At 36.6% G+C, this 144,179-nt stretch overlaps 11 protein-coding genes and 1 long non-coding RNA gene across 26 annotated transcripts; 7 read left to right on the plus strand and 5 right to left on the minus strand.

Moving 5' to 3' along the window:
• Positions 1-27,767: 27,767 nt before the first annotated feature.
• LOC128867621 (uncharacterized) lies at positions 27,768-38,090 on the minus strand. The gene is made up of 3 exons (XR_008455001.1): positions 37,429-38,090; positions 36,616-37,019; positions 27,768-28,529 (listed from the first exon to the last, which is right to left on the minus strand). It is a non-coding gene; the product is annotated as an uncharacterized LOC128867621 (long non-coding RNA).
• Positions 38,091-39,791: 1,701 nt separating this feature from the next.
• LOC128866659 (DNA mismatch repair protein Mlh1) lies at positions 39,792-42,432 on the plus strand. Of its 2 annotated transcripts, XM_054107561.1 has the most exons (6): positions 39,792-39,842; positions 39,963-40,158; positions 40,219-40,482; positions 40,566-40,993; positions 41,051-41,681; positions 41,764-42,432. In XM_054107561.1, exons 2-6 carry the CDS (start codon positions 40,049-40,051, stop codon positions 42,320-42,322), a joined length of 1,992 nt encoding a protein of 663 aa, XP_053963536.1. In that variant the 5' UTR covers positions 39,792-39,842; positions 39,963-40,048; the 3' UTR covers positions 42,323-42,432. The 2 variants fall into 2 exon arrangements, with proteins under 2 accessions (XP_053963536.1, XP_053963535.1); XM_054107560.1 differs by lacking the exon at positions 39,792-39,842 and having other exon boundaries at positions 39,849-40,158.
• LOC128866660 (succinate dehydrogenase assembly factor 2-A, mitochondrial) lies at positions 42,326-43,192 on the minus strand. The gene is made up of 3 exons (XM_054107562.1): positions 43,072-43,192; positions 42,779-42,972; positions 42,326-42,721 (listed from the first exon to the last, which is right to left on the minus strand). The coding sequence occupies exons 1-3, from the start codon at positions 43,087-43,089 to the stop codon at positions 42,451-42,453; spliced, it is 483 nt and encodes a 160-aa protein (XP_053963537.1). The 5' UTR covers positions 43,090-43,192; the 3' UTR covers positions 42,326-42,450.
• Positions 43,193-50,204: 7,012 nt separating this feature from the next.
• Positions 50,205-52,497, minus strand: LOC128865887 (uncharacterized). The gene is made up of 6 exons (XM_054106278.1): positions 52,248-52,497; positions 51,939-52,089; positions 51,130-51,880; positions 51,001-51,063; positions 50,728-50,923; positions 50,205-50,678 (listed from the first exon to the last, which is right to left on the minus strand). The coding sequence occupies exons 1-6, from the start codon at positions 52,332-52,334 to the stop codon at positions 50,511-50,513; spliced, it is 1,416 nt and encodes a 471-aa protein (XP_053962253.1). The 5' UTR covers positions 52,335-52,497; the 3' UTR covers positions 50,205-50,510.
• Positions 52,498-56,761: 4,264 nt separating this feature from the next.
• On the plus strand, positions 56,762-61,920 carry LOC128866722 (ankyrin repeat domain-containing protein 13C). Its single transcript, XM_054107663.1, has one exon. The coding sequence runs from the start codon at positions 57,128-57,130 to the stop codon at positions 58,793-58,795; it is 1,668 nt and encodes a 555-aa protein (XP_053963638.1). The 5' UTR covers positions 56,762-57,127; the 3' UTR covers positions 58,796-61,920.
• Positions 61,921-62,638: 718 nt separating this feature from the next.
• LOC128866667 (essential MCU regulator, mitochondrial) lies at positions 62,639-63,393 on the plus strand. The gene is made up of 2 exons (XM_054107568.1): positions 62,639-62,743; positions 62,856-63,393. Exon 2 carries the CDS (start codon positions 62,896-62,898, stop codon positions 63,181-63,183), a length of 288 nt encoding a protein of 95 aa, XP_053963543.1. The 5' UTR covers positions 62,639-62,743; positions 62,856-62,895; the 3' UTR covers positions 63,184-63,393.
• A 546-nt stretch (positions 63,394-63,939) lies between these two features.
• LOC128865718 (glycerol kinase) lies at positions 63,940-66,890 on the minus strand. Its single transcript, XM_054106002.1, has 8 exons — positions 66,648-66,890; positions 66,456-66,584; positions 66,269-66,398; positions 65,983-66,197; positions 65,707-65,919; positions 65,182-65,627; positions 64,737-65,098; positions 63,940-64,683 (listed from the first exon to the last, which is right to left on the minus strand). Exons 1-8 carry the CDS (start codon positions 66,723-66,725, stop codon positions 64,466-64,468), a joined length of 1,791 nt encoding a protein of 596 aa, XP_053961977.1. The 5' UTR covers positions 66,726-66,890; the 3' UTR covers positions 63,940-64,465.
• Positions 66,891-68,325: 1,435 nt separating this feature from the next.
• On the plus strand, positions 68,326-70,487 carry LOC128868708 (uncharacterized). The gene is made up of 4 exons (XM_054111127.1): positions 68,326-68,538; positions 68,680-68,805; positions 68,943-69,129; positions 69,195-70,487. The coding sequence occupies exons 1-4, from the start codon at positions 68,511-68,513 to the stop codon at positions 69,946-69,948; spliced, it is 1,095 nt and encodes a 364-aa protein (XP_053967102.1). The 5' UTR covers positions 68,326-68,510; the 3' UTR covers positions 69,949-70,487.
• A 1,401-nt stretch (positions 70,488-71,888) lies between these two features.
• Positions 71,889-82,094, minus strand: LOC128868706 (heat shock factor protein). Of its 10 annotated transcripts, none has more exons than XM_054111118.1 (13): positions 81,894-82,094; positions 81,351-81,451; positions 80,612-80,839; positions 76,776-76,884; positions 76,362-76,693; positions 76,098-76,300; positions 75,204-76,035; positions 74,787-75,136; positions 74,590-74,695; positions 73,235-73,312; positions 72,915-72,987; positions 72,746-72,823; positions 71,889-72,688 (listed from the first exon to the last, which is right to left on the minus strand). In XM_054111118.1, the coding sequence occupies exons 2-13, from the start codon at positions 81,423-81,425 to the stop codon at positions 72,504-72,506; spliced, it is 2,649 nt and encodes an 882-aa protein (XP_053967093.1). In that variant the 5' UTR covers positions 81,426-81,451; positions 81,894-82,094; the 3' UTR covers positions 71,889-72,503. The 10 variants fall into 10 exon arrangements, with proteins under 10 accessions (XP_053967093.1, XP_053967095.1, XP_053967094.1 ...); XM_054111120.1 differs by having other exon boundaries at positions 81,984-82,093; XM_054111119.1 differs by having other exon boundaries at positions 81,351-81,665; positions 81,984-82,093.
• Positions 82,095-84,705: 2,611 nt separating this feature from the next.
• Positions 84,706-91,335, plus strand: LOC128866151 (uncharacterized). Of its 3 annotated transcripts, XM_054106665.1 has the most exons (6): positions 84,917-85,191; positions 85,278-85,334; positions 85,467-87,970; positions 88,026-88,100; positions 88,164-89,193; positions 89,248-91,335. In XM_054106665.1, exons 1-6 carry the CDS (start codon positions 85,090-85,092, stop codon positions 89,947-89,949), a joined length of 4,470 nt encoding a protein of 1,489 aa, XP_053962640.1. In that variant the 5' UTR covers positions 84,917-85,089; the 3' UTR covers positions 89,950-91,335. The 3 variants fall into 3 exon arrangements, with proteins under 3 accessions (XP_053962642.1, XP_053962640.1, XP_053962641.1); XM_054106667.1 differs by lacking the exons at positions 84,917-85,191; positions 85,278-85,334 and adding an exon at positions 84,706-84,887; XM_054106666.1 differs by lacking the exon at positions 85,278-85,334 and having other exon boundaries at positions 84,918-85,191.
• Positions 91,336-94,285: 2,950 nt separating this feature from the next.
• On the plus strand, positions 94,286-98,992 carry LOC128868322 (meiosis-specific nuclear structural protein 1-like). 2 transcript variants are annotated; one of them, XM_054110291.1, is made up of 6 exons: positions 94,286-94,395; positions 94,485-94,675; positions 94,729-94,999; positions 95,095-95,230; positions 95,291-95,440; positions 98,436-98,992. In XM_054110291.1, the coding sequence occupies exons 1-6, from the start codon at positions 94,368-94,370 to the stop codon at positions 98,761-98,763; spliced, it is 1,104 nt and encodes a 367-aa protein (XP_053966266.1). In that variant the 5' UTR covers positions 94,286-94,367; the 3' UTR covers positions 98,764-98,992. The 2 variants fall into 2 exon arrangements, with proteins under 2 accessions (XP_053966266.1, XP_053966267.1); XM_054110292.1 differs by having other exon boundaries at positions 94,488-94,675.
• A 4,885-nt stretch (positions 98,993-103,877) lies between these two features.
• On the plus strand, positions 103,878-119,524 carry LOC128868321 (polyadenylate-binding protein). 2 transcript variants are annotated; one of them, XR_008455095.1, is made up of 5 exons: positions 103,878-104,074; positions 108,906-109,378; positions 116,691-117,723; positions 117,818-118,514; positions 118,583-119,524. XR_008455095.1 is itself a non-coding variant. In XM_054110289.1 (4 exons), the coding sequence occupies exons 1-4, from the start codon at positions 103,882-103,884 to the stop codon at positions 118,069-118,071; spliced, it is 1,953 nt and encodes a 650-aa protein (XP_053966264.1). In that variant the 5' UTR covers positions 103,878-103,881; the 3' UTR covers positions 118,072-119,524. The 2 variants fall into 2 exon arrangements, 1 of the variants encoding a protein (XP_053966264.1); XM_054110289.1 differs by having other exon boundaries at positions 117,818-119,524.
• The last annotated feature ends 24,655 nt before the right edge of the window (positions 119,525-144,179 follow it).

Raw genomic sequence — 144,179 nt, forward strand, 5'->3', positions numbered from 1 at the left:
TAAGGCACGACCAAACATTTCATTTTTACTACGTAAATCTCGTAATGTCCTATCAAGCGCTTCCAGTGACTTTTTATGTGCCATCGTGCACTCATCACACACAATTACGTGTGCGAAAAAGCGGAGAAAGAGAAGAGAACTGTTCTATTCCCCCCCGCTTTAACCCAGCTATGTGTTCAGGTGCAAATGACTTTTTTGCGTGAAGTCTGATATAAACTAAGTTCTATTTACTCTTCTTAAATTTATATAAACTTTTCCAGGCGAAGTAAAAAAACTGACATATATTTGCTTCAACCGTTTATTTGTGAGTACACAGGTAATACGTAAATATATGAATGATATAGGTAATATCTCATATTAGCATAACTTTTCTGCAAAAAATTAAGGAAACGATCACCAATCACGCCGGCAATGATACAATGAATTTTTCACTATAACTGACTTCAGATTAACGCTTATATAATAAGCGTATATGTAACATTTTAAAATTTTTTTAGATTTTTTTTTTTTAATTTTTAGTAATAAGTGGTCTTCCTCTTCCTTTTCCTGTAGCTATTCCTTTTCCTCTTCCATCTCAAGCTCCATCTCCTTTCTTTATCCCGGAAACGGGCAGTAAAAATTACTTCACTTAAAAGCTTTCATCAACAGCTTCCATCTGATACCCATATTGTACAAACACATCCAAGGGTACCTTGGTCCACCTTTTCGGCTCTATCTCGAGACCATGGTCACTCAGAGATCTAAAAAATACTCTGTATTAAAGCACTCATCAGTAGCTTTGATTTGATACCCACAATGTAAAAACACAACCTAGGGTTACCCGGGTCCTCGTTTTGGCCTTCGGCAGCGCCACCTGGTGGCGAGTGGAATCAATAAGCATATTATGCTAACCTTCACCGTGGAAAAATATATATATATACCAAATTTCATAATAATCGGCCCAGACACACACGACCAAAATGTATTCAATTCTAATGAATGCAATGTGCGGTACAAAAAATACGTGCGGCAAATAGCAAAAACACACTCACTTAACCGACGCACCGCACACACACGCGTTATCGGATTTCAACCATTCACAGAAACCTTTGCCAAAGAAACACCAACAATGTGTGAAACTTTCATTGTTTTCCTTACACGCGTTGCTGAGATTACCTCGGACAAATGCACACTTTTTTTCGGCTTAATTTTTATATATATAGATTGGCAGTACACGTGTCATTTTCACAATCTTCACAAGCAGCCTGCGAGATTGCGAAAACCTATAATTAGGACAAGATTTTCTTCAGCAGAAATCACCTCATTCCAAATATAGAGTGCCACCTTTGCAAATCAAAAGAGCCGCAGATAATACTCAGCAAAAGTACTCATTGTAGAAATGCCAAAAAGCCTTTGTTAAGTTGAGTATTCGTATCAATTAGCGCTCTTGAAAAATTACATTGATTCGAAATGAAAGTTTATGTCTCCATATTCCATGAAATCAAAAGCAAATGAAAATTTACACCTTCCATAACAAAAGCCGAAAAGCGTGAAGGCCCGTTTTTTATACGTATTTAAAGTTGGTGATTTTTAAAATATCTGTATTCAGCGGAAATTGAGTAAAATTCGTTCAAAGATTTTGTTGTTGGAATTCCTCTGGATTTTATTTTCATAACTTTTTCTCATTTTTTTTGTACTTCCATACCTAAATGTTTTGCAAGACAAATAATAAAGCGTATTTTGTAAAAGATATATAATTTTTTTTATTAAAAGTCATTTTGTCTTAAAAAAGTTATAGTGTTCCTCATAAAACATTTAACACAAACACTTTTTCTCACGATAACGCTATTTTTTCCTAACAGAAAATGCTGGGATATTATCTATATCGATTTTTACGAATGATAAATCATAAATAATGGAAATTCTAAAATAGCATAAGTTTTTGGAAAAAATAAACATGAAAATGAATTTCTGAATCCAAAATTAGTAAGACCCCATAATTTTTCACAAGAATTCCAGAAAAAACGAAACATCGAATGTAATATATTTATGGTAGCGCTTTTCCAATCCTCGAATGCCTTGAGCCCATCCAGAGATACGCCGAAGACATGTGTAGCAACATAACAAAAACAAAGACGAAAAACGAATGTACGTAGCCCGTAAAGAGGTGGCTTTTCTAAAAAGCTGTATTTTCTTGAGCCAACCTAATAGAACCGGAAATCGTTTTTCCAAAAATTCCGTTAATAATGTTCGTTCCTTCTAATCATGTCATAATAGGCCTCTTCTATTTGCCATTTCCCCGCTCGGTATCTCTATGCTCGATTAACTTGACGAAAAATTTGCATGCGAAATAACAAAGTTATCGAGTAAGATTTGCCGCTAGCGAGTATGGCTATAGCCCATTAGGCCACACTGCCTTACCAGCACATGTAATTTAAGGCAGCTCTCTTCCCGCGTTGCCGACATATGATCATTTGTACCAATTGCTTCATCTACTCGGCACTTGCTAACTCTTGGCGAAAAGAAGAGGCCTAATATTGTTTGCAAACAGAAATTAAGATGTATTTATTTTATTTTACTTTTAACAGCATATTTGAAATTTTTATATAGTGAAAAGTGCATCCCATTTACTTACTCAAATTTCCTTCATGTATATTTTAAATTTTATTGGAGAAACAAATTGACGCCGCAAGTTGCTAGTATTATTGCGCAAATAAAAATGAAAAGTTTATGCATGAACAAATATATTTCTGAACCCTGAATCAATCTTTTGCACACAAATTAATTAGAGCAACGGGGAAGTATGTAATTCGAGCTGAGTTCAACCCATATGAAACAATTAAAATGATAATCCTACAAGGAAGCTAATGACAATCAACATGATCCAAAATAAAAGGCGAAGTGGCCATACAGAAGGCATTAAAAATAACGAAATATAGTAGGTAGTAAATGAAAAGAGAAGGAAGAGACAAGAAATTTAAATACGACTGGAGCAAAACTTTGCACACCCAAAGCACACATAGCGGCATGTTCCAAAAACAAACGAAAAAATAAAAAAGAAATTTTCGAGGAAGAAAGTTTTCATTTTATTATTCCTTTCTAAGTGAAAATAAATATATTTTTCGTCCAAACGAGACACCATTAACTATAAATTTTCTATGCGGCGTAAAAAAGGAAATGTTTGGGTATTGACACTCTTGCCGCAAAGAAGCCGGTGACCACAGGCCGATTAGAAAATGTTACTTTTTTATATATGAATTAAATGAAACTGGGATTAGCTTCGTTACTTTTGAAAAGAAAAAAAAATATTTTTCATACTCATTCTATTTATTACGTTTGATTTGTAAATAATATACCGATAGCACAGCTTGAGTATCTTCATTTTTCGTCAGTTGGGTGTTGTTTAAAAATAAAAAAACGCATTAAAATGTATTACAAATGTTTTTGTTCGCGAGTGCAGCCAGTGCTCTATGAACTTCTTGAACAGATTTAATTTTTTTTTTTTTCACACGTTAAACATTTCATGTTGACTTGCCAAACCATACTGAACAGAAATACCAACGCAGTTTGCCATTTTCAGCTGTTAGCCCATAAGTAACGATATCCATAGTTCTCATGCAGCTAAAGAAACACCCGATATGATAAAGGTGTTTTCTAAATTAGCTCTCAGCGGCCCCAACCGAACGTTTCAAATACCGTTCTCTCGAAAAAATAGCCAATACGACAAAACGAGGAACGCCTATAAATTTGTAAACCCCTAGTTAAGTACGATTAACTTTTCCAGCCTTTGCCACAAAAAATATTTAGTTGAAGCTTATTATTGCCCATTTAATAATTCGTCAATTCAATTCAATTCCCTCAAATTATCCAAACTTAGAGTAGGGTATTGTTTTGGACCTATTTCGTATTGAAAATACTGAGCTCTCTTATTTATTTTCGAAAAAATGTACTACTGAGCGCTTTCATGAAATAATAAGCGGCCGGGGAGAATAAATAAAAATGTACCACTTTCAGCGCTTCGGCAGTTTTAGTAAACGTAGATTACTATTTCTATTTTGTTATAAGCAAAACGCCAAAAATATTATCGACCTTAAAATCCACAGCGAAATCGCTACTTTGGATAGAAAGCCAATTGAGTAAACGAACAAAACAGGAAAAAACACTCAACAAAGTTAAAATACCTGTTTGTAATTATACACTGGGTGCAAGTGAATACAACTGAAAATAGTAGTGAAAGTTTGTAATTTCCCAGTGAGAAGCTAACGGTGTCGATCAGCGCCAGTAGGGCATAACGGTGTTACAACCAGCCTGAATCTGCTAGTTTTGCTGCCACTCAACATGTCAACACAGAAGTAATTCAGGCGGCCTCGAGCTCTTCAACAACCAAACACCAACTTCACTCACTACAAAATGAGATAAGTATGAATGTAGAAGAGATGAGGAAATTGCATGCAGCAAAAGAACTTATCCGCTCCCATGCGCAACTTGCCTTGCCGTGCTTTTGCTTCAAAATGGAAAAAAGCGCCAACTAATTGCTGGGAATACACTCGCGCTTTCAAGCACACACTCTGGAGTAAGTAGAAGTTACAATTAAGTAATGTAGCCGGAAATGAGAGCAGAAACTTTGCCTTAACTACACGTCACCCAACGCAGCCCACATGCACCAACAAACCATGAGTCATCCCCCGTGCTTAACAGCACAACAGCTCCGAATCCGAGCGCCCCACTGTCGACATAGTCGTCGCGCCCAATCACAACTATAACCACATTGGAGTGTGACTAAGTATTTTGATGCGTATCTAAGGGAACATTATGGTGCAAACCAAGGACAACAAGATGGAGGACTTTGTGCATAAGTAAGCAAGTAAGCAAGCAACATCTGAGGGTGAGGATGAGTTTCAAATGAGCTGGCTGCTGACAATGAGATGAGAAAAGTTTGCCAATTTTTGTGCAAATTAATACACAGCAACGAAGACGACAACGAGAACGAGGACGAGGACGACGACACAAAGTAGAGCAATAGGACTGTTTAATTTGGTAGTGAAGCGAAAAAACTTAGTTAATAATCTGTGAATGGGGAGTACAAGCCCAAAAGATATGCGAAATAACGTTAATGACCAACCCGGGAGGCTGCCACATAATAAATGCTTATGTTTATGTAAATGTAAATAGTGAAAAGTTTTCAGCAAATGTATGTATATTTGAGTAGAACAAATACTAATAAGCGAATTGGCTTAGCAAATACAAAAATTTGTTCATTAAATCAAAAGTATATGTATATGTTAAAAGGTATATTTTTATACACTTTGCCAGCGTAGTGACAGACAATCGTGTGTTTTTCCTTTCGCCCTTCTACGCACAGGACATTATTACAAATGAATTAGAGTATACCGAAGCCAGAAAAATGCAGCAAGCATAACCGCAGCACTGCCACAGCCACAAATTATGAATTGACTGCTTGCTTAACTGTCTGTCGCCAGTGCATGCAGCAACAGACGAACACTTGCCACACTCGGTAGCAGCACAAATGGATTCGATCGTACAGAAAAGGCCAAGAAAAAGTGCAAATTGCTGTGACACGCTGTTGACTTTTTACGAATGGCCGCGTTGCGCGCCAAAAGCAAATAAGAATAAACCTAAAACAAACAAAAAATAAATAAATATACACGCAAACGACAGGCTCGTAAGTAAGGCAAACATAAACGAAATGACAAATAATAAAATGTGGCAGCAAACAGCAGAAGTCCCGGAGAAATGTTAAACTTATATGTATGTTTGTATGAGCACAAAGTACATTGACTTGGCGCGCCATCACCTCATAAGTGCGACGCCGCATTACTGGACAGCCCACCAAGTAGCACTACATGATCGAACGCCCACTGTAACATGGGCCTTGTTGTGCCCACTGAAGGCTGCATGGTTGACCGGTTGACGAAGTGTCCTAGTGTTTTGAAGACAGCACCGCTTGGACATAAAGTCTAACAACGAATGTCGCATAGCCCAATTGGCTATTTATCAGCTGAGCAAGTTATAATTTATTTGCTCTGTGGGTAATAAAGTTGAACTTAAAAGCAAGAATTGTGCAGCACAAACGTTCTAATATTGCAGTGCATTATCCCGCGACTTTCTCATCACTGATGCTCATAAGATTTTCTGTCTCCTACCATTCATCTGCCGCTACTCTGAATTATTTGAGTAATTTTACTCTATGCCCGCGAAGAGTTGAAGCATGGCAGACTGAAAGTCATAACTGCGTACGACAAAAGGACGGCGGCAACAACCAAAACAAAAACAAAAAAACAAAATATTGTAATAAAAGGGCCGAAGAGAAATGTCAAATAAACGTAAGTATATCAAAAGTTAGCCAATATGTGATGCCCAGTTAGCAAAATACGCTAATTTTTGCTAAATCTCTTAAGTGCTGTGCGAAATTTTTAAACTTAAAAATAATGCGTATTTTTGCGAAACATTTTGCAGCCTTTTGATAAAACAACTTTTTTAACATTAGCAGTTTCTGCTTTTACCCAAAAAAAGGGCAGATCTCCTCAAAAAATGCTGATACTTTAACACAAATTCAAAACTGGGTTTACAGCTATGGATGTGACTGATTAAATGTAAAAGCTCCGCTTTAAGGGGTCAAGTCACTGTACCAGCGGAAATAATTAGTGCAATTTTAGACTTTTTTTTTTAGTGGGAAAATGAAATAAATAAAAATTCTAAGAAATATTCCGATTATAAACTGTATAAACTATTATTTTATTATTAATATTTTCCCCCCTAAAGTAATGTCTAGAAATTATGCTTTTCTGTTTGGAATGTGAAGTTCCCTGTCCGTTCTGCTAACAGAAATTGGCTAAGAAAAGCAATTAATACTAAATAGAATCAGTTTGGAATCAATTGGTTTCTGTGTGATTAAATTTCTTCACCGAGTTATGCAGGTGGAACAGGCAGAGAACTGCAATTTCTTGTCTTTGTACGTCCTTCAGCAACTGATTTGTGTTTTTTGTTTCTTTTTGGTGGTTCGAATGTGAAAGTGGACTGCTTGTTTTTGTTACTAACTTTGACATTGAAACATTCCAACAAAAAACAAAATTTTGTGTTAGTACTATAGCCACCCCTTGTATGAATCCGTCTTGAGCCTTACTATAGAAAAGCGCTACCCAATAAAAACGACTCTTTCCGAGAGTCACCCGAGTCACAAGTGTCAACAAATTATTAAAAATTGACGAAGCTCGCGAGCAAGCAGCAAACAAGCGCACCCCGAAACTCAGGTAAAACTTCCCCAACCCTCGCTATCTCCACTCTTCCTAAGCTATTCATTCTATGCAGAATATAATTGTGAATATACAGTAAAAATCTCAAGTCAAGCGGTCAAGATTTGTTCGAGTTATAACTCCAGATGGCTTGAAAAAATAGTTCCGAGAAAATCTTCTTCAGAGTTTTCGATGTACACACTCGCATCGGACTGAGAGCAGCCTCCCCAAAATTCAAAATAGAAGTATTTTGACAATTTTTACCAAATTTCACTTTGAGTAAGTCATTATTTACGGCTTAAAGAAAATCACTGGTAAAAACCAGGATTTTAGTATCTGAGAGGTAAGAAGCGATAAATCGATTGCAGTGGTTTTCCAAAACTTCACAGATACCTTCTCCAAATAAATTTAAGTTTTGCAAGCAGAAAATTATATTTTTGAATCGAGTATGCGAATAAAGAAAAAAATAATGCAAACAATTTTTTTCGACCTTTGAAATTTTGCGCTAGCATTTGATTTACTGGGTGGACAAAAGTGCGAAATTTGCTTAATTTTATGTACCAGTACATTTTTCACTGTCGCCTGACATATCTGCCTGCTCGCTCTCTGCTTTCTGCTCGAAAACCCATTTGCTCAAGTTGATTATGTATAAGGAAAATTCTGAAATGCTGAAATGCGTAAAATCTTTCAAGAGTATTTTATTTTTCTATTACACTCTCCACGCCGCATCCATTAGGTGAACAGCCCGTCAGTGCGAGTGGCAAGCCAAATAAATTATTGGCCGTGAACAATTTGCAGAAGATTTTAAAATGAAAATGTTTAGAATTTTAATGAAGGCATTTCCATTAAAGAGCACAACCAACCATAAATAGAGCACAGGGCATAGCCTCGGTAAGAAAGAGCATGGAAACCACAGCTGTCAAGTAATGAAATGTTGTTTAAATAGAATTAAACAGACAGCAACTTAGCAGCACAATTTCCATATATTTTTTACACGACGGCAAGCTTAGTTTAAAGCTTATCATGAAATGCAGGTAAAAGAGAAATTAAAAAATCTTCTTAAATTTACAACTTGGGCTCCCCTTCATGGCCAATATCTTCCCTCATATCGATATTCATATTTCACTATGACTTTGTGAATGGGGTCACCAATCGAACAGTCACATAAATCACTACTACCTTGGCAGCCATTGTTGCTGCACTTGAGCGCACCCTTGAAATCTGAGTGAACAAAATCAAAACTGTATGAATGAAAAATACTTTTTTATTGGCTCGAATGCCAGGATATATAGCCTCATTTTTTGTTTGTTTGTTTTTTGCAGAGTTCTCTAAAAGTCTCCTCTGCTTTTTTCTGGCTTTGCTTCATATTTGCCACTTGGATTGGCGGTCCATTGAATGAAGTAAATAAATTTCCAACACAAAAACTACAGCACCGCAGCACCGATTTTTCAAGTGCAAAATCAACACAGTCGAGCAGTAATGCACATTCTCATATACACACACACACATACACACATGATCGTTTAAATGCATTTTCAGGTAAGTGTGTGCTACGAAATGCAAATGGTTTAAGGTGCGCTCCTATCGCACCAGTACTTCATGCTACATAGTTGCAATATTTGCAAGCGACTTGCCACACGACCAATACAACAACTACAAAGCCAACAAGCAATTGACGCGTGTCAAATAAAAAACGGGGAAGCAAGCGAATTGAATATAATGGAGGCAGTGGAAGGGATCGTTACATAAGCAAGCATTAAATCACGTTTCCCTTCCACCTTCGCAGATTCCGCGCCATTTGCAGCTTTGTGTGCCAAAAAAAAATATTAAAAAAGTCAGAGCCAAGTGAGATGAATGAAGGGGAAAAACCTGCTGAAGAAGAAAAACTACGCTAAGACATTTTGTGACGTCGACAATTTCTCGCAGCGCTTATCCTGCGGCAGGACACACAGCACACGAAAAAATGTCCACTAAAATTGATTGTGTAGGTGTTGCTGTATACCAAAGTGGCAGCCACAAGTGGTAAGTGTGTGACACTTCACTTTTTCACTTTGCCGCAGCACAAACATCCGACATAAACCGGCTGAGAAGATTTCCATTTTCGAAAGAATAAGTGTCGAGGCTGTGACCATTGTGTGTGAAGATGGGAAGCGCTAGTAAATGACAACGTTTGCAAAGAAAATGTTAATTGAATTTCAAGACGGTGATGATTTGATGGCAGGTGAGAGGTGAATTCAGATCTTTAGAGGTATACAACGCCAAGTGCGCCTGGAAGGTGAGAAGACAATGATATAGGTATTGAAATTTGAAAAAGGCAGCAATTGGAATCTGAAATACAAAGGAAAAAAATAATAATAATAAATGATGTTTTAATTAGAAGGTAGCGATTAGTGTTGGGCAGAATCGATACATAAAGTAGTAAGTACTCGATTATCAAAGGATTTTTAAGAGTATCGATACGGAGTAGTGAAGAGTAGTCAACAGTATTCTGCGCTAGACATTAAATTAAAAATTGTATTCAGCATGAATTTGTAGCACTCAATGTTAAGTCACGAATAAACATTATACTGTTACTTGTTGCTCAAAAGAGAACTAATATATTAGTGTTAAGGAGAAATGAGTATACCATATTTACTCCACTACCCCATTTCAGGGTCAGTCAATGCTCAATTGATTACTTTTAAAAATACCCTATTCTTAAAGGAATCGATCCCGAAGTACTCGATTTTCAAAAGTACTCTACACTTCCCATCACTAGTAGTTGACTTACCATACTTAATTTTACTGTTATAATGCTACTTGGCAGAAATAGTTTTTCAGCGCTCTTACAATTCACAAATGGGAAGCAAATCAGAGCTATTGAATCTGTTTGTCACACTAACAGAAGGAAGACGGATTCTGGTGATGCTTCTGTCGGCTAACATCGGGCACTGTTGAAACCCGCACGCATCTCTTGCTCAATAGTGGATACGCAGCTTCACTAGGCTGCAGGTGTTCTGGAGTAGCTCATAACACAGACTGCCCGTGAACTCCCAGCATGGTCAGTTTACATAAAGTCCGGACTAACAGAATTTAAAAAATATAAAAAACTAGTGCTGGAAATATAGTTATTATCAATTTGGAAATTCATAAAACGGCTCAAATTAGCTGTAATGGCTAGCACTTTACAATTAGCAAATATCGCTGCACTACCCCGCACTCCACGTGCAATAAATCTTGAATTTTCCTCCAATTACCAACACATTCACATTTTTTACAAAACAGTTGAAGCGTATGACGCCAAATTTCATGCTTCTCTGACAGCCAGAGTGATAACCAAGCTAATCATGCAATAGCAATACCAACAGTGACACTTCTTCCCATGAAGGGCACATAAAAATAGTGCAAACTAATGAAGCCAGCGAATTATAAAAAAAGAGGAAATAAGAAAAACAAACTCTGATCTATGTGGGGAAAGATAGGCAGTAATTGATATTTGTATAATAATACAGCCGATAGAGAAGAGGCGTTAAATTATTACATATGTATATACAGGGTGGTTTGTTACTGACTTCGAAGACTTTGAGGTGGCATTCAAAGCGCATTTTATTACGAACAAGGCCTGGGATCAAACTCGAACGCCCTAGATATGGCAGCTATTTTTATTTTTATCTTGCCTCACTACAAAGGCGTGTCTCATTTCCTGTAGAAGTTTAATGCTTAGCAAAATAGATTTATTCAAAAATTATCGAATAGATAACGTTAAAAAATTATTAACTTTCTTATTTCAGGCACTTAAAACGAGCGAACAAAATAAAAATAAGATTGGAAATAGGAAGATTGGAAATATGTTTTCCTGTTACGTATTGAAAAAACTTAAGTGTTAGCCTGCAAATATTTTGGCATTTACCGACGGTTTCTTATCCAGTCTAAAGATCTTTAAATTTTAAATTTTGGTTTTGTTTTGGTGCAAGGCTACGAGTCGGGTGTGCGGAGGCTCGAAACTCCGTGCATGAAACACCCTAACGTAAGCATGTAGTTTATGTGATAATTACCGGTTATTGCTGTAAAATATGCGTAGATAACCATTTTGGCTTATGAAAATCCTCCTATGTATCCCCCCCCCTTCCCCCCCTAAGCATTATCGATATCGCTTCATTACCGCCACTAATGTTTTCTCGACAACGGAAACTAACTGCATTTTGCACTCATTGCCATTTGATAACCTGACTGACAGCCCATATTCTAGGCGACACACAGACGAGCAAATACATTCATCTACATTCATACATATATGTATGTATGTATCAAATTATGTCTAGCAGACGGACCTATACTTGATTTCTATCGACATTCAATTGTATATTTAATTATTTACTGTATTTATTGAAATCATCTATTGTTGGGCTGGCCTAACACTTAATCTCGTAAACAAATCCGAAGGTTATCAGCGCTGAGGCGTTACGATCACTTTCAATGAGCAGCAGCTGATAGTGTATTATATGTAGGTATGTACATATATAACGGTAACAAATTATTGCATGCCGCTGCTTAGTGATTGGAAAAATTTACTAATATACGAGTATGTATTTTGATATTGATTGCAAATATTTTTTATTCACATATGTATCTTGACCACAGTTGCCACAATCAGTCAGGTGTCAGACTAAACCGGACCGCCAACCACAATGAATGAACTGATGCATTGGCAACATCAACAGCAGCAGCTTAAATACGTGCAATACTAATTATTATGCAGCAGTCCATACATACATACATATGTGCATACTCATATGTATCTGCAGTTGTGTTGGAATATGTGGGAACAAATTATGATACATATGATTACATTCAAAATTATGTAGATGTAGATATGCTCATTATTTAAGCGGAAATGTAAAATTTTTTATGTTTTTATTAATGGCGAAATAATGGATATATGCAAATGTGTGTAGTGCTGACAACATTAATATTTAAAATACAAATGCGATGCATACTTTATGAGTTGCAAGCCTTTGACAAATAGCAGTTACATGCGTTGATATGGTACCCACATACACATTTCCGTGTAGATTCACGCAAAAATAGAAGGATATTGTGGAATAGAGCAGTTGGTGATAATTCACATGCTAATTGCTAACAGCAACGTCGACCATCGCTAGCAGACAATTAAATAAAAAGCAAAAACGCAACTAGCTGTCCATTTTCCGCCATTTTCTATAGAAATTGAAATGCATATGCGCATGCGCATGTATTTGCATATCGCGTAGATCCGAAAAAGCATATCAAAACAATTTTCAATCTACCGATTTAATTTGTTTTGTTCAATATTATTCAACATTTGTTAAAATTATTGCATTTAAAATAATAGTACCTTCTACATACATACATACATATGTAAGAGAATATATGTATATGCATACATATATATTTAGTTTACCGTTCAAATAATCATCTGCAATAACTCTCAACAATTTCCTCAGCAGCCACACAGAGAGAGCAGTCAGCTTATGCCGCTAGGCAAGCTGCTTTTGTTCCCCAATATACTCGTACGAAGCATCGCTGCGATCCAATAGTTAGATGATTTTCAGGGACGATTTGCGCATTTAAAACGGTAAATATATCTTTCATTGACTATACCAAAATTTATCATTGTAATATGTGCACATATTTACTTATATATGTAAGGCGGCTGTCTTAGCCGAAAGGATTGGTGCGAGATTACCATTCGGAGTTCGTAGATTCGTAGGTTCGAATCTCCGTGAAACAACAAAATAAAGAAAAACTGTTTCAATAGCGGGCGCCCCTTGACATCCAAAGGCAAATCTCCGAGTTTTTTTCTGCCATGAAAAAGCTTCTCATAAAAAATGTCTGCCGTTCGGAGTCGGCTTAAAACTGTAGATCCCTCCATTTATGGAAAACTATCAAGACGCACACGATTGGTTGGAGGAGGAGCTCAGCCAAACACCCAAAGAAGGGTGTAAGCGCCAAGCGCAAGCGCACATGTATACTTATATATATTTTTGGGTCTGAAGGTATTCGCGTATTCGTTCTGATCTACCTGTTGTCATATCATTATAGTTTCATACCCGTTGTTAACAGCCTGAGCACGTTAATAGAGATTGTAGCTACTAGTACATATAAAATGTCCCTTTCCCGCTCGCTCAAACTTCCTTTACTTTAAGGGACATTAGCACGGTTTTCTCCAGTTCAGAGGAGGGGAATAAAACAAAGCGCTGCTTGGAGTAACTCATAAAAAGGGGCCAAATACTGGAAAACTCACTGATTAGTCGTATGTCAACTCTAAACGGTTTTGTGCACTTAAAAATCAAAATAAATGCCACCAACAATATCAACCTTGATATTAGATGAAGAATAGCATGCGCCATTTTGGGCTCGGTGGACAATGGAATTGTGAAACACATAAAAATACAACAACTACATCGACTTGGCCATGTCCTACGCAGGTACACAATTTGCCTTGCAAGTACACTAATGAGAGAGTATGCTTACATTGTAATAACTGTAATGTTTGTTTTTGTTTTTGGTCCGTTATCAGGGTTTCAATACTTGAGGTAGCACCAACAAAAACTCTAACAAGCATTATGACCACAGTTTAGCGCAGCTGTTTTTAATAGAATATCTATGTACACCACTTGTAGACGTAGTATCTCAGATACGCATCTCATATCGTGCTGCTACCAAGGGCTGCTTCGTTTTATCTAATACTTTTTAAAATATCCTTATATACCGTATCATGAATTCAAAACTTTCTTTCCACCATCCAAACCCTCGATGACTTTTCTGAAGTTTTTATTGTTCGCATATCTGCACATATGTATGCATTTACATAAGTATTTAAAATTATTACGCCATTGTTGCAGTCGTGAACATGTGGGGAGTGGGAAATTTGAATAGTGAAATGTGTTGAAACTACGCTAAAGTAAGAAGGGAAAAACTCTTCAACCTAGGCAAAAAAATGTGGGTATGCTAAATATAACTAAAATAAATCTGGGATTTAGATAAGCTAAAGAGACAAAATATATCAGAAAGAGAAATACAATGGAGCTGAGGAAGTTGTCTATGAAAGAATATCAATCCGAGGATTTTGACAAAACCGCGTGACGATAAATCTTTCTTTAAACAGAAAATTATTGGAATGAGGCACGCAAAAAATATATTACGTTCGATTGTAATGAAGTGATTTTCTTGAACGACGGTATATTTTAGATTATGAAATGTATTATAAAACCAATTTGCTGTTCGAAAGGGATCTTGACAAACCTGAAAACATTTTATATCCCTTATATAATTTTTGTAGTCAAGCTTCTTTTGGGGATGTTCATCTCTCTCTCTCTCTCTCTCCCTCTCTCTCTTCGCACCATATTATAGTGTTCTGCTCCTTAAAGTGAACTGCATGAACGGATTTCGAAAACAATGACGCCAAAGCAAGAAATGTTTCATATCGAGAGTGCTAACGCCTTTTCTTTATTGCTGTTTATTATTCGAAGTGAATCGCCGAAGCGCCTAACGCTTGTTCTTTTTTTATAAAATAAGTACATATTGTAATTTTATCTCAGCAAAAGAAAGATATTGAAAGTTGCACAGTTTGCAATATCCAAGCATTTATCAAAAAATGTGTCTTCTGTTCAGTGGCTCGGACGCACTAATTGTATAATAGACATTCGGTGATAGGAAAATAGATTTTATTCCTATTCGGATTCCTTCGTTCACCACTGTATACTTTTATATGCTTCTGTTCAATTTGTTCCATGTATGTATATATGAGTGTGTATCGTGTTGCTCTTGGAGGAAATGGTCTTAGAGGCCTTGCAGCAAATGAATGAATGATGAAATGAATGACAGTAGCTTGTCGTTAATAAAAGTAATAACAACACCAACACAACAAAATCCACTAGCAACCAGCCAATGTCTAACACAAAACAAGCACATTGTTCGAGCAACAGCACAACATTTACAAGTATACATGCATACGAGTACACACATACTAGTATGTGAATATTTTCACACATTCCTTTCAACTTTCGACAGTAGCAACAACGTCAGTGCTTCTACTCCTCTCTCGCTCACAGCAATTTCTCAGCTGTATAAATTTTTTCGTTTTATTTCATTTATTTTACTTTACTTCCAACAGCAGTTCATTGTAGTAGTTAGTCACATAGCACACGCAGTCATCCATACATATACCTATGTATGTATCAGTTTGTATTTACTACATATACCCTTGTAAAAACATTAGTTTTCACATTTGCACAAAATACTTCTTGTTGTTGCCATTGCCGGTGTCGATGCGGCTACAGCTACTACCGCCGTTTTCATATCCACTTGGAGGCTGTGCAGATGTTATTGCTCTAGCGTAACCGCAAATTAATGACATGTAATTGCAGGAAATCACTTAGCGTGTACCCAGCGCGCCTACCGCTACGACTATAAAGGATCGTATGGCATTGGTACTCTCACCCCACCGTTGCCACACAGCCACAACGGCCAAGAAAACTGAATACACACACACTTACGAGTATACTTTGTATTTTACCGTAATATATTGTTGCTTTGTTTTTAAATACAACTAGGATTTTGTTGCTTCAGTGGCACGCAAGCTAAGCACAAGTAGTTGTTCCTGCCGCTCCTGTAATTGCTCCTCTTTCTGCAGCTGCTGCCCTGCTCCTGCTTCGCACTCACTCTTTGATTCGGTTCTTTTATAGCTCTGTTGCTACAGTTGTGCTGTTGATTATTATTAAAATTTGCCCACACAACAATATGTATTATAGTATTATGTGTGTATGAAGCTTCACACAGCAGTCCGTACTGCAGCACATATTGCAAAAATATTCGTACAGCATATATATATATATACGTGTGGTATATGCGGTGGTACAATCATCCGAGCTCGCGGTAGCGATTGCCTTTTGGTAGATACAATTTAGCGTGTGCTGAGTCAATTGCTACCGCAGCATTACACTGTAGATAGCAAAATACGTGCCAGGGGTCTATTGCCTTCTCTACATTATATTTCGCCCTGTGACAGTCCATTTTTGCGATGTTTTAAATTCATGTTTAATGTCTTATAGACATTGTTCTTTCCACGTTTTTCAGATGTTTTGTGATACAAGAAATAGTAAGATTATAATTTTGCGGGCAACACTGATGTCGTTAAATGGTAAGTCATGTTTTTTTTAGTTTCATTAATTTTTATTAAAATCGTTTTTTTTCTTTTATAGACCAAAAATTTAAAGAGATTAAAAATAAGAATAGCGAATCAAAAAAATATTTTGTAATAAGATTTTTCATGCACAATGTGTTTTCAGAAACTTTCCAAGAATAAAATTCTATTTTGCGGGGTAATATCATCAACTTTACAACCATACATAAGGGCAAATAATTAATTTTTTTTAATTAAAGCCCAGGAAAAAGCAGCTTTTCTATAAAAATAAAAAAGGAATTGCGATTATCGCTTTGTGTACCGCCGAAGAATTAAACCTGTCAAACAAATTCACCGACTTATTAAACTGCCACCTAAAGTGGGCCAAATGTATTCCAAATGCAATGCAAGGGTCGTAGCTTTTATCCCGAACGCCTTTGTACCACCGGTACCTACGTGTTCCTTCGAAGCCGGATAATAAACTGAAAGCGTTGAACTTATAGCCAATAAATGGCAGCTCGTCCGCAATTCTAAACTATGAACGCATTTTTTGCTTAACTTTGTGGAATTTAAGCTGTAGTCAATGACTCATGCCAGAATGATTTTCTGTCCCCACCGCATGGTATGCTGATATAATCCTCTCAAAAAATGCTTACAAATGGAGCACTCTAATGCTTTATTTCGTTTCCGATGATTTTTATACTCGCTATTAGAAAAAAACTTTAGGTCAAGAAATTAATATTTTAAATTTTAATATTAGTTACTACATTTTATACTTTTAATTTTATATTTACTTTATGTTTAAAAATCTGTATGAATGAAGTGAACATATTTCGAAAAGTCCATTCCATTATAAGGAGCTGGTACTACAACTCGTTCGTAGTTGTAGCTGCGAAAGCATCTGAAGTTCTGGATATGTACTTGATGACGGATAAGAAGTAGATGTAATAAATAGTTGTGGAACTTGGTAAAATAAAACAGCTAACACTGGGTATAAAGTTGGCAAACGAACAAGAGCTGAAATTGGTGATAGGTAGGGCATGACACATAGCGGGATGGTACCGCGTAGCGAAGTATTGCGGATTCTTCATCTTGATTGGAAGCTGCGTACATTGTATAGGGAACAGAGATGCTGGCGCGGAACACGTTTGTCTAGAGAATTCAGTGCAATGAGTTGTGTATCAACATTTGCAGAAAAAAGCTCGTCAGGTGCTTGACCCTTTTGTCAAAGCACTTAAAATTCTTATTATGCTTAATTATGGCAAATATCTTACTCAATTATTGTATATTTTCCTACAGTACTTTGTAAGTTTAAGTCGAGAGCAAGAAACTTCATCAGTTGTCTCTCCTTTGGAGTATCGTTTGTAGTTTAGCCCAAGAGAAGCTATTTTTACTCCATATTACTGTTTTGAGTTGTTTCAAGATGAATGCCAAGTTGATTTTCAGGCTTTCGTTGGGATGTTTCATAGAATATTGATAGGTAAACTTGGGAGGCATGGCTTTCATTCTATGTATTTGAAGTAAATCATGGCTTACTTGTATAATAGGCGCTGGGTTAATATGTCGACCCATTAATTTGTTGCTTTGTTAGATGTTCCCCTGGGTATTACATATGTATATACATAATTGGTTGTTTGGCCCAGCCCCTCCTCCTATTTGTGGTGTACATCTTGATGTTGTTCTACAAATGAAGGAACCTACAGTTTTATGCCACCTCCGAACGAATAATCGTTTTGTAAGAGGAGATTTTTCATGCAGAAATGCACTCGAAGGTTTGCCTTTCCTTGCTGAGGCGCCATGGGATGTCTCATAGAATATTAGAAGCACTTTTTTTCTATTATTTGATGTTCCGAGCCTTTCTGAATGGTAGTCACGCACCAACCCATTCGGCTACGGCGGCCGCCGAAGATAAATAGGTGCATTCATTCAAGACTCATCTCTGGCTTATCGCAATTGAAACCGAACACTTAACCATAAAAGTGTTGTCTGTTGAACTGGTTTTAGTTTAATTTTTTGGTGTGCTAAGTACACATAAAATAAGATTTTTTATCTATCACTTTAGCATAGACGCTTACATTTTATCTTGACAACTCATAAAATCATAATTTTTTTCTTCTATTCATATGTATGTGTATGTATGTATATATGTGTGTATACATACAGTGGGTGCCACTTTCGACCTATAAGTATTTTCCAGCACACATCCATACATACGTAAATAGATTGCGTTGCATCTGGCCCGTTGATGCATAATCTTTGCTTGAACTACTTTCGCAGATACCAATTGACTGTGTCTGTACACTGTAGGAAATGCAACTGCTTCAGGACTAACGCAACACTGGCTTATTTCGAGACTGCTACTAGTCTGCACTTAATCCATAACAATTACCTTATACGATATTCCTATTTTATAATTTTTATACTGAGCCCTAGTAAGCGCTTGAGACCACAAAAAATTTATACAGCAAACAAAATTAAATCTGAGCGCTTTCCGGCGCAAAACCAGACTCCAACCAACCCAAACTAAATACTGTTTTACTTGGAAAAGTAAATCACAAACGGAATCGCCCTTTAAGATTATTCCTTATTTCACCACTTGATGTATACGAGTGTTCAGTGTATCAGCCAATCTCTACCACGGCCAGCACATTGACACAGCACCGAAAGTGGGCCCGCTATAATCTTTTAATGTTGCATTTTCCGCAATTTGCTTACAAATTCATACAAGTGAGTGCACGACTCGTATGAGTGTATGCGACGTGCTCTACTTAAATCGAGTACATGTGCATCGACAAACCTATGCCTTCACATACGCACATATAGTATGTACATATGTAGTGTGTGGTGCACTGACAACCCAATTGACGTTGTTGCCAAACATTAAACATCCCCAAACACACATTCTCACGTACATATGTACGAGTACCTATATGTTTTTGTATGTAGGCATACATATGCCAAAATCGGTAAGTAGTACAGTATAAGTACGAGCATACTTTGAGCTATTGAATAGCTCAGAAGTGTTTAATCTAACACCACAGAACTTAGCTTTCGAAAAATTTAAACGCTCAAGGATACATGAATGTATGTATCTTGGTATGAGTGCATACATACATAATATGCTGTATGGATGATACGTATGCCTGTGGACGCCAGTTCTAAGAATAAATTACATACTTATTGAAGTCAGCATTCAAAACAGCCTTGCAAATTTAAGCAAGACAACTCATTTGTATGATCCAAAGATTCGTATGTCCACATGATGCGCATGTTTCAGTCATGGAGCCATTGAGAAAAGCTTTATTGGATAGAACAATTTCAATGAAAATTTCGAAAGAGAATAATGCATATCCATTCGACTGGTTTGGAATAACATAAACAATTTTTTTGATAGTTTCAAACACCGCTGCACATTGCTGTGAATGATCTTTCCAACCTATTTCTGTTAGTTTGGCGAATTTGCTTCGTTTCATCCAGTGGAAAAATACATATGTATATTCTTGAAATATCAAATTTGGAACTGCAAAAATAAATCACTTAGCATTTTTCCTTCACTTTTTCATTCGCGCCTTACCATCAAAGGACAGTTGTCAAACAGCTGATTTTTATTTTACCAACTGCCGACCAAATTGCCAAGCTTGTCCCCGCGGTGCTTAAACGCTTTCGTTGAATGTACAAAAACAAAATATATGTAAAACTGCCAATTAATAAAGGAACGAACTCGCTATGAAGGTCCCTAATATAATTTATCATTATCTTTGATTTGAGAAGCTGGCCGGTTTTTAGGATAAAAAAGATTGTATGGTGACGAAGGCCTCTCAACATAAACTCTATGTAAATACTATTTTGCTATTTTTTTCGGATTCGCCATAAGCCGACCCGAACTAATCCACACTAGCACATCTTCAAATAACTTTGTAGTGAGGTAGTAGAATTTTCAAGTTGTTTAATGGTTCCAGAAGAAGTGTTCGTGAAAAAATTAAAAATCCCTTAATGTATTATTTTATTTAGGCATGAGTTTCACTGGTTGACGTTTGTTTCTTCATACATATCACATCAAGACTCAGCCTTGTTGTTGCTCCCTATATTCCAGTTTTTGGGATCCAAAATGGTTAGACACTGAGACTAATGTTTTTGGCTATTGGTTGGATTGCTTGTTCTCGTGTAAGATGACTAACTGTTCCCTTTTTTTCTAATTTAGACTCCTTTTTTCGCTCATTAATATTAGTTTACCGAATAAAATCCCTAAACGCTATACTTGTCATAGTAAAAATTTTATATTTATAATATATATTTTGAACAATATACGTAGATTTACTCGTATGTTCATATACTTGAAATGTAGATATGAATGCTTGAAATCACAACGCAACATACTTCTCGTATGCGCTCATACATACATACAAATGTGTTGCATTTATTATATAACTAGCAACCCGCCCAGCTTCGCACGGGTATAAAATATATACCCTATGTCACTCACTGAAAAAATGATTAAAATCGATCCAGTAGTTTTGGCTTATTCATTATTGCCCGTGGCCCGCACGCGTTAAATTTGGAGTAAAACAATTCTCCTTTCTTTATAGCATGAAGATTTCCTGCTATCTTTGGGATATCTAAATTCATACCCTACATTTTTGCATATTAACTTTTTGCATTTTTACATATGTATTTATTTTATTTTTACAACAATTACTATATTACAGAATGTCTTTGTATACAACGTTCATAGCCTTCTTGTCATTAGACAATACAAACATGTTTTCTCTAGAGGTTACTCTTGAAAGAGCGACATACAGTTGGCCATGTGAAAAACAGTCAACACTCAAATCTAAGCCTGCAACGTTGAAGGTTTGACCCTGAGATTTATTAATGGTCATTGCAAAAGATGTCTTTACCGGAAATTGTAAGCGTTTAAATTGGAATGGTAGATCCGATGGTATCAGAGGATTCGGGGAATCAATACATCTTCTCCGGTACCACATCCTGTGAGTATTGTGCACTCTATTATGAAAGTTTTCAGTGATTTTACCATCAAACGCGTGCCATTGCAAAGTTTAGGTGGACTTAGGTTTCTTAATAAAATAATAGGACAACCTATTTTCAGCTCCATTTGGTGAGGAGGGAGTCCAGACCGTTTCAAAGAATTTAGAAATTCTGTAGGAAATTGAACAGCTTCTTCCAAATCGAGAACAGTATCGACCGAGTAGTATATTTTCGTCGGCGCATCAATCTTTGAAATAATCAAGTTATTTACTTTATCTACTTGTTCGTTAGTTGGTGACAGAATAGCTCTTTCTTTAAACCAAGATATTGTCTTATAACTTATGTTATCAATGTCTGGATAGACATTGTTGACTAACTCTTGGATGTTGTCTATCAAAACACAAAGGTTTTCTAGGTTAATCCTTCCCTCACTTTGTGTTAATTCTCCATTGCCAACTTTTAGCAGCATCTCTGGAAATAGCCTGTTCTCACGTGAAGATGACGAAATCCTCATATTAGTTTTAAGCTCTAATTTATTGACATATGTACGACTAAAGGTGGGATCTTTTTAGCGAAGCATTTATTTCGTCAGCACGTGTTCCTCGAGTCAGAACTGGTAGGATTTGACGGAAATCTCCTGAGAACAGAATTGTACATCCACCCATAGGTGCATTTTTGTTGCGCAAATCGCGCATTGTCCTATCCAGTGCTTCCACAGACGTCTTGTTTGACATGGTAGCTTCGTCCCAGACTATTAATGAGCAGTCACGCATCAATTTTCCTGTATTGCTCTGTCTAGAAACACTACAGACGCTGTTATCATCATCGGTGGCGATTTTCAGCGGGTGCTTCATTGTAGAGTGTGTGGTTCGGCCTCTTTCCAAAAGACTCTTTCCAAAAGAGTAGCGGCAATGCCGGATGACGCAACAGCTAACGCAATTTTTCCGGTAGATCTCAATTACTAATTACTGTTGTAATATCTTGAAAAATATTGTTTTTAATTATATGCTGTAAAGAGCCATATACATATGTAGATCTATATGAAAACAATAATGTATTTAAGGTATTTATATTAATTGGATAAGGATTAACGTTGTACCCATTTGTTGAAATCGCTTCGAAAATAAGCTATTAGTTGTCGTAAAAAGTAAATGACAAAAAATGTTATTGTATGGAATTGATAGCAAACTAAACGCGCTCCGAATCAATAAAAACTATTCAAAAACTGTATTTTAATTATGTGCGATTTACTAATATAGAACCTGAAAATAGCGTTTTATTTCGCTGTAAAATTGTATGTACATATAATTACATGGAATTCAGTACATACATAGATACATATGTACATATGTCCGAAATGAAATAATGCGAGCGATTCGTAAATACATACATACATACGTCACCATACGATGTAATTCAACATTAATGAGGTGTGGTGAGATTATCGCTTAACGCCTGTTGCTTCATTCGGTTGACAGCGAACACACACACAAACAGCTTTTTTTGGAAAAAGAGCTGCTTTTGTTTAAACAATTTTGGTTAAATAACAAATAAATCAATTTTTTTTTTGATGCAGAACGAAAGTAAATATTTCAAAGTTAAACTTCAAGAAAGTTTCATTTTAATTGGTTGATTCGTTTATGATTTATGGCCGTGAAAACAAAAAAATTATGTTTTTTTTACCACATTTTGACCGATTGCCACGCCCCCTTTATATATTTCTTCACATTATATAGATATAAACTCTCCTCTTCAATCAATCTATCTTTAAAAAAAAACCGCATCAAAATCCGTTGCGTAGTTTTAAAGATTTAAGCGTATAAGGGGACATAGGGACAGAAAAAGCGACTTTGTTTTATAATATGTAGTGATACATTCACCACTTTTATGGGAGTAGAAAATCGTTCGCCTTACAACATTATAAGTACATATGTGCATATGTGTATTTTTAAAATCGAAATCACACAGTTGCACTGAAATTGAACCGCTCATGTAAGCCATGAGGGATTTCGCCCCAATAACATGAAAATGAGGTCAATAGCATTATATTGCAGCGAATGAACGAAAGTGATTGAAGGGAATAAGAAAAAAATTTATTAAAAATAAAAAAATTAATAAATAACAAAAGTAATAAATATTTTCGTAAAAGAAAATGTATTGCATAGCTACTAGTAAAACGCAGTACCTCTAGACTACGACGTCTTTAGGCCAGTGCGGCATACATTTTTCATAAATTTTGAGCTGATGGTGACAAATTTTAGGGTTAGAGGTGAGTGTTTTATAAGGCTAAGCAATTTTTTACTTTCTATTTATTTATTTATTTTATTTGTTTTGTCAAATATTTATAGTTATTGAATACTATTAGTATTGTTATTTAATCAAATTCGAAAGCAACGCACAATGTACTCTGAATCCCCTTCGAAGCTGTTCATTGACTTATTTATGAACAGCTTTCAGCCAGTCAAATTATGAAGCCTTTTCGAGTTGTTTCGTGGTACTCTATAGTCGAAAAAAGAAGCAATTTAATATTACCAAATAAATAATGGGTTTAAATGTGTTTGAGAATGTATTGGAATACAATACGAATATGCGAGATGGGTCAACTATTGATTAAAAGTTCATGTTTCTGGTATATATTTGATATTAACCCTCAGGCGGTCGCCGTAGCCGAAGGGGTTGGTGCGTGACTACCATTCGCCCCCTTAACCGCGCGATTTTACTTCTTTTTGGTCTTTGTTTGAAAAATCTGTGGCCAACTGTTGAAATATGTGTCTTAATGTCTTAAACTGATCTGTTCAGCCTAAATATTATATAAGAAAACTAAACTGTCTACAACCACCAACGAGATTTCAATTCGTTGTATTTGACCAATAAGGTGCATTTAAGGGTTAAAAACACCATTTTTATGTTTCTATTTTTTCTATTTTTCTGTTTCTGTTTCTCTATTGTTTTCAACGGCTCACACATCTCAGTTCAGATATAACAAAGTAGCGCTCGTAAAAAATAAATTGGTCACTTTATTTATGCCCTTTGACGCCATATGCCCCTAAATAGGACCATATAAGTTTATATGTGACGCACAGAGAGAAAAAATCAAAATTTTACTTTTCAGCAAAAAAATTTTCTTTTATACATTGAGATTTTTCTTCTTCTTCTTAATTGGCGCGATAACCGCTTACGCGGTTTTGGCCGAGTTTAACAAAGTGCGCCAGTCGTTTCTTTCTCGTGCTAACCAGCGCCAGTTGGCTACACCAAGTGAGGCCAAGTCCTTCTCCACCTGATCTTTCCAACGCAGAGGAGGGCTTCCTCTTCCTCTACTACCACCAGCTGGTACCGCATGGAATACTTTCAGAGTAGGAGTGTTTGTATCCATTCGGACGGCATGACCCACCCAGCGTAGCCGCTAGATCTTTATTCGCTCGCTCATACAGCTCATCGTTCCATCACCTGCGATATTCGCCGTTGCCAACGTGCAAAGTTCCAAAACTCTTACGCAGAATCTTTCTCTCAAACACTCCAAGCGTCGCTTCGTCGGATGTTGTCATCGTCCAAGCTTCTGCGCCATACGTTAGGACGGGCATGATGAGAGCCCTGTAGAGTGTTAGTTTTGTTCGTCGAGAGACGACTTTACTACTAATTTGCCTACTTAGTCCAAAGTAGCATTTGTTGGCAAGAGAGATTATACGTTTTCCAGGGTGCAAAAACGAAGGAAAACCGATATATGTATAATTTTTGTCCTTAAATGGTAACACAAATTTTGCTCTCGCACTTAGAAAGAAATTCTTTTTGTTTCTCGAAAGTATTTCCAAATTTCAACATAGGGCTATCACATGAAAAATGGATTACTTCATATCATCTTCAATTTCTTCTTCTTCCGACTTTCTCAATATTGCACCAAATATTTTTACATTATTTATCAGCGAAACATTTTTGTACTAAATGAAATTGCCTTTTAATTGAAAACCAAATGAACAGAAAAGAAGCACACATACTCGTACAAGTGTACCAGTGCATATGTGTACGTCTGAGACAAATACTTGTTCCAATTTTTGTTGCCGTTGCTGTGCTCAATTCTGACAAATTGTAAATATAAAAGAATTAATTTTTCAGCGGCAAAAATCATGAAAATGTAGACTGCTCCCCACATGCCGGCAACTGGGGCTCACCATTTGGGTGGACGCCAACCTGCATGACTGCCTGCCGCCGCCTTTGCTTCGAACACAATGCACAATGCGTTGCATGCACACACTTCCGCCCATACGTGTGTACATATATATGTTTTGATTTTGTTGGCTCTCACTACCGCTCGATTGCAATTCAACGCGCGCGCATATTCAATTCACGGGACGAGAAGTGGTTTGCCATTTTAAATACTCGAATGCCATCAATAAAGTGAAAAACAAGTGGAAATTTTATATTCGGATGCATGAGTGTACTGCATGTAGTGGAATCGGGGAAGTAGAGTAGGGAAGAGAAGTAGTTGAAGCGTAATTGCTACTTAAGCTGCCATCCTTTGTGCGTTAAGCGGCCTTCGCGATTCATTTTGCAGTTTCTCTGCTACAAACACCACGACGAATTAATTAATGAGTAATCAAGCTGTGTTAATGAAAAATTTAACATCCCAACCATTGAAAATACTACAACTTATTGTCAGCATTTCATTGCCACTGTGCACTTCTCAAAAAGTCCAATGATGAACTTTGAATTTTTTCGTTTGGAAAATTCAGCGGCAATCTCACAGCTTGTGACATACATCTGGCAACCCTGTTAGTATAGCTACTACTTACAGATGCGCTATTGTTCACATACAATGAACACAATGAGTTCGTTCCGTCATATTCATTCATTCATTAAGTACTTTTAATTAGACGCAAATGTAAAGGAGACCAGGCAAAGCGGTCATATCAGAATAGCTGAACTGTTGACGATTCCAGATCCAGTGACAGCGGCAAATTAATGGCTGCATAAGTTGACAATTATACAATATCCCAGCATTCATTGAGAGTCATCAAAAAATTAGATTGAATTGAACAAATGAATTTATCTAAAAGAACACTCGGTGGTCAGCGAAATGATAGATAGAGGAATGCAGTGAAGAACTATCAAACGAATAAGAACCGCAAGTTCTAAAATATATGGCACCCTATAAAAAATAGGAGGATATCAATCGCGAAAGGCCAACTGTCATCACCAAAGCGGCTGATTACACAATTATCAAAAGTAGCGCAAAATATCGATGTGTTGTCAATGTTGCCAAGAAGCGATCATGTCTCCATTGCGGAATAAAAATAATGAAGTGTTTTTTTTACTTATTTTGAAATATAAATAGAAGAAAAACTTTATTAACTAAGCCATATCCAGACCGATTTAGACTTCGAAGGTATCATTAGAAAGGTATTTTCCTAAACCTTTTAGTTTTTCGATTTGAATTTGAATTTTTGTTCGCAATTTTCACTATTTTGATTCCGTTGATAAAATTTTTTAACATTTTTATGCAGACGTTTTAAGTTGATTTTTTGAGAAAAATATTTCTAAAAACCAATTTTAGGAGATACTTTCGAATCGGACCAATTCACGTACATCTTAATATTTGTACTAGTTTTAAATGTAATATAATAAATTTTATTAGTTACGGTGGAAAGACTGTACCGACTTTTTAATGCTCTGCAGGATTGTCGTAATCAAAAAATAATAATAGATATGTAGGTATGCAGCAATTATTTTATGTTGTATAAAGAATTGGATGGTGGTATACGTTTTTACTTTTACTGAGAAAGGCATAGCAACTTGAAAACTTTCAAGTTGTTTTTTCCGACATTTCGGTCTTTTGGATTACGACATTAATGAGCGATATATAGATTAGTATTCCAGTATATTGACAACAGCAAGTAATCTATGAAACGCTCAAAGCCACTGTACAATGACTGCATGTGTAAATTTCTAAACTCGTCCGCTCATAATCTTCAACTCGCATTTGTAATACGAAGAAGTCATATGCTGTGCTTCGGGTGTACCTATAACTAATATTAGACAACGGTTACGATGTAAACAGAGCTGAAACTGATGACATACGTCGAACATGTCTACCCTAGGCTTGCTATACACAACACTGCGGAGCTGGAATATTTGCGGGCCAAAATCATCCAACGCACAACTCTCAATCGCATATCGCAATTATATTTACACAGTTACATTTCTAAACACTAAAATATTGAACAAAAAACGTTTCCCGACCTAAAAACTCAATTTTCTGCTTGACAAATGAAGTAATTAAAAAAGAAACACCTTTCTCTGCATACATACATTGGTGGGCAAATTGCAGGGGTACTGTGTGTAGTACTCGCAACAAATACTATTAAAAGCATATAGTATATGCATATGTATGTGCTTGGATATATCAGTGTGATTTCCATAAATGCATAAATATGCAGTATGTGACAATACTCCCTCAGGCAGCGGCTGATAATAATGAGCAACTCGTTGAAATCTCTGCGATTCCAATAAAAATGCACCCCTCTTCGAACTTGTCATTTTGATTGATACCCGCTTTGGGCTTACGAGTATGTACGCTGTGAATCCATGGAGCTGATTTACTTGCAGCTGGATATTAAATACTCTGTTTTTTTTTTATTTTAGAAGGGAAAGATGTGTCAGATAGGAAATGTAAGCTTCTAGCACTTTTGGGCAACTTCATATCATCAAATGCTCACACTATACACTACGGGAGAGAAATATTGGATTTGTTTAATTTTCAATTCAATCACTTTTCGAATATCTACTCATTTTCTTTGCTTGTTTTTCTACAAATGAAAGAATCAACAGTTTTACTCCGACCGGCGGATAGTTTTTTATGAGAAACTTTTTATGACAGATATACACTCAGAACTTTGCCAATGCCTGCCAAGCAGTAACCGGTTTAAGAACAAACCTTTTCCATCATTTGGTATTTCATCGTCGCAGCGTATTTCAATTTGTTTGATTGTTTTCAATTGATTTGAACTACATATGTATTTAAATTTTCGGTGGCTATATTTTTTCATTATGTTGTTTTATATCTTTTCATTATGTAGCTTATTTGAATGTTCTTCAGAATCTATAGATGTTAATTTTAGCATCTATCTCGAGGTTCAAGTCCAAGCGATATTCCAAAAAGGGAAATGTAAATCAATCTAGGAAGAAGAAATAAAAATACTTTTTATATTATATATTATATAAATAAATATGTATGTATGCATGTGTGAATGTATATACACTTGCAAAATTCACGCTGTAGGGAGTGCAAAAGCATGGTCAACATCAAACCTTTACTCGGCTCAAAGCGAATTTGCTGACGTAACGAGGGTTGTGACAGCGGCTGGTTTACGACACACGAGTACATACATAGATCGACAAAATATGAGGTTGTGCTGGTAATGTACGAAAAAATCTACGCAGCCACTGCTCATGTTATTTCGCAATGAGTGGACACAATTCTCCGTGACGTAACAGCCAAAGTTTATCTGACAATTTTCTTCCGATGGTTAAACTTTGACCTGTCATCCTTGAGCAATATTACTCTATCCAAATTCACAAAAAATTCTGTTTGTTAAGAACATTCAATAAAAATCAATGAATGAAAGAATGTTTCATTCGCTTTTACCCATGCATAAATATGTGCTCGTATTTACTTCATTAATTCACTTGTGCGTAACTATTTATGTACATGAATTGTGCCAATATATAATTGTATGTGTGTATGTATGAATTTGTACTGGGTATTTTGACGAAAGAAAAAACTTGTATTTAGCTTTTGCTTTCAAGGTAACAATTCAAAATTCTTGTTCTTCTTCTCTTCTTCTTCTTCTCTTCTTCTTCTTCTCTTCTTCTTCTTCTTCTTCTTATATTGAGCACAGCATTATACCAACACATCATTTATATTCTAAATGGTCATACTTAGTCGATACTCCAACTATTTCCGGGAAATTTGTAATTTCCCAAACAAAATTTTCGACCTTTTCAACAATGTCTTAAGACGTCACCTCTACCTTGTTTGAATAGACTATGGCAACCCTAATCATTGTTTTTCAAAGACTGGAGACCTCGTAATCAGATGGCATGTCTTCCACAAGGATATGGAGGATTTTTTCTTAACTAATGAAACTCGAAATTCAATTTCATCCGTAATTAATGAACCGACTTTACTGAAATTTACTATTTATAGTTGTACTGAAGCATCTAATAGTACTAAAAAATCGGCCAAACCATCTTCAGCCCCATTCCTAGAGCTTTTTGACCTTTTCCTCGTAACTTAAAATGTAGTACTTTGGAGGCACTAAACGCTAAATCGAACTAGGCAATTCGGCTGCTGGATGCCCGTGGATACACACGTCGCAAACTTTACTTGAATGTATACTTGTATAGTTAGATATACTATTGTCGACTTTCCTAAAACTATACACACCTCGACAAAATCATTTTTATTCATGTTATGATTTTTTAACTTGATTATCACATGAATACAATATTTTATAGTAACGGCGTGTGTCCCTACGTTTATGCATATAAAAGCATATACATATTTATATTTGCCACTATACAGAATTCGTAGCATTCTTTGCATTCGGTTCATTTGATTTGATTGATGGCGCACTAGATGTGTGCCAGCATTGGGCGATTTATTGTTCCATTAATCAATGAATAGATGAGTAGGCCGATTGCTTTCTGCATCGATTCATTAATTATTATTGCATGCAGCACATTACTTATAGATATAATTTGTATTATTAAGAAAGAGTAAATTAAAATGAAAATAAGTTTTTGGAAATGATAATATTGCAATTAGATTGTAGGCATTTTTTATGGTTGCTAAAATAGAATATATATACATATATATACAGTCGAACTTCCATATAGTGAATTCGCACGGGACCTAAAAATCACTTCACTATATAGAAACTTCATTATAAAGAAACATTGATTTTTTATGTAATTTTATTTAAAATAATCAGTGAGTTTGGTTTGAATTACAGTCTTCCATTTCTCATTTTCAATAAAAGCTTCCAAATCATGTAGAGAGTTGAAAACATGAAGCGGCACGTCACTCCTCATTTCCACAAAGGTTCTAATTACGCTAATGGATGAAGCAGCTTGTATCAACGTAGGTAATGCCTCCTCAGTTTCTGCCAATTCTTCAACGGTAAAATCGTGTTCATCGTTATCTGAAATAATATTTACATACATATTAAATTTTTGTTTGACTATAAAAAGATAAATGCTTACCAGGTTCAGCTGGAACTCCGCGACTTTCAAAAATGCTGTTGAGAATATCTTCTTCGGATGGGTTGTCCCAAGTCTGCACACCATTATCAACATTTACGTAGTCATCAAACGATGCTTCGATATTTACTACTTTTTTAAATGAAGACTGTAAAGCAGCCAAATCCCATATTGAAAGAAGATCCTCTTCATCCCAATGCTCAAATGGAATCTGCATAGCATCTTTTGAAAATCCAGCCTTTTTAAAACAGTTGGCAATTGTTTCTGGTTTAACATAGACATTCCATACATTGCTAAGATTTCGAACTGCTTGCAGCAAGTCTATGGCCATAACAGAATTTCCCTCATCCACTTGAGTCAATATATTCGTTAAAATTCGTTTTCTGTAATACTGTTTCATGTTGTAGATAATGCCTTGATCCATTGGTTGCAGTAACGAAGTCATGTTGGGAGGATAATAAGCGAGATGAATGTTTCTCAACTTGTCTCTTACATCTTTAGGGTGGGCAGTGCAAAAAACAACACCTTTCTGTTTTGGTCACAAAATTTTTTGTCGAGTTTTACAATCCATTTCGTAAAAATCTCACTGGTCATCCATGTTTTTTTGTTAAACTCATAATCGACACCTAAAGATTTTATTCCCTTGAAGCACCTCGGATTTTTGGCCTTTCCGATTACCAGCAATTTTAGCTTTTCTGATCCAGTCATATTGCTTCCCACCAGGACAGTTATTCTCTCCTTGCTTTGCTTCCCACCAAAGCATTTTTCATTTTTGAATGCCAGTGTTTTAGTTGGCAAGCATTTGAAAAACAAAGCAGTCTCGTCGGCATTAAAAATGTCGTTAATGTTGTAATTTTCAATTAATTTCGGTAAGACGTTCGTTACCCATTCATCACGGTTTTCTATGTTGGCGTCAGCACTTTCCCCACATAATGTCTTTTGAATAACGCCATGCCGACTTTTGAACTTGTCTAACCAACCTGTACTTGCCTCATATTGCTTCGTCAATATCCTCAAAATGACAAGGTCGAAGTCTTTCGCGTTTGGTATTTACTGCCAAATCCTCCGCAGTTTTTAAAATCACTTCCTTATTTTTTATAATATTTGATAAAGTGCTGGGAAGAACTCCGAATTCATTGACAATATCTTTTTTTTTTCTTTCCTTCATTAACTTTGTTAATCATTAATAACTTTTTTTCAAGCGAAATGCTGCTTCGATGCGGCATTTTAACTTCAATCACTGAATAAAACTGTAATAGCTCAGCTTTTTCTGTTTTAATTTTGGGATTCCCCTCATTACAGTTTGTCCACATCTAACTGTAATTTTTTGCAACAGAAAACTTTTGAAAAAATTCACTATATGGAGACAAAAACTTAGGACGCTTGAATTTCCAGCTGTAAAATTTGTTCATTATATAGAAAACTTCACTATATAGAAATTCATTATAAGGAGACAAAAATACACCGAAAGTACAACGAAAAAGCAGTGTCTTCGAAACCAGTTCATTATAAGGAGAGCTTCATTATATGGAAGTTCACTGTAGAGAAGTTCGACTGTATAATAGGCGCGTACACCCTTTTTGGGTGTTTGGCCGAGCTCCTCCTCCTATTTGTGGCGTGCGTCTTGATGTTGTTTCACAAGTGGAGAGACCTACAATTTCAATTTTTTCCATTTTGGTCTTTCACCGAGATTCGATTTTCCATTTTTTCTGCTTTAAAAAATGATTTACAATCTAAAGAATATACATATTTTTAATATTTTAAACTTAATAAAAAGTTTTAAAAGTCCCTATAAAGTCAGTGAAGTGATGAGCGTCGAACGAAAGATGAGTAAGAATGAAAACTTTAATCGTGTTTTTCTCAAAATACGTTTTTTCCCGCGCTGTAGAATATAACTCAAAAAGTAATCAAGACATCAACTTAATATTTTGCTGAAATATTCTTTAACATATTGGCCTCTGCATGCACCTCAAATTTATATTAATTAATTATCACTAAAAATATTGTTTTGATCAATTTGTTCAAAATAAAGTGTAATTTTTTTCTTTTTCACTTCAAATTTTCATTTTTTTAGGTAAGTGCAAAGCAGAATAACTCATTTTAATGCAAAATTTTTGTGTAGTTGATTCCAGTTGATTACAAAAGGCTCTAAATTCCACTGCGCAAATTAAAGGAGCCACGTTTGAATAGTGGCAGCGCCGCCATATTTTACCAAAAAAATTTTTGTATATTCATCTATATAAAAATAGGTCGGGTTTTCCTTCCTGACGTTATAACTCCAGAACGCACGAACCGATTTCCACGGTTTTGCATTCGTTGGAAAGGTCTCGGGTTCCGTGAGGTTTATAGCATGTACTCTGCTCAGTTATTTTCATGTGAGATTTATTTTGCGCATGTTCTTTCAAACGCTAACTTAAAACCGGTATTGTGTTTACTGTGAAATTGAGGTTAAGGTTTTTCGTTTCCTAACAGCTCAATTGGAAGTGGTAATGTGGTAAGTTCAACTGTTTAAATTATGTGGATCGTGCATTTGAGGTTAAATGCATCAGTCTGTCCATAGTCCGAAATGCCGAGAGGATGACGTGCGAACATCGGCCGCCGCACAAAACATGCAAGCCAGCAACAAGTGTATTCACAGAACTTAAGCGAAGAAAGACAAAATATAATAAGAGAAAATGGTGGATGGACCGTGCGGAGCATTATATCCGTATAGCCTTGCATGGATGATGGAAAATGCACAAAATGATATCCGCGACCGTTAGTTGCTGAAACAGTCACAGGGAAAGATGGATATCGAATTCATCGACGACGTTCAGAAGAAGATAATGGTCGAACTATCAAAGTTAAAGCTCAAAATCAAGAGATTATGATCGGAAATTAATCCATTGTATCATATTGCCCGCTGCTATCACGAATTTTCGAAACACATGCGAACGTTGAGAGTTGCCATTCAGCCAAATCAGTGAAATATTTGTGCAAGTACGTCACAAAAGGCAGCGACATGGCTGTGTTTGGTATTGCGTCGGAAAATGTGAATGATGAAATCAGCAACTTCCAAATGGGCAGATACGTCAGTACTAATGAAGCACAGTGGCGATTATTGTCATTTAAAATTCATGAAAGACAGTTGCACAGTTAGCAGTGCATTTGGAAAATGGACAAAGAGTTTACTTCACTGAGGCTAATGCGGCACAACGAGCTGAGAGACCACCATCGACAACATTGACTAGCTTCTTTGCAATGTATGAAGCAGATTCATTCGCAGCGACGTTGATGTACGTTGAAATGCCCAAATATTACACTTACATCAATCAACAAAGAAATTCCAACGTCGCAAACAAGAGACCCCAATTCCAGATTGGCCACAGGTGTTTTCTACTGATGCGCTAGGTCGCATGTATACTGTTCATCCTAGAAATGGTGTATGTTTTTATTTGCGACTGCGGTTGGTAAATGTACGTGGACCATAATTATTTGCGCATTTGAAAACTGTGAATGGCCACCAATGCCAAACATATCGAGAAGCATGTCAACTATTGGGTTTGCTGGAGAACGATTCTCATTGGGATTCAACACTTGCGGATTCAGTTGTTTCATCAAATGCGTACCAAATACGAACGCTGTTCGCAATTATCATCACCACATGTTTCCCTTCACAACTAATTCAGTTATGGAACAAATACAAATACGACATATGTGAAGATATTTTGCATCGCTTGCGCATTCAAACGAATAATCTCGACATGCAAATAACCGATGAAATCTACAATGAAGGATTGATTCTAATTGAAGATCAATGCTTGACTATTGCAAACAAGCTACTGATTGAAGTAGGAATGACTGCGCCAAATCGATGCATTCAACCAAGAGCTGCAATACAATGTTGATACATTGCAGAAATTCGGTCGAAATAATGTGCCGTTGCTGAATGAACAGCAAAAACAAGTATACGAAACATGAATGCAAGCGGTGGACAATAATACTGGTGGTCTATTCTTCCTGGACGCACATGGAGGAACAAGGAAAACATTTGTCATTTCATTGATTTTGGCAACTATTCGAGCAAGATGTGTCATAGCTAACGCCAAAGCATCATCTAGAATTGCGGGGACTCTTCTAGATGGTGGTCGTACTGCAAATTCTGCGCTTAAGTTGCCACTAAATTTAAACACAATTGATACTCCAACATGCAATATTTCCCGATCCAGTGCAATGGGAAAATTGTTGATGCAATGCAAGCTCATTGTTTGGGATGAGTGCACAATGGCACATAAGAAATCACTTGAAGCACCTAACTTCACACTGAAGGATCTTCGGCGAAATAACAACATCTTTGGCGGCTTGATGATATTGTTGGCAGGCGATTTCAGGCAGACGTTGCCAGTAATTTCCCGTGGAACGCCTGCAGATGAATTGAATGCTTGCCTGAAGTCATCACCTTTGTGGAATAACGTAAAAACATTATCGCTAACCCCTAATATGAGAGTTCAACTTCAAAATGATCAAAGTGCTGCACATTTTCCAAACAATTGTTAGCTGTTGGAAATGGAAAAGTCCCAGTTGATGCGAAAGCTGGATTAATTACTCTTACCAACGACTTTTGCCGATTTGTAGACTCTCAATTAGCTCTTATTGACAATGTTTTCCCAAACATTAGTGAGAATTATAAGAATTAGGTTTGGTTAAGTCAACGAGCAATTCTCGCCGCAAAGAATAATGAAGTACACGCACTGAATTTCACCATTCAATCAAAAATCGATGGCGATTTGGTGACATACAAATCCGTTGATTCCATAACAAATCCCGATGATGTAGTAAATTATCCAACGGAGTTTTAACTCTCTGGAGCTACCAGATTTTCCACCACATAACTTGCAACTCAAAGTTGGTTCAGTTATTATGATATTGCGCAATTTGAATCAACCGCGGCTTTGCAACGGTACTCGACTTGCGGTGAAAAGACTTATGCCGAATTTGATTGAGGCAACCATTATTAATGGAAAGTACGCAGGTGAAAATGTATGTATTCCTCGAATACCAATGACTCCGACTGATCTTCCGTTTGACTTCAAACGATTGCAATTTCCGGTTCGCCTTGCGTTCGCAATGACAGTTAGCAAGGGCCAGGCCAATCGCTTAGTGTTTGCGGGATAAATTTAGAAAATCATTGTTTTTCACATGGGCAGCTATACGTTGAGTGTTCACGAGTTGGGAAACCATCCGCTTTGTTTGTGTTAACGTCAGACCAAAGAATAAAAAATGTGGTTTACCAAAGTGCACTTCAATGAAACCGATAATTTGCGGACACGTATAACGCTTCGACTCAGTATTTACTTTGGATTCACTTTCATTTTTTTCTTAGAGAAGTTCAACTAAACTACACTTCATTTTTGTAGTCGAAATGAATTCATTACTATTGTGAAATGAAATAAAATGTTTCCTTTTCAAATATAGGTAAAACAAAAAAAATAATTTTTCTTCATCTTTTAATCCCCAAACGAAATGTTACAAAAAACGAAGCCATCTGGTGGCGAAACGGAGTTCGCAGGGTTTGCTAGTTTAAGCATAAATATTAATATGTAATTTACTTTAAGATAATAAATACTCTGAGTATTTCGCAAAAAATTATTGAAAGCCTCGTTGTCTGGAAGAGCTGCACCCTTAAGAATATATTTCAGTTAATGTTAATATTTACCTATTTTTTGTAGAAAATACAGCTGAAATATATTAGCCCTAAGTGTATTTCCTTTCGTGTACTTAGTCATTGAAAAGAGCAACATTATAAAAGTGTTTTTTGATAATAACTTTTGAACAGAGAAAAAAATCTCTTCGTTTTTTTCATATTTTCAATACTGGGACCAATAAGCATCGATTGATACCCCCCTTAACTTTTTTGATCAATTTTTTCATGTGCTCCATAAACTAGAGAATTGCCGTATATAAGTTTGTATGTGCATTTCAGACAATGTGGGGCCTTATTGTTATATGGTATGTACTTACGTTTTTCGTTAAAAATCCTTGTGCGTATTTCCGGTTCAGATGTTGTTGATGGGCTTCTATGTGCTATGCCGACTCTAGTTGCTGCACCTTTTGCATCCACTACTAGCAGCAGCCAAATCACCCCAAACAGAGCCATTATATTTGACAGAGCTGATTGCACGTACATGTACATTAATTTTTTAGGTATTTCAAATAATTTTTATTAATGTGTGATTTTATACTTTTGGCGCGCATTTATAGGCGCCACAAAGCGCTTTATTCTTTACGAAACATACGCACATTCATTTGTTGGCACTGCGATTATTACTTTAATATATATGCATGTTTTTTACGTGAATTTACAATTATATAAACTTTAATTAGTTAATATTTCACATAACAAATTACTTCAGCCGAAATTTCAACTTAAAGAACAATTTTTTCTATAATTATTTTATATATATTATAATATAATTTGGATTTTGATTTGGACATTGATAATAAATTATTGTGCTACAAATAATTAAAAATAAAGCAGAATAGTTATAAAGAATTTTAATTACTTATTCCTTTTCTGTTTTGCTCATGAACAAGTATGTATAAATAGGTATTAGCATGAATACAAATATTTACACACATACACATACACACACATATGCATGTACATACATTTGCATGCGGATGGGCATTTCTATTAATAAAGAAGTGGTTCCTTCCTTTCAGTTAAAGATTTTAAGCTTTACCAATTAGAGATAAACCTGGTTTTTATACTGAAAATTTCACAAAAAATATTGCATCAAAATATTTTAAATACTTAGGCATTATAATTTGTACATTAAAGCCTGTTTTATTTTAGTTTCATCGTCGTGACTCTAGTAGTAGCAGAAGTAACGAGTTGCGTATTGAAACCGGTCGCCACTGGACATACCACAAAATATTCTTTCAGAACCTTCGAGCAGTTGGAATATTCAGATACTTGTTTACGTACATACAAATTTTTTACGAAGGATTTTCAATTTTTATTCTTTTTTTTATTCTTACTACGGGATGATTTTATTCATTTTTCACACCGCTACCAATCAGTTCTAATTTTTATGCTTTCCACTTTATTCGCTTCGTATTTTTACTTTGCACACACATATGTATATTTCCTCGCAGAATTTTTATAACTTTCTATATAAAACAGCAACTTCTTTAACACACCACTATTTGGGTATGGCATTAATACCAAAATAGTCTCGCATATTCACATATTCATTTTTAAATTCATTTATAAATTTTAATTTTTTAAAGTGACGAAGAAGCTGCACACATTACCAACACAAAAAAAACTCAATCGGTACACAATAACAAACAGCGTTACATCCGCCGCTAAACAATTAATCAATTAAATATCCGTATCCGTACAACTCCAGAGAGAGACTATCATTCTATCATTCTTGCAATTCTTGGACAAACGACTAAAAGACCAGAAAATAGAGCGTCATGCCGCGAAGCAGCATAACAAAATGTAACGAACACTGACTGCTGCTGCTACGTATGTCATGCAAGCCAAGCATGATGAAAAATAATTAAAAGAAACTTATGAAATCGGTGGATTTGGTTGCCCTTATTCAAATATTAGGGGTTTTCACACTGAATTCGTTAACGTTAACGTGGTGCGTGATATTCGGCGCGATATAGATAATACAATGGTGGCGCCATCCGAAAAAAGCTACTTTGTTCTTGGCGAATTTGACAATTGGGCAATTGAATGGGGTCAGTGCAGAAAATAAACAAACATTTGTGTGCAAGTGCAAATTTATGTGTCCACGATTTATTCTACCATTCTGGGCTTTCCACTTATTTTCGCTTATTTATCCTCTGTGTTTCGTTTGGTTATTTTCTGTGCTGATGTCACGACCTTTGGGCTGGCGTATTCTTATATCCGATCATTCTCGGATATTCTGCATCTTCAGTCGAGTAAATTTTTAAGTAATTGTTTCTGATTTAATGAATAATATCTTAGCGATCTATTGAGGTGGTAGCTCTGAAAATGTTGCGGTGTACATAATACAGAAGCTGGCGCCTTTCGAAAGCCGCTACTTAATTTTTCGTGATTTTGACAACCCATGGCGCATCTCTTCAATTAAACAAACAAAAAGAAAAGAAGCTACATGAATGAAGTCCCGCATGTTAATTGTGAAAGCGCGAATTATAGCAATACTTCCATCTGCGGTTTGTTTTCGTTTTATTGATATCGTGACAAGAAAGTGCGTGTTAATGAATGCACAAGTGACGTCACTTCGTCTACTTTAATCAAGAACTATTGTGATTGAGATTAGTTACAGGAACGAGAAAAGCCTATAAAAATAGACAAAAGAGGAATATGGCATTGATTTTTCTTCAAAAACTAATAACACAGCATTATGATAGAAAATTCCTGGACGGTATAAAAAGGGTATTATTCGTGATTTTACTCGATATTTTAATTAATTTCAAAAAAACGTTTTTTGTAACACACTGATTCACACCGGCAACCTACTATAACTTAAAATACTTAGTACTACAGTCTTGTGCAGACCATTGCTTCGATACGCCCGAAATGCGTACATGAAAAAGCATAGTAGCGGTTTCCTTTTAAATCCTTAAATACCTCGTAAGGCACATAAATCTCGTAAGCATACCCGTTCGTAACACAACTGTCACAATTTTTATGATTAGTTTAAGCAAATTGTAAAAGTTTAAGCGATGATTTTAGAGCTTAAATTTACACAATGCCAGAAAGCAATCTTGTCTAATGGAATTGCACAAATATTTTCTTCGAGATGCGTTCATGTAGTGCGTGTTAATGCAAGAATGATGGATTACAAGATTTGGTCATCCCAAACAAAATTTTGAGAATAACTTTAGCTGCTACGTCTAAGATAATTTCACAGCCCAATTTTACTTGCTCATTTCACACATATTTCTACGTTCTCCCATTCTCAGTTTTTGCCGATCTCTGTTGTAAACCAACCGCAGACATATTGCTAATTCCTTCAAATTTGCTTAGAACCGATTAACGGTATGTTGTTGGAAACACTTTTACATTCGGTACATCGTGGGATAAAACTCTAAATTTCAACGTTTCATAAATTTAAATGTTTAGATGAATACCCTTATTCCTTGTTTATTTTATACACCTGTGGATGAATAAATAAAAACTGTAGCCAGAGAAAGCAAACACAGGGTGCTAAGAAGAAACTATTTTTAGTTTTTATTTAATGGTAATTTACATATGTTTGTCCTTTTTGAAAAGAAAATTTATTTTCTGCAAATACACTTGAAAAATCATAAAATACAGTCAATATAAGAAAATCAATATTTTCACATAAATTACCATTTAGATTTAAGTGCACACAAGCGCATAACTGTTGTAAACATGGTAAAATTCTGATGCTCAACTGAAAACGTGAATGCGCGGGAAGCGAAAATGGAACCAGGCATAATAAAGAAATTAGACGAAGTTGTAGTAAATAGAATCGCGGCTGGAGAAATTATACAGAAACCAGCAAATGCACTCAAAGAGCTCATCGAGAACAGGTTAAAATAATTCTGTGTTCCCGTCAATTTGGTCCTAATTAATTTTTTGGATTTGTGCAGTTTGGATGCAAAAGCGACTCACGTTCAAGTAACTGTGAAATCTGGGGGCTTGAAACTACTGCAGATACAGGACAATGGTACCGGCATACGACGCGAAGATCTTTCAATATTATGTGAGCGTTTTACAACATCAAAGCTAAAGAAATTTGAAGATCTAAGCAACATAGGAACGTTCGGTTTTCGTGGCGAGGCCTTGGCAAGTATAAGCCATGTGGCGCATTTAAGCATACAAACGAAAACAGCAAATGAATCCTGTGGCTACAAGTAGGAATCTTATTAATTAGACGAACTGCTGAATACATGTAGTTCCTAACAAATATATATGTGCATACGTTTATACATTTTAGAGCCTTGTATGAGAATGGTCAATTGAAAGGACCTCCAAAAGCTTGTGCTGGAAATCAAGGCACAATCATTACCGTGGAAGATATATTCTACAATATGCCACAAAGACGCCAGTGCCTGAAATCACCAGCGGAGGAGATGCAAATAATTTGTGAGGTTGTATCTAAGTATGCTGTTCACAACTCAAATGTTGCTTTTACACTGAAGAAGTATGGGGAGCCACCATCCTTGCGCACAGTAGGCCATAGTTCATGCAAAGAAAACATCTGCAACATCTACGGTTCGCAAATTGGTCGTGTTTTACTACCAATTGAGTTGGAGGACGATATACATAAATTCAAAATGACTGCACTGGTAACAAAGGTGGACTATTCAGCCAAGCGTGGCATAATGCTATTATTTATCAATCATCGTCTAGTGGAATCTACTGGTGAGCATTAAAACTCATATATTGCACTAAGCATTAATTTCATTTGATACGTTAAAGCTCTGAAAACAGCTATTGATGGTGTATACAGCACCTACTTACCAAAAGGCATGCACCCCTTTATATATATCAGTCTCGAAATGGCATCAACACAGTTAGATGTTAATGTTCATCCGACAAAGCATGCGGTTCATTTTCTTTACGAGGATGAGATAATCGACAAAATTAAGCGCAGAATAGAATTGAAGTTGTTAGGTAGTAATGCTTCACGTACTTTCTACAAACAATTGCGTTTATCGGGCATACCTAATACTGATTCTGAATATGACGACAAAGGAGCAAAAATCAAACATAACGACAAGGAACGCATTGATAAAGATCGCGTTCGAACCGATTCTAAGGAACAAAAATTAGAAAAGTTTCTTTTAAAACAAGGTGCATCTGGACAAGTCGTCAAAACGAATTCAACGACTCTCGGTAATATGACAGAAGAAAGCTTTTCTCTTTTAATACCGAGATCGAAAGTACAGCTTACAAGCATTAAGAATATGCAGGAAAATATCGAACGCCGACTCAATGTTACGCTACGCAAAACACTAAAGGATCTTGTTTTCGTGGGAGTAGTAGACAAGGCGTATGCCTTATTTCAGCAAGAAACTAAGCTGTATTTATGCAATACACTCAAGTTTTGGTATGCAAATACAAATGCCCTTATATAATATTTTATTTTACATAAATTGTAATGGACCTTTTTGCTATTCCATCTATTTCAGCGAAGAACTTTTCTATCAGAGGTTAATTTTTGAATTTCAAAGGCTCGCGCATATCAAATTCGAGCCTTCGTTGAGTATAAAAAATCTCGTAGAGATTGCTCTAGACTCTGAAGAGGCTGGATGGTCGCCGGAGGATGGTGACAAATTGGAACTTGCAGAACGCGCCTCCAACATTTTACTTGAAAAGGCGCCAATGTTGCGCGAATATTTTTCTTTACACATCAGTAAAGAAGGCCAATTAGAGACACTCCCCGCCATATTGCCTCAGCACTATCCATGCAGTACACATTTGCCGTTATATATATTGCGTCTGGCTACAGAAGTAGATTGGGATTCAGAAGTAGAGTGTTTTGAGACATTCTGCCGGGAAACATCCCAATATTATGCACTTATCTCTACATTGGAATTATCTTCGCAGCCTCAACGGCATAAATGGCTGGTAGAACATGTTTTATATCCCGGGTTAAAACGTTATTTACTACCGCCTAATAGCCTTAAGCAACATTTGTACGAACTGTCAAGTTTATCACGACTATATAAGGTATTTGAGAGATGCTAGGAATTCTACATTCACATATTACTTCTTTTATTGTATGTAATATGAAGTAATTATACGCATAAACAGCTTTTTGATGATAAGGATCATAAACTAATAACTAATTTTTATAATTGAAACATCTAAATCCTTCACAAATTTGGTTGACATGTCCGATTTTCGCGTTGAGAGTTAGCCACATGCTCCTTTAGCATACGCATTACATCGTTATCATGTTCAGGAGGTGTTGGTTTAACATTTGTTGCCCAGTAATATATATCCCAATCATTGGTTACTCCATTGATAAGTTGATCGTATTGCGCTGTCAGTGTAGCGTCCATATCCTTCAAATAGCGGGCGACAAAAGTGCTGAGTATCAAATCATTCTCAAGCATACCGCGCTTACGAGACTGGTAAATAAGCCTGCAAGAGCGTAAGAACAACATTAATTTACATTTAAATGGCACATATAAAGTTTACCGTTGTTTCCGAACTTCGAGCGGTTCGTTTGGTCGTAAAGGGTATTCGGGGAGAGGCAAATAATCGGGGTCATCATAGTCGATTATTGGTACGTCGGCGTGATTCAACACCTCTACCTTATCTTTGCCAGTGCCACCAGTGGCTTTTGACGAAAAGGTCTTAGTTTGCAATAAAATTCGACGACAATTAGCAGTCTAAAAAGAGTATTAAAGGAATTATGCAACGTATAAGTGTAAAACGCAGTTGAGGTACAAAATGAAATTTGGAATTCAATTATTGTTTTTTACACTTACCAAAACTTGTCGCAACATTTTAAATCACCTGATTTTCCCAATTTACAATTTTGAATGTAAAACGTAATGTTGTTATCAACTTAATTTGACAAGTCTGTGTTTTGACAACTAAAAGATATGCGAGTTTATTGAACAATTGTTGAATAGAAATTACTCAAAGTACAGGGTGGTCACATTATAGACGCGAAATAAATAACCTATTCACAGAGCTCATTAAATTTTACTTTTGCACGATTTTTGAAATGCGAACAGCTGACTGCTAGGCAAAACTTTCCTTTACTACCACGATATATTTGAATGGGGGGCGGAGGGGGAGGAGGCGCGGCACCACCCACCCCGCCCATTAGAAAGAACAAGGTCACACCATTATAACTGTGAAAGTCCCAACCTCCTAGTGTCCCTATAGAACCCCCAGGAGAAGTTTAAAAATTAGGTTTTTTCCGACCGCATTTGCAGTTTGTACTGAAATACAGTTGAAGAGAAGAGTATACAGCAGTCGTCAACCCAACAAGCATTTGACTTAGGTTTTATATTTCATAGCACTTATGAAATCGCGCGATTTTTATTCCAAATTTTCAGTATTTGTAAAAATTTTTGTTTTTATAATATATATGTATATTTGAAATCAAAAAAGCGCCGCAGGCGAAAATTTGGACTAAAAATCGCGCGATTTTTTTCCAAATTTTCAGTATTTGTAAAAATATTTGTTTTTGTCATATTATGTATATTTGAAACTAAAAAAGCGCCCCTATAAATAATAAAAGAATTGTTCCCTTTTGGTTGACTGGGTTTTTCTTATTTCGCTTTGTTCTTCTCTCTCTCATCGTCCGTTTGACAGTTCGCTCCTCAAATTTATTCTGCACGGTATTACAAACGGTTAGAAGAACATTTGTAATACTAGAATTTTAATAGAATTTAAACTATTATTTAGTAAAAATAGCTTTAAATCGAATCTTAATGTAATAAAGAATGTTTATAAGTGATTTTGTTACTTTTCTGTGTTTGTATTTATGTGAAATAAGCGTCTGTAATAGGGCATTTTTTTAAGCTTATGCAAAAAAGCTGCATTTTTAACGTTAAATATTGCTATTAATTCTTAATTTCAATTTATCAAAAGTAATATAAATCAAAAGGCTGATATAGTGACTACATTTGCGTGTAATAATTTTTAAATTCGGTCCACGCACTTAGACATTATAAGCAAATATATCGTGGTAGAAAAGGAAAGCTCAGCCGACTGCTATTTTGCCCATCTATTTTTCCTTAGTTTGTTAAATTTATAAAAAACGAATTGAAACTCGCACAAATTTAAGAATTTTGTAAATAATAGTGGCATAAATGAAGTCACTTTGAAGAAATATAATTGCAAAAATATTATTTCTGAGATGTTAATTAAATTAAAGACATCAATCCAACAAATATAATACAATCCGGAATTGCATGCAACAGCTCCAGGTTTGCGAACTCGGTATTACTTTTTTTTTTTTGAATTTGAGATGTGATTGGCGGGATTTTACATCCACAAAAAGCCAGGGTGTTCAACGTTTAGCATTGAAAAATACCTATTTTCGGTATGCAAAACTAAGTGCTCTGATGCATCATAGTTTTGAGAGTGACATTATTTAAAAGGAAAGGTTGGCAGCACTAAGAAATGAAATAAAAGACTTAAAGACTTCATTGTTTTTAAATATGGAAACGAGGTCCGTGTATGACTCAAAAAAGCTGTAATTTATTCTGATGTGATCAAGGAGTGGACAGTTAAAAATTCTGTGCACGTAAGAGTTAATTATAATATACGCTGTCATAAGTACATCCTTCTAGTATTCTATTTACCATTTTGATAATTTTGACATCAAAGGATGCTTTATGAAACCAAGGTTTTGTCGGCAAGCAATCATGCAGTTTGGCAAAAAGGTTTGGTTTTTCTTCTGAGAATGAACGAAAGCCGTCATACCAATCCCTCAATATTAAATTTCTTATAATTCTGAATGCCTCTTCAAAAGTGAGTTCTACGCTCAATGTTGAGTCGTAGCAGACAGCTTTTTTTGCAATAGCATCGGCTCTTTCATTTATTGGAATACCAACATGTCCAGGCGTCCAAATCACCCGAACACTGTCAAAACCGTATTCATTTACCTTTTGTTTAAAAAGAGTAACACAGCAGTTGTTGGAGCTTGCTTTCTTGAGCAGCAGACATGAACTCAAACACAGATCTTACTCATTTTGCATTCTTTCGCAATATCTAAGGCCTTAAACAAGGTTCACAACTCACCAAAAGTGGAGGAGGTTCGCATTTCTATTTTAAACAAATGCTCCGTGTTGTTTATAACATTAAAAATGCCACACCCAACGGCATTAAGCTCAACAGACGCATCAGTTGCCAGAAGATCGACACCATCTCGCTTGAGTTCATCGATTTTTTCAGCAAAAATAGCTTTAATTTCATGATTAGAAAATTTGCTTTTAGCTCTAGGCAAGGAGTCATCTATCACCACCAAGTTTTCACAGTTTACAGTCATTAAGTTTACATTGGTATTCACAAAAATCTCTTCAAACTTTTTGAAAACAAAGCTATAACTGGATTTAACCTCTGCAGAGTTTTCAATCATTTTGTAAATGCTAGAGTTTGTTTGTTTTAATTTTACGATTTCTTTGGCAGTAAGCCAAAGAGACCTTTCAGTGGGTGGTAACTCATAGGCAACAGCATACAGCAAGGGAACTGGTGTAGCTGGACAAACCCCTAAACTTCTCCTAAGGAAGAAATTTTGAAAGGTAGTAATCTTTCTGATCACAGTCTTATTTGCATGATCGGTGGTGGTCCTACAATACTCAATTTTTGATCTTATAAAGCTTCTATAGAACTTCATAGCAGTCTGAGGGTGTAACCCAGGCCTTACAGAAGTCAACATCTTGAAAAAAATTTAAATTGAAGGTCGAGTCCTTGATTATCTGATCATAATGCGTTCCTAGGGTCAGTGATGAGCTTTATACACGACCAAGGAACTTGATACTTTTTGTCTGTTTAATCATCACACTGCCAAAATTATTGTTCAGAGTTTTACGGTTTCCCTTTGCAACATATGTACATCAAGTTACATTTCTCAAGGTTGAAAGACAGATTTAACGTATTTGCCACAAGATTAAACTCTCGAACTTTACTGTGGAGATTGGCCTCAGCCAAATCAAAATCTCTATGATATGAGGCAATAATAAAATCATCCGAAAATTGATAGATGGAGGTACAATTATCCTGAATATCGTGCAACTTAGCCGTATAGACATTAAAAAGTATAGGCGATAAACAGCTACCTTGGGGTAAGCCGTCATTTACAACAACCGAATCCGTACCAATTTTTAGGATTCTACTGGATAGGAAATTCGCAATCCAGGACGTATAATGACCCTCTCTGCCTTTTTTCCTGAGTATATCAACTAACAGATTACCCCTTACACAGTTATAGGCATTTTCTATATCCAAAGTAAGGAGTATAACCTTAAGACCTCTATTTTTCCATATAGCAATTTCATGTTGTAATTGATTGATGCACATAGCAGCCGATCTATCCTTCCTGTACGCAAAAGGGTTCCTGGGCAGGGCGCGACTCCCATCAAAGGCATCGGTTATTCTTAGCTTGAGCATTTGGTTAATTAACTTTAACATGACTGAAATCAAGGAAATAGGTCTAAAATTTTTGAAGTCTGTGAGGTCTTTATCTTTTTTTGGAATGGGAACAATCTTAATACATCTCCACGATTCTCTAATATTATTTGCAAGAAAAGCATAATTTAGAGCTGTTAAGAGGTTGCATAAGCTTTTGTCAGAGAGAGCGCGAATCATGTCGTAGGTTATTCCATCACAGCCTCCTGCTGAGCGCCGTTTTTTGGCATTAAGCACCGTGACCACTTCATCATACTGAAAGGCTAGCCTGGATACAGGAGTTGTAGTGGGTAATTCCTGCCAGGCAACAGAGTTGGGTGGTACCTGTGATTTCAAATGCTTAAGGTGCACAACATTATTGTCTGAGTTCCACTTAGAATCTGCAGAATATCCATTTACTCCATTTACATTTTACAAAAGTCCACGCCTCTCTCGAATTTGAATTACCATTCAGCTCCGCTATTTTTTCCTCAAAATTTTCTTTTTTGGCCTCTTTTACTTCAGCTTGCCACACCTTCTTGCGTTGCAAAGCTACTTCCAAATTTTCCGGAGATGGGTAGTGTTTAGCTTTTTTGAAAGCAGCAACAAGTAGACGATAGGACTTGGCTAGTCCCTCATTCCACCAAGCCTTTGGTTTGCATTTCTCAGACCAACGGAAGGTGGCAGCAGATATTTCTTCTTGAAGTTTATTTTCAATCATATCAAAAGATGGATCAAAGGAAATATCCCCTAAGGCATTTAGAAGCTTCTTTTTGACCAGAAATTCGGGATTGTTAATACTAACTTTGGAGAACTCTATTAAAATTGGGAAATGGTGGCTACCACCAAGCTGAAAAGGCAGAAGATTCCAAGTACAGTTGGTAGGAGCATTTGTGAAGGTTAGATCCAAAACCGACCCATCGGCCCTGTTTAGATCTCTTTTAAAAGTAAAACAAGAATTGTTCAGACACCAGAAATCGGATGAATTTACAAGTTCAACCAATTTCTTACCTCTGGGTGAATTTAAACTGTCACCCCATACAGTCGATCTGGCATTGAAATCCCCACAAATTAACACATTTCTAAAACCGTTTAGACACTGAAACAACCTGTTGACTTCGGTCGCAAATTCATTTAAGTGTAGACTTGGAGGGAAGTAGACCGCACAAATTACAAAGTTTGGGTTTAAATTAACCGTCTTTGCAACAATTATATAAAGATTAGAAGAGAACGTTATACTCTTGAATTGAGTTTTTTTTCAAGGCTATGGTACACCCCCATAGCCATCTGGTCTGTTTTTTCTAACCATATTAAAATTCATAAATTTTCTACATTTATTTTCATTATACTCAAATATTTCACTAAGACAAACCACATCAACACGATTATTATTAATATAATAATCAATATTGTCTATATTTGTCTTCAAGGATTGGCAATTATATTGAAGACATTTCATCTAATGAATTTACAGATGCCGAACCGCACTTAAAAAGTGCTACGTCTCGATTAGCCAAAATCTGATCCCTCATACTGCTCAGTTTGGTGACCTGGGCAAGGGTCTCAGTATCATTAAGTCTTACACAAGTAGCTTTAGCTATCTTCACTAGCTCCCATAACACCTTTTCTAGCTGGGAAGTGATTTGATAGTCTTGTCTTTCAAAGACTGGAGACACACGATACTTGGTATTTTTGTTCAAGACCTTATCAGGCTTGACAGATGACTGTTTGGGAATTGCACCCTTCTTGACAACTGAGCTATATTTCTTTTTAGTCAAGGAACGATTTATGACTTCATTAGAGTCGATCATGTTGTCATTCTAAACCAGTACCGGAAAATCCGTATCTTCAACATCTAAGACATCGAAGCGGTTGTTTCTTTCGGAAAGAAAGTGTTGAGCACTTCTTTACGAGATAACTTTTTTACGGTTTTCCGTTTATTAATTTCATTTTCCTTCTTCCATACTGGACACTTCTCTCTGTCTGAATATTTATGGTCGTTACCTTTGCATAGAATGCATTGACTTATTTTGCAGGGCGGTATACAAACTTCTGTACTACCACAGAGCAAGCAGCGCTTACTACTTTTACAGCCTTTTTGTGTGTGTCCTAATCTTCCACAGTTGTAGCATTGTCTAACAAATGGAAAGTAATGTTCTACTTGAAAATTTTTATATTCAAGCTTGACATCCTTAGGTAGGCTGTTGCCCAAAAATCCCAGCTTAACTGAGAAGGTTGGGAGAAATTTGCTTGAATCTTCCGGATCACGTCTAAGAAAACGCTGTACGAAATTTACCTTGCTAGAAGACTTTAACTCTTTCAGGATTTCTTCATTGGAAAGGTAAAGCGCAACTCCTCGAATTACGCCATATGTTTCAAAGGCCGTTCTGGGAATGAAAGGCTTTAGTTTCATTTTTAAAATGTCATTATTGGTGACGAAATTTTTTGCCGATCTGGGATTGAAGAAGAATACTTTATAATATAAGGTGATACCAACTTTTTCAATTAGATATCCTGTATTTTTACGTGACGGATATGCTGATATAGACTCATGCCATTCCTAATTTTGATATTTTTAAATAAGTCACACTCTGAGGTGTCTACCAAAACAAACGATTTGCCTATAAAATTGGATGGATAGTAAACGGAGCTATCAGATTTATTTGTATTCTGGATTTTTTTGGGAGTTGCATTTTATTCAACTGTACCAGTTTCAGCATTACAAATATTTTGAATTTTCACGGAGTCTTTCGAAGATTTTACAAACTCATACTCCATCATCTCCTCACTCTCATTTCCATCTGACTGAAATCCACTCTTTTCAACCGAAGCATGTGGCTTGGTCGGATCAAGGATATGTTTCACTCTTTTTTTCTTAAATATCTCGCTTTGACCTTTATTTTTAGTCTTTCGCAGATTTGTATCCACTTTTTCACTAGCAGGTTTATGGATCAGAGATTCATTGCTAGCGCAAAATTCCTCAAAATCCTTGAGGACGCCATCGCATCACCTTTTTTGCGGTAAGAAAACTCTATACGTTAGCCTTTCAGGTAGAAATTCCAGGAAGTAATAAAAAAACACGTGGTTTTCACAGACAGAACTATTACTAAACTAAACTCCGCTAAACTCCGAATTCCGCGGAAAAAAATGTCCCTATCTATTGTCTCTTTCAATTTCACTACGCCTTTTCTTTTTTTGCTAAATGAGCCAGAGCACTAAAAAAACACACCGATCACAGCTGTGTCACGAATGCGACTGTCGCTATTACTTTACATAAACAAAATTCATGAAGAATATGGACTTGTTCGAGACACGTAATAAAAGTGGCAATATTGGATCTCGAGCGAGACCTATTACTCAATATTGAATTGTAAATTTACCGAACTCGGCCTGATTACTCTTATACATATCTGATCACAAACTTTTAAGATCAATGAAAAATAATCGAATTCGTGAACAAAATCAAACAAATTAAAAAAAAAAAACAGAAACTAAATTCTGTAATTAACATTTATTTAACTTACCAATATCAAATTTATTCCAAGAAATCCACAAAATTTGCCAAATACACATTATAGATTAGAAATATAACTTAATTTCAATATTGGAAATTTCTAAGTTTGTTATAACTAAATGGTATTATTTGTGGCGCTATATTAAAAATAGGAATGGTCCAATTGCTTATACATACAATACATAAAGTTCCAACGATTTTTACTAAATGCAATCCAATGATATTTTAGTTATTTCAAAAATTAGCCATATAATTATTTTTCTCTTATAAGGGAGAGAATTTCATTGCTTAGGAACCAAACAAAAGTTTTCCGACTTTGAGGCAAACGAATACTGATATACCAATAAAAATTGTAGTGTACTTGAAATAGCACTTTAATTTAAGACGTTTCCGTTCCGCTACATGCTCATCATAGTCAATATACAAGGGATTTTTTGTTGGACTGAATGATGCCAGCTAAAATAAAAGAAGATTAGTGAAGGAATAAATATGTTAAAAATATTACATATTTGGTAGTTTTATGTAGTTCTCTTATTGTCGTCCGGTATGCATTTACGTTACGTTGCAATATTTGTAGCTGCTCCCGTGAAACCATGCCTAATTTATTGGACTTTATATGCTGCTTTACAAATCGGAGTGTGGCAGTTATTATGACCAAATGTTGTAAATGATTAGCGGTGATCATTAAAATTTCATAGAAACTAACAAATAAAAAACGAAACTTTATTTCCTGAACGCAAAAAAGTTTCTTTGAAAAAACAATAAGTAAAATTCTTACTTTTCGTTTGAAGATCGGCTTACTCTGCCGATAGACTTTTTGGACCAATGATGCAAATGAAAGCTGTGTAATGAAATATTTGGGATTTTTTTGCTTAAAGTAATGGTTTAACATATGAACTTAACTCACTCTAGAAGGCCCTTCATTATTTTCATTCTAAAAATGGGATATCTAATGCCAATCTCCTTCATTTGATCATCATTCATAGAGAGAAATTCTGACAGTGAAATTCGATCTTTTGCGAAATATTCCAAGTATTTCTCAATATTTAATGATGAAAGTATTGCGTTAATTTCCTGAAAATACTCTGGACAATCAGATTTCAAAAATATTCTAGGTATGTAATCACGCAGAGTGTTGTAGCCGAGAAATTGTGGTGGAACAACATATGTTTCATTTTCTTTCGGTAGGAATTCTAGTAGATCGTAAAATCCGTGAAATTGCGCTACTTGAACTGGTGTATAACCTTTTCTATTCGCAATAGTTGCATTAACGCCAGCTTCCGCCAATAATTTTACCACATCCGTTCGATTATTTTCTATGGCATGAAATATTGGTGTACAGCCTTGATTATCAATTGCATCGAATGACACATCTTTTATCATTCGATTCACTACTAATGTGTATCCATTTTTGCAGGCGTGCATGAAAGGAGTTGTTCCATACTTGTCGGAAACATTTATAACAGCACCATGTTTAAGTAAAAGCTGAACTATTTTGTCAATGGTATGAGGATCCTTATTTGTGCACTCACATGCCAACATGAGTGGCGTTAGTGAGTCCACCTGTTTATTAACATCCGCTTTGAGGTCTTCTAGCAAGCATCTTACAACAGACAATTGTCCCTCACGACAAGCAGTCATCAACAAAGTAAAACCCCCTGAAATTTAATAGTCATTAAACAGAACTTAGATTTTTCTCATGCAATTACTAATTACCACTTATTGGATCATTAACGGATATCTTTAGTTCCCGAACTTGTTGCATTAATTTTTCAGAGTCCCCGTTAAATATTGATTGCAATACCTCTGCATTTTTATTTTGCTGCTGTTGCCATAATAAAATCGTACGATTTTGATTTTTAGAAGGCTGAAAATGCAAGGAGTTGAAAATGTGCATATGTGTTTACAGATAACACTGGCCGTGACAAAAAGCGAGGTAAGGCATAATGCGCACGCCTCATGTCCTTGAAAATGAAGTGTGTGGAGTTGAAGGTTCCAATTATAAATACATCATCAATTACTAACCATATCACTAAAATAAAAACCTTCGTACTCATCTGAATCTTCAGAGTCAGTCATTGGAGGTCTATAATTAATTTTTGGTGTAGACATGTTTCTGCTGATTTATTTAGAAATCACAAAGCACGCAAACTTCACTATCTCAATATAGCCTCCCACAAAAAATTTACATAGCGCGAATATCGAGATCAAAACAAGTTTGCTAAAAGGGAACAAAGGAGAATATGCGATTGTTTAGAACCGAAAAGGTAAGATCGCTATAGTAGCGGATTTGTTTTTTTTTTCTTGGCAATTGCTGGTTGAAATGTCAAGTACCCTGCTTCATTGCTGTTGCCCTATTTGCGTGTTTACATTCACATTCAAAATTAATTACATGTCAAGTGGAATTTATTTTTCGCGATTTGGGAAAACTTTAGTATAATGTATATCGCTTTGAAAAAAGGTTAAAAGGGGAAGGTTGAGGGGTGTATCCCCATCTTAAAACTGAAAACCGAACCTACCAGAGGCTTATAGTTTTAAAGTAATTTAATGTTAAAGTTCTCTAATTTAGCGAAAAGTTGGTGTTGCCATACGCCTGAAATAAAAACGAAGTTCGTATGCAGGGATGTTCAGTGGGAGGTTCATTGTTAAACTGCAGTATTTTTTGCTGTAATTTAAAATTGAGAAATATTTTTGAAAGTAAAAATATACAACTCATTTAAACTTAAAAAGGGAAAACTTTAGTATAATGTATATCGCTTTGAAAAAATCGGTTAAAAGAGGGTGATAAAGGGGTGTATCCCCAACTTAAAACTGAAAACAGAACCTGCCGGAGGCTTATAGTTTTTAAGTAATTTAATGTTAAGTTCTCTAATTTAGCGAAATGTTGGTGTTGCCAAACACCTGAAATGAAAACGAAGTTTGCATGCAGGGATGTTCAGTGGAAGGTTCATTGTAAAACTGCAGTATTTTTTGCTGTAATTTAAAGTTGAGAAATAATTTTGCAAATAAAAACATACATCCCATTTAAACTTAAAAACAATAATATTAAGCGTATCACAAAAAATAATAAAGTAATTAAAATTAAATTAACTAACACAGTATTTTTGCGTATAACTCCTTATCGCGTGGGCGGCCTTTGGCCGCGCTTCAAAAAAATAACCCTCATCAGTCCAACTCCGGCTATGCAATCCACAGTCTTTTCGCGTGGGCGGCCTTCGGCCGCGCTTCAAAAAAATAACCCTCATCAGTCCAATTCCGGCTATGCAATCCACAGTACTTTTGCGTAGAAGTCCTTTCCGCGTGGTCGGCCTTCGGCCGCGCTTCAAAAAAATAACCCTCATCAGTCCAACTCCGGCTACGTAATCCACAGTATTTTTGCGTAAAACTCCTTTCCGTGTTAAAACCATTGAACCCAAAATTAAAACATCATATGCGTGTATGTAGTAAGGAGGCACAATAACCCCCATCCCCATCATTAACACTAAGCTCAAGTACTTAATTTTTGTTTTCATTTGCAGGCATCCGGCAACACCATACTGTTATCACTCCAATCTTCTTCTTATTCGCGTTTAAAATTGGAAAGTGATTGCATGGGCAAATGAATTTGCATTTAATTTTAATAGAAATAATTAGAATATTAGCATAAAAATCAGTAAAAACACGGATGTGAGTGTATATTTGGTGAATTTTAGTGAAAGGTCAAAAAATGTAGAGTGTAATGTGGCAAATTATAGTGAAGTTCCCGAGGGCATTTTAAATGCAAATAATTAAAAAATTATTATTTCCCGAATAATTTAAAGTTATAAAGAGTGTTCCTTAACACCTCACTAACATCTCAACCAAGTTTCATTAAAAACAACATTATAGTTTACCAAAAATTCCCAAATATACATTGTTCTAAATTCCAGCCCTTAAAAACAATGATATTAAGCGTATCACAAAAAATAATAAAGTAATTAAAATTAAATTTATTAATTAACACAGTATTTTTGCGTAAAACGACTTAAAAATAACCCTCATCAATCCAACTCCGGCTACACAATCCACAGTATTTTTGCGTAGAACTCCTTTCCGTGTTAAAACCATTGAACCCAAAATTAAAACATCATATGCGTGTATGTAGTAAGGAGGCACAATAACCCCCATCCCCATCATTAACACTAAACTTAAATACTTAATTTTTGTTCATATTTTTATTTCATTTGCAGACATCCGGCAACACCATACTGTTGTCATTCTAATCTTCTTCTTATTCGCGTTTAAAAATGGAAAGTGATTGCATGGGCAAATGTATTTGCATTTAATTTTAATAGAAATAATTCGAATATAAGCATAAAAATCAGTATAAACACGCGTGTGAGTGTATATTTGGTGACTTTTAGTGAAATGTTAAAAAATGTAGAGTGTAATGTGGCAAATTATAGTGAAGTTCCAAGGGGCATTTTGAAGGCAAATAATTATGAAATTATTATTTCCCGAATAATTTGCAGTTATAAAGAGTGTTCCTTAACACCTCACTTACATCTCCACCAAGTTTCATTAATAAAGACATAATAGTTTGCCAAAAATTGCCCAATATACATTATTCTAAATTCCAGCCCGACAGGTTGAGTCCAGAGGGAGAGGGGTGTTAGATGAGTGGGTTTTAAGGGGCGTGTGGTGGTTAGTGTCGTGCGGGGTCCCTTCACATGCAGGACATATGTTTGGTATGTCGGGATCAATTCTGGATAAGTAGGAGTTTAACCTGCTACAAAATCCAGAACGTAATTGTGCCAGTGTTACGTGTGTCTCACGGGAAAGCTGGAGCTCTTCATCTGCTGTAGGTGGTGGTTGGTCTCCGATTACGACATTCGGGGGTCGGGAGCTTAGGAAGGTGGTGACGGTCTCCCGATGAATGTCGTTCATTGTCTGCCTAAACACTGTCTGTCAACGTGTGTTAGTTTTGTCCTGGATCTCGTCGGCATAATTGAGGACGTGTATCCTGGCGTGCCTGGGAGGCGTCTCTGGCTCAAGCAGATGTCTGCAAGGGTGAAACCTGTGATAGCATCCTAACAGGAACTGATTGCTGAGCAGTTTATTGTGCTCCATTGCAGGGAGCATCTGTGCCTCGTTGTGAAGGTGTTACAGAGGGGACATCAGGAGACAACCCGCCGCTTTCCGAATAGCAGTGTTTTGGCAAGTCTGGAGCTTTATCCACTGCGTGTCACTAGTTCCAGGCCACAGACAGGTGAGGCGTAGTTAAGAACCGGCCGGCCAATTGCCTTAAAAGTAGATAGCAACAATTCTTTGTATTTGCCCCAAGTGCTGCCGACAAGCGTTTTGAGGACCTTGTTTCGATTTTGGACTTCAGTGGCCATTGTGGTTGATTTTTACCTTGAGTTGCAGTTTGACCTCCTTTGTCCCGGTGGTAAAGAGGGTAGCCGTGGACTTTGTGAAAATGCGAGAAAGGTCGGTAAGGTAGACGTACACGACATTAATGTCGCTGCCTGACGCCTTTATCGTGCTGTCTTCAGCGTATGAGACCAGGGAGACTCCATCTGGGGGTTGGGGAAGCTTCGATAGATAGATAGAACGGCAAGGGTGAAAGGACACCACCCTGTGGAACACCTTGCTTGATCTTCCACTGTTTGGATATTTGATCTCGGAAAATCACTGACAAGTGACTAGTAGCGTGGAATTTAAGTCCAACGCTACTACGACAGTCCTCTAGCAGGGGCGGTTTAGGTTAAGCCCGCGGTAGCGCTGTGCACTCGTCAGAAACTATGCTGATGTGGGGCTGGGGCCAGGTGTTTTGTGAAGAGTGGGAGTAGGAGAGCCTTAAGTGTCTTCACTACTGGGGAAAGGAGAGTTATCGGACGGTTTCAGTAGCGGGACCACTCTCCCTGCTTTCCACTTGTCACTGATAATGAAAATAGCCACGGACAGATTGAAGACCTCTACAGTATGTTTAATCCGTCGGAGCCAATGGCTTTAGATGATTTGGTTTTGTTGATGGCCCCATGAACTTTGTCATAGGAGAAAGTAAGTGGCGCACTGTCGTTCGGCAGTTTTTGCAGCCGTCTGGTGGAACGACGCTTGGATCTGTTAGCCGGAGGATGCAGTGTGAATAGTCGGCTTAAATTATTCGCGAATCGCTTCGGGTCCGAAGAAGTGCAACCGTTAAAGGTGATGGCCACCTTGTCGTTGTGCTTCGTCGGGTTCGACAGCGACCTTATGGTGGACCAGACCTTACTTGCACCAAAGCTGAAGTTGCAGGTCTTCAGGTACTCAACCCATTTGGTCCGCTTGTGTGAATCTCCGATTTGAGATCCCTAATGCGGTGATCCCCAGGATCAAACTGGCGTAGGTAATCACGCTCTTGTGTTTGGTTGTTGTTGTTGTTTTAACAATAATAGAAGCCTCGTCACTGTAGGGTGTACCACCAGTCTTCTCTTGTGTTTGGTAGTTTCTATTGCTTTCGCCTACTCTTCCTCTTCAGAAACAAGTAATTCCCCTTTTGTTTGTTTATTCGTGGAGGCTGACGGCACCGCCAATTCGGAAGGTGCAACCCTGTTCTCTATCATCCTTGACGATGGTCTATGAATTTGCCCTGAAACCAGCGCTGTCAATTTTTTAAATTATTTCATTAAAATCTATTACCCATCGAGAAACAGCTGAGCAAATGGGAGGGTAGAAAATCCGAAGCATAATCATAGAGAGTAATAGCAACCCTGAATACTTCAAACACGAAGTTGAGCAAAAAGCGGAAAGATTCTGTTGTGGAAATTCAATAATTTTAAGCAAAAGGAGTATATAAATACTTAATATTCTAATAAAGTATATAATTAATAGTCTAATGAATTGTAAGGAATTTTAATATTGTGGAAAACCTACTGTAAGTGGTAAGCATTTTCGCAAAAACAACAATGTCGAAGGAAAAAGAAGAAAAACAAGAAAACAAACAAACTGACCAGAGCGCAGGTGGCAGCGGCAATGGAAAATTTGGATTGAGTCCGGAATCTGATGGTATTACAAGTTGTGGCGCAGGCCATTGTAGTGCTGTTCAAGGAGCGGAATATAAAGAGCACAAAAAAACTGCGCTCGACGAGTCACCGCCTTCAGTATCACCCGCGGTATCACTAACACCGACTCCTACTCCGTCTCCAACTACTGACAATCGGCGGGAAGGCATGGGCGCCTGTTCAACAAACACACTTTGTCAGAATGAAGATTACGCATTACACAAAAGTGTTTTTGAAGGCGATTTTAAGCGATTAGCACGACTTATTCAACGATCTCCAGCCGGTTGGCAGCCTCAAGAAAAAATCGCCTGCAAAGATAAGCACGGTAATACACCCTTGCATCTGGCTGTTATGCTCGGTAGAAAGGAATGCATACATTTGTTGCTCGCTCATGGTGCGCCAGTTAAAGTAAAAAATAATGAAGGTTGGTCACCGCTAGCTGAGGCAATCAGCTATGGTGATCGTCAAACAATTTCGGCCGTGCTGCGTAAACTTAAACAGCAGTCCCGTCAGCATATGGAGGCTCGGCGTACTAAATTAGTTCGTGCTCTTCAGCAAATGAAAGATTTTTACATGGAGTTAAAATGGGATTTTGCATCCTGGGTTCCACTAGTATCACGCATGTTGCCGTCCGATATCTGTCGTATACACAAGTCAGGAGCAACACTTCGACTCGATACGACATTAGTAGACTTTAATGATATGCGCTGGGAAAGAGGTGATATTTCTTTCATCTTTCGAGGCGATCGCCCGCCACATGAATCATTGACGGTGTTAGATAACGAATATGAATGTTATCAGCATGTTCGATATGAAGATGCAGATATCGAAGACGAAGTGGATGTGCTGATGTCCACGGACATTTTAGCGGCCCAAATGTCAACAAAAAGCATACAATTCGCTCGAGCACAAAGTGGCTGGATTTTCCGCGAAGATCGAAAGGAATTGGTTAGTGGACAGTATCAGTGCGACTTATATTCAATACAAGGCCTAGTCCTGAAGCAAAGGAAAAGGCGGGAGCACCTTTCCCACGAAGATCTTCAAAAGAATAGAGCTATTGTCGACTCGATAACCCGAGGGGGTCGTCGAGCAAGCGTAACCAGCGCGAATGGAGCAGGGGGATCCAGTGGCGACTCAGCAAATGGATCCGCAACAGAAATGTCACGAAGAAGCTCATTGCAACCACCGAATCCACCTACAGCTACATGGGAGGAATACATTAATGCGCCTGCCGGTAAGTGCCCCCAATTGGGACGTCCACCAGTACATAAACAATCAAACAAAACTATACGGGCCACGGTAGCTATGAGTAAAGATTTTCCGCTTAGTGTAGAAATGCTGCTAAACGTGTTAGAGGTAATAGCGCCCTTCAAACACATAAATAAATTACGGGAGTTTGTTACATTAAAATTGCCCAGTGGATTTCCTGTCAAAGTAGAGATACCTGTGCTTCATACTGTAACAGCAAAAATAACATTTCAAAAGTTTGAATTTCGTGACAACATACCAGAAACCCTGTTCGTCGTACCATCGCATTATGTTGAAGATGCACGTCGTTTCCCAGACTTATGACCGGCGGCGCCTCCACAACAACAAACAGCGGACAGTGTTGATTTGAACCGAAATGCTACCAGCGAAAGCTCAATACCTACTCCAACAAGCACTAGACCGAAGTCGCATGCCAGTTTCGACGAAATAGATTAGTGTACATACATATACAGAAAACCAATGAGGATCTACGATAATCGCAGTCAAACGTTATCTCCGAGGAACTACTAATATGTATTACAAGACTATTAGTCGTCGTATTAATTGAGTATATTACGTTCAAAATCAACAGGATGTTTAAAGGAGAATTGTAAATACCCAAATACAGATTATGGTGCATTTATACTGTTTTTCCGGCGGCTTTATTATGTATTTTGCCCAAAGACAATGTGTACCCATATGTGCGTATAAATAAATACATGCATATATGTACACAAATGGCAAATGTTTGAAAATACATACATATATTAAATCCGTATCCAATCATACTCCGTCGCGCCTTATCAATGAAAGGTATATAATTTGGTTGAATTAAGGAATTGAAATGCTGCTAGTAAAACGGTAATTTTAATTTTGACACTATCTTCTGATATCATTACTTGATTTGCTGTAATAAAGTGTAATTTCACTTATCGGAGTATGTTAAGGCGCAACACAAGCATTAATATTTGATTATGCCTGTGGCATCAAGGCGTATTCTCAATTCAAACATAGGAAGTTTTCGGTTTTATGTCACTTGTGTTTTTTTGGTAAACCAAAAACTTGTTGTTGTTGTACGTATATACATCTGACCATAAAAATACCATTGGCTATAGAAGGCATATCAGTTTAGTATGACATCAAAAAAATATTAGCACATAAATATTATATTCATGAAAGGCATTAAATATTGTTATATTGTGTTAGTGTGTATATATTGTTTGCCATTACCAATACATGCATGTTATTTTAATTTATTGTCGCAAATCATATTTATATTATTACGCAATTAGTTAATTTTTCCGCATAAAATATAATATTCACATGTTGATAAAATGGAAAATTCTGCTTATCATTCTCATTGATACGAGTTGACGCTATCTATAAAGCGTGTATGTGTATGTATATACTACTTTTATGATTTGTTTGCAGGCTGTATTTCTTCAATGCTAAAAAATTAATTTAACATTAAAGAAAAGTGTGGAATTGTAGGGGCTTTTAATACTTTTTCAAAAATCTTGTCGTTTAAGGTCAAGGTTATGATAGATTTCACTTTTTCTGGACGTACATAAACGTGTATACAATTAGATGTATATGCATATGTTCATTATATATATATGTACATACGTATATAGTTTAGTGCATATATTTAAGATGCAATTAAATCGTAAGCATAAAATTAAATACCATGGCTACAAAGGCTAAATGTAGAACTTCACTGTTAGTAACTAGGTTACCCAGGAAACACCGTTCGCAAAACTTAAAATTAATATAACTAGTTTATTAATACTTGATAAAAAATTATTTAATGCATTCCCTATTCTCAACTTGCGAAAAGCTATTTGTCACAATTTCGTAATTTTTTTTTATAATCTAACCAAAGTTTTATTAACTACATTTCTGATTATATACTATATGCTCAATATTTGAACTCTAAAAGTATTTCAATTGTTTTTTAGTTGATCTGTTTTAGGAAAGTGTATTTTATTGATGTATCCTTGAAGAAAATAAATGTGTGAAATAATTAATACATGTTTTAAGATTTTTCAAAAAAAAAATAATAATATGTAAAATACTTCTCTGTGCGAACTGGTAGTCAATTAAATATTATGGTTGATGCTTAACTTTAATTTTAATCCTAAAAGATCTTTTGCTTAACTTAATTTTTCAGCATTCGTAAATGTATGCAAGTACAATTGTTACCTTTGATTGTTCGAAATGTTTGATGAAGTAAAATGTCACTATGAATTATAAAAGTGTGTCACATTCAGTAAATGCATACATTTGTATCTTACCACGTCTTAGGTTCAGCTGTAGCAAAACATATATAAAAGTTATTTGTGCTAATGAGCTAAAGAAAAAAACTCAAATCAAAACATTTACGTCCCAACTAGAAAAAAACTTTCTCTACATATACATACCCGAAAATAGAAATTTGCAGTGCAACTAGAGCCTAATGCACATATTTCGTGTTCATGTATTTATGTGTTTTATTGAGTTGCGCAAAAAAATAATTACATTCATCTTTCAATGACACACAATACAATACATATACATATACCTATATACATTTATAATAAAAATTGTTGAAGTGCAAAACAGCTAATATAAATTAATGTAAGCAAGAGTGATAATATTAATTAAAAAAGTTTTAATGGACCGGAAAAAAATATGAAAAAGAAAAAAGGAACTGGCTGCCATACATATTTGAATACTTGTACATGTTGACATTTGTTTATTTAAACAAAGTCGAGTAACGTCACGTACCGCCTAAAAATTCATTACTATTCTCACAAAACTACAAAATGGCAATGTGTTATATGTTTATATGTAAAATAAGTACATATTATACACTGACTACTAAATTTATAAAAAAAATTAAATTTTGTACTTAAATATAAAGGGCAGTGCTCAATCACGGCTTTCATAAGTAAAATCACGTAAATAGATAAACTGAAATCATTACCACGTGCATGCGCACTATTTATGTTATGATTATAAAGATAATAGCGAATAAATGTTAAAGAATTTGATGGAAAACACAATTTATGCTTCGATCACTGTTTATATATCTTTTTTAAGGCAGTTAGCCTTTATTTATTAAGTGATTTCGCATTTTTAGTCATTTACATTTGTAAGTGATTGCCCTAGGTTTCTTATTGAATATTATTATTATTTTTTGTTTAATATACAATAATATAAACTAGTTGAGACGTTCAATATAAGAAAAAATTTAGATAATTTCGCTTTTTAAAGAACTGTGTAATCTTGATCACTTTATGACTACTAATGTAATGCTTAATATATAGCTCTATAAGTTCCAAACCAAAGTAATATCGTAACTTATGTCTCAACATCTAAATGCCTTTCACATTTTCATTCAAAATGTAACATACATAAATATTATTTGTACAATAGAATTACATATATCATGCAATAAAATTAATAAAGATGTATAGTAAAGATGTTTCATTATGTGCTGGCTGGTAGGACCATATAAAATATACGAGTATACATACCTATTGAAATGAACCTCCACAAGAATTAAAAAGAAAGCGTACGTTTCCAATACCTTTGCGTTTCTTCAGCCGAATCTACGCTACCGAATACTAGATTAACAATTCTCAATTCTTTTTACCATGGAATTACCAAAATTCGTAACTTGTCACCTAACGTAATGCTGTAAAAAATGTTTTTTTTTTTTACAAAAGTAATAACATTATCTTGGCATAATTAAGGCTGCTTCGCCAGTTTTTGGTTTTCCTTATAAATATTTTAAGTCATCTGCAAACTGCAAAACTATTTTTAAAACTACCTATATGTTTCATAATCACAAATGCATTATATCGTCCCCTTAGTATAACAATAGCCTATGTGCTCATAGGCTACTATTTTTTTTATTGAATTTTTGGATTCTCCATCGTCGATTTTATATGTGGTCAAAATTTTGTCAAATTCTAGTTCCACAAAGTGGGTCAAAACGTCAGTCAAAAAATAATAAATATTTACAGACATAACGAGATTTGAGTGAGAGCTACTTTCGACAAAAAGTTTGAAATTCATTTTCTCAAAACATCAAAAAATTTATAGGCTATTTTAATACTAAGGGGACGATATATTCTTTATCATATTTATATATGCCATAATCAAAAAATTGTATACAGTTGAAAGTAATCGGTTACTAAAAGCAACCTTGTGTCCCACGAACAGCTGATGCTACTCCAAGGAAAAACAAATACAAAAGAGCTTTCAAAAATAAAATTTTATCTGGTGGTAAGTCATATTGGTATATTTTTATTTGAGTTAATTTTAAATTTATTTTCCTTGCGAAAGGTGTCATAAGCTAATAATATTATCAATATATATATACATACGTTTGTTTCAGGATAATCGGTGGCATTTCAACAAAAGCACAACTAGTAATAATGGCTCTTTCTCACCTTATACGGCCATTGTCGGTGTCGCATAGAGCAATTAATCGATCACTAAGGATTCGTGCTAAATTAGAATATATTGCGAAGAATACACATTTTCGCAGTGGCGCATTAAAACCTAAGCCAAAGCAAACTCCATTTGGCATTGTGTTTGTTTTTTGCGCTGTTCTACCCGGTTTGTTCCTTGGGGCTGCTATAAGCAAGAGTGTGGCTAACTTTTTGGAGGAAAACGACCTCTTCGTCCCATCTGAAGATGACGATGACGATGACGACGACTAAAGTACATTGAAAATTGCCAACAATCGCAATCCCAATAGCTATTTTGTTTCAGAATAATAAAATTATTTTAAATCAAGAATAATGAATGGATGAAGTTAATGTAAATCAAATGATTGTTTCGAATTATATTTTTAGTTAAGAACTGTATTGTTTTAATAATTAAGCATCTTTAAATTGATAATAAAGCTTGTTGACTTAATGCACAGTAAATATTTGGAAATTATAATTGACAATAAACTGGAGCATACGGGTTAAAATAAATAATTGGCGCGTACACTTCTGTTAGGTGTTTGGCCGAACTCCTCTTCCTATTTGTGGTGTGCGTCTTGATGTTGTTCCACAAATGGAGGGACCTACAGTTTCAAGTCGACTCCGAACGGCAGATATTTTTATGAGGAGCTTTTTCATGGCAGAAATACACTCGGAGGTTTGCCATTGCCTGCCGAGGGGCGACCGCTATTAAAAAAATGTTTTTATTAATTTTGCTTTCACCGAGATTCGAACCAACGATCTCTCAGTGAGTTCCGAATGGTAATCACGCACCAACCCATTCGGCTACCGCGGCCGCGCCACATATGGGTTAATAACCTTTAAAATGTTTCGCGTTTACAGGAATGGCATGAAAGTATATATAATACTTTTTGTTACAGCTTAAAATGGCTGGATTACCGACAACCTAATATAATGTCAATTTCACACCGATAACTATAGCTTGATATTTTCCTATTCTAAATTAAAGAACACATTTATGATTCAACAATTTTATTAAATACATTCCCAACCGAATTAAAGGCTTTTCTCAGTTCATATGAAATATTACAATATGTAATAAATTAAAAACTTAGTTAACATAAGCCTTAGATGATAATTTATATAAGATTTTTCTACTTTTTTAAACCATAGATGTCGTTTTTACTTAGCAAGATATAAACTTATGAAATCTTCATGGCATTACAAATGTAATTTCACAAATCACAATAATAGATAATGGAAATAAATGCAAACTATGCAGTGTTCAACCACTCTTAATCGTGCAAAATATCACACAAACTGCTAGAGTTGTGGATTAAAAAGAAGCGTATTCAGCAAATGGCATGACTAGATACACGCACACTAAACTTTTTGTACGTTGAGACAAGTACAAATTAGACATTAAAATAAATAAAAATTTAACTACAATTAAATTTATAAATAACTAATCTAATAATCCTATTACAAACTACTAATCATAGGAGTATATTAAACCAATCAAGCACTTTCGAATCTGATGCACATTATGTGTTTATACAATATTGCGGCCATGCAAAAAATTTGCTACGAGCAAGAGCAAAAATGAACTTGTTATATATATGCTACCAGGTAGCGAGCGACGTATAGGAAGATTGGGATCACTGTCACGTTGCGCGAACAGTTCCAAATCTTCCTCGTAGGTGGCGAAATTATTCCAATTTAAACATTTTTGCACTGCATAGTTCCACCGTTTGTAAAGTTGTTCGCGCCCTGTTACAAATAAAAATGTTTACCAATTTTTTGAGTTATGAAAATTTTCTTACGATTTGCAGTCGTTGTTGGGCTAAATGCGTCCACTGGTGGTGGGTACATCACTTCTGCCTGCAACAAAGATACCACTTTCATGGTAATACCAGCGCATATCATGGTGCCTAATCCTGCCGGTGATGTTGTCTGTGGCTTTTCCAGCAAACATCCTACAATGTCTGCAATGAATTGCACGAAAGCGTTGTTTTCCGCATAGTCGCCACCAAGTATCAAGCGCTCTTTGGTGCTTTTACGATTCCATGTGGGTGTATCCTTTTTAAATGCGTCCAAAATCTCATGGATTTGAAACCCTGTCGCTTCGTAAGCAGCTTGCGTAACATGTTCCGCCGTTGTAAGACTAGTCAATCCCAGCAGGATTCTAAATAACATACACAAATTCTATTTATTATAAAACTTGCATCCTAACTGTAGCTGTTCATCGTTAAAGCATTTATATCTTACCCACGAGCATCGTAACGCCAATATGGCGCATATAATCCATGAAAAGCAGGCACAAAAGTTATTTCTGAACGCTTTGCTGCTAAACCGCATTCTGCATTTAACATTCCGGACGAACAAGAAGACGAGATCATGGAACTTTCTCCGAGAAATGTGTTAAGCACTTCTACAACATTGTCATTAGAGTTGATTTCAGTGCTTATACGTAAACCCTTTTTAAGCCAATTAACCGTAGCACCAGCATTGGAAATAGCACCTTCCAAAGAATAAAAAGCAGGTACTTTTGGGCCCAATTTGTAGGCCGCCAAAGACAGCAAACCATGAGAAGATTCGATCAGTTCTTCGCCAGTATTTAACAGTACGAAACAGCTGTCATCGATAATGCAAACATTTTGGCCCACTTTTGTTTGTAGTTGCCCCAACAAAGCAGCTGATTGTTCACCAATGCACTGCGATGGAAATTTTCGATATACACAAAACGTACCAAATAAATAAACCAAAATAAAAAAATGGCAAAATTAACAATACCGCTGCTATAGGAAGACCGTTCAATGCACCCCCAATGACATAACCATATAGCTCAGAGTTAGAGCGTATACGCGGCAGTATTTGCAAGGGAATACGAAAAAAATTGCATAGCTTTACGTCCCACTGTAATGTGTGAACATTCATTAGACTTGTGTATCCTGCGTTGGTAACATCTGTTGAGTGCACACCACTTATATTGGAGCCAGTGAGATTCTATTCAGGCAAATATACAAAGACATGATAAAAGCATTGCTTTCTTTTAAAGTAAATATCTACCCATAAAATCCATGAATCAAGTGTGCCGAAGAGACACGTACCCTTTTCCATAGCTGTGGAAACAGCAGCCACATTTTCTTGCAGCCACTTAATCTTTAAAGCACTAAAGCACGTACTTAAGGGTAGTCCAGACTTGTGACGCAAATAATTCACATCATAATTGACATTTCCAAGCATTGTTTTCAAAAGTGGAGAAGTCCGACAATCGCTCCAACCTTAACCATTTACGCAAGGATTGGTCAATGTTACTACAAATCTCATTGAAATAAATTATAAACTATATTACCAAGAGCATTGTATAAAGAGCCGCCAGTCTCTTTGTCCCATAAAATCGTCGTCCCCCGTTGACTACAGATTCCAATAGCTATTAAATCATAAGGATTTATTTCCAAAATAATTATGTTTTTGTAGGCAGTCTAAATGGAAAGAACCAAAATTTAGTGAACTAAAAAATCATAAATAAGGCATTATACCTCGATGCATTCTTGTGTATTTTTCCATATTTCTTCAGGATCGTACTCTAGCCAACCTGCATTGTGGACAATTTGCCGTAGTTTCACCTCGTGAAAAGTTAAGACTTCCGCATTTTTCGTGGAATAAATCTGAAAACATAATTGTTTTAACGAATTTAATCGAAATATTTCTTTTAAAACTTGTGTACCTACAAGGAAACGACAGTACGTGCTGTTCACGTAGATCACACCAATTAATGGGCCAAAGTTCCCAAAACTTGGGCTCGCCATAACATTCAACTGAGAGATTAAGCCCACCCTTGAAATCGAACCAAACTTTACAGAGTATCCAATTTTAATCAAGTAAGGGTATAGTTTATTTTATTTACAGAAAGTAAATAGCTTTGGCAAACATGCACACAGAACTTTGTATGATTGCATAAAAACTATTCGCTTGATTTCAATTGGCCTTCTATGACATATGCTTGATTACTCACCGGTGTCTGTCATGAAAGATCAAGCGAAGTACAGTGACAAAAATTTCATTTTAACGTCGTTACAATATTCACTATGACAGCGCAATATAATATACTACCGCTTAAAAAAATTAAAATCGTTTTTAATTCGATCTCCAGAGAATGTTAATGTTTGACAATTCACCCTATTCGTAGCTCGTGAGACTTCTCTATACATTAACGTTCTCTGCAACGTATTTGATGAAAGTCTTACAGTAGAGGTTAAAAACAAATTCTAATAATATTGAGTTTTTCTTAAACAGCAGGAACTATCAAATAATATGCCTCAGTGAGGTTTTCCGTCGCGATGACAAAGGGAAAACCAAAAACCGTCTAAATTTTGAATGAAAAACTACAGAAAAGCAGTCAGAAGTTTTAAGACTCTTTACTGATGCTAAATAACAAGCCAAACGCTAAAAAAGTGTGGAGGTTCATTAACAACAATAAAGGTAATCCCAAGAGATCGAAAAATGTGGAATGGTCAGAATAATTGAATGCCCTCTTCCTTCAGCACTTTAAAAAGCAAATAACCGCTTTACAGAAAAAATCAAACAACTGTAGATTAACTTCAAGTTAGAAGAACTCAGCCGTGTCTTGAAAAAAAAATCTGCATTAAGAAATTCATTAAGAGACACAATAGCTTTAATTTCACAATAAATATACAAAAAACAAAAATAGTTAACTTTGCCAGAGGTAGAAAAAAAAACAATTAAGAATAAATGTAAAGGATCAAATAATAGAACAGGTAATATGGCTTCTGTTATGGTAACTGCACACTTCATATATTTGATCGAGAGAGCTGCAAATAACTTCAAACTGATCAAATCGGACGCATCGGTGGAGGCAGGGGTAATACCTGAAATTGGAGTTACTCTATACAAAAGCTTTGTTAGGTCCAAGTTAGAGGTGGCTAAGTCAACTACAAGTGGTTTTGGAGTAAGAAATCAAGGTAGTGCGAAGATACCTAGTACCATATATGTGCTAGCCAATGAACTCGAACCCAAAGAAAGGAAGAGTTATTAACAGTTCGTTAATAAATAAAGTTCAAATTCACCAACAAAACTGTGTATAATAGCATAAAGTTAATTTAAAAAGCTTATATGCATACACAGATTGAAATTTTCACAAAAACCTACGTTCTCCGAAATTGAAAAATTTGAGAATAGTAAATAATAAAAAAAAAAATATAATTTGATCTCATCAGCTAATACGATATGGCATTTAAATAATTTAATCATTTGAATAAAACATTTCATATGAATCTAATTCAAAACAAAATGTTTGGACAGGACAATGATGGTACACGCGACACCTTCCGGAAACTAGCAAAACTATAACAAAAGTAAGCTGAAGTTTCCATGACAGCGCTAAAGGACATGCGCAGGCATTAAACAATAACAAAAAGGAAAAAGGATGCAGGAGCTGTACCAAGCGAACGCTGTTTAATATTGCTTTTACAAAGAATAATTCAACAAAAAATCTTAACACTACGAATTATATTTATATATAATAAATAACTATAATTTTAGCTAAACCATAACACAGCACGCTTCCTAGTAAAATGAGAGAAACGTATGGACCAGACTTTGGTAAGTTTTCATAAGCTGTGGTCGTCATCCACCTTTACAATAGCATGAAAATATACGTACATAGTACGTTCATCCATATTCATGAAATTTAGGGTGGAAAAGAATACTCCATTTTATTTAAATAATCCAATTGAATTTTAGATGATCATCTGATACGCTTGGTACGAGACAATCCGGCCATTTATGATGTCAACCATGAACACTACAGGCGATACCAAGTTAGAGTCGCAATCTGGGAACGTATTGCTGCTGAGATGCGAACCCCATGTAAGTAGCTATGGATCATTTTGAGTAATACTTGTGTTTTCTCGTGTGTATCTGAAAGAAGAACCTTTACTTTTCGGGTTTATTATATATAAATGTGTGCTTTGTATTTATTTATGCAAATCATTATCAACTTGCAGCTAAATTTCTTCAAACGAAATGGAAGAATATACGATACAATTACTTGCAAGAAATCAAGAGCTTGGAGACCGGATTGGCAAATGCAAATATACGTAAACGACGATTTACTGAAGACTTATCGTTTCTGCAGAATACAGCGCAAACTTACAAAAAGGGAATGTTTATGAACTCATCATACAACAGCTCGTAAGTCCATGTTCTTTCTCTTGAATTTGATTTATGTTTACAGACATCTATTAATTTGCGACCAGTGATAACGATAGCAACAGCTACTTATATACGGACCCTCAGAACGCCAGCACTTATGAAATTATTGAAATCGATCACAGCGACGATGATACCACAGCGATGGAGTACGATGCTAGTGATTATAACGTTGATGCCGTTATGCAGACACCTCAATTTCGTAAGCACGACAAATTGTCTTTAACAACGAATAATTATTCTTATGGTGATGATCAACTGCTTACTGAGTTGCCTGCCTCAAGCAAATCGGAAAAGGCAAAAGAACCACAGCCAGATGTAACCATTGAACAGAAGGTGAAACTAACACCGCCTCAAAAGGCCTTCGTAGCTCCTGAAAATGATAATCCAAATGCGCAAATGGCAATAGCCCCCCCATCACCGTTGCAATCAAATGATTCAAGCCCGTCACCGTTGCTAACTCCAATTGTTGTTATGGGTAATGAACAGAAGTTTGCTTCTAATGGTGAGATATCTTTGAAACCCATACCAAAGCAAGCAGTTACCGCACCAATACAACGACATAAAAGTGGTGTTATCGATGTTGATAAGGGGACACCACACGACATCGTGTCAAATGCTACAAAGCGGAAATCAATGCCCGCTCCTTTTCCAGTTCTAACGCCTATTAATGATCCCATCGAGCTATACTGTCTCTCGCTGGTAGACAGTTTGCGTAGCATGCCGCGTGCAGAGCGGGAGCGAGTTAAGTTCGAGTTTGCTAAAATACTTAAGGACGCCAAGTATAAGGATCAAAGTTAGTCAATAAAACAAAAACGAAAGTTACTGAAAAAGTAATCATATATGTTGCGCTCGACTTTGAAAGCAACACTTTGCTATCTATGTCCCTTCAGTATTGTCTGCTTTAATATTCATAAATACAATATTAGTTGCACAGCATGATTGGCTCTTACATTTTATTTTATATTGCTCGCTTCAGAAATCTGTGTAATACCGGAACTGCTTGCATTAAAATACTTCTGACTCAAATAGGTATTTCTACACGGTTTTTTGCTGTCGTCAATCTTGCAGTGCAACTACAATATTGCGTTCACGAATAATCCCTTAATTTGAAGCTGGTGAATCTGAATAATGAACTCTTGCATATAAAGCATGCATACCAGGAAAGTTTATTACAATTAAATAATTTGATTTTCCATAAGAAATTTAAATAACACCGTAATGTAAAACCTAATTGTGGCATTTAATTGCAATCAGATTATTAAGTATCAAATAAAATTAAAGTGTACTCGTACAAAAAACCATCTCAATAAAAAAGCGCTTTATGTTTTTTATCTTTATTTACACGGCTCCAATATTGACTTAAATCTCTAAATACATGTATTCTACTCCAAGTAATAGATAGTATATATGTATGTGGTCGATGAGTAGTTATAGGATACTGAATAAAGATTCCAATACCAGAATATTTTCGAGAATCGTGAATATTTATGACATTCATGACATGAATTCCTTATTGTTTTATACATAAAATATATAATTGTGTTGGTTTTTTGACTTTAGTCTTCATTTTAAATGAACTGATAACATACATATGTAGCTATTTTAAAAATTAGAAAATGGTATAATTTTGCTGCGCATATTTCGCCATTCTTTATTTCGAAGCTATTCAATTCTCCCTCTTAGGAAAAAGCACTTTTATGACTAAGCTGAGCTTGATTTATTTGTATATGTTGTTTATGCCTATCTGAATTCTCTGAATTTTGTATTATCTACAACTAAAATATATAAAAGTTTATATATTAATGAGAACAGGTTTCTTTATATTAATATAGCATAGATAACTCTGTACGAATTAATGTCACCCTATTTAGACAGCATTTTTATTGCGAAAAAAGTTTACTTTTACGTGCACGTATGCGTATATATTTTTCTAATATTTGATTCACGTAAGAATACAATTTGTTTAGTTATTTCAACATAAGTTTGGTAAATATGGAAAACTTAGAAAAATGTCGGCTTTATACTATTTTAAGCTCCAGCCAACATGAATACTAACCCAAAAAGTAGTTTTAAATATTTCCTATAATCGACGTTCGAAATAAGGAACTGTCCAAGTTACTTTTATTTTCACAATCAACTACAATTCGTTAGCATTTAAAACTGCACGAGGAAAAATAAAGGCGTATTATTCATTCCGAATAAGATAGATTGAGAATTTGTTAATAGTGTGTTTTGATTTGACAATGAAAATGTATGTATGCTCAAAGATGCCCAAATCAAAACTAACACATCTTCAGACCAAGAAATCAGATTTTAAACACTAAATGAAAGTAATTTTTGTACAACTTAGATTTGCGTTGTTTTCACTGTATATAGCAATTATTCTAAGCTACAAGATTATTACTGTTGTTCTTCCTTCATCGAGTTTTGCCACTTATCAGGCCGCTAGTTTCGAAAAACCTGCCTTGACTTAAAAATCAATATCCCTGCCTAAAACGTTTTGCTTAAAAAATACTAACTGTAGAAAATAGATGGCTAGTAAGAATAATCAAACTCTTGCCAAAATTTAGAGTTTTTAAAAAGCTTTGAAGCTAACCAATATTAATATATGTTAATCTAAGAACTGCATTTCACCATTTACCGTATCCCTTTAACATCAAATTACTAAGTCATACGTACGAAAGAACAGAGAAATAAAATAAAAAGTTGTTGTAAAAAATACCTCGAACCAAATCCAATATTTTAAATAAAATGAAAGGTGTGCTCCGCATCTTTAAATCAGCGAAGCAGTACACCACACATTTATTCAACATAGCTCCACTAGTAATATCGTTACATAGCGAGGCTCTGGTATCTTTAAGTTTACAAACAAGCGCTGGTGCATCCATAAATAAATCTTGCACAAAAGTTTTTAATTGAAATTAAATTTTTAAGAATAAAAAAGTCAACAAACTTACTACACTACTGCAAGTTTAAATCAATACAAGTGTATAACAGTAATACTAGAGCACAAAGTTAATATAATATATGTATGCAAATGTCCAAAGAACAGCCAAGTTTGCACACACATAATTTTAGCAGTAATTAATAACACATTCAATAACTCTGCAAAGTTAGAAGCTGGTGAATATTCCATTCAATGTTAGGATGTAAAAAATATTTAGGATTTTTCCTAATAGTAGCGAAATTAAAAGGATGTATTTGAGTGATGAAATATATGAAAATTAAAAATCAATATAATTGCCAATGGACTAGTCAACGATGCTGTTTTATACCATCGCGATAAGTAATTGCAACACAATTCAGATTTTCATTTCATTCACAGATTCATCGACGCTTTGAGGACTGTCTAATTAAGGTTTTGTTGTAATGTTGCCAATAGCCGCTGGTTCACTTTTTTTCGGGGTACTTGAAGGCTCAAGTGCATTGGCAAAATAATCATTGTATGGTGTATTGAGACCGCTGAGAGGTTCCCTTTGCTGCTGCTGTAGCTGTTGCAATTGACGTGAGCTGCTAGGCCTACTCGATTGGTCAACAGCTAAAAAGAAAGTGTTTTATTTAAAACTGTTTTACGAATAAATGAAAGTTAAAATACCTTCTAGCTCGTTTTTATCATTAATATCTATGATATCTGATAGATCGTACATCGGTTGGTAAGACATAAGCTCGGAACCTGGTAAAGAAGGAAATTCAAGAAAAGTTAAAAATAAAATCGCCACGGAACACAATTACGAATGAACATACAATAAAGCTTTTTCACACACCTTTTTTATCAGTGTTGACTTCATTTATCAAACTCAAACCAAAGGGTCCTAAAATGTCGGAATCATTGAATAGCTGTAAATAAAAAAAAACATTGAGTAAAATATTTCATATTACGCAAATTCTCCAAAAGGTGAGGTGCGTTTTTAATCGAGTTATCGCAAAAGTAAACATTTAGCGGAAAAATTAAAATAACTCTTATGTTACTCTTTTAATTTTTTGTCTCGATTTTAAACATTTTCGCCATTACAAATTTTTGCAGCCATAGCCATAGCTCAGACTCGGAAGAAAAATAATATGAAAACGTCAATAATTGGCTGACCTTGGTAAGAAACTCCCCATCCAGTTGTGATGAGAAGGAAATTCGGTTATTTGGGCTCGTATTTGTGGCATCTCCGTTCTAGATTTGGAAGCGTTTGTAGAGTTGCATCCAAAAAATCGTTTAAAAAGTGCCATGTATTTAATTTTTGAAGGCATTAGGTATTTTCAATCATAATGGTTTTGTTACGTTATTTAAGTATATTCATAGTAAAAAGAGAGAGAAATAATTAAAGCAAGTAGTAAAATATCAAATATAATTCATCAATATTGCGCAAAGTGGAATTTTGCAGTATGTGGAAGAAGATATAATAATTACCATGTTTACAGACAACAAATAACTGCACAAAAATATGTATAAAGAAAGACTACTTTTAACAGAGTTTATCAGCGATTACTATAACGACCTAGATTAATAGCCGGCAAAGGTATTTTCCGGTTTTAAATTTTTATAGTAGGTTTTATAAAATTAGCTTACTTGATATATGCCGCTATATTGCTTATTACTCGTTAATGATGCAATTAAGACCCTAGTAAGACCACTGTCTGATAACTCAGGCTTGAAATCCAACGTCTAATCTCTCTTGCCAACAAGTGCTACTTTAGACTAAGTAGGCAAAGTGAATCGTCTCTCGACGAAAAAAACCAACACTTTATAAGGCTCTGATCACGCCCATGCTATCGTATGGCGTATGTCAACATCCGATGAGGATTCCCTTGGAGTGTTTGAGAGAAAGATTCTGGGGAAGATTTGTGATCGTTGCACGTAGGCGTCGGCCAGTATCGCAGGCGACTAAACAATGAACTTTACGATGACAGAGACATGGTACAGCGAATAAAGATCCACCGGCTCCGAAGGCTTGCATGTCGTCCGAAGAGATACAAAGGCTCTGGCTCTGAAAGGATTCGTTGCGGTAGCAGAGGAAGAGGAAGGCCTCCTCTGCGTTGAAAAGATCAGGTGGAGAAGGACTTGACTTCAGTTGGTGTGTCCAACTGGCGCCGGTTAGCACGAAAATGCAAAGACTGGCGCGCTTTGTTAAACTCGGCCGAATTGCTTAAGCGATTATCGCGAATTATTATCGAATTGTAATTGCCCCTATCAAAGTTCCTCAAGTGACGATTCGAAATCAACACCATAACAGTGGTTGAATCAATGACAATAATATTTGTTTAGTAATCATTTTAAACTAGGACATGAAATATACCGCTTGAGACCTTAGAATTACTTAAAGCATTCAGTGTTTGATCGCTCTTTGCTTTAAATAAAAAACACCAAATACTACTATTACAAAAATTTAGTTGCTTCGGTAAAACTTCTTTTCGAATTGTAATTTTAATCTACATATTATGCATACTTACACTCAAAAGAGTGTTGGCATCTAATGAATAACCATCACTACGTAGCAAATCCTTAAGCGATTCCAGTTCATCCTGAACATTATCCAAGTGGTTATTCACATCATCCCTGAGAAACGCAAAAAGATAAAACAAATTAGTTTTTTTGAATTCTATGTTTGTAACTAAGATAACTCTCAGTTATTAACGCTGTACTCAACCGCATGTCTTCACTGCCAGGACCATTTTTGTATTTCGCTAGTAGCAAATTGCTTCCATTATTATTAACATTCTTTCCCTGCTGTGAGGAAACTAGTGCGTTGCAGTTGTTACTCTGTTTGTCACTGTTGTAAAATTGATTGGAAGCAGCGGCAGCGGCTGCGGCAGATGTCGAAGCTCCATTAGGTGACCCAGCGGCGACGTTACCATTGTTATTATTACGCGTTACAAACGAAGAGAACTTGCCACTATTGGCCATTGTACGGCCAAATTGCTGTTGCCGTGGTTCTTTTTGTTGTTGCTGCTGCTGCTGATTATAGCTGTTGGGTTCAGCTGATATTAATGGCGATTCCTTAGATTCATGAATATTTATTATTAACAACTTTGTATGACCTTTTGCTTGTGTAATGCGAACTTACCTCAAATATATCAGCAGGCATCTCGGGAGTAATAAATTCACTTGGATTGTAAAAGTTTGCTGCCTGTGATCCACCACCAAGTAATGTAACATCGTTAGCAGCACCCACTGTAGACACCGCAGCAATAGCTGTATTACCAGCACGCGGTAAACCAGAATTACTGCCATTCGATGGATGTGAATCCTCTTTAGGAATTGGTGAATTTTTTTGAGTGTCGGGTTGCATAAGCTGATCCTCTGTGAATACATTCAAAAATGACATTGGATCGATAGTTGTATTTTCAGACTTAATCAATTTTGGTGATGGACACTTCGAGCTGACGTTTGCTGTGGCTGATTTTGAAGCGATGTCGGGTGATGGTTCCTCAATACCAGCCTGCTTGCGGCGTCGCTTGTTTCTCTCTTTCAACTGCTGTGAGCGCGCCATTTGTTCACGCACCATAGGCGTGGTAAGGACATTTTCTTCACTATAATTTGGAGATGCTGACGGCATGACATCGTTATGATGCGAATCTATTGCATCGGGAACTTCAGTGACGTGATAAAAAATATGTGATCCATCTGGATTTACAGACTGAATAATTGACGAATTCGTGCCTGTACCCAATTTTTGAGAATTTTTGCTAGCAGCGTCACTTCCACCCAAATTTAGGCCCTCATTGATGTCGGACCCCAATGCTGCATTAACAGCATCTTCCGCACTCTGATTTGAGTAGTCGAATTGTTGTGACATTTGACTAATGCTTGAATGAGGACGCTCAATATTTAGAGGGGACCCACAGCTTTCGGCATCATTGCGTGGAGTCATCTTGCCATATGGACTTGCTGCTTCCCTGCGTTGGATAACACAAAATATACACATTTGTGAACTAGTTTTATAGCAGAATTAACTCACATTAAATCAACCTCGGCATCGGTGACCTCGTCAAGCAACTCTTCTCCAAGTTCATGAATAACTGGGCCACACTCAGATTCGGACTCACTCTTTTTGCGAAGCTTTGCATTCTCTGGTGTGTCATGAATCATTAGCTGCATATGTCGCTTCACACTAGTCATGTTACGTGAAGGTTGTACAATTGTGATTAAAAATTGTATTAGCTGAAGGGAAGAAGAAAAGAAACTAAAGCTCAAGTCAGTCGAAATTAAAAAAAAAACTTACTTTATTAACTATTTGCTGTTGCTTAGCATGTTTTTGACGCAGCGACGCTATTTCTCGCCATAATGCCTCATTTTCCTGTTTCATAACTGAAAACCGCGAGTCAAGCGAATCCTGCCGACCGCGCATTGCCTTAACATCTTGTAGCACCTTCGTAACGGCCTCGGGTTTCAAACCAGATTTATCATCAATACTTTTTGTGTTGGCAATTTTACGTTTAATATGCTCAAGCAAGAAAGGACAGTTGCGTTTGAAACAAGGATGGGAAAATTCCATTTCATCGCGATCGAATTTCAAACCGCCATTGTCTATTGAAGTTATTTTATGAAAACCGTCTAAAAATTAAGAGATAAAAACAGAGTGTTGAAATTGACTGCGAATTTACCATTGCTAATTTATTTAGCAAATCATACTTACACATATTTAGCTGTCTTATAAAACTAGCCATATTGTTATGTTTATAATTCAAAGGCAACAATTCGCGTGCAAATTGTGCCTGGTTTTGTATTATGAAACTGCGACCATCCTAAAAACAAAGAACACATTGAATTTATGGGATCATCTTGGAAACATTGAAATTCATCATAAAATCATTTTTAAAAGTTCATACAACTTTACACTTCTTCAGATCGTTATAACGTGTTACTATATTATACATACATTTTTTTCTTCTTTTTCTAATAGCAAATACTAATTTATTCTACTTTATTATTATCTCTAAACCACAAATATGAGCAGCAACCGCAATTTAAAAGTAGTATTTTAATAGTATACGCGGATGGTGCATACTTCACCTTAAAAAAATCCTTCTCATGTATAGTATGTATGCGTTTCTAAGTACATTTTATATGTTTTGTAAGAATGTAGGACTTAACATATGCAACTATGAACTCAAAAATAAATTCCTTATCACTTTGGACAGGAAGGAGTATTCAAACGATTACGATATTAGTAAAAAAAGTAATTTAAACTAGGCCAGTTTTTTCAAGTTTTTTTTTAACAAATTCTAATAATATAGGTACCTATAGTAGTCTAATTATGTAATTTATAAACTAGCTTTGACGATGATCTTACAACTTACAACCATACAATTAAATCGTAAAAAGAAGATTAGTACCAGTCATCTCATATATTCGTTAAATAGGTGTCGAGGAAATCAATATGCCGCCTTGGTAATTTTGATTTTGAGAGGTGCCGTTGAGAAGTATAAATTAGCAATGATTTCCTCACATTTTACAAAATTATTTTGTATTTTTATCCGGCTCACCTTTCTCGGTATTTCATTTTGATTTACTCTCAACAGTTTATGTTGTTATTGAAGCTTTCTTTTTATCATTTAATTTGGTGTCTACCTGTTCGTTTCTCTGTACTTTTCTCATGTGCCTTTGGTATATATATTTTTAATTTTTCTTTTAATTATATGTAAATAAGCTGCCAGCAGACATGTATGAACAAGGCCAGCCGATGCTTTTTACCAAATAATTTAAGTTGCGTGTAAATATATGCACATTCATGGATATACACATATGTATTTATGAAAGTTGTATTATGCATAAATACAACTTAATTACTGCCGTAGCCTTAGTTTTTAGGTGGGAAAAACTTTATTTAAATGTAAACTTTGTATTATTTAAACTGAAAAGATTACGATAATACTATTGTACTTATATACATACTAAAGGGTTTTCCAATAAGAGGTGTTTTTCAATGTTAAGATCATTGGGTTTGTTGCTTGTGTGGCACGTAGCGCCGATGATCAATACCATCAAATTACGGCCGTAAAAAATTGTTAATCATCTCTCGATAGCGCAATCTATCGCCGTAACTGTTGCTCCAGCTTCATTTTCGAAAAAGTAAGCTCCAATGACTCCGCCGGACCATAAAGCGCACCAAACAATCACACGTTGGGGATAGAGGTTTTTCAGCAATAACTCTTGGATTTTCTGAGCCCCAGATCCGACAATTTTGCTTGTTGTCGAACCCACCGAGGTGTACATGATTTTTCGATGGAATTCCGGATCATTTTCATGCATTTCAACGACCCAATCGGCAAAGACACGACGTTGTTTGAGTCCGGCTTGAGTTCTTGTGTTAACTGGGCTTTATAAGCCTTAAGACCCAAATCTTTAGGCAAAATACGGTGTTATGACGTTTGTGGAATGCCTAATTCCAAAGAACGACGAGGAATGGACAAACCTGGGTTTTCTTCAACACTTTCGGCAACAACATCAATATTTTCGGCTGTTCTTGACCGACGTGCACGGGTTTTATTCTTCACATCATCAACTTGTCCCAACAGCTCGAATTTTTTCACCCTTTTCTGTATTGCGGTCCGACAAGGCGCTTCACCCAATGACCCAAAAATGTTCGAGTTTTACGAACCGTCTCTGCCAAATTTTCACCATTTTTAAGTTGAATTTGAATAATTTCAGGGCTTTGTTTAAGCGTGTATCGTTCCATTTTTATTAATGGCGTAGTTTCTACTTGTCAAATATCAAAAAATGACAGCTTCAAAAGTGACATCTACCGAAATAGCCGGCTATTCAAAATAACACCTGTTATTGGAAAACCCTTTATAAGCTGGTAAGTTCATTAATTGAGGCACAGGAATTCATAACGCACAACTTGGAAAGAGGTCAAAATTAAAGAAATGTTCAATGGTCAATATTTCGAAAATGAAAGCCTAGTAACTAAAGCTAGTGAAAATTTTGTCTACTAAGCAATGATTCCGAAATCTTTAGGTTATCAGTTAGGCTACGGCGACACGCTCATGCGTTTGCTGCCCAGCAGCTTATATGTGTGCGTGTCGGGTGCATGACCGCATGGCCTGCGAAAAATCTAAATTTTTTTTATTTTCATCATGCAAACATGTATGTGTGACACGAAACAAGTACGTGTGCCACCCGACACGCACATATACGAGGGGTGCCTTTTATATGTCGGGATTAGAGAACAAAAACAAATTTTAATCATCGAAAATCACTTTATTGTTTTTCAAAATATTCTCCATGAAGATCTATACACTTTTGCATGCGTTTGAACCAATTGTCGAAGCACTTTTGCCACTCTGAATGAGGTACCTCCAAAACATGCATTCTGAATGCCGCAACCGCTTCTGCAGGTGTCGAAAAACGTTGACCTCTCAGTTTGTTTTTTACGTACGGGAATAAAAAGAAGTCCTTCGGTGCCAAGTCACGACTATACGGCGGATGACCCATTAATTCGATGTTTTGGGTGCTCAAAAATGCAGTTGTTTGAACCGATGTGTGAGAGCTCGCATTGTCCTGGTGAAGAGTGATCCGTCTTTGGCGATTGGTTTTCCTAATTTCTTGGAAGACAACTGGCAAACAAATGGTTGTGTGCCACTCAGAATTTACTGTTCTGCGTTGTTCTAGTGGTACGATTGCGACATGTCCAGTTTTTCCGAAAAAACAGGCGACCATTTGCTTGGAAGTGTTTCGTGCGCGAACAACTTTTGTTGGATTTGGCTCATCTTGAAACACCCATACAGTCGACTGCTGTTTACTTTCGGGCTCATACGCGTAAATCCATGATTCATCACCAGTCACGATGTCATAGACGTGTTTCGAGGCCCCGCGATCGTATTTTTGGAGCATTTCCTTCGACCAATCGACAAGAGCCTTTTTTTGAGCGATTGACAAATTGTGTGGGATCCAACGCGAACAAATTTTTTTGACAGTCAAATGTTTATGCAATATTGAATGTATGCTGGTCCTTAATGGAGCTTCGTCGCCAAAAAATTAATTAAGTTCATCCGTGCAATGTTGCTGAGTTAATCCACGTCGAAAGTTGTAAAAAATAATCGCACGAAAATGTTCACGATTTAATTCCATTTTTGGACCGAGATGAATCTTTTAAGTTACTGTAAACAACACAAATAGTGCTGGTATTTCAAAACGTTCTGAGCACGTAAAAGCCAAAAAGTGTCAAACTTTGTGATACAGCTGTCAGTTGCCAGATTGCAACACCAGGGTTGCCAAATCCCGACATATAAAAGGCACCCCTCGTATAAGTTGCTGGACAGCAAATGCATGAGCGTGTGGCCGTAGCTTTAGAAAGACATGGATTTCAGTTTAGGGCACGTTCATATACCTATTTTATGTTCATACCTATCAATGATTGCTGAAACTATTTTTTATCATTATCCGAATACACATATTTTAGCTTCCCATTATACGTTTATGCCTAGAGAAAGCACCTAAGGGAATACATATACTTTTTATTAGGCATACCTTATTCCAGCAAATCAAATGATTGGTATCTGGATCATCTACTAGACGCCACAGCTTGGCTAAAAAGGCCGGCACACCAGCTCCGGTTTCACTGAAGGTATGCATTTGTTCTTTTGTCGTTGTTTCTTGTTTCAGATGAACGATTTCTGGCTGCTGGGTGCTTGCTGTTTTTTTTGTACCGCCTAATCTGTTTTTAGATGATGCCGTTGTCGCGGAAGTCCTCTCTTCCTATAGATGTTGATTATTCAGTATTCTTTAATATTTATTGTACACTTCAAATCGATGAAAACAAATTATAGTTGTTGCTACTATGGTACATCGAAAATAATATTATATAAAAACAGACATACATATATATGTACTCTTATATAGGAATAATGTATTCTCTACATCGTTATACATATGTACATGGCTACATATATAAAATATTGGAGATTTATATCGATGGTTTTCGAGAAAAGCGACACAACTCAAAATTAACTCAAATTCGGAGTTTTGCCGTTAAAAGCAAAAATCAACTACAGAGTTTATATATTTTTATCTGGAAAAACGTCATAAGCGAATCTTGAAGCAATTAGTGTCGTTTTATCAGGTGATCGAATTGGCGCGTCAATTATCTAGAAAACTGACCCACCTCAGTACCTTGTATTTTTGAATTGTGTCACTTTTCTCGAAAACCATCATATGTATATGGATAATAAATCTAAGAAATTTAGTTGCAATGTGAATTTCACCACACCTGTGTGTCGTCATAAAATATTTTTTCAAATTCCCGTTGTTTCGTGTTGCCTTTTTTACTACGCGTGTTTGCCATATAGAATATTTTTCACGTTTCTTTTGCTAATCAATTAAAAAAAATTATCAACTTTTGTTACACTACTCTCAAATGTTCGTAATATTTTTTATGTATTTTTTAATAACTACTCCACTTTCTCTTATCTTTCTTTTTCACTGTTATTCTCTCTATTCACTTTTAATTTTATCACTTTAGAATTATTTTACTGCTTATTCACAAAAAAGGCAAAAAACAAAAAAACTAAAACAAGAAATAAACCTAATCGTAGTAGAAACAAAATCGAGACGAAATGAATTAGTGCATGGAAAGAAAAACAAATTGGAAGTCAAAACGTAAACGCAGAGAACGTTAATGAATATTTAACGTTCTCTGGTAAACGGCAGCGAAAATAAAGAAGTAGCACAGCACTCGAAACGTAGAGCGACCATCACGAATATTATACACGAAGCAAAATAGGCAAGGGAAATTTTCCAAGATTTTACTAACGCTTTAATAGCAAGTCCGATAGTTTTATGGTTGAATAATAAGCTACACATGCATAGTTGAAATCACACAACGACTTTTTGGTTTTCTCACAATTATCAAAGGATATTTTCACTTTTTTCAGCAAAAATTTAACAGCGTATTGAAAAATATCTTCCTTTATTGCGCACACTTTTCTATTTGACGATAATTCACAGCAACAATCAATGTAAATGAGTGGGATAGAAAAGGTACACGTTGACCATTCGCTCCACATCGTGGTACTGTTCTATATTGGCGTTGCCGTTGAAAACTTTTTCAAATATCTAACTCTCTAAGGGACTCGCGAATTACCTTGCTTTTATGTCGCAGTCGTTATTCACTTTGGCAGCTCTTTACCTTTTATTATTATTATTTACTATGAATATCGGTAATAGAACAATATAAAAATAATAGCTATACAAAATATATAAGTTAACACTAAGATTTTACTGTTCATAACGAAGAATGTATTAATTTTTTTTCATCCATTTTTCAACAATAAGAAAAATACCTACAAATGGCAGTATGCCGGTGAAAGGGCCTTAATAGAAATATGGTTCGAAAAAATAAATAAGTTATGTGGAAAAATCACAACATACCATAACAAATAGAGGAGGAGTTGAAGAAACTATGATTTGCTTACTCGGTTGTAGAAGTTAAAACGAAAATGAACGATTTGGGTGCGCGCTGCAATAGATGCAACTCCTCCTCATTGAGGTGGAACAGTTCCTCAGAAGACAATTTGGTCTCTTCTACAATTCTTGAGGTGTCAGCAATTTCCTTGACGTACATAGTTTTTTCACAAAAACTTCTTTTGCTTCCATTATTCAAATCTAACTTTTTTTAATAATTGAACTTTTATTAATTTCCGGTTTGATTTGACAGTTTATTTTGGTAAATTTCCGATCAGAATTACAGAACACAACGACTCGATCGCAACTCGCATGGATTGAGACTGAATTACTTACAAATGATGTAATTTCCTTTCAAAATTGTGTATGGCAAATTGCGTTATTCGAAGCTTATAAGTGGATTAGAGCTGTGCTAGCTAAGACTTAAATTTAACTTAGTTTTCGTAAAAACTTAGAGATTGCAACTCAGCCCGCCATCACGATTGTACAACCATATCTTTTTTTATTGTTTATTTGATTTGTCTTAATATTGTATTTGACTCCCAGAGGCAGAGGTGGTGTTTTTGGGGAACACGCCCCATCCCTCAGCCGGTGGGTGTCCCACGAACCAGAGTCCGAGGAATCCCCGACTCTAGCAGGCAGAAAAAGGACTGCACATACCCCCGCTTCAGAACAAAGAAGCGGGAAACCAACAGTTGAGCCCGCACCCGCTTCAAAGTGGGCAGATCTCCCGGCAGGCACCTAGCGCTAAAAGGCAACGAGTGCCTCCACCGCGTCATTCCATTTCGCAGTGCTACCCAAGAGTTATCCTACGGAGACGTTAGGGCAAGAAGGCCTTACTGTGCTTCAGGAGGCCATAATGGATGATGTTCAAAGGACGGATACATCAGCTGGCATTTTGCGGGGTTTACTTCAGGTCGGGTATTTTAATTGTGGATTCCAAGAATGAGAAGAACGCAGAGTGGTTGGCAAGCGTTGCAACCAGGCTTGCGGAATGGAAGGGTCAGCAGCTTAACACGAAAAAGGGAGATGATATACCTCCTATACACAATGTTACGGTATATCAGCCGAGGAATGCAAAAAAAAATCTGCAGCCGGGCTGCTGCAGGCTGAAAGCAGATGCGTGGCGCAGTTTGAGCAGCGGCATTGAGGATACAGACCTCAGGCTTAACCAGAGCATAGACGAGGAAGGATGGGCTTCCGACTGAATTACCGGTTCAGCTCTATCACCATGAAACCCCCATAGAAGGAATAGACAGGAAGCCCTTGATGTGACCCCCAGTAACAAACTGGCTGAAACTTTGAAATCAGGCTGGAAAGCTTCCTCCGAGCCTTCCCTATCAGACCATAGTTTCAGTTTGAACTGGGAACAGAAGTCACTCAAGAAAATCCGAGAAGGAACGCCAGGAACACAGACTGGGCCAAGTTTAGGAATGTGCTAGGTATAAATTTACTCAGCATAAGTAACCGGTCAGGTACTACAAACTATATGACGCTAGAGAGAAAAGTAAGCAGTCGCAACGAATCAATTACTGCTGCCTTTGAGCTGCTACAGCTGTCTTGAGACCAAACCAATAAGTGCGAAAGCAATTTAATAAATCCAAAAGCACCGGATGCTGGGATGAATACTCTACCATTCTAACCATATTAAAAAGACTCATACGGCTCATATACATGCAATGCGGTGGAAAGAGCATGCGGAGCCGTAACTCAGATCTCGGAGTCCTATACGATGTTTTCGAGGCCGATGTGATCGGACTGAAAACTGACTGAACATTAAGTAGAGCCGTTAGCAAAAATGATAGAGAAACTCAATTCGCCTTGAGCCGTTAGCTCTTTTAACCCAATACCCTAGGGGGCTGATGAAATCCGCCCGGTATTACTACAACAAGGCGGGGAGTTAATCACATATTTATTTGGGATAATGCGAGACAGTTTTGCGCTGGCATACATAGGCATCCATTGACTGTTTTATTTAAAAAATGTTGTTGCTCGAATGCTACTACCTTGAATAGATTCGCCTTGCCTAGAAACTTGCGCAGCACAATTAAAATGCTGGATACCATGCAACCCTGACAGGGTAACAGTTGTCAAAAATCAATTTCGGACTGGAAATTGAAGAAGCGCTAAATACCCAGAGAACGAATAAGGAAAACACAGTGAAATGCAAAAAAATCAGTTCGTGTTGGGAAAATGGCTGACGGTGTTAATTTCAATTCCGAGTGGAAAATTTGTATTTTATCGCTTGAGTATTGTTAATTCGAATTTTTAAAATAAACTGTGCGTTAAATTAACTTTATTTCTGTTAATCTCGCTTAGATTTAAAGTGAATACTCATGAATAGGTGAGTTATAATCATATTAAAAAAAAAAAATTGACTTGTGCGGCAAAAACTTCTCAGGCCTAGTATACAAAAACGAGTACTAAAGTTTCTTAAAAATGCAAAATAAAAAAAAAACACATCACATAAAAATACTTTGCCGTGAAATATAAATACAAAAAAAGGATGAAGAAGAGAATATTTATTCAACCAAAAACACAATTTAATGTGTATATTCGCACGTATATGCTGTCTAAATTTCCAACAATGGAAAAAGAAAATTTCTGCACACGGATATGTCTTCTCACCTAGGATCAGCCACTTGCCGGTAAAGCAAACAGCATTGCCAGCTGTTTATGAAAATTTAATTTTTGTTGGGAAGTTTAATTAAAAAAAATTTAAATCCTGTTTAAGCGTTTTCATCCAGTTCTAAGTGGTTGGAATAGGTTTTCAAATATTGAAAATGTAAAGGTATTTCGATTAAATAAATTATGTAAATATATTTTTTAGCATCCTTTTTTTTATTATACTAATATATTACCATGATGAAGAGTAAATCTCTAGGTAGAAATAATACACATATTCTATATGCTGTTTTTTCAGATAAAATATAAGAAATTGCCTAGACATAAAAAAACGCACACGAAAAATTGGATGCAACCGTACAAAGATCGTATTTCAAAAACTATGAATAGCTCTGCTTACGATGCAAATGTGGTGCATCATGAACATTCTGCAGTTCAGCATCAGACACCCTCCGGACATCCAGCACATCGCCCAAATATTGTACCAGCTCTTAGTAGCTTTTACCATTCTCATGCGTCGTCAATACCAATATCTTCGCAGCAGCAAACTGCTCAATTACAACTCACAGCCATTAATACGGGCGGAAACAATAGGAGTCAAGTTACCTCAAATTCTCCGCCAGGTGCTGCTCAAGCTGCTGCCCTTTTCGATCCACGTCAAGTACATCTGGCCAATGCTTTGGAGAAGACATTCTTTAACACATCTGCCGCAGGTATGCAAACATCTGGCCAGAGGTTTTATAGTGGGGTGCCGTCAACTGTGGCAGCATCTGGTGGCACAAATCCAGTTAATCAAATAACGCAACAGCAGCACCATCACCATCAACAAGGGAATACAATTCTAATAACAAATAACTTTTCTGCTCATCAATACGGAACCGCAACTCCTCAGGTAGCAGAAGTTTCGGCACGTGCAACAACCGGCATTGTTGGTGGTGTTGTGCCAGCAGTGACAACTGCTACTGGTAGTTATAATAATGGAAACGCTGGTAATATTCGCATTATAACAACACTTCCAAGTACATTACATCACCAACAGCAGCAGCAAATATATAATATTGCAAAAGAGGTTGAAGCTACTGTGCGCGACGATATAATTCAACTGCCCCAATTTTACCATACACCACATCAGCAATCGTCAACTTATGCACAGCATTTGCCAACAATATTACCAACACATTACACACAACAACAATTTGTCGCAACAACAACTGCTCCCACCTCTTTGCAGATATCACAAGATGACACCCAGCAACAGCAGCAATTTTTTATGTCGATGACAAATGACGGTGAGGGTGCGGCAGCTTCATCAGCAACTCTTACATCTATCCCTAAGCTAATACCGACACTTACTGGAGAAGCCACCACTAGTACTGATGCAGTCACAACTTCACCAACAATTATTACTTCTCCAGCGACCACCACAAATTCAAACTCAACTCTTGTTTTGGATCGTATTAATATCTGTATAAATAACCATTACAGCGATTCCTTAGCCGCTAATAATGGTTTATCAACGACAACTTTAGATTCGAACGCAACAACAACAACCGCCGCAATAACACCAGTCGCTCATACATTTCCAATGGCTACGCATGCACCGCAACAGCCATCCCCAATTATACCAGCTATTCATCACAAAGTCTTGCTGGATTCAGTTGGTGGTGGTGGGGGTAATGGGGGATTACATACCGATTCTTACGCTAGCAACGATTCCACTTTAGTCATCGACGAACCGGACTCTACCACTACAACTCCGCATACTCCACCCACGGCTACAGAAAATAATTCACCACCCCCACGGACCTTGAATTTATCCTCTACAAGAACAACAGTTCCACCACAATCAATGACAACACAAAATGTAATTGGAGATACATTTGTTAGTGGAAAAGAAAACTATATAGTATCACCAACAACAATTTGTATACCTACAATAAAGGCGTTAGTAAATAAAGAGCCGGACAAAGCTCCAACGTGTCCACCTGGTCATACATTTACTACAATAACGCAAAGTATCAATCTGATCGACGACGACGAAAGTGACTATGCTAACAGTGACGTGAATAATGGCACAGAAACTGAAGGGGTTGAAAACACTGAGGACGCAGTTGACAATATAATTGTGGAAATAGAAGGCAATGAGGTGGATCTTTCAACTCCGGAGAAAATTTGCCTGAAAAACAATACCAAATCTGATAGAACGATATCTCCAAGTCTTACTTCAAAAACGCATAACATTGGTGGTTTGCTCGACTCGAGTAGAGAAACTGATATGAAAGAATTGAAATTGGATTATCCCCAGGCGCCCATACCGGTAAAAATACTTCAAACCGCTGCAGATGGCACAGCTTCATCAGTTGCTCTTATGAATCAATCAATTCCAACCACGTCGTTACCATGTTTACAAGATAGCTTGAGAGTTGAGAAAAAAGTGACAATCGCCCCATTGCCATCACCAGAGATCTGTTTCTCAATGGGCGAAGATGTGTTTATCCGCAAAGATGATGGCCGTCAGTATCTCGGCACAGTGATCGGCAGTAGTGCTGGTGGTGGAATAAATCAACCACGAAAAATGCAGTATTTGGTACGCTTCGATGATAATTCAGAGTTATGGTGCAGTACTAAGGAAATGAGGCGGTTGGGTGGCAGTGGTGGAATTGGTAACACACAAATGTGTGTCGCTTGTAAGCGCACTCAGGAACAGGATGTTGTCGAAACCTGTGACGATTGCCGGCGAGGCTACCACCGTAATTGTACAAGGGAAACAACACCAGGCAGTGGCGTGTGGTGGTGTCTGCGGTGAGTTTTCATCCATGATAAGAGTGATTTCATAAGTGCATTGTTATAAATTTAGTTGCAGCAAACCCATGAAGGAGCAACCACATTGTACCAGCAAGTCTGTCTGTAAATCACACCTGCATCACAACAGGTATGTATACATTAAATGCATTTCCGAGACTACAAAATGCTTAATTATTTATTCTCCGTACAGGTGTTACAAGAACTCATGTGATGCTTCCAAGACCTCACCTTCTTCACAAAAAATTAAAACTCCGGCAGATGTGTACGAATTTGACATTGAAGATAACGAAATATTTACTTCAGATGATGAAATTCCAATTAAACATATCATGGAGAAAGCACGCAAAAGCAGAGATTCCGCACAGAATTCCAATGCCAGCAGCATGAGACCGAAAACCATAAAGAAGCTTAAAAGCTCCGAAGCTATGTTGTGTGAAAAAATTGCTGCTTTGGACGATGAAAATGCAAATGATGCGAACAGTGTTGGGAAAATTCCAGAGGCGCCCCAGAAAGAAAAAGTGAATGATAAAGATGGACTAAGTGGTATACCATCACAGTCAACCAATTGTATTACTAGTCTTAAACAAGGCACAGAAGAGAGTGAGGTGCACGGTAAAATCATTGATAGTATTCATGGACCTAAAACTGTTTCATCCGTATATAATAAAGTGCCCTCAATGGCAATAGAGCGTAGTAGTCGCAAGCGCAAAGCCTTTACATTATCAAACTCGTATAAAGAGATCGCCGCTGAGGCGGCCTCAAAGCGTTACGACAGTAGCCGTATCTGTGATTCGTCATCTGATGAAAATTCGTCAAGTAGCCGAGGCACGTCGCTAGATGTCATCATACCGCCACCGAAAAATTTTCTCGGTCTTAACAACCCTTTTCGAATGGTGACGCCTAAAAAGAATTTTTCTACATCATATGTAGGCGGAGCGTCTGCCGGATGCATGCAAAGATTATTAAATTTTAATTGTGGAGGCACAATGATTAAAAGCAGTATTTTTAATACAACCGCCTTGGATTTTAGCTCCAAGTTGGCAGCGCTTAAAAGCGCGGGTATATTTCCAAACCTAAGTACAAGTAATTTAGCCAAGGGTGCCGGACAGCCCCGGACAGTACGCACGATTAAGCGAAGACTGAGTGCCAAAGATATAACAATCGGCCCAAACCAGGAGGTGCGCAGACGACGGACTCGTCGCCTTTCCTCCAATATAGAGGTAAATTTATTATACATAACATTTAAATAAAACACTTACTTAGTTTTTTTACAGATTATTAGTACAACAACAATAAATCCCATTCCTAGCAACTTTTTCCCTATACATGCCAAAGATTTGTTTTCTACACATACTCAACACACCACAACGTCTAGAAATATGTCATCTAACAAACAGCAACACCAGCAGTCACAACAACAAGCAACTTCGGCAACATCTGCATCCGTTTCCTCAATATCGTCGCCATCGTCGGCGTCCTCGTCACCACCTGGTTCCATAACTTCGAGTGTAGATTCGCAAGTAGAAGTCATACCATCGATTAAACCATCGCATGGACGACGTTTGAGGCAGCGGCCACAAAAGAATTCGCCGGTCAACAGTCGTCGCAGCTCAGTCTCAAGTGCGAGCACCGCGTCATCGACAAATTCCTCCAGCAACATAACGTTGGCAACATTGCAGCAACAACAGCAAGCTCTACACACCAATAGCAATAAAAATACAAATAATATGAATGCCAGTGCGACTAGTATGCATGATCTCAAACAATCTGTAAAAGAGTATTTTGGTGGAGCGCTGAATCGCATTGAATCTGGCGAGCATTTTTGCATTCGTGCTAAACGGCAGTTGGCCAATGGACAGATGGAATATCTGATTGAATGGGGTGATGTAGCTGCGTTGCCACACCAAGGACCAACAACGCATGCATCCATCGCATGCCCGACGTCTACAACTGTAACGCTAAAAAACGATCATTAAACATTAGAATTTCTCACAGACGCGTTTTTTGTTTTTTGTTTTTTGTAAAACTTGTTAGACGTGGCGCAAAAAGTTGTAGAATCCATCTATTCAAATATCGAAGTCGTACATAAAAATCAAATGGCTAGCTCTTATATATACGTATGGATATGTGGTCATTCGGCTTCCTGTTATTTTTTGTTTTTATTATTTTTTTATTTTTGCAATGTTGCGTTTATTGCGCTTTTCGTCTACAAATTTTCGGCACGCAAGTTGTGGAGAATGCTAATTGTAAGAAAAGCATTACAATATTCTTAAGTTTTTACATTAATTTATATTATTAGTACAGACTGTTTTATAGTAAAATTAAGTCTCAATCGCGTTAATTGGCTGTTATTTGAATTCCAATAACTTAAAAACAAAAAGTACATGGGCAAAAAATTTTACAAAAACAAAAATTTATTTGCTTAAAATTTCCTGTCTGTTTGCACTAAGTAATTAATATGACATATTTTGGGCTTAGCATTGTAATAATCCAAAAAAAATTATTTAGGGTTGCAGCGTCTTTCATCGCCGTCTTCAAAACCTTGGGAGAACACGTGTCGATCAGATAAGTGTTAGACTATAAATCAATCTAATGCGAGGATTATTGTCACATTATGCTTAACATGGCTGATATTTTGTTAATTCGCATTAAATATAAATACTTATTTAGCATAACTTGCTACTTTGCATAACCAGCGTTGAATTAATTTCATATTTTGAATAATAACAATATCAGTGTCCATTATTTTATATCCAAGTCCTTGTAATTTTATTTATTAGCTCTCGCTTCACTGCCAGTTTTAAGATAAAATAATATTACCAATATTAAAACATAAATCTATCTATGCTCTATAAAACTTTTTAAACATTATACAGGTTTGAATGTGCAATGGCTGAACTAGTAATAAATATATACTTATACGTATAAATTTTCTTAATAAATGTACGCACTAACAATAAGTAAACCCTACACAATTTGAATGGAATTCAAGGCTCAAATTAGCCAAAAGCAAACCGAACTGAATATAATACTGAGCTTCACAAGTTGTGTTGAATTTCATAGTTTAGATTTCTGATACTTTATATGTACTAGCTTAAGTAAATATGGTTGCGTGAATTTGTAGCCGATTCCATATGCGTAGCGCACTATTCATTGCAGTAAATTATTACCAACATTTTCATTGAATAATTTTTGTTTTTTTTTTTAGATTAATGAATTTGCTAAATGAAAGAAATTGTACATACTATTTAAATCGAAGTCTGGATATATGTAGTTTAAAAACTGTACTGTTATTTTCAGGTTAAATTAATGTCAATTGTTTATGAGTATTATAAATACAAATATTTCTTATCTTTAAATAACTATTGTAGTTTTAATAAGATTGAGTTTAGAATATAATCTGTTTAAATAGTATGTCTATGTATGTATGTATTTAAAATAATGCAGTAATAATAATAAATGTTTGTTTAAAAGTATGCATATTGTCTAGATATTGTCACAATCCCAGTGGACACATCTTATTTGACAATTTGCATGTGAAGTGATTTATATGTGTTAGTTGTTTGCTTCCAGTAATGAAATTTTTTTCTATTTCAGTCAAGGCGAATCTATTATAAATGCGACTTGATTACACTTAATGGAAACTTTCAACCAATACATTCAAACGAATTGTCAAATATAAGCATGCATGCATTTTTTTTGGCTACGGGTATATTCAGAAACGCATTATAATGCGCAACGTACTTTTGCAGTGTTGGCAGTGCGTTCAGAAATGCAAATATGGCAGTACTGCAAATATGGTGGCGGAAGAAATAAAAAAAGTGAATAAAGATTTGAAAATAGACGGGCAAATCGCGCAGCGAAAATTTTCTAATTGTTTCAAAAGAAGATTTTTTTTTTTTTTTGAAAATTGGAAAAGTAATGAATTACAATCACAATAAATTAAAAAGCATTAGCGACTAGGAAAAAAAGATTTATTTTTGGGAATTTTTCGTTTTAATGATCTTCTTTTTAGCTTTACACGTCTTTATTTTTCTTAAATTTAGCAAAAAACTATCACTTTTTACTTCAAATATATCGTCAACAACTAAACTCAATAATACTTCCATTTTAGTGTAAAACGCGTTCAAATCTATCAATTGCATCACTTGTCACATTGGCAGTGTTGTCAGCGCTGCAATTACTGCGCATTTATAATGCGTTTCTGAATATACCCTACTTGTCTCACTGCATACACTGTGGTCACCAGCAAAAAAGTTAAAGAACCGGGCTTTGGAAATTTCAAAATAATATTTTTTTTTCAAACCACAACTCACATTCATATATACATATTATTCTTATTATACTAATACAGTGTATCAGCCAGATTTATGTACGCATATTTGTAGTTTCCTCATTTTCAATTTTGATTTTAACCAATTATAGCCCCAAATGTTGTTTTCAATATACCTATGTATAAAACAAGAACTTATTTTTTTTTGGTTAACTCATTCTGTTGAAATGTTTTATTCAGATGCTTAATTATAGAATTGATACATGTTTTGTTTTTGTTTTGCTTTTTATATTTATTTAATTGTTTGAATAATGATGCAGAATGAAAAAAGATTACGATATAACCAAGGTGGGTTTGAAAACTCAGTGGGCTGCTATTTTGAAGGGCTATAAAGTTAAAAAATATAAACAAACAAATAAAAATGTTAAATGCTGTTAAATACGTTTAGGGCGCAACTGCCGAGTCTGCGTACTGAAAAAGAATTTCATTGCTAGCTGGTAAATGTAGTAAAAATAGTAAAATTTTAAAACGAAAAAAGCAATTATTTGCAAAAAAAAAATAAAAATAAATCCGAACACTTTTTGAAATAATGGCAATAGCAAACTTTAAATGTATTGCTGCCATAAAAAGGTCCTTCCATTTTTGAAACAACATCAAGACGCACGTCACAAATTAGAGGAGGAGCTCGGCCAAACACCTAAAAAGGATAAGGATAAACACCATATATAACGGGTGGGCGTTTGCTTTTTGAACCACCTATTTTTTGGAGAATGGTAACACAAATGACATGTCAAATGTGTTCATAATTTACTTAAAGGTTTGACATTTAAGAAATAGGACGCTATACGCTTGAACAAAATTGGGGAATATTGAAAACCTATGTATTTCCAAAGTGGTGAGTCTTCTTCTTCTTCTCTGATTTTCACATCGGTGGCTACGTCAATAAGCAAAATTGTCGGATTTGGGGCTCAGAAAATCCACACGTTACTGTAGAGAAGCAAATGCATCCACAACGAGTCACTGTTTGGTGCGTTTTTTGGTCTGGCGGCATCATCGGGCCATTTTTTTTTCGAAAATGTGCGAGGAGCAGCGGTTACAGTAAATGAGGAGCGTTACCGTGACATGCTCAACGAGTTGTTTCCAAAAATTGAAGAGGATGACATGGACGACTTTTGGTTTCAACAGGACGGTGCAACTTGTCACACTGCCAAAGTTACACTCGAACTTTTGGCTACCGTTTTTGAAAACCGAATAATCAGCCGAAATTCCGATATCAATTGGCCGCCTCGGAGCTGTGATTTAAGCCCGTTTGACTATTTTTTGTGGGGCGCCGTTAAGGACAAATGCTATGCGAACCATCCAGAGACGATTGATGCTTTAAAACACGAAATCGAAGTTGCCATTCATGAAATTGGAGCCCAAACAATCGAAAATGTGCTTAAAAATTGGGTTGATCGAATGGCCTACTGTAAAGCCAGTCGTGGTAGTCATTTGAACGATATTATTGTATTTTTCATTCATAAATGACAATGTTCAATCTTCAAAATAAAAAAAAAGTTTGAAAAAATATTGATTAGTTTTTTTTTTATAGCCGATTCAAAAAGCAATTTTACATGGCCCACCCTATATATGGATAAGTTTGTTCATCTTGATATTCTAAAAAATACGATGGAACCATATTCCTTCAAGTCCATGCCACTAAACTGGTTATTCATGGATGATAACTGCCTTAAGCATGCAGCGAAAGTGGTGAAAAATTGGTTTTCCAAACAATAAATTGCAATTCTTGACTGGCCAATCAACCACAACACCCATTTCTGTTTTTCGATGCAGATATTTGGCGTTTATTTTTATTTTTATTTTATTTTTTTGATAATACGAAATAAAAGAATAGATTTGTCCAAAAAGAACGTTTTACTAGGTCATTCAGTAAAAATAATCTTCATTAAATGTTATTGTGGGGAAGTGCGCTATTTCTCTGCACACAGCTGTGTGTCCATAGCAACCGTTCCTTCATTTTGCATTTCACCTTTTATTTAATTGTTTTCATTTGAACCATGGGATATATTTTGTAAAGACCATTTGTTTATAATTTGATTGATATATAACTGAGCAACCGAAATGAATAAAAAAAATGATATTGAAAATGGTAAGCCTAATGGGACGCCTACAAATAGACTAGACCTAGTGGTCAAAAACAAGTTTTGCTTGCATATGTACGAATATAATTGTATTTAGCAGATATGTCAGCAGAACGTGCTGCTCAGGTTAACAGCGTGATGTGCATTGTAAACGAATCCATTGAAAAATTAAAAATTTCCTTGGTAATTCCAAAAATACTGGAGAACCCGTTGACCGTAAGCAGACACTTAAAAGGGACAAAATATGAAGACTGCTTACATATTATACAATCCTATTTAACAATGAAGGTATTTGTATTTCGCAACCAAAGATTTTTGGTAATCTAATTTCGGTATTTCAGAAACCCGATGTAAAGTTATATAGACCTGAAGAATGTATGCAATTGCTACAATTGATCGATATGTTTCATGAAAATTATGAAATGTTGAATAACCTACCTAACTGGTTGGATGAATTGAGCCATGTGGATAAATCTCTTTTAAATTCTTTAACACTGTTACAAAACATTGCCGAGGAGCGATTAAGTAAATCTGCCATAGCTGAACTTGCAAAAGAAAAAAAAATCCATCAGGTGTATCATGATAATGAACAGATGAAGAGGAACATTAGAGGTAATTGAGACGAACGAAAGGTGGTGGAATAATTAATATTAATATTGATACGGAAGATAGAATAATGGAGATATATAATCGTTTGCGTATTATAGAATTTCAGGCCAAATTACATAATCAAAAAATTAACTTGAGATGGAAATTGGCAGCTAAGGATGGTATTATTAAAAAGTATGAGGCAGATTTGGCATTTAAAAAATGGGACAATAATGTACATATAAGAGAAGAGTTGTAAGTGTATTTCCATACATTTTACATATTATATATTAAACCTTTTTTTATATATTTCAGGGTGAAGTCCAGCAGGCGTATACATAATATCCATGTCGCTAGCGTCATAAAACAAAAAGAATTGGAGGAAGAACTAGAGAAAGCGAAAATTGCATATGAAAAAATGTTAAAAGAGAATCTGGCACACGAGAAAGAAGTTCGCGATGAAAAGTAAGTGAGCATCTGGTCGGCTAAGAAAAAATGAACCAATTAGAAAGTGCACACACAACATTTCCATGTACATAATTGAATATCTAAGCAAATGCCCTAACTAACAGATGTACTCATATCCCATAAAGTTCGCGTTCACCTTACAAATATTTTTAAGTTGATTAGAAACACTATACATATATATGTATTTATAGTTCCACACATATTTTATTGATTTATTTCTTAACGACATTCTTTACTTCAGTTTGTTCATAACGGTAAGTAATTGGAGCAACATCTATGTATGTAAATATAGCAATAATAAAGTCTGCATTAAATTTTAAAATATATGGGGAAAAGCTCTTATCCTCTTATTCCAAATATACAAAATTTATTTTCATCTGGAAAAATGACTTGTTTCCGAGGTTTATTTATACAATTATTAACAAATTAAATCTACTTTTATCTGTCCACAAGTGAAATAAACGGCTTTCTTCGGGCGACTCTACCATGGCATTTAGCACAAATACATTTTTTTAAATGTTTGGTTTACGTTTTCAACAATTTTTGATAGGGTAATTTGAGGATTAACCTTTGCCGTATTGATTATGCTGCTCTCTTCTCGGACCTATAGTGTTCTTGGACGTCCAGACCTAAGCTTGGATGTTAAAATTCCGGTTTGCTTATAATTGTTTACTACGCTTTGAACAGAAAATACCTTCTCTTAATAGCTTTGCCAATGTTTTGGTAGCTATTTCTATCATTCTACAATTTTATAATTATTTTTCTTTCCGATAAACTTATTTCTTTTTCTTTGGTATCCGTGTTTTCAAAGTATTACCATTCTTAACGTCAATTATAATAACAAAGAATGAAAAGTGAGTAAAAACGAGAAAAAAGTCCTAATAAAATAACGATATTATTTTTTAAAATAAACCAAGTGAACGCAGACTTTTCGGCTCTTGTATTTACATTTTGATGCAATTACTTACCGTAATGTAAAAAATGAAGTCAATTGTATGTTCTCTTGTTTTTTTTTTAATTCCCAGTAGAACTAGAAGCAAGGAATAAAGAGAACCCCTTTTGAAATGTTTTCGGAGCGATAATCGAGATTGCTTAGCTTTGTACTCTTTATTTAAAAAAAATATATTTTCTTTGCGAGGCTCTTCTTATTCGTTTAGCAGGCTCGGGGAATGCTAGTTTTCAAAGCATTCCCTCATTGCCTGTTCCTGAGGTAAATTTTAGTTTACACTCTCATTCGTTTAGAGGTCGAATTAAGTTTTTCATAACTCGCTCTCATAGGATATCCAATATAAAAGGATGTATAGAAAATCAATTAGGACGAGTAACGTTTTCTGTGGTATAGCTTTATGAAATTTAACCCAAGTAACATTTACGGTACAATCGGGGCTGAATGAACCCGGGTTAACTGAACTCGATCAAGTAAACAACGAATTTCTTTATTGGTTACTCTGTAAGTTAACACATAATTTATTTTTATCGAATAGAGTGAACGAACAGTTTACTTTCCTCTCTGCGCACACAACCGCAATTGCTACTAAAGTCCAAAACCGCAACAAGTTCCGCAAATCGCTAGCCGACAGTACTTGGAGCAAAGGCAAAGAAATGTTGTTGGCGACATTTAAAGCGACATTCCGGTCGCCTGGAATTAGTGATACGCAGGGGATGAAGCTTCAGACTTGCCAAAGCACGGTCATTCGGACAACGAAGGGTTGTCTCCTGATATCTCCACTACAACACCTGTGAAGGAGCACAACAAACTGCTCAAACCGGACAATGATCAGACAGACTATAACGACATTCATCGGGCGACACTTACCACCTTCTTAAGCTCCCGACCCCCGAATGCCGTTATCGGAGTCCAATCAGTACCCATAGCAGACGAAGAACTCCAGCTACTCCGAGAGAGCCGCGTAACCTTGGCACAATTACGTTCTGGATACTGTAGCAGGTTAAACTCCTACTTATCTGGAATTGACCCCGACATACTAAACATATGTCCAGCATGTGAAGGCACTCCACACGATACTAGCCACCTATTCACATGCCCCATCAAATCCACTCATCTAACACCCCTCTCTCTCTGGACCCAACCCGTCGAAACAGCATGTTTCCTGGGCCTACCGTTAAATGAGCTAGACACAGATTACCGGCGATCTACATAACACTGACAGGGATAAGTATACTGTTAGAACAACAACAACAACAAACATTAAATGAAAAACCAGTTAAACAGATCCGAAGCTGTTACAGTCTTTGGGAAAGCTAACGAGTGGACGAAGAAACGCGAGGTATCTTGATTATATATAGTATGTACATGCCATTGGACATTTTACAGTTGAAGCTATCTTGAACAAAAAAAAAGGGACACGCCAATATAAAAAAGACTTTTTAGGGGAAACAAGTTTTAATTATAATAATATAATATAAATAATTAAAATAATATACATACATATATACTAAATATAAATAATGTTTGAATTGAATACGATTTGATATTTTAAATGAAATGTGTTAATGAATGAATTTGCTAAGTAGCCCTTAAATTCTTGATTTGAGTTCTATTGTTTGAATGAAAAGGTCTTATACGTATTAGTTCACTCTACCAGGATTCTACTGTATAAGTTTTCATCTGAAATACTGATATACCTATTGTAAGCTAATACTATTCCCAGAGCGGTTTAATAGTTTACATCAACTAACTTTGAGAAATTAAATTTAGATCGAATAATTTATTATAATAAACAATTAAATCATCGCAACGAATAAAGTTGTAAGCGAAATACTAATAATTCTTCAGGGATACAAAAACGTTTAACGTAATGGATGGTTTTTCCGCTAAGCTTAAAAGCTTTGCTAATTCTCGCTTACTGCATTATTCGCAGGATATTTCAATAGATAATATTATTTTCGAAACAGGCATCAGTGTTTCAACTCTCTGTTAGTATTATATATGTATATAGTGATACAAGCATATTTACTTTTTTATCTGCAGAAATAAACTTTTATTGCAATTGCAAGCGTTGGTAAAGAAATTCGATCAAAATATTGGGGAAAAAATTAAAGAGAACGTTTACTTGCAAGAGGAATATGACGAGCAAAAACGACAGTTTGACGAATTTCTCGAGGAATACCAACGCGAGGAGGCTGAATATGAAGCTATCGTTAAAACAAAAGAGGAGGAAGATCGACGAAAGCACGAGGAGAAAGTAATGCTGTTTATGATGACTCGTGCCGCGAAAATTATTCAACGGGCTTATCGACGTTATCGTCGAAGCAAAAAAAAGGTGGAAAAGAAAAAGAGCAAAAAGAGGCGTAACTAAAATTGCTTTGAATACTTAACTTATGCATACACTCCTCATGGAGCCACTTTAAATCTACGGTAGACGATCGAATCTAGGCACTCAATGAATTTTTTATATATCGAGAAATATTTTTCGGAAAATTGTAGTTTTTGTTCTGAATGTTTGTAAAAAACAAATAAAATAATTCTCGCAATCAACCAAAAAAAAGAAAATATTTTGTTTGATTCTCAACTCAAAAATGTCTCGTTTTTACTTTCGCAATTTGATTGTGCAAAAAAATGTTAAATGTCCGATCATTGGCTAAATATTTTTTAAATTCCGAAATCCGATTTTATGTGCATTTCAAATTTGTGAGAATTTTTTAATATTTCAATTGACACATCATCGCCATCGCAAAGGCCGTTCCAGCTCCTGCTTCAGAAGTTCCTAAATCAGTGTGCGTCACCTTAACATTTGCCATTAGTTTCAGTTAAACATCTGTGGTCAAAACAATTATTGTCAACACTGTGTTGACATATTGAACCTCGACTTGATTGTTTTGCTGGCGACTATTCTGAAGCGGTGTATTGCAAGAAAGCTTCATTTATTTTTAGCTCGAAGGTAAAGTATATATATACATTTTTTTTTATTAAAATATTAATAGCTTGGGTGCTAGGGGTATCTGGTATCTGGCATTTGTCATTGTTTTTTTTTTTTTTTTTGAAAGTGTAATGTTTGAAGAGATTTTCTATAATTTATAAAAAAATCTTTTTATCTGTCATACATTTTGTTAATGTGATTACAATAAACTACGGTTTGTTCTCCAAATTGATTGCAGTTTTTATCTTACAAAATACGACTAAATGAAAGAGTCGTGCGAAAATTTGTAAATAATAAAATTGCAAATGAAGACTAGCTAGCAGCAGACGGTTAAACATTTTATTTAGTCTTTCAATTGTCAAATTTTGTTTAAATTACTCTGAAAATTATAATTTCGGAAATAGTTATGTTGCTTTGTGATGTAAATTGATGCTTGTGGCAGCTCTGACTACATTCAAAGCACACCCAATTCGCGGGGATGATAGATTAAAAACCTACGCACCAATGTAGCATGGTGAACAAAATTCGGAAATGACATCTGTTCATTACTTAACGACTTGACACTAAATTGTTGATATTTTTCAATGGTTAATTTCTGAGACAGCAAATTTAATGAAGCTGGCAGCCAATTCATATTATGAAATATGTTCAGTCCTATAGCCCCTGGTGACGCTCAAGCATGCATGTCCAGCAGGCTTATATGTGTGCGTGTCGGGTGACACTCGTACTTGCTTCGTGTCACACATACTTGTTGTCGGCTTTTGCATGATGAAAATCAAAAATTTTAGATATTAGCGTCAAGCACCCGACACGCACACATATAAGCTGCAGAACATGCATGCTTGAGCGTCACCAGGAGCTACTATACTGCCAACATTTGTGGAGAAATGAGCTGCCGTTTTGCATATATGATAGACATAAAGCTAGATATACACGAGACAACCGTTGAAGCAACGTGTTGCCTTTGTTTAAGAAACACGTTGCGACCGTTGCTTCAATCTCAGTATTGTGTATAACTGTGGTGCAGGAAAGGTACAAGCGGAAGATACGTAAAATTAAAATTTTTAAATGATCGACGAAATACGTAAAATTACTTCTCTTATTAAAATTGACGAACTTCTGTACGAAAATGAGGAAGAAGAGATGCAACAAAAGAAGAGAAAGAAAATTTGGTCCAAAAATAGGCTTTTAAAAAAAATCGAATTTTCGAACGAGAGGCTACTGAAAGTACTGAAGGAAAATGAGCCAGCGGACTATAAAAATTACATGAGGATGGACGAAGCCCTGTTTAGAAAAATGTTGGACGTCGTAAAGGCCAAAATAACGAAACAAGATACCATAATGAGAGAGGCAATATCAGCAGAAATTAGACTGGCAATAACTTTGCGGTATCTTGCAACAGGAAACTCTTTTGCGGACTTGAAATTTTTATCAATTTTATTGTATTCATTTTTTAATTGTTCGTATGCTTTTTTTCTAAAATTTTTATTTTTATATTTTTCACTACTTATATCCCACAGCTCTCTCAAATTTTTATATTCGTTAATAAAATTAACATAATTTTCATTATTTTCAATTGCCATTTTTCCATTTTTCACTTTATTTTACTCCGCACGAACCTTCTTCTTCGCTTGTTTTCAACGAACTGAACGAGTTAAAGCAGTAAACAATGATACACACGAAGCAACGGTTGAGCAACCTATCACAAAAATCAAATTTATTTGATATTTCAGGCAACGGTTGCCTCAACACGAAAATCAATTGGCAACACCTTAATATTTTTTTGTGACGTCTACGAGTGTATAACGTAATAGTTCACTTGACGACATTTTCAAAACGACGATAACTTGGCAATGCCCACATTTAAATTATTGCCATCGTATTCACCAAATTTTGACAGTTATTACAAAATGAAAATTATGCGCTCAGCAGTATAAATTTGCCACGATAAACATATCGTCGAAATAAAAAGTTTACTGTCAAACTATCAAAATGACAGTTCATGGCACACGTTATTTAACATGATATTTACTGCACCTAATGAGCAAAGAACGGTCGCCGTAAGGAATACATCATCTGATTATAAATGTTTGCGTTTGGAAACGTGCGGTTACTTGATATGATGAAAACCTTACGTTATTTAAAGTATTCGAATTGAATTTTAGTTGAGTCCTGAAACCCGTAACGTATTCTCTCAATTTGTAAGTTTTGGTTTTTCATTGCTACATATGTGAACATTGTTTATTTTGCTTCCAACTGTCAAACTATTTAATATTATTTTCTAACGGTTGAGCAGCAGATTCAATAATAAAAGGATGTGAAAAGCTCTAAGCTAGCTTGTGAATAATTATAATAATAATAATATTATTATTTATTTTTTGATAAATGAGGTTGCATCTGTAAGTCTCAATTTTTTATAGTATATTAATGCATTAAATTACAAAATTTATAATCAAGTTATTAAATATAACGTAAAAGAAATTATTGTCATAAATTTGAATCGAAATACTTAATTTTAAAATTAAAATTGAAACTTAGAATTAAATAATAACATCCATTAATTAACAGTCACCAAATCTGGCTTAATACACAATCAAAATCACATCCGTCCATATCATGATTCAATAATAAAAGGTTTGCTCAGTAAGCAGCTTTCTCTTTCTCTCTTGACAAATCGGCTCCCTTAGCAAGACACGGGGTTACTAGCTCTAGAAATTTTGAGTAAAAGTGGAGGAAAAGTAAAATTTGTAGAAAACACATTTCATTTTCAAAATGGTCTACAACTCGCTAAACAGTTCTCATCGGTATGTTCAGGACTATGGTAGTATGACATAGTTTACATATCGCTTAAGTCTGGACATGATAGAGTAATTGTCACAATCCGAGATCGACGAGTGGTGAATTTACAAAGCTGTATTTCTTATGATGTGATGATTTAGACGCAATTCATGTTTTGCAAAGAGCTAGCATTTCCCAAAGAGTTACGACAGGGAGAATAATTGGATAGTCCCGACGCGATCGATAACATTGCATGCCTCATTATAAAAAATTTGGAATTTCCAACAAGCTCACCTTCCCATGGAGGGATGAAGTGTCCAGAGGAGGCTTAGTAAAGCACAGTACTAGCATGAAAAAGCTTCTCATAAAAAACCATTTACCGGAATCGATTTAAAACTGTAGAGCATTCAATTTGTGGAACGTGCGCTACAAATAGGAGAAGGATCTCGGCCAAACACCTAACAGAATTGTACGTGCCAATTATTTATTTTTAACAAAATAGTTTCATAGTTTAAATTCTTGGATTAAGTGCAATAATTTCTTGTTTTAATATTTCTTGTATTAATATTAGACTTTCCGCTAATAAATTCTATTTGTACAATTATTTACATTCAAATTTTAATTAAAATTAATTTTTTAAATCGTTCACAGTTTGTTTCCATTTAAGTAAGAAATTACTTTTTTGTTACCATTTTTACCAAAAGGGATTTAATATTTTCCACTTTATTCACCCTCTTAAATGCAACCTTTTGTAAGGGAGTGTCAAAAATCGAATGTCACTAGTGAGCAAACCTTGCGTCCATATTATCAGACGAAAAACAGCCTTTTTGAGGGCAAACAGGAATTGTAGGGATAGTCGCATTGATATTGTGTGTGTTAGAAAATCGAGCAAATTTCATACTATATTTAATATAATAGATGTGTAGACTTTGTAAGGTAAATTATGGCAACTCTGACAGCATTCAAAGCACGTTTCGTTGGTGGTGTGGTGAATGGAAATTCGGAAATGGCGTCTCGGCTTGGCAAGAACGAAATGAAACGAATAGGCGAATAGTTTATGAGGAGTCTATTAGAGTCCGACGTGGTGAGTGGTCGTGTGATTTTTCAATCTCGCGACTATCACATATTTTTGTGACAAAAAATCATTTAAAAAACCAAAAAAAAAAATAAAAATAAATAAAAAAACCTACAAAAAAATTGCAAAAGTAGCAAAAATCGAGCAAGTGTAAAAAAACGTAAGTAAATATAAATTAATTGCAACGATACATATATAGAAGAAAGTGAAATTCCAGTGTTGTGGCGTGGCGACTGTCGACTGTCGACAAAACCCAAAGAAAAAGTAATGGCCGCCAGCATGTATACACGAGGCATTGTATGCGACGTGGAAGCATTGGATAATATATATAAAAAAAATTGCTTTTGAAAGAGCTTTGCAAAGAGTTTATTTTATATCTGATTTTATAATGGAAACCGTTTTTGTAAAATCCAAAGTTAAGCTGGTGGTGGTTAATTTTTTGCTGTGGAATTTCCTAGTAAAACTGAATTTATGTTGGTATCGGTGCAACGCAGTGAAACGTGTGCTTAGCAGAGTTGCCAATGCAATTTAGACAAAATATTGTATTTTCTTTTTTCCTTAATGAATGTAATAAAGCATTTATAGTTTACGTCCTTTCTCTTTACAGTTCTTTTAAGTTTTTCTTTTGTGTAGATTTTTCTCTTTAACGATTTCAAGGAGAACATCTAAACGAAGCGTGAAATACCTAATCCTCTTCAGCAGAAATGAATTCTGGAGGACCAAATTATCAGATGGCGTCACTTTATGTAGGTGATTTACACCAAGACATCAATGAAGCCGGGCTTTTCGAGAAATTCTCTACCGCTGGTCCGGTATTATCAATTCGCGTTTGTCGTGATGTTATTACGCGTCGCTCATTGGGATACGCATACGTGAACTTCCAGCAGCCTGCCGATGGTGAGTAGATTATTTGTATAGGATATATTAAGGCATGGAATGACTTAATTAACTATTGTGGTCAGGGATATGTTAAGAAATGCTTGTATGATGTAATTTTATTGTAAACTTTTGAAGTGCTTGCCAAAAACTCCAAGCAAATTATTGGTCATTGTAGATTATATTTTATGTAGAAATTTAAAAAATGTTGATATGGCATTATTGTACGGTTTTCACTTTTGAAAGGTCGGCCATATTGATATCAATTCCAGTACATACATATACCATACCTGCATCGGAAATGGTATTGTGTTGTATTACTTTCACACTGTCGAAAGAAGCTAAAACTTGTGCTATTAAATGTTTCCGTTTTCAACACTATTATTCATGGACCAAGTACTTGTTTGTTTGTTAACAGTAATAGTAGTACTATTAGTTCATGCTATTATCCACGTTACTCTTGCACATAATTGCAATATTTACTTTAATAAAGCTTTTATTCAATAATATTGGGACCCGGCCTGTAAACTGGATATTACCCTATTTACATACATATGTACAAATCAGTCAAAAGATAATAATTTGTAAAAAAACGTGAAGGAAAAATTTCAACAGTGTCTCATAATGCGCACGAGGAGAAACAAAGAGAAAACTATGACAGAAATGTACAACAAAAATTGAATTGATCTTTTGCTTACTAGTAGAGATTTGCTTATGAATAGTAGAAATAGAGTAAAATATACCTCGCATATTGTAGATAATAATTTAGTCACGTTTCTAAACTAACTAAAACCGTAGGCGTACGCATTTGGTTCGCTTCAACTTTCACTGTTCGACGAATGTGCTGTCAGTTTATTTATACAGAGTTCAATGGCATCAGAAAGCGGTACAAATATGTGTATATGTATGTACATGTTATTGTATCGTTTTTCTTTGGAAACCATTGCCTTTTGGACACAAAAACCATTTTGCATGCGTTCATTGACGAAAACCTCGATACATATGCACATACATATATGCAATAAAATATAATGTAAAAAGACATGTATGTAATTAATTAAATATGTATCGGTGTCTACAATAGATAATTAAAAGTAGATTTTACTTCATATAAAAGATTTATATTAAGTTTTATCATAGACGACTGTTCAGGGACAGTCATTTAGGAGGTACCAATTTATTTTGTCGATAATTAATAATCGATTACGAAAATTTGCGTACTCGATAGTTGAAATTAGTTGGGTTAATCGAGTATTGAAGGTAAATGCTGACAAAATGATAGCGATAGTACAAAAACATTTATTTTGTTTTTCAATTAGGTAGTTTAAATGTCAAAAATTCATTCAGAATGTAAAAAAAAAAACAAAATTAAAATTTGCAAGAAATAGTTTTGGGTGCGATGAAAATCACGTGATTTCAATCCGGTTTGAAGCCAAATCTAAAACAGCTGATTGTCAGGCAACAGAAATTTCCATTTAATTATTAATTAGATTTGCGTTAAAAAGAGCGTTTTATCATTTTTTCTGCTTCATATGCTAAAACAAGAAAAATTGAGAAACTTCTTAGAGACTACTCTAATCCTTTGGAGATTTCAGAGGCTGCGTAAGTGCATAAATAAGTATAAAGCTATCATCTCAACATTAACGCGCGACATCCTTTTGCCGCTTTGTTTCGTGAACGTTATGAACGGTATTATTAGGCCTTTAATAAAGCTTGTTGAGCTGAATGTAGCAGGCACGTTGAGATTTCTTGCGGAAGGAGGATTTCAACGATCCGTCAGATAAGATTAAAATTACACTACGTAGGACGACTCGTAACATCATTGAAAGAGTAATGGGAGTGCTTTAAAGTAGTTTTAAATTTTTGCAAACTGTGATGCCATGGCAGAATTTTCCGAAGAAGTAATCAAGGATAAGGAACAAATATCACGGACGATTACATTTTTAGTGTTTTCTGTAATTTTTAGCAATTTCGCGTGGCAGAAAAATGGCGATTTCGATTTCACATCGGTTCGATGTGATGTCCGGAAAGGAAAACGGAACAATGAAAAACAGTGATGATTTCATGCGAAACCTATTGTATCATATGCCATATTGTTGCTCTGGCGAAGCTACCTGCTACTCGCCTTGGCTGGCTAATTGTCCACCAGACTGGCCACGTGTTAATTTGCATCTGCATACGATTGCATGTATTGGATGTGGCTGATTTATAAATGTGTTCTAACAGGCTTTATAAATGAATTCACTGCATGGACTGCTTATAAAAATATGTATATATATTTAGTGGAATATGAAAAGACATTTATAGCAGGTAGTAGTTTTTCAGTACGATATTGTTATTTTTGTTGTTGCACAACTACATTTTAGTACACCATATAAATAATAGGACTATGAATAAGTTCGTTTCGGTTTTACAACAGATGGCGTAACTTGATTATTATTCCATCGATCCACATTTCCAAACATTCATTGGAGAGCTACTGTCGTAAGGCACAAACGTCAGTATAAGTTTTTTATTTGAAGCGTAAACAACAATATTTTTACCACACTTGAAAATGTCGAATTTCGTGCCAAATAATGTGTTTTTGCGGGGAATTCTTCTTCATTATTTTAATATGAAGAAAAAAGCAGCCGAAAGTCATCGTATCTTGGTGGAAGTTTATGGTGAGCATGCTCTATCTGAGCGAACGTGCCAGAAGTTGTTTGCACGCTTTAAAAGTGGTGATTTTGGCTTGGAAGACGAAGAACGCGAGGGTGCGCCGCCAAAGTTCATGGATACCGAATTGGAGGAATTGCTCGATCAAGATCCGGCTCAAACGCAAGAAGAGGTTGCAAAAACTTTGGGAGTTGATCAATCAACCATTTCCAAACGTTTAAAAGCCATGGGAATGATCCGAAAGGTAGGCCATTGGGTGCCGTATGAATTGAAGCCAAGAGACGTTGAACGCCGTTTTATGGCATGCGAACAACTGCTTCAACGGCACAAAAGAAAGGGTTTTTTGCATCGAATTGTGACTGGCGATGAAAAGTGGGTCCATTACGACAATCCAAAACGTCGGGCAACGTATGGATACCCTGGCCATGCTTCAACATCGACGTCGGCGCAGAATATTCATGGCCTGAAGGTTATGCTGTGTATCTGGTGGGACCAGCTGGGTGTTGTGTATTATGAGCTACTGAAACCGAATGAAACGATTACGGGGGATGTCTACCGACGACAATTGATGCGTTTGAGCCGAGCACTGCGAGAAAAACGGCCGCAATACGCCGATAGACACGACAAAGTTATTTTGCAACATGACAATGCTCGGCCACATGTTGCACAAGTGGTCAAAACATACTTAGAAACGCTCAAATGGGATGTCCTACCCCACCCGCCGTATAGTCCAGACCTTGCGCCATCCGATTACTATCTCTTCCGATCGATGCAACATGGCCTGGCTGACCAGCACTTCCGTAATTACGATGAAGTCAAAAAATGGATCGATTCGTGGATTGCGGCAAAACCGACCGAATTTTTCACAAAGGGAATCCGTGAATTGCCAGAAAGATGGGAAAAAGTAGTAGTAAGCGATGGACAATATTTTGAATATTAAATTTGTAACCATTTTACGTCAATAAAGTTTCAAATTTCGAAAAAAAACCGCACGAACTTATTCATAGTCCTATTACAATAGTGCATTTTTCAATAATATTGTTGGCGAATTATTTATGTTCGCTGACGATTGTAAAAATGCTAAATTAAAACTCACTTTACTTACCATGTTATTCAAATTTCAACGTTTTATGAATGGCATCATTAGTAAGTGAATAAAATGATTATGAATATTTTTTGTTACGATAGTATATCGCCACATTTTTTACAAAATAAACGACTTAAAAAAATGTATATATTCAAAGAACACTATCAGTTAATAAAAGCTAGCAGAAATTAGCTAGTTTATTAACTTGTCATATTAATTCTTTGGAAAAAGTATAGCGTTCTGAATTTCAAAAATTCGGCCATTGTTGCGTGCAAAGTCGATTGCTTCATTATTTTATTTGCCATTTTCAATGACGGTAATTTAGTCAATATCGAAGTAAATAATCGAAGAAAAATATTTATAGAAAATTCCATTATTCATCTTAGCAAATTAAGTGCCGAACATCAGAAAAGTATGAGCTTAGCACTTGCAATAAGGTTGCAAGCGTTTATAAGTGCTTCAATAATGCCGCTTTTATTACGTGCTTGGAGCAAGTCCTTTGTTTTTCTATTTATTTATTTTATTATTAAAGTCAAAACATACAACCATAGGTTATTTTTACAATGATTGACCTTAAGAATAGTTTACATAAAAGGATTAACAGTAAAATCAAAATTAAAAATAAAATTACAGATAGTAGTAAAGAAGTATAAGTTGGAGAAAGTATTAAAAGGAAAGTAAGGTAAAAATAGTAGTAGTAGTAGGAGTAGGGATTAATAGGAAGAGATTTAAATAATGTGGATCCATTTGAGTACATTCAGCAATTTTCGGCAAGATAGCGAAGGAATTTATTTTAACAGTTGCATCCAGAGATCATTCTATTCATTCGATGAATGTTTTGTATTTTTAATAAACTGGATTGGTTTGAATGAGGTTTTTTGACAATCGACCGTCAAAGTGCAAACCTCAAATCATTTTATTCTACTCTCTTGACATGTTGATTGCTTTGAAACTGATTGCTTAAGTAATAAAATTCGCTGTATTTGGAATTAAATTCATCTCCATTTATGTCAGAAATTCTCTGTGTGTATGTGACGCAAAAATTCATTGTTTAAAACTATCAATTTATTTTTTTGTTTTGTAATATTTAAAATTCATATCTTTTAACAGCTGAACGTGCGTTGGATACAATGAACTTTGATCTGATTCGTAACAAGCCAATTCGCATTATGTGGTCTCAGCGAGATCCCTCCTTGCGTCGGTCTGGCATTGGCAACGTATTCATTAAGAATTTGGATAAGAGCATTGACAATAAAGCGATTTACGACACTTTTTCGGCTTTTGGGAACATACTTAGTTGTAAAGTTGCGACAGATGAAAAAGGCAATTCCAAGGGATATGGTTTCGTTCACTTTGAAACCGAAGAGGCAGCCAATACCTCAATTGAGAAGGTGAATGGTATGTTGTTAAATGCCAAGAAAGTATATGTAGGCAAATTTATACCACGCAAGGAACGCGAGAAGGAATTGGGTGAGAAAGCTAAATTATTTACAAATGTATATGTGAAAAATTTTGGCGAGGACTTCGACGACGAGAAATTGAAGGAACTCTTTGAACCCTTTGGAAAGATCACAAGCTATAAGGTGAGGAACATTTTTATACAAAAAGTTTAATGAATTATACACAGCTTGATGAGAGAAACAATCAGATTCCAACTTACTACAAAATTCGACGTATTTCAAAATCATTCTATCGATTTAAGAGTATGTTTCGCTGAGATATGTATGTTAAAAATATGTTTATATATAAAAAAAGAGATATTTATAGTAAAAATATGTTTATATTTATATTAAACAGATATATTTATATTAAAAATAGAGACATACACCTTACATACCCATTGGTCGTTTGGTGTCTTGGCAAACGATTAAGATTCAAAGCTGTGAGAGAAACAATCAGATTCCAAACATACCATGTCAATTGATGTCCAATACAATCGACAAAAGTCGACGTATTACAAATTCATATTAAAATAATCATCTCTCATTGTTTGTTAACAGTAATAGTAGCCCCGTCAGTGTCGGGGGGGTATCACCTGTCATCTTCGTCTAGTTCATCTAGGGGTGGGCCCAGAAATCATGCTGTTTCGACGGGATGGGTCCAGAGGGAGAGGGGTGTTAGATGAGTCGGTTTTAGGGGGCATGTGAAAAGGTGGTTAGTGTCGTGCGGGGTGCCTTCACATGCCGGACATATGTCGGGGTCGATTCTGGATAGGTAGGAGTTTAATCTGCTACAATATCCAGAACGTAATTGTGCCAGTGTTACACGTGTCTCACGAGGAAGCTGGAGCTCTTCATCTGCTGTAGGTGGTGGTTGGACTCCGATTACGGCATTCACAGGACGGGAGCTTAAGAAGGTGGTGACGGTCTCCCGGTGAATGTCGTTTATCGACTGTTGTCTAAATACTGTCAGGTCCAGTAGATTGCGGTCAGTTTTGTCCTGGATTTCGTCAGCGTAGTTTAAGAGATGTCTCCTGACGTGCCTGGGAGGCGGCTCAGGCTCAAGTAGGTGTCTGCAGGGGTGAAACCTGCGATAACATCCCAGCAGGAACTGCTTGCTGAGCAGTTTGTTATGCTCCGTTACTGGGAGCATTTGTGCCTCGTTGTGTAGGTGTTGAACCGGGAACATCAGGAGGCAACCGGTCGCTGTCCGAATGACAGTATTTTGGCATGTCTGAAGCTTTGTCCACTGCGTGTCACAAGTTCCAGGCGACCAGACAGGCGCTGCATAGTTTGGAACCGGCTGACCAATTGTCTTAAATGTCGATAGCAACAGTTCTTTGTCTTTGCCCCAAGTGCTGCCGGCAAGCGATTTGAGGACCTTGTTGCGGTTTTGGACTTTAGTGGCAATTGCGGTTGTGTGCGCTGAAAAAGGGAGCAAACTGTCAAAGGTTAGACCCAAAATTTTGGGGTTGTTTGCTGACGGTATTGGTGTGTCATCGACTTTTACCTTAAGGGACAGTTTGACCTCCTTTGTCCAGGTGGTGAAAAGGGTCGCCGTGGATTTAGTGGGAAAAGTTGGAGATTCCTCGCAGTGATAAAGCGAGAAAGGTCAGTGAGGTAGTTGTTCACTTTGGAACACAGGCCATCGGTGTCATTGCCCGACGTCATTATCGTACAGTCGTCAGCGTATGAGACCAGGGAAACTCCCGCTGGTGGTTGGGGAAGCTTCGAGATAAAGAAGTTGTCGGTTTTTCATCCATTTCGGGAAATGGACTATTACGTCCGTCTGCACAGAACTCAAGGGGGAAATCCTGTCGCTTTCTTCTTTTACTGCTGGTAGGTATATTTTTTCTACTTGCCGATGGAGAGTTTGAGGGTGTGGATATAGGTTGTCCTCGTTTTTTCAATTTACCAACTTTGCAAAAATGTTCAGCTATTGCAAGCTTGAAGTCAAACAATGGCATATATTCTTTCGACTTTCGACGCCACAAAATCCAAGCATTGGCAACGCACATATCAATCATATGAAAAAAAATCTTTTTATACGACTTTTTTGTCCTCAGTTGTATTCTATAAAGGCCTAGTAAAGAATCCAGTAAATCAACGCCACCCATATAATAATTACATATATACATCAACTGCCCTAGGAGAATTGATTTCAATATACTTCTTCTCTCTTTTACAGTACCGTTTTTTCGTTGACGTAGGGTGACATCCGACATAGGTTGAAAGAATATTTACCACTTTGTTGTCAAACCAAGTGACGAGTCCAAGTTCAACTCCATCAATATCTGCTACTTTTTCAACCATACTTCCACGGCCTAACTTTTTCATTTCTTTTTCGGTTGGCATCTTACAATTTATTACACGATTTAACCTTACTGTGCCTAAAGGTAATATACCATTTTTCATTATATACACCTGAAGCTTCGGACTGTTAAACTAATTATCAAAAAATAGTTGATAGTTCTTTCCTTTTGGTATTGTAGCTGCTAGTCTCGTTACAACATTTCCACTTACTCCTATATTTAGTGCTCCTTCCGGGAATGTATCGCTTTGAGCTCCTGCAAATATATCAAAATCGTAACTGAAACCTGAAACTCCGCTCAAGACAAAATTTTTGAATCCCCATTTGTGAGGTTTAGCTGGATTGTACTGTTTGAGGTGATGGCGGGACTTTGTGGGAATTATTTGTTCATCAACCACTAAATGTTCTTCTTTGGGTACAAGCAACAATCGAGCACGAATTTTGTCTAACAATGGTCGAATCTTAAAGAGCTTATCAAACCCGAGTTCACCTGGTGATCTTATATTTTCATTATTATTGAAGTGTAAAAATCGTTTGATGATTTCCCATCTGTTACATGTCATTGCGTTACGTACAAATTCTTGGCCAATGAATGTGTTCCAATAATGTCTGAATGATGGTAGTTTTATCAAAGACATGTATATTGTTATGCCTGAAATAATTTTTATAAGTAATTTTTTTTAACTTTTTTACTTGAACTCACCTATAAACTGATCAATCTCGTTCCGAGTAATATTGGCAGGTTTATTTATATCCATTTGTAATTGCATTCGATTGTTCTACAATAAAGTTCATCAAATCGTCATTGAAAATAAAATTAAACATATCTGCTGGTGTCTCCAGTTCCTCAATAAAGTCAGTAAGGTTTGAATCTCCTTGAAATGGAAAATTTTCACTGGAATAAGGAGCCAAATGAATTTCTTTGCAAATTGGAGGTCTAGGCTTTTTAGCAGATTTTGCATTTGATGTAGAAGGATTGTTATAGTCATCTGAGTCATCGGTATCATCAGTCTCTGGTACAAAAATATGCTCCTGTTCTGGCGGTTTACTTATAAAGTCTTCTTCGTCGGTATCAGATATGTAGTCATCATCACTTTGATCACCTCTATTAACTTCATAAACATATTTTAAGTTACCATAAAATGATCGTACATTCATTTCTAGGAAATTCTATTGCGATTTATCAAAAAACAAAACAGAAATATGTATACACATATGTTAGTTCATTATTTACCTACTATTAGTGCATGAAACGCCATATATGGCTTCGTCAGTTTTTACAAAAAATCAAACACAAGATACTTACTTTTCATATAAATTATATTTTTATTCAAGAAATAACTTCACTTTCTATACAAATATATATTTTTTGCTGTAGTCTTGCTTTTATTTTTTATGCAATAGTGCACATAAATCACTTCAAAATTTGTTTTTGTTCTCACACTTGAAGCACTCAAAAAAAGATAACGGAAGAGGTAGCTAAAACACTTGTTAACAATATTTAGTTTTGCGTATGAGAAGAAAACAAAGCATAGAATGTGATAATTATTATTATCTTTTGATTATAAAAATACAACATAATCAAAGGTAAAAGCCATATTTGGCGTTATATGCGGTAGAGGGTTAAAATAGGACCGGTGGTTCGCGGAAACAAAGTCGGCAGGTCTCTCAATCGAGACGATAATGGGCAAGTGGTCTGATGCAAGCGATAGCATAGGTAGGCACGTTATGCTATTTATCAGAAATTTCGAGCTCTGAATCACCTGTCCGGACAGCTATGCCTTGACATTCTAAGGTGTTGTCCCTGCGGTCGATTCCTTCATCAATGAGACGATACTGCCCTGTGTGGTGGACTATAAACGCTAGGCCACCACCATTGTCTCGCTCACGATCATGTCTGTGCACGTTATAGGCATCCCTGGTGATCAGAGAGGACCTAGCGTGCAGCCTGGTTTCCTGGACCGCAGCTATATTGATACTGTGCCGGCTCATAAAGTCAACTATCTCGTCGACCTTGCTCGTGAGTCCGTTACAGTTAAATTGAAGAAGCTTAAAGTTTCTGGGTGATGTCGTTGTAACTCGGGGGGGGTGAGGGACGCATGTGGTTGCCTACGTTGGGCCTGCTGTGTAATCCGCTGTTGTTGTTGCGGCCTGTTGATGGTGGGCGGCCGCGCCATGGGTGGCGGTTGCGGGTGCAGAGCTCTACAGCAGGGGGCAACGTGACCAGTTGTCCACTCACGGGTGGTGCGCAGGCCGGAACATCTCCGAAAATGGCACCAGCCATTGCAGGAGTTCTACTAGACTGATGCCAGATTCCGAGGTATTACGGCCTGACACACGGAACAGACTGTGCGGGGGACCAGGAGCTGCTGGTTTGTCCCCGCACTGAGGTTGGAGCCGGAGGGAAGGGGATAGGTTAAGTCAGGGGAGTGGTGTTGCTCCGATAGGCTCCTTACCGTAGAGGTACTAGTTGTGGTGGCGGTTGGTAGTGCCGGCCTATCAGAGGAGGTAGTAGCCGTGGAGGCATTAGACGCCTGCTGGCGGGAGCAACACGAGACCACATACCGTGGGGTCCACTCCCTATGTGTCTTAAGGCCTGAACAGGTCTTAAGATGGCTCCACCCGTTGCACTTGTTGCATCTAACCGCAGCAATAGAATACTTCTGGCCCAGGGTTGGATTCAACTCCAGCCCTGAGGAGAAGTATTTGGAGCAAGGTTGCTGCGAGGAGTTGCTCCTGTGACGTAAGGGGTGGGGTGATATACTGTTTGTTAGACAGGGCTAGTTTACTGTGGCGGCAGCCCTTGGTCGGGTAAAACCCGAGTCGTTCCGGTAACGTAGAACCGGCTGCCATGGGAATGATCATCTCTCATCACTTCTATCGATTTAGCAGTAGGTTACGCTCATACATGTACATATATTAATCCTAGTTAAAAATAACGACATACAGCTTATATACCCATTGGTCTTTTGGTGTCTTGGCAAACGATTAAGATTCAAAGATGTGAGAGAAAGAAATCAGATTCCAAACTTACCATGTCAATTGATGTCCAATACAATCGACAAAAGTCGACGAATCACAAATTCATATTAACATAATCATCTCTCATTACTTCTATCGATTTAGCAGTAGGTTTCGCTCATACATGTACATATAATATATTAATCCTAGTTAAAAATAGAGACATACAGCTTATATACCCATTGGTCGTTTGGTGTCTTGGCAAACGATTAAGATTCAAAGCTGTGAGAGAAACAAATCAGATTCCAAACTTACCATGTAAATTGATGTCCAATACAATCGACAAAAGTCGACGAATCACAAATTCATATTAACATAATCATCTCTCATCACTTCTATCGATTTAGCAGTAGGTTTTGCTCATACATGCATATTAATCCTAGTTAAAATTAGAGACATACAGCTTAAATACCCATTGGTCGTTTGGTGTCTTGGCAAACGATTAAGATTCAAAGCTGTGAGAGAAACAAAATCAGATTCCAAACTTACCATGTCGATTGATGTCCAATACAATCCACAAAAGTCGACGTATTACAAATTCATATTAACATAATCATCTCTCATCACTTCTATCGATTTAGCAGTAGGTTTCGCTCATACATGTGCATATAATATATTAATCCTAGTTAAAAATAGAGAAATACAGCTTATATACCCATTGGTCGTTTGGTGTCTTGGCAAACGATTAAGATTCAAAGCTGTGAGAGAAACAATCAGATTCCAAACTTACCATGTCGATTGATGTCTAATACAATCGACAAAAGTCGACGAATCACAAATTAAAATTAGAGACATACAGCTTATATACCCATTGGTCGTTTGGTGTCTTGGCAAACGATTAAGATTCAAAGCTGTGAGAGAAACAATCAGATTCCAAACTTACCATGTCAATTGATGTCTAATACAATCGACAAAAGTCGACGAATCACAAATTCATATTAACATAATCATCTCTCATTACTTCTATCGATTTAGCAGTAGGTTTCGCTCATACATGTATATTAATCCTAGTTAAAAATAGAGACATACAGCTTATATACCCATTGGTCGTTTGGTGTCTTGGCAAACGATTAAGATTCAAAGCTGTGAGAGAAACAAATCAGATTCCAAACTTACCATGTCAATTGATGTCCAATACAATCGACAAAAGTCGACGAATCACAAATTCATATTAACATAATCATCTCTCATCACTTCTATCGATTTAGCAGTAGGTTTCGCTCATACATGTGCATATAATATATTAATCCTAGTTAAAAATAGAGAAATACAGCTTATATACCCATTGGTCGTTTGGTGTCTTGGCAAACGATTAAGATTCAAAGCTGTGAGAGAAAGAAATCAGATTCCAAACTTACCATGTCAATTGATGTCCAATACAATCGACAAAAGTCGACGAATCACAAATTCATAGTTAAAATTAGAGACATACAGCTTATATACCCATTGGTCGTTTGGTGTCTTGGCAAACGATTAAGATTCAAAGCTGTGAGAGAAACAAATCAGATTCCAAACTTACCATGTCAATTGATGTCCAATACAATCGACAAAAGTCGACGAATCACAAATTCATATTAACATAATCATCTCTCATTACTTCTATCGATTTAGCAGTAGGTTTCGCTCATACATGTATATTAATCCTAGTTAAAAATAGAGACATACAGCTTATATACCCATTGGTCGTTTGGTGTCTTGGCAAACGATTAAGATTCAAAGCTGTGAGAGAAACAAATCAGATTCCAAACTTACCATGTCAATTGATGTCCAATACAATCGACAAAAGTCGACGAATCACAAATTCATATTAACATAATCATCTCTCATCACTTCTATCGATTTAGCAGTAGGTTTCGCTCATACATGTATATTAATCCTAGTTAAAAATAGAGACATACAGCTTATATACCCATTGGTCGTTTGGTATCTTGGCAAACGATTAAGATTCAAAGCTGTGTCGATTGATGTCTAATACAATCGACGAAAGTCGACGAATCACAAAGGCTTTATCATAGTTTTGTTAGTGGTGTTTTTATCAATATTCATTTGTATATGTTAAGGCAAATATTTGTAAAAACCAGTTGTACCCATTGAATACTCCAAGTTGTTCTTTTTCCCCCTCAGGTCATGCTTAAAGAAGATGGCAAAAGCAAAGGCTTTGGCTTTGTCGCCTATGAGACAACCGAGGCAGCTGAAGCTGCTGTCGATGCCTTGAATGGCAAGGAAATGGGTGACGGCAAAGTTTTGTATGTAGCCCGCGCCCAGAAAAAGGCTGAACGCCAGCAAGAACTCAAAAGAAAATTTGAGGAATTAAAAAAAAAACGTCAGGAGTCTGTCTTTGGTGTTAATTTATATGTTAAAAACTTGGATGACAGTATCGATGATGAACGCCTGCGTAAGGAGTTCTCAGTGTTTGGCACTATTACATCCGCTAAGGTTATGACCGATGAAGAGGGCCGTTCTAAGGGATTCGGTTTCGTTTGCTTCATTTCACCAAATGAAGCCACCTGTGCCGTCACTGAACTGAATGGACGAGTTGTTGGTTCGAAACCACTCTATGTTGCTTTAGCTCAACGTAAAGAGGACCGGAAAGCACATCTAGCATCGCAATATATGCGTCATATGTCCGGTATGCGTATGCAACAACTGGGCCAAATCTTCCAGCCGAACGCTGCAGGTGGATTCTTTGTGCCTACCATGGCGCCAGGACAGCGCTTCTTTGGTCCACAAGTGACACAACCAATCCGTAACACACCGAGATGGGCACCACAAGTACGTCCTGCTGCGGGCGTACAAGGAGTTACACAAGCCGGAGCCGCAGCCGCGGCTGCTGGTGGCTTCCAAAATGCTGCTGCTATGGCAGCGACTGGTACTGCTCAGTTCCGCCCTGCAGCAGCCGCAGGGCGTGGACAACCTCAAGCAGTTCAAGGTGCACATGCCGCAGTTGCTGCTGCAAATACAATGCGTAACACTGGCGCACGTGCTATAACTGGTCAGCAAGCAGTTGCTGCGGGTAATATCCAAATGGCTGGAGCTCCAATCACCGCAAGCGGTGCTCAACAACGCGCTGCCAACTATAAGTATACAGCTAACATGCGCAATCCACCACCACAGCCAGTTCAGCAACAGCCACAAGTGCAGCCAATGCATCAAAAGGGTGAGTAATAATAAGTGATTGTTTATTTATTTCGATTAAAAAACGATACATTGAAATAAAGTGGGAACTCAACTATTTCATTTCTATATTTCAGGTCAAGAAAAATTGATTGCTTCATTGTTGGCTAACGCCAAACCACAAGAGCAAAAACAAATTTTGGGCGAACGTTTATATCCAATGATCGAGCGTATGCATCCGTTAATGGCCGGCAAAATTACCGGTATGCTATTGGAGATCGAGAACTCCGAATTGTTGCACATGCTGGAAGATCAGGATGCTTTGAAAGCCAAAGTAGAAGAAGCCGTCGCTGTGTTACAGGTCCATCGCGTAACTGAGCCTACCAATTAAACATGAGAGCAAAAGAAAAACTTAGAATTGTATTAATTTCTCCACGAACGTAAAAGTTCAGTAACTTTATATATTATTATTACTAAACACAACATCAAATATTAGTTACACACTTTTAGCTCAAAACAAAATTTAACACGAAAGTAAAAAAATGGAACTCAATATTCAGATTAGTGGAATGTGGGTTACAGATTTTTTAGTAGTGGATAATGAGGGCCATTGAAAGATCGTAACACCGCTTAACATTCGTAAAAACTACTTAGCCTACCTTAAAATTTTATAATTTTCCCACATAATCAAGTTTCACACTTTTTCGCACTTAATTTCAGTTTATTCTCTTTTCAATCCAGCCAATCAAAACGAAACTATTTTTACATTCAATCTGTATAATACAAATATCATAATTCAACGAGTTCTCAAGTTAATCCAAAAACTCCGAAATGGTTTGTATAGTCATCGCTGAATTTAATATTAAAAAAATATGAAAATCAAGAACTAGAATTTGCAATAGATTTTGAAAACCAAAGCCGGAACGGAGGAAATGGGAAGAAAATTCAAGCCAAGACGACAGAATGTCGCGCGCAGCAAAAATTTGAACAAAAAAATTCATGATAAAACTTCGTAATCAAACCCGAAGCAATTTTTGCTGCAGACTTGAAATGCATTTTTTCTATTAAAACTTGGAGATTGAATTTGTATTCTAACTGTTTTTCGACAATTTCACCCATAACGAAGAAGGTAACATTCAAGTATTTTATAATTCCTAACAACAGCAACCAAGCCATACTCATTGCATTGCAAACAACACCAAATTTTAATTTTTTCACTTGAATAAAAATTTGTTTTAGTCATTTACGATGAAGAAGGTATGCATTTTTAGTGTACTTTTGCGATGCGTAGGTGGAATAAACAACATCTTAAAGTAAACAACAAAAAGGAAAAGAGGTTTGAGTACTTGGTAATTGTAAAAAATCGATAGGTTTTGGTTGAATTGAAGAGATTTTGCTCTAATCATTTTATTTGAGAAGTGACTTGACAAGCTTAGGAAAACAAAAATATTAAAATAGAAAGAAATAATTGAAGAAAACAAAAAAAAAAATTGCAAAAGCTTATTCAAAAAAAAAAATTGAAAATTTTCGAGTGATATTGAAACCCAAAGGCAAATGCTTTGCATTGTCAATCGCTCGCTGAATATAAGAAAACTATAAACAATCTGCAAATAGAGTTGCGTGTAAAAGGGAAAATTGAAAAGGATGAAAAAACGTTGTAACGATTTTTTGCTACTTTGAACAACAAAATAAATGAAAAATAGAAGCCACATACATTCGCTGAAAAGCAGAACATAAAAATATAAAAAAAAAATACAAAAAAATTGTAAAATTTATACAAAAACCGGTCCTCTATGACCAGAAAAACACAATGAATTAAAAATATATAAATTTTATCAAAAACATGCAAGTCCGTTTGATGAGATTCAAAACGAATCACGAATATTTCCAAATGCGGGCGAATATGTGCATAGGTATGTAAATGCGTATGCAATAAAGTTTGCTGATGAGTTTTTCATTTGTGTTTATAAAAATTAGTTTTTGGTGCGCAAATTTAAAAATGAAATATAAAAATCAAGTAAACTTAAAATTCAAATATCGGAAACTATTTTAACCACAAAAGCTACAAATTAATTACATACATATACTAAATTTTAGCTGGTGAAATGAGCAAATTGAAATAAAAATTGAACATTTGGTATGTAAAAATGCGTTTATACAAAAAGCCTGAAATCGAACAATGGGTTAAATTGAACGCAATTGAAGAACGTAAATTTACTTTTACGCTGAAAAAGCGCGTAAATGGGTGACGCTGGGCAAACATAAATAACCACCCGCCATTTAAAAATATATTTTTTTTTTATCGAATTTTTATATACTACTGCAAGTACATATTTATGAAGCATAACGTATATACAAAAATAAACAGTAAAAAGAAGGCTCGCCAACTGGTTTAAAAAATACATAACAGTTTTAGTTCTGGTATTTAAAAAGGGGGAAAACAAACTCCGAGTACCATCATGCACGAAAATTTTGTATTATTATTTGACTATAGTTTTCTGTATTAAGATTGCATTAATTTTTTTATTTTTCAAAGATGTCAAATGTTTCAGCGTCTATTTCTTTAAAATAAAGGTGTAAAATTCCAATCCGGCGCCAAAAAAAAAAAAATGTTTTAATTTAAGGTTTGTGTTTCTGTTATTGACGGCTCTTCCATTTTCTGTAAGAAGGAGCATAACTTTAGGCCTTTTCTATTCGCCACTTCTCTGCTCACCACTACCTTTCTGTTCAGGTAACATGACGAAAAATTTGTGAAAAATATGTGAAAGTAGGGTGTGTTCGAGCCACAAATGTTGCGGCAGTGTTACTTTTTATGCTCTGTCACGTTCTTCGATAAAATTTCGACAACACTGGCAACGTCACGCGTTCGTTTAGCGAAATGTTGACAATCTGTTGCTCATCACTAGCTAATCAAGCGCAACATACAAATTTTCAATGCGCAATCGAGATGGAGGAGGAAAAGTAAGTAAATTTTGTTTTAAAAAAGTTTTTCACTTTTCTTAGGTTGGAACACTCTGTATACAATAAGCATCTTATCATCTGTCTTTTCCTCCTGTTTTTCTCCATGTTTCTTAAAAAACTATCTCCACCCCTTTCTATTAGCTCATCTGCTATCAAAAATGTTAAAAATTCCATTTTTTTAAATAACAAGTCTGCAATATTGCTGCACACTATCAGCAACAGAGTATCAATAAAGCAACAGGGTTGCAGTATTGCGGTAATTATTGAGCGGCTCGAACACACTCAGTAATAACAAAGTTTTTGAGTAAGATCCACCGCTAGCGATTGGAATAACTATTTATTTTACAAACAAATGTAATTTTAGGAAGCTCTATTCCAGCCGCCGTAGCCGAATGGGTTGGTGCGTAATTACCATTCGGAATTCATAGAGAGAAGAGTCGGAGTCGGCTTGAAACTGTAGGTCCCTCCATTTGTGGAACAACATCAAGACGCACACCACAAATAGGAGGAGGAGCTCGGCCAAACACCCAAAAAGGGTGTACGCACCAATTATATATATATTCCAGCGCTGCCCAGATATGTTTATTTATATAGATTAGTTGCCTCATCTATTCGCCACTTACTAAAGCTTGGCGAAAAGAAGAGGTCTTTTATGGGAGCTGTTACTTTTTATGAGATAGCATCATATTGCCACAAAATTTGAACAGCAATGCGTTGTCAGTAAAATGTTGGTAATCTAATGATTATCACTCAATCGCAAACTAAGCGCAGTATAAAATCTTTCACTGCGGAGTAGAAATGTAAGGAAAAGTAAGTTTTTATTTAATAAATACTACTTTGGAGTTTAATATTGTTTTTAGTGCAAAACTAACTTCAATTGGAACGGCGTTATTGGTCTTTACTTAATTTTCAAACAACACGTTTGCTATGAAAATACTTCGAGTGCGGTGAACGCATCCATTGGCTCATTTTTTTTCGGTAAATTTCGTGGTAGCAACGTAAAATACTCTAATACGTTCTCCAGACAGTCGGAACGATTCGGACTTATGTCCGGAAAATGTCTGTCATTCCTCGGGGGCGTTTGTTGTGCGCCCGGCATGCCTTCTGAACGTCCGGCATGCGTGTCTTGGGTATAAAGACAACCCTCACGGCCCTCCATGATTTTGGTATATAGCCCCTGGCTACGCAGCTCGCATAAATAGGGCTCATCCAACGGTAAATTAAATTAAATTATTAAATAAAATAAATAACAGTTAACAAACAAAATGTCTTTTTATCTTAACATTTTCTTCTGCGGTCTTAATCAAGTGAATATAAAATTATCACTTGTCCGGACAAGACAGGCCTTAATTTACAACTACTTTCGAGAGGTGACGATTGTCAACAACAACAAAAAGAACAACTTTTTTTAAAGACTTAGAAAAGAAATTGGACACAAAAACAAAAGAGAGTGTTTAAGAAGTTTGACGTCACATGAGCGATGGAATGGGATAGCGCATCTTTATATCTATGTACATACAGTATTGGCCAATACTAAAGCACCCCCCTAATGGCATTTCAAATAATGTCAAATAACTCAATAAAACAACATCGAATATTAATTACTTTTACACCTTGTTTCTTCTTATTGGCCCCTATTATGAGTTGCATTCGATCTTCGATATTCGTTGGTTGTCGAAGATCGAAAATCGAATGTCAATTTGGTATTATGAGCGGTGCAACGCTGTCGAAATTTTCGTTGTATACCGAATTTAGAGTCGAATGCAATTTTGCTTTCGATTGTGTAGCGTATTGTGGGAAAACTTGTTAAAATGTAAGTTGTTTGCGATTATTTATTGTTTTATAGTAACCAAATAATAAATATATACTAATTTTGTTAATATTATGCAGGAATATGTTAATATATGTTAATATTTTGCGAGGAATTTACAACGGAGCTGAATTGCTTGGGACCAGTTAGAACGGCAGCAAAATGGATTAAGGTTAATAATGTTTTTTTTTGTGATGTTTATAGAAATACATTTTTATTTTCCCTTGGCAGGTATGGGCTGAAATACGTAGAGGAACTGAAATACGTATTTTTTTCGAATGACGAATAATTGAATAAAGAAAATTTATAACAAAAATAAAACAGAAACTGTGGCGTAAAGGTTTCTATTTAATACTTTTTAGATTTTTCTATAATATTCTAAGAATTTCATTTCTTATGTTTTCTGCTTCTCCGTTATTTGGCTCCACTTCAATATCTTCAATATCATCGTTGAGGGTCTCATCGGATAACTCTTCATCCGGAAGTTGAACATTATAAAACAAGCAAATGTTGTGCAAAGCTGCACACACATTAATAATTTGTTTTGCTTTTTTTGGAGAATAGTGAAGAGCTCTTGGCTCGGGTGCACTGCTGCAACTGGTTTTTTGTACTGGACAGTAGGTTCATAAACGGCTCTTTAGATAATCTAAAGTTCTTTAAAAAACTGTAAGGAAATTTCTGTAATATTATGTACGTCAACACATTTTGAAAATACTAAACTTACTCAGTGGAAACCATTTCAAGGGGGTTGGATGCGCCCCTCAGCTGTTTTCTACATCTAGCTAGTTCCACTAATCTTTCATCGAGCGTTGAATCGTCGAACCACAACTCCGTTGTACTCCATTTTCACAAAAAATACTTTTTTTTAACTTTTAAAATTGAATTTCAACACAATCGGTTTTTCTTTTATTTTGATTTGCTGTATCAGCTGCGAAAAATTATCTATTGTAAATGCATCGAGCGATCGAAATTCACAATAGTCCTATTCTTCAACGAATGAGCACAATAATACCAAATGAAAATTCGTTCGATCAGCACTTTCGACTATAGTCGAAGATCGAATGTTGCTCATAATAAGGGCCATTATCTTGGTGATTAATAAACATAACAAAAAATTTTCAACATTTCTTATATTAAAAATTAAATTAAAAAATATTAATGGCCCCTATTATGAGTTGGATTCGATCTTCGATATTCGATGGTTTTCGAATATCCGGTTTATAGAAATACAAGTTTATTTTCCCTTGGCAGGTATGGGCTGACGAATGACGAATATTTGAATAAAGAAAATTTATAACAAAAATAAAAAAGAAACTAGGGCGTAAAGGTTTTTATTTAATACTTTTTAGTTTTTTCCATAATATGCTAAGAATTTAATTTCTTATGTTTTCTGCTTCTCCGTTATTTGACTCCACTTCAATATCTCCAGCATCATCGTTGAGGGTCTCACACGGTATGTGGCCACGTGTTGCTCCCTCCAGCAGGCGTCTGATGCCTCCACGGCTACTATACCCCCTGATAGGCCGGCACTACCAACCGCCACCACTACCCACTCCTCCACGGTGAGGAGCCTATCGGAGCAACACAACTCCCCTTCAACCCCTCCCCTTCCTTCCTGCTCCAACCCCAGTACGGGGACAAACCAGCAGCTCCTGGTCCCCCGCACAGTCTGTTCCGTGTGTCAGACCGTAATACCTCGGAATCTGGTATGCAATGCAATTCTTGCAATGGCTGGTGCCATTTTCGGAGATGTTCCGGCCTGCGCACCACCCGTGAGTGGACAACTGCCTACGTTTCCCCCTGCTGCAGAGCTCTGCACCCGCTACCGCCCCCGGAGGCGCGGCCGCCCACCACCATCAGGCCGCAACAACCACAGTGGATTGCGCAGCAGGTCCAACGTAGATAACCCCACGCGTCCCTCACCCCCCGAATTACACAGACCTCACCGAGAAGCTTCAAGCTTCTCCAATTTAACTGCAACGGACTTACGAGTAAGGTCGACGAGATAGTTGACTTTATGAGCCGGCACAGTATTAAAATAGCTGCGGTCCAAGAACCAAAGCTGCACGCTAGGTCATCTCTGATCACCAGGGATGGCTATAACGTGCACAGACACGATCGCGAGCGAGACAATGGTGGTGGCCTAGCGTTTATAGTCCACCACACAGTGCAGTATCGTCTCATCGATGAAGGAATCGACCGCAGGGACAGCACCTTAGAATGTCAAGGCATAGCTGTTCGGTCAGGAGATTCCGAGCTCGAATTATTTAACATATATTATATATACCCCCTGTCACCTGCTGCCCGGCAGGATATCACCCTGATATAGGTGCGCTCATCAGAGGTGAAAACCAATTGGTTGTAGGTGACTTCAATGCGCATCACGATCTTTGGCATTCCAGCCTGCCAAATGATCGTAGGGGACAGCAACTGGCAGTACAGATAGACGATTCGACATTCAGCACTGTGAACGACGACACCCCATTAGGGTAGTGGGCAATTGCAGCAGCTCGCCTGATGTAACAATAGCTAGCGCGGGTCTGATAAATAGCATAACGCGGCGACCTATGCTATCGCTTGCATCAGACCACTTGCCCATTATCGTCTCGATTGAGAGACCTGCCGACTTCGTTTCCGCGGATCACCGTTCATACATAAACTTTAACAAAGCTGATTGGACCAGATTCGCGGAATTTACTGAGGACATCTTCGCAGCCCTACCCACTCTCACCGATGTGCGCGCAGGCGAACGCGCATTCCGCAAGGCGATTACAGCCGCCGCGGCTCGCTTCATACCTGCTGGACGGATCCGGGAATTACGTCCCAATTTTCCAGCCGAAGCAGCCGTTATGGCAAACGAGCGTGACCGCCTACGCCAGGCCGATCCCGGGGATCCTCGGATAAAGGATCTCAATTCGGAGATCCGGCAACTGGTCACCCAACACAAGCGGACCAAATGGGTAGAGCATCTGAAGTCCTGTAACTTCACCTCTGGTGTGAGCAAGCTCTGGTCCACCGTAAGGTCCCTGTCGAACCCGACGAAGCACAACGACAAGGTGGATATCACCTTCAACGGTCGTACTTCGTCGGACCCGAAGAGATGCGCGAGCTATTTTAGCCGGCAATTTATACTGCATCCTCCGGTCGACAGATCCAAACGTTGTGCCACCAGACGGTTGCACAAACTGCCATACAATAGTGCACCGCTTGCTTTCACCAGTGACGAGGTTCAGGGGGCCATCAAACACATGAAACCATCAAAAGCCATTGGCCCCGACGGACTAAACATGCTGATGTTGAAAAAGCTGGGTCCATTGGGAGTAGAATATCTCAAAAAGGTCTTCAACCTGTCCATGGCCACTCTCATCATTCCTGATAAGTGGAAATTAGGGAGAGTGGTCCCACTACTGAAGCCTGGGAAACCCGCCAACCAAGGGGAGTCTTATCGTCCGATAACTCTCCTTTCCCCAGTAGTGAAGACGCTTGAAGCCCTTCTACTCCCACTCCTCACTGAACACCTGACTCCAGCCCCACACCAGCATGGTTTCCGTAGAGTGCACAGTACCACCACGGCACTCACCGTCATAAACACCCAGGTAAACCGCGGACTAAACCAAAACCGCCCCTGCGAGAGGACTGTCCTAGTAGCGTTAGACCTACAAAAAGCTTTCGATACAGTCAGCCACGCCACGCTACCAGATGACATTTTACAACCGCTATTGCAACGAGAGTACAGAATCGCAACAAGGTCCTCAAGTCGCTCGCCGGCAGCACTTGGGGCAAAGACAAAGAAATGTTGCTGTCGACTTTCAAAGCAATAGGCCGACCGGTTCTCAACTATGCCGCGCCTGGAACCAGTGATACGCAGTGGACGAAGCTCCAGAACTGCCAAAATACTGCCATTAGGACCGCGACAGGATGTCTCCTGATGTCCCCAATTCAACACCTACACGACGAGGCTAACATGCTCCCTGTTAACAACAAAATGCTCGGCAAGCAGTTTCTGCTAGGGTGTCACCGTAGGCCTCACCCATGCAGACACCTGCTCGAGCCTGAGCCACCTCCCTGGCACATCAGGAGACATTTCCTCAACTACGTGGACGAGATCCTGGACAAAACAGACAGACCACTCCAGGATCAGACAGTGTACAGATAGGCCATTAACGACATCCATCGGGAGACCCTTACCACCTTCTTAAGCTCCCGACCCCCGAATGCCCTTACCGGAGTCCAACCACCACCTATCGCAGACGAAGAGCTCCAGCTTCCCCGAGAGTCCCGCGTAACCTTGGCACAATTACGTTCGGGATACTGTAGCAGGTTAAACTCCTACCTATCCAGAATCGACCCCGACATACTAAACATATGCCCAGCATGTGAAGGCACCCCGCACGACACTTACCACCTTTTCACATGCCCCATCAAACCCACTTATCTAACACCCCTCTCCCTCTGGACCCAACCTGTCGAAACAGCCCCTTTACTGGGCCTACCGTTAGATGAGCTAGACGAAGACGACCGGTAATTACACTACACTGACAGGGCGAAGATACTGCTACAACAACAACAACAACCACCACTGCACTCACCGCCATAAACGCCCAGATAAATCGCGGGCTTAACCAAAACCGCCCCTGCGAGCGGAATGTCCTAGTAGCGTTGGACCTGAAGAAGGCTTTCTATACAGTCAGCCATTCCACGCTACTAGATGATATTTATCAGTCGACACTCCCGCCAGGGCTGAAGAGGTGGTCCGCAAACTACCTGAGCGGTCGGCACTCGTCAGTGATTTTTCGAGATCAAACATCAAAGCAGAGAAAGATTAAGCGAGGTGTACCGCAGGGTGGTGTCCTTTCTCCCTTGCTGTTCAACTTCTTTATCTCGAAGCTCCCCCAACCACCAGCGGGAGTTTCCCTGGTCTCATACGCTGACGACTGCACGATAATGACGTCGGGCAATGACACCGATGGCCTGTGTTCCAAAGTGAATAACTACCTCACCGACCTTTCTCGCTTTTTCACTGCGAGGAATCTCCAACTTTCCCCCACTAAATCCACGGCGACCCTCTTCACCACCTGGACAAAGGAGGTCAAACTGTCCCTTAAGGTAAATGTCGATGACACACCAATACCGTCAGTAAACAACCCCAAAACTTTGGGTGTAACCTTTGACAGTTTGCTCTCCTTCTCAGCGCACACAACCGCAATTGCCACTAAAGTCCAAAATCGCAACAATGTCCTCAAATCGCTTGCCGGCAGCACTTGGGACAAAGACAAAGAACTGTTGCTTTCGACATTTAAGGCAATTGGCCGGCCGGTTTTAAACTATGCTGCGCCTGTCTGGTCGCCTGGAACTAGTGATTCGCAGTGGACAAAGCTACAGACTTGTCAAAATACAGCGACCGGTTGCCTCCTGATGTCACCCATTCAACACCTACATGTAGTGGAGCACAACAAACTGCTCAGCAAGCAGTTCCTGCTTGGATGTTACCGCAGGTTTCACCCCTGCAGACACCTGCTTGAGCCTGAGCCGCCTCCCAGGCACGTCAGGAGACACCTCTTATACTACGCTGACGAAATCCAGGACAAAACTGACCGCAACCTACTGGACCGGACAGTATTTAGACAGGCAATAAACGACATCCACCGGAAGACCGTTACCACCTTCATGAACTCCCGTCCTGTGAATGCCGTAATCGGAGTCCAACCACCACCTATTGCAGACGAAGAGCTCCAGCTTCCCCGTGAGACTCGTGTAACACTGGCACAACTACGTTCTGGATACTGTATCAGGTTAAACTCCTACATATCCAGAATCTACCCCGACATACCAAACACATGTCCGGCATGTGAAGGTAACCACCTCTTCACATGCCCCCTCCAACCACCTCATCTAACCCCCCTTATGCCGATATGTTAGACCCACATGGGGTGTACACGCAGACAACGTTATCACAATCTATAAGCATGTTGTGGAGCCAACTATAACTTACGCTGCAAGTATATGGGGCAAAGCTATACAGTTTAATTATATTCGCCGTCTTCTTCGCTCGTTCCAAAGAACTTTCGCTATACGAGCAATCGGAGGCTTTCACACAGTTTCGGCTAATTCGGCTCTGGCGCTTGCAGGATTCACACCGCTGCATCTGAAGATAAAAGAAACTATGCAAATCGAAAGTGTCAAATTATCCGGAGTATATGATGAAACACTAAACGTCATGCTTGAACAACGCACTACACCAAAAAATCAACTACATCCTTCCGAGCGTCAGTCTATACGTTTTGAAAGTATAGCATCACAACAGGAAGCTGACAATACTATGGATGCAAATGCGACCCACATCTATACCGATGGAAGCAAGTTAGAAACAGGCGCTTGTGGATCAGCTTTTGTTGTTCATAAACAAGATGACGACTGGACGTCACGTAAATTTAAATTACATGACACATGCACTGTCTTCCAGGCTGAAGCTCTAGCAATTGACACTGCACTTAAATGGGCTCAGAATGAATTGAAAACTGAAAAGCTAGTCATATATAGCGACAGTCGCTCTTGTTTGGAAGCTATCCAAAATCGGAGCAACCCCAATCCTTTAATTGCATCAATTCATCAGCACCTGTACCTTCTTCGCCAGCGACACAGAATTGACTTTTACTGGGTCAAATCGCACATCGGTATTGAAGGAAACGAGCGTGCAGATGAACAGGCAAAAGAAGCAGCAAATCAAGGAGTCGATCCAGTATATACTGCATTTCCCTTAAGCTATGCTATACGGCAAATATGTTCTCAAATATTCGAGTCATGGCAGCAGGAGTATGCCGACGATACCACTGGCTCCATTACAAAGATTTTCTTTCCAATTCTTGAAGATGCGCAACTATACCGACAACTCTTTGGGATATCATTTGAATTGACACAGCTCTTTACTGGCCATGGTTTCAACAAGGCATACTTAAAGCGATTCAAAATCATTGACGAAGACTGGTGCCCGTGTGACCAACTCACTGTGCAGAGTATGCATCATCTTTTGCACGACTGCCCACGCTTTCACAGTGCACGACAGAGACACGAAACATTCTGTGCACAATATGATATTCCAGCATTCAACATAAAACAAATTTCAAAATATCCTAGTTTGATAACATCATTTAATGAATTTGTCAAAAAAATAATTGATAATTTAAAAAACTTCAATGCTTCAAACATTCCTACCTAATGTCTTAATCATAATAGTAATATAGTAGAATAACCATCTAACTGCTTGTATCCAATCGCAGGCATTTTATTTCAGTTAGTTTTGTTAAACTATAAAATATTTATGTAATTGAAAATACTTGTAATCTATCTGAATGTTATACTGCACATATGTATGAAAATATTTGCTCTAGAAAACAAACTAATTGAAATAATAAATTACTCGAAGCGCAGTAAGCGCGTAGAGCCCAAGGAAAAAAAAAAAAACCCCCCCTCTCCCTCTGGACCCAACCTGTCGAAACAGTATGTTTCCTGGGCCTACCCCTAGATGAGCTAGACGAAGATGACCGATGATATGCCTACACTGACAGGGCTACCTATGCTGTTAAAACAAACAACAACAGGGTCTCATCGCATAACTCTTCATCCGGAAATTGAACATTGTAAAGGAGACAACTGTTGTGCAAAGCTGCACACACATTAATAATTTGTGTTGCTTTTTTTGGAGAATAGTGGAGAGCTCTTGCCTGCAACAAACATCTAAATCGGGGTTTCAAGACTCCAATTGTTCTCTCATTGGTACTTCTCGCTTTAGCATGTTGTTTGTTGTATGCCCTTTCACAAAAAATAATTTTTTTGACTTTTAGAAATGTTGTTAACAAAGATTTTCAATACAACCGCGTTTTCTTTTATTTTGATTTGCTGTATCAGCTGAGAAAAAATTATCTATTGTAAATGCGTCGAGCGATCGAAATTCACAATAGTCCTATTCTTCAGCGAATGAGCACCATAATACCAAATGAAAATTCGTTCGATCAGCACTTTCGACTACAGTCGAAGATCGAAGGTTGCTCATAATAAGGGCCAATATTATTCAAAACTTGTTTGGACAAAACTAAAGCACCCCCCATTAAAAGCGAAAATAATTGTTTTTATTCTTCCCATTATTTTTGATAACTTCAGAACTTCTTTTTGGCATAGAAGATATTAGGTTACTAATAATTTCCGGAGAAATGTTGTACCAGGCTTCTTTAACCGCTTCAAACAGGGCTTCCTTTGTGCTACAATTTTCCCTATTATTTTCGAATTTACAATCTCCGACAAATTCTCAATGGGATTGAGATCCGGAGATTGAGCTGGCCAGTCTAAGACCTCTATAGCACGTTTTACAGTGCCTAGAGGTATGCTTCGGATCATTATCCTGCTGGAACCTCCATCTCAGTGCCATTTTCTCCTCAGCGTGTGGTAGCATTACATCTTTAAGGATGTTTGTGTACATGAAACGGTCCATAATTCCCTCTATTCGATGAATAGGCCCGATACCCTGGCCAGAGAAACAACCCCAGACCAAAATGTTCCCCCCACCATACTTGGTAGCTCCGATACAATACTTCGGATTTAGTCGCTGTTGGTTTGGCCTTCTTACTCGCCTTATTCCATCTGAATGTTTCTAATTATATTTGGACTCATCAGAGAATAATACAGTTTTCCATTTTTGAACTTTCCAATTAATATGCAATTTCGCAAACTCGAGTCTCGCTTTTTTGTTTTTGGCGGAAATAAATGGCTTTCTAGCAGGTCGTCGACTGAAAAGTCCGGCCTCCACTGCTCGTCTTCTGATCGTTCTAGAACTTACCGGCAAACTTAAATCAATTTTTATTTGTTCAGAAGAGACTGTGGGATCACTCTGAATTTTTCTTTTAATCGTGGAGTCGTCTTGTCGTGGCCCTTCTCCACTATGGATTGCAGAAATAGAACCCGTTTGTTCAAATTTTTTTATAAGTCGCGATATTACACTTCTATTTATTGAATATTTCTCACTAATTTTGTGTCGCGATAAACGACTTTGCCAATCACTTATTATTTTATTTTTAAATTCATTTGAATACGCATTTCTGGCCATATTTGCTGATTTCCCGTATGAAATGTTTTGTCCTACTAAATCCGCACGTGTTTTACACAAATTATTCTAACGAACTTTGACTCAGCTTTAAATACCGTTAGGAAGAGAAATAACTTAAAAACAACAAAACAAAGCCGTAGTTAAGAAAAAAAATGTGGAGTGCTTTAGTTTTGACCATTCAGTTTTTAAATAATATGAACATTTAAATTTTTTTTTTCAGTATAACCAAAACGCTGTATATTTGGTATTATATTTTATAAATACTTAAATAACAAGGAAACACATGACATATGTATATGCCATATTTCAAGATGTTTAATTGAGAGATTTAGCATTATTTGAAATGCCATTAGGGGGGTGCTTTAGTTTTGGCCAATATTGTATATAGACCAAAACTCCCACAGTGGAGTTGAAATCAAAGTATAGTTGCTTTTATTTTCATGCAACTAAATGTCGTTACCCGTTCCATTGTAATTTGGAGTTAATTTTTGTTGGTTTTATTATTAATTTTTTAGGATATTGAGATGATTACACAAGGAAGTATTTTCACGACTATTATTGGGGTTAATGAAATTTAATTAAATTTTATGCCATGGCCTTTTAATGAGAAACCAACAGCAGCAGCATTGCACCCTTTTTGGGTGTTTGGCCGAGCTCCTTCTCCTATTTGTTGTGTCCGTCTTGATGTTGTTCCACAAATGGAGGGACCTACAGTTTCAAGCCGACTCCGAACGGCAGATATTTTTATGAAGAGCTTTTTCATGGCAGAAATACACTCGGAGGTTTGCCATTGCCTGCCGAGGGGCGACCGCTATTAGAAAAATGTTTTTATTAATTTTGGTTTCACCGAGATTCGAACCTACGTTCTCTCTGTGAATTCCGAATGGTACTCACGCACCAACCCATTCGGCTACGGCGGCAGCATTGTAATTAGATGCGTTAATTTATTGTTGTAACGTTAATTTATTCAAATTGGTTGCATTCGCTGTTTCATGCAAATGTTTACCCACGATTTGTTGTTGTAACGTGCTGCTACGAACTGGTGCTACATTTAATTCTGTGAGAGAAAGCGGAGGAGGATGGCGAAGGCAAATTACATCACATATATGTATACTATATGTATACAGGAGGAGCTCGGCCAAACACCTAACAGAAATGTATGCGCCACTTACATATGTATATACTACATATATGAATGCAGGTGGGCCGAGAATGCGTTCACCGAAGTTCCTGTATTGTGAACACAAAATGGTTGAAATAAAAAAACAGTCCAATGTGAAAAAGAAATTTCATTCAAAAAAGTTTTAGAGTAACTTTCCTCAGACGGTTTCAATGGCTGCTGTGATGAGTAAATACCTGAACTGGCAAGCACGCCAATTCCGAATTAATGAGAACGAACGAAGGTGTTCAAGGGAACAGCAACAACGAGCGGAATAGCAGCAGGTGGTAAACTCCACTTGAAGTGGAAAAGTTTTTTGAATTCTCCATTCTCCTTCTTTCGTTTTTAATTTTCTACTTAAAAAACTTGTCTGGTTTTCTGTTCGAATTGAATATTTCTCTATGTGACAATTCGACAGGACTTCGTTCTCTTAGATTTTCTTAAAAATTCTGATTCTAAATTTTTCGTTTATATTTACCGCTGCTTTGTTCAGCTACTTACATAAACACTAATTATTTAAATAAACACTTAACGCTAGGTCTTAATTAAACTACCGGGTGTTTCTTCAAGAGCTTAAGACCCTAAAATGATAAGGTGTGAATTTTAATTTTTTTATAATCTGGTAAATAATTTTATAGAGACTTATTATTTGAATAATTATAACTGGCATATGTCCGCTGCGGCTACGAGTTACATGGTCCAACGGCGCAGTCCAAATTTTGCCCACTGTTTTCTGTAAATCTGGCCGTATGGTGCCTTGAATATTGATTTCCTATACTTCAAGATTTTTGCGGAGGATGGTTTCATATGTAGAAGTCCACGCAAGTGGGGAATGTTACTGATCGCCATTCACTTGGGAGTGGCCAGCACGATTCTTCTGCATATGGTTCAAGCAGCTCACAACTTCCGGGACTAGCCCAAGTATCCTCTGGGTAGCTTCCGAACCCCCGTTCGGGAGTGCGCCAACGTGAGAAGGCGGTTGTGCGCTGGGCCACATAAAAATCCCCCCATAACAATGACAGCCTAGAAATCTAACGTAGAATCTCTCTTGCCAACAAGTGTTACTTTGGACTAAGTAGGCAAATGAGCAGTAAAGTTCTCTCTCGACGAACAAAACTAACACTCTACAAGGCTCTCATCATGCCCGTCCTAACGTATGTCGCAGAAGTGTGGACGATGACAACATCCGATGAAGCGACGCTTGGAGTGTTTGAGAGAAAGATTCTGCGGAAGATTTTTGGACCTTTGCACGTTGGCAACGGCGAATATCGCAGGTTATGGAACGATGAGCTGCATGAGCGAGCGAATAAAGATCCAGCGGCTACGCTGGCTGGATAATGTCGTCCGAATGGATACAAACGCTCCCGCTCTGAAAGTATTCCATGCGGTACCAGCTGGTGGTAGCAGAGGAAGAGGAAGCCCTCCTCTGCGTTGGAAAGATCAGCTGGAGATGGACTTGGTGTGTCCAACTGGCGCCGGTTAGCACGAGAAAAAAACGACTGGCGCGCTTTGTTAAACTCGGCCAAAATCGCGTAAGCGGTTATCGCGCCAATTAAGAAGAAGAAGTATGGCAAGTGCTCTATGAACTTCGCGAACGCATTTATTTTTTTAAGTAAATTTTCCCAAAATTAAAAGCATTGTCCTGGCGTTAAAGGATTCATGATGACTTGCTAAACTTTACTAAATGAAAATGTCCACACAGTCCATTCTCTGCTATCAAACCATAGCTATCGATATCGATAGTTCTCATACAGCTAAGCAAACACCCGATTCATTGATTTTGCTATCAGACAGCACATAGACCAAGCTGCCAGTGCTGCTGCCTTTTTATACATACATTTTTCTTTAACTTGTTTTTATACAAAATTTATAATAAATAAATAAATACATTTTCTTCTAATTGCATTGCGTTCTATTGGACTGGACAATACATTTTTTAGGGGGTTTCATACCGAGTTATGTATATGTTATTCGTTAACTTTTGTACCTATTTTCTTTTTGTAAAATTTCAGATTTTACATAATAAAATAAACAAAGAATAATAATGCAAATTAAAATTTTTTTTTTTAAATTAAATGATTTGGCGGGTTTTAAGGTTAAAAAATGTGTTTTTGAAAAATGAAAAATTGCAGCTTTAGAAGTCAGAAAAAATGTAAGCATTCATAATTTGTAAAGGAGCGAAGAAAAAAAGGAAGGTATTACAGAAGTACTTGGTGCGTGCAACTACATAGCATGTTGCAACCAGCAGGAAGCAGACAGCAAAAAGCACTAGATGGGTAAATGAACAGACAACTGAACAAACAGTGCCCCAACCAAATGGTGCGCTGCGACGTATTTCGTTATTGTCGAATCGAGAAGCGGGTAATAGCTGCCTTGGCATTGAATGCCGTTGAGTACAAGCACCTACGTTGGTATGAACGAGTACATTAGTGCGGGTCAATTTGCTGTTGACCGACCTTGTGGCGACTAAAGCACACTACTGACTATTCCGAACAAATAACATAGAAGCACAGCTCTAAAACTGATTTCGGCTACCTTATTTGTAATTTTAGCTAATAATCCAAAATATTTGTTTTTTTTATTTTGTTACATTTTTCTGGAAGAAAATGTAAAGATTGGTGTTTTTTGTGCAAGAAATTGATTTTTTTAACTTTATTTTTTTCACAACCCTCCACTAGGGAGCGTAAAATTGCAAAGTTTACTCAATTTTACTATTCCTAAAGAAAGAAACTCGATTTTCTTTACTTTTAAATAAATAAAAAATGTAAGAAAGTATCAAAATTCTAATTCTACTATACGCCCCTTAAAATTCAACCAAGACGCTAGATATAAGTCAAAACCATAGAAACAAAAGGCCCCTCTATTGATGAGTTGCAAGGTTCAAATGATTCAAACAAATTTTATTACTTATTTTATTTTTTACATAGAACTGCTGAACAAAATTTTCCTTTTTTTGTTTTGTGTTATACAGTGTAATTAAACGATTACATTGCCTGTTGTATCTTCCACACTTTTATGAGCTTTCATTTCGCCATCTACAAAAAACTAATTTCTCGTACCCAAAAACTACATACATACATTTCTTTCCGAGAAAACGTAACAAAAAAAACAAAATGATTAGGGGTTAATAACTCAAATTGAAGATAAGGAGGTTCGAAATCCATTTTAGAGATATTCATCTTTGAACTTTTTTGTTCAGAATTGCCAGTAGAATACTTCTGACGCCGAAAGCAAGTAGAAGGAAAATTTAACCTGCCTTAACGTACATACAAACATTCCAAAACATACATACATACATACAAAATATATATGTATGTATGTGCGTTTTGCCGTTGGATGCTGCCTATTGTTAGTTGCAATATTTCCCGACGTGCGTTGTTGGGTTTTCACGGTTTCATAAGCCTTTTCAGTTTGGATCATGAAGCCATAAAACCGGCAGCCACTCCGTCCTTTCGTTATTCAGTCGTTGACTGGCGTGCTTCATTAAAAAAAGTAACCTGAGTACGTTCCTTGCAGCATGAATTATTGGTCTTGTTGTTGTCGTTGATGGTATGCTGACACATTCCTTCTCTTAAAAAATATTTATTTGCCTGACATACTGTTTTCAATGTGCAGTTATTGATGTAGTTATGTATGTATGTAAGTTGATGTCGATGTTAAGCTGCTACTGCAGGCTGCACTTGTTATTATTGCTGTTTTGTGTTGAGTGCAAAATGTTGTTTATTTATTTATTCTTTTATTTATTTATTCATACCGGTGTGCAAACTCTATGGTTACCAACCAAATTTTACAAGCTGCTAGTGCTGCCATGATATTGCAATGTTGTGAGGCACCTAATGCTCATGGAAGTACTTATTCATATAAATGATATGCAGGCACATTCGCATGTACATATGTATATCTATATGGGAGCGTGTCATTATTCTGTATTACAAAATTCTGGGTGACAAAATTCTGTAAATTGGAAAAAAATTCTGCTTTTTAAAATTCTGCTTTTTTAAAATTCTGCTTTTTAAAATTCTGCTTTCTAAAAATCTGCTTTTTCAAAATTCTGCATGTTTAATGCGAAAAATTCTGCTTTATTCAAGTTTTGTGATTTTCGTCATACAAGAAGTAACAAAATAAACATTTATTCCATAAATATACATATGTATATGTTTAAGATAACAATATTTTAGTTTAGCCAATTAAAATATTTTTTCGAATTCTTTTTAAATATGTAGTGTGACTTAATTCATTTCTTTTCTTAATAATTCTTCGCAGCTGCTCGCTTTTGACGTGATAAAGTCTTATAATTCGATTTAACAGGCTGCACGCACGAAAAAATGTGTCGTTACCTTGCTCATTAGTGTTACCTTGCTCTTTAGTGTTACCTTGCTCATATGTAGTTACCTTGCTCATTAGTGTTACCTTGCTCTTTAGTGTTACCTTGCTCATTAGTGTTACCTTGCTCATTAGTGTTACCTTGCTCATATGTAGTTACCTTGCTCATATGTAGTTACCTTGCTCATTGCATTGAATGAACTGCAAATTCTTTCACCATTCGAAAGCTACATCCTCCACGAGTAACATGGATTATATTTTATTTTGGAAATAGGGCTCGAGATATAGGTCAAAACGTGGACTCGGGTAACCTTCGGATGTGTATGTACAATATGGGTATCAAATGGAAGCTGTTGGTGAATGCTTTAGTTCAGAGTATTTCCATCCGCTCCGTGACTAGGGTCTCGAGATAGAGACCAAAACGTGGACCCTAGAATGTGTTTGTACAATATGGATATCAAATGAAAGTTGTTGATAAGTGCTTTAATACGGGGTAATTTTCATACCTATTGATGACTAGGATCTCGAAATATATGCCAAAACGTGGACCCGCCGTGTCTTTGAACCGAATTAAACCAAACTTACACACATTGTTAAGTAGGTATTGAAGATGATTTCCGTATAGTTTGAATACCTATTGGTAGATAGGGTCTCAAGATATAGGTCAAAACGTGGACCCGGGTAACCTTCGGACGTGTATGTACAATATGGGTATCAAATGAAAGCTGTTGATAAGTGCTTTAATACGGGGTAATTTGTTATGTTATGTTATGTTATGTTATGTTATGTTATGTCATGTTATGTTATGTTATGTTATGTTATGTTATGTTATGTTATGTTATGTTATGTTATGTTATGTTACGTTATGTTATGTTATGTTATGTTATGTTATGTTAAAGTATATTATGTTATGTTAATGTTAACTCATTCTCTATATCCATACAAAATATCTATCAAACAAATAAAATTAAAATTTTCTTTTGAAAAATGCAACCATTCAATCAGTATTTTCTTATGACGTTATCACGTTAAACTATCGTCAGTAAACCGACTTTACAGACAACCTCTTTTTTTTAAGAGAGTTCTACGCAAAAATACTGTGGATTGCGTAGCCGGAGTTGGACTGATGAGGGTAATTTTTTTGAAGCACGGCCGAAGGCCGCCCACGCAAAAAGGAGTTCTACGCGAAAATACGGTGGATTGCGTAGCCGGAGTTGGACTGATGAGGGTTATTTTTTTGAAGCGCGGCCGAAGGCCGCCCACGCGAAAAGGAGTTCTACGCAAAAATACGGTGGATTGCGTAGCCGGAGTCGGACTGATGAGGGTTATTTTTTTGAAGCGCGGCCGAAGGCCGCCCACGCGAAAAGAAGTTCTACGCAAAAATACTGTGGATTCTATCGAAACTGAAGAAAAAATTATTATTATTATTTTTTATTTAATATCTCGAATAATAATAAAAAATAATAATAATAATAAATTAAATAATTACATTACCTCTTTAACATTGTTAACATTATATTTTAATACAGAATTTTGAAAGCAGGATTTTAAAAAAGAAGAACTTTAAAAAGCAGACTTTTAAAAAGCAGAATTTTGTTTTTAGAATTTTGTACATACAGAATTTCGACACCAACCCTATCTATATGTATGTTTGTATAAGAATACGTATCACATTGGAGGTTCTTAAATAAGGACTAAGTTCTATTTGACTCTTTTCGATACAGAAGTTAGACTGCTTCCAAGCGGATGCATATTGAGTGGGGTAGTAAGTTCAAAAGCAAACAACTCTTGGTGTTGAGATTACTGGTACATCTTCGATCTATGTAGCTTGACAGGTACAAACTGTTACATTTTTTGAGCAAGTTTGTTTGTATTAAATTATAATTTTTGCAGAGACGTACAACATACATAACGCACTTTCATTCAACTTTGCTATAAAAAATGTAATTACAAAAAATAAGTAAAATATCGCCCCAAACAAACAATCGGTCGAGCAAAGGAGTTAGCAGAATTTTGCTGTTAAACGCTACTTTCTTATCGGAATTATTTGTCATTAAGAGGTGTATGACTCGATGTTTATAGAAAGCGACCATTGTTCCTCAAGGATATAGCCTAATTTAATGCTGGGAAATTTATGATGTGCACGATTTTAAACAGATAAAACCTAAAAAAAAATATGTATTTAAAATGATTCAGGAGCACATAAAAGTTTCATACATATTTGCATTTCCACAATGATTTGTGTGTGATTATTGTAGGTCGGTGTATCCTAATCGTGCATGCATGTATGTGCGTACTTGCACTCGTATGTATATATTATATGTAAATACGGTTTCATTCTGGCATGTCGAAGCAGAGCACTTAACGTTGTCAGGAAAAAAGTTCAAAATTTACATAACAACTCCTCAAATATTGCAAAATAGGTAAAAATACAGTATAATGGAATGTAAGGACACACGCACATAATACGTACCATTAGGTGAAAATACGGAAAACAGGAATATAAGAAGTATCTACACAATTTAGGGCGGAACTAAACCAAAAAAAAACGAAACGATAGCTAAGTGGTTTTGAAGAGAATTGTAATATGAATATATATATATGTATATATATATATATATATATATATGTATATATGTATAGATATATATATGTATGTATATATGTACATACATATTTAATTGGCGAGTACACCCTTTTTGGGTGTTTGGCCAGCTCCTCCTCCTATTTGTGGCGTGCGTCTTGTTGTTGTTCCACAAATGGAGGAACCTACAGTTTCAAGCCGACTCCGAAAGGCAGATATTTTTATGAGGAGCTTTTTCATGGCAGAAATACACTCGGAGGTTTGCCATTGACTGCCGAGGGGCGACCGCTATTAGAAAAATGTTTTTCTTAATTCTTAATTTTGGTGTTTCACCGAGATTCGAACCAACGTTCTCTCTGTGAATTCTGAATGGTAGTCACGCACCTGAATATGAATATACAATATAATTTATGTAATATCATTACTACCGAATAGTTTACAATACTTGCATTCCGAAATTTTTGAAATATCGATCTTTGTTTAATGTTTTTGTCCCTAATACCAAAACCTTTCTTGAAATTCTGTGAGACTAGCTGTAATTTGTCAATCAATAATTCACTACCGAGTGAATTTCAATGCCGAGAGTAAGGTAAACATTTTTGTGAAAAACTAATAAAAACTGAAACTTCTTAAAATTTTTGAAAATTAAAAAATGAATTATGATAGCTTTGCTTTCAATATCAATAATAACCTCGGGAAGATTGACTCAGATGTTTAGGAAGTAATGAATTTATGAAGACCAGTGCTTGGAAAGCTGCCAGCATAATAGCAGCAACACTAAAAAATGAATGCTATGGAAAGCTGCGAGCATAATAGCAGCAGCACTAAAAAATGATATGACTAGACCTGTAGTTAAGCGGAAACCCGTATTTGTAAAAAAATTATGAGGTTTTTTACCTGCGCGACCTAAACACCATAGCGAAATGCACCAATTTGGTCAAATGAACAAAAAATCGGGGAAGAAGTGTTGATTAGCTCAAGTCAACAACAAAACAAACAAGCCTAAGGGCCTTATTCTTGTTTTACTTTGCCATTTTCATATAAAAAATTGTACTTTTGCAGGTGTCAAGCCCGTTGGACCTCAGAAAATGCCTTAAAAAGTAAAAAATTTAAATTCTGAAAAGTGTAGCTGACATACACCTACATATATACATATAAGCACATTCATACATATTCATTGAAATCTCAAATTGTGCAGGAATTTTCAATTACTCAGCATCATTACTTTTTAATTTTGTCCTCCCTTGCCTATGCACGCATACATATGTATGTATGCGCGTGTATGTATGTATGTATGTACCTACATGTGAATTCATCTATACTAATATTATAAAGAGGAAAACTTTGTTTGTTTGTTTGGTTGTAATGAATAAACACAAAAAATACCGGACCGATTTTAAAAATTCTTTCACCATTCGAAAGCTACATCATCCACGAGTAACATGGATTATATTTTATTTTGGAAAGAGGGCTCGAGATATAGGTCAAAACGTGGACCCGGGTAACCTTCGGATGTGTATGTACAATATGGGTATAAAATGGAAGCTGTTGGTGAATGCTTTAGTCCAGAGTATTTTTCATGCCGCTCCGTGACTAGGGTCTCGAGATAGAGACCAAAACGTGGACCCTAGAATGTGTATGTACAATATGGGTATCAAATGAAAGCTGTGAATAAGTGCTTTAATACGGGGTAATTTTCATACCTATTGATGTCTAGGGTCTCGAAATATATGCCAAAACGTGGACCCGCCGTGTCTTTGCACCGAATTAAACCAAACTTACGCACATTGTTAAGTAAGTATTGAAAATGGGTTTCGTAAAGTTTGGTTGTAATTCGGAACTCCGGCAACGCGTACAGCGTTCTTTTGAACCAGCCATAATGCCGTTTACTTTTTTAACGCTTGGGGCGGAACTGAACTGTCAAATTGACAGTGTGAGTTACAATGTGTCAATATTTCTTTCTGATTTGGACGCCATAAGGAGAAGACGTAAGTGCAAAGTGTAAACATTTTTTGTGAATTTTTTTGGAGTGGATTTTGGAACAGTGAATAATTTCTTACGAAATTTGAGAATTTAATGTGAAATCCGAATGTTCAAATGAAATTATGTGTTTTTTTTTGAAAAATATAAATGGATAATGGTTATAAAAGCTCCAATGCTTAATAAAACATATAAATTTAAACGAAAAATTCATGGATGATCAGGAAAAAAGACGATTGTTTCTTAGTTATTCATTTGTGATGATTTGAAATTTAAAAACAATCTTTACTCAAAAACAAATAGAAAAACAAAAAATATTGTTTATGCCAAAACGCTTGAATAAAGAATAAAGAAATAAATAATATGAAAACCATATATTTTTTGTTCTAAACCATATCTATTCTATTTTAGTGTGCCCAGCGAAGGGGGCCGGGTTTGCTAGTATTATAATAAAGGTTTTAACTTTTTCTTGCACTTCAGTACTTATACAACACTTTCATTTGTATACCATACATTTCGAGGATTTTCTTTGTTTTTGTTTTGCATTCTGAAAATTTTTTGTTATAGTATTCTATGTGCCACAAATTGCTGCGAACAGATTGCGCATACCCAGTGTAAGGTGTGCATAACGGTTCATGTAATAATCGCAGCGATCGGATAACGCGACGTGCTGCCACAAGATAAGCGTGCAGCATGCAGCATTTGTGCATACATATGTACATGTGTATGCCGTATGTGTGCTTCACGACCATGCAAATAAACATATACACATGCATTTATGTTTTGTACATATGTGTGATATATGGATGCACCCATTGGGTGAACCTTGCAGTTAGAGTTTGGACCAGAGAACTGCAGCGGTGTACTGCTACTGCTTGCACACCGCTTCAATACTCTGTTTTTCTGTAACTGAAACGCAAAAATTCCACAAATAAAATTTTAAGACCACTACTCATACTCAAACGGCAAGTGATTTGAGCTGAAGCATTCATTTCCATGACGGTCAAATGCAAAAACTGCTCTCTTTTTGTTCGATCTTCACAGTACATTTTCAGAAAAACTTCACGCATTTGAGCGGAAAGCAAAAGAGCGGTGTGTGTGCTGATCAATACCGCTATTACCGCGATTGCTGAGCGTATGAATATCTCGTATACTCGGGTGTTAGATTTGAAAGCAATCGTATATTCAACTTCGGCTAAGCGGTGTGACGTGTGAACTCTGTCAAATGAGGAAAACACCGCAAACACCGCGTCGTCATCCCTTGCAAATAGTGAGATTGTCTGCAGTATAATTCATAGCAGCGCACGGAAAAAAAGGATTTTTATAAATACATACATATGTAGCAGTATTTTTAAATGAAAAGTTTTTTCTTTGTTCAAGCAGTGATATTATTTTATTATATTATTGTATATTACTATTAATTATGACAGAAAATAAAATGAACTTTAAAATAAAAATTGAAAACCAAATTCATTCTTTTACAAATTACTTATCGTACAAAAACAAATAATAATTTTTCTTCTTCTACTTCTAAAGATACTTATATATAAAGATATAAAGAAATTTTCTCAGCAATAAAATTTGAATTCTCCGCCATTATAAATCTTTTAAAAATAAACATATAATCACATGCACATTTATATCTTGTATCTTCATGTATCTTCAGGACTTCGACTACGTCATTGAACACAGACCAGGGGTAAAAATGAAACACGTAGATGCTCTTAGCAGAATGGCATCCATGATCTTGGAAGATTCTATAAGTTTTCGATTAAACCAAGCACAGCAAAATGACGAATGGGTCAAGGCAGTGTCAAAAGTTTTAGAAAAGAGTATGTACGAAGATTTTTATATAAAAAACGGTATATTATATAAGAACCCTGTGAAAGAGTTAGTAGTGGTACCGCAAGATATGGAAGATGAAATTATTCGTATGGCACATAATCAGGGCCATTGGTCTACTAAAAAGACGCAAGACTATGTAGAAAGATTCTTTTATATACCGCAGATAGGTCCGAAAGTAACAAAAGCTATAAAGAACTGTGTCGAATGCATTATTGGGGAGTCGAAGAGGGGTAAGAAGGAAGGTTTACTTTCCCCTATAAATAAAGCTGACCAGCCACTTTTAACCTACCATGTGGATCACCTAGGTCCAATGGAACTTACTCATAAAAAATACAACCACTTACTGGTAGTAGTGGATGCTTTTAGTAAGTTTGTCTGGTTGTATCCCGCAAAGGGTACAGACACAACTTCCGTTGTAGAAAGATTGCAAAACCAATCATCGATATTTGGTAACCCCAGAAGAATAGTAACGGACAGGGGAACAGCTTTTACAAGTAAACATTTTAGTGACTATTGTAGTAAAGAGGGTATTCAGCACTTGCTTATTGCAACCGGCGTGCCACGGGGAAATGGGCAGGTCGAAAGAATAAATCGTATTATCATACCGTTACTCACAAAACTCTGCCACAATAACCCAGCAAACTGGTACAAGCATGTTGATAGAGTGCAGCGTATGCTAAATAACTCACCTCCTAGGAGTACCAACGTCGCCCCTTTTAAAATTTTGACAGGGTTAAATA

This window comes from Anastrepha ludens, chromosome 6 (assembly GCF_028408465.1).
Source record: "Anastrepha ludens isolate Willacy chromosome 6, idAnaLude1.1, whole genome shotgun sequence".
Lineage (NCBI taxonomy): Eukaryota > Metazoa > Arthropoda > Insecta > Diptera > Tephritidae > Anastrepha > Anastrepha ludens.

Excerpts from the sequence above, each read along its gene's own strand:
- LOC128868322 (XM_054110291.1), top strand. The coding sequence starts at position 94,368 with ATGAATAAAAAAAATGATATTGAAAATG. Across the intron at positions 95,000-95,094 it reads GATGAAGAGGAACATTAGAG|AATTTCAGGCCAAATTACAT; the intron begins GTAATTGAGACG and ends TGCGTATTATAG. Across the intron at positions 95,441-98,435 it reads AAAGAAGTTCGCGATGAAAA|AAATAAACTTTTATTGCAAT; the intron begins GTAAGTGAGCAT and ends TTTTATCTGCAG.
- LOC128866659 (XM_054107561.1), top strand. The coding sequence starts at position 40,049 with ATGGAACCAGGCATAATAAAGAAATTAGACGAAGTTGTAGTAAATAGA. Across the intron at positions 40,994-41,050 it reads TCGTCTAGTGGAATCTACTG|CTCTGAAAACAGCTATTGAT; the intron begins GTGAGCATTAAA and ends GATACGTTAAAG. Across the intron at positions 41,682-41,763 it reads TGCAATACACTCAAGTTTTG|CGAAGAACTTTTCTATCAGA; the intron begins GTATGCAAATAC and ends CATCTATTTCAG.
- LOC128866660 (XM_054107562.1), bottom strand. Across the intron at positions 42,722-42,778 it reads CTCGAAGTTCGGAAACAACG|GCTTATTTACCAGTCTCGTA; the intron begins GTAAACTTTATA and ends ACGCTCTTGCAG.
- LOC128868708 (XM_054111127.1), top strand. The coding sequence starts at position 68,511 with ATGAGAGAAACGTATGGACCAGACTTTG. Across the intron at positions 68,539-68,679 it reads AACGTATGGACCAGACTTTG|ATGATCATCTGATACGCTTG; the intron begins GTAAGTTTTCAT and ends ATTGAATTTTAG. Across the intron at positions 69,130-69,194 it reads AACTCATCATACAACAGCTC|TGATAACGATAGCAACAGCT; the intron begins GTAAGTCCATGT and ends ATTTGCGACCAG.
- LOC128865887 (XM_054106278.1), bottom strand. The coding sequence starts at position 52,334 with ATGTCTACACCAAAAATTAATTATAGACCTCCAATGACTGACTCTGAA. Across the intron at positions 52,090-52,247 it reads GTTTTTATTTTAGTGATATG|CCTTCTAAAAATCAAAATCG; the intron begins GTTAGTAATTGA and ends TTGCATTTTCAG. Across the intron at positions 50,679-50,727 it reads TACATAAAACTACCAAATAT|CTGGCATCATTCAGTCCAAC; the intron begins GTAATATTTTTA and ends CTTTTATTTTAG.
- LOC128866667 (XM_054107568.1), top strand. The coding sequence starts at position 62,896 with ATGGCTCTTTCTCACCTTATACGGCCATTGTCGGTGTCGCATAGAGCA.
- LOC128868706 (XM_054111118.1), bottom strand. The coding sequence starts at position 81,425 with ATGGCAAACACGCGTAGTAAAAAAGGCAACACGAAACAACGGGAATTT. Across the intron at positions 76,885-80,611 it reads ATTTGATTTGCTGGAATAAG|GATGGTCGCAGTTTCATAAT; the intron begins GTATGCCTAATA and ends CTTTGTTTTTAG. Across the intron at positions 76,301-76,361 it reads AACAGCAAATAGTTAATAAA|CTAATACAATTTTTAATCAC; the intron begins GTAAGTTTTTTT and ends TCTTCCCTTCAG.
- LOC128868321 (XM_054110289.1), top strand. The coding sequence starts at position 103,882 with ATGAATTCTGGAGGACCAAATTATCAGATGGCGTCACTTTATGTAGGT. Across the intron at positions 109,379-116,690 it reads GAAAGATCACAAGCTATAAG|GTCATGCTTAAAGAAGATGG; the intron begins GTGAGGAACATT and ends TTTCCCCCTCAG. Across the intron at positions 117,724-117,817 it reads GCAGCCAATGCATCAAAAGG|GTCAAGAAAAATTGATTGCT; the intron begins GTGAGTAATAAT and ends TCTATATTTCAG.
- LOC128865718 (XM_054106002.1), bottom strand. The coding sequence starts at position 66,725 with ATGGCGAGCCCAAGTTTTGGGAACTTTGGCCCATTAATTGGTGTGATC. Across the intron at positions 66,585-66,647 it reads GCACGTACTGTCGTTTCCTT|ATTTATTCCACGAAAAATGC; the intron begins GTAGGTACACAA and ends TTATGTTTTCAG. Across the intron at positions 66,198-66,268 it reads CTCTTTATACAATGCTCTTG|GTTGGAGCGATTGTCGGACT; the intron begins GTAATATAGTTT and ends TAAATGGTTAAG.
- LOC128866151 (XM_054106665.1), top strand. The coding sequence starts at position 85,090 with ATGTGTATATTCGCACGTATATGCTGTCTAAATTTCCAACAATGGAAA. Across the intron at positions 85,192-85,277 it reads CTAGGATCAGCCACTTGCCG|CGTTTTCATCCAGTTCTAAG; the intron begins GTAAAGCAAACA and ends ATCCTGTTTAAG. Across the intron at positions 87,971-88,025 it reads GGCGTGTGGTGGTGTCTGCG|TTGCAGCAAACCCATGAAGG; the intron begins GTGAGTTTTCAT and ends TTATAAATTTAG.
- LOC128866722 (XM_054107663.1), top strand. The coding sequence starts at position 57,128 with ATGTCGAAGGAAAAAGAAGAAAAACAAGAAAACAAACAAACTGACCAG.